Here is a 144,179-nt window from a genome sequence, read left to right as displayed (position 1 = left end):
AGATCTGCTCAATCAAAAGTATGGTTTAACTCTGTTAGCTGAATGCACAGATCTGAAAGAAGTTTCACCGAATGATTCTGTGTAGTTTATATTTGAAGACATTCCTTTTTCCACTATTACCCTGTTAGCGCTCCGAATCTCCACTTGCATTTTCTACAAAAAGAGTGTTTCATAACTGCTCATCAAAAATATGTTTTATCTCTGTTAACTGAATTTACAGATCAGAAATAAGTTTCACAGAATGCATCTGTGTAGTTTTTATTTGAAGATATTCTTTTTCCCAATGTAGGCCTCTTAGCGCTTAGCATGTCCAATTGCAGTTTCTACAGAAAGAGTGTTTCAGAACTGCTCAATCAAAAGTAAGGTTCAAATCTGTTAGTTGAACGCACAGAACAGAAAGTATTTTCACAGACTGCTACTGTGTAGTTTATATTTGAACATATTCCTTTTTCCACTATTACCCTCTTAGCGCTCCGAATGTCCACTTGCATTTTCTACAGAAAGAGTGTTCAGAACTGCGCAATCAAAAGTATGGTTTAACTCTGTTAGCTTAATGAACATATCAGAAATAAGTTTCACACAATGCTTCTGTGAAGTTTTTATTTGAAGATATTATTTTTCCCAATATAGGCCTCTTAGCGCTCAGAATGTCCAATTGCAGTTTCTACAGAAAGAGTGTTTCAGAAAGGCTCAATCAAAAGTAAGGTTCAACTCTGTTAGTTGAATGCACAGAACAGAAAGAAGTTTCATACAATGCTTCTGTGTAGTTTATATTTGAACATATTCATTTTTCCACTATTACCCACTTAGCGCTACGAATGTCCAGTTGGATTTTCGACAGACAGAGTGTTTCAAAACTGCTCAATCAAAAGTATGGTTTAACTCTGTTAGCTGAATGCTCAGATCAGAAAGAAGTTTCACAGAAAGCTTCTGTGTAGTTTATATTTGAATATATTCCTTTTTCCACTACTACTCTCTTAGCGCTCCAAATGTCCAGTTGCATTTTCTACAGAAAGAGTGTTCAGATCTGCTCAATCAAAAGTATGGTTTAACTCTGTTAGCTGAATGCACAGATCAGAAAGAAGTTTCACAGATTGATTCTGTGTAGTTTATATTTGGAGACATTCCTTTTTCCACTATTACCCTCTTAGCGCTCCGAATCTCCACTTGCATTTTCTACAGAAAGAGTGTTTCAGAACGGCTCAATCAAAACTAAGGTTCAAATCTTTTAGTTGAATAAACAGAACAGAAAGAAGTTTCACACAATTCTTCTGTGTAGTTTTTATTTGTAGACATTCTTTTTCCCAATATAGGCCTCTTAGCGCTCAGAATGTCCAATTGCAGTTTCTACAGAAAGAGTGTTTCAGAACGGCTCAATCAAAAGTAAGGTTCAACTCTGTTAGCTGAATGCACAAAACAGAAAGAAGTTTCATACAATGCTTCTGTGTAGTTTATATTTGAACATATTCTTTTTTCCACTATTACCCACTTAGCGCTACGAATGTCCAGTTGCATTTTCTACAGACAGAATGTTTCAAATCTGCTCAATCAAAAGTATGGTTTAACTCTGTTAGCTGAATGCTCAGATCAGAAAGAAGTTTCACAGAATGCTTCTGTGTAGTTTATATTTGAATATATTCTTTTTCCACTACTACGCTCTTAGCGCTCCAAATGTCCAGTTGCATTTTCTACAGAAAGAGTGTTCAGATCTGCTCAATCAAAAGTATGGTTTAACTCTGTTAGCTGAATGCACAGATCAGAAATAAGTTTCACCGAATGATTCTGTGTAGTTTATATTTGAAGACATTCCTTTTTCCACTATTACCCTCTTAGCGCTCCGAATCTCCACTTGCATTTTCTACAAAAAGTGTGTTTCATATCTGCTCAATCAAAAATATGTTTTATCTCTGTTAACTGAATTTACAGATCAGAAATAAGTTTCACATAATGCATCTGTGTAGTTTTTATTTGAAGATATTTTTTTTCCCAAAGTAGGCCTCTTAGCGCTTAGCATGTCCAATTGCAGTTTCTACAGAAAGAGTGTTTCAGAACGGCTCAATCAAAAGTAAGGTTCAACTCTGTTAGTTGAATGCACAGAACAGAAAGAATTTTCACAGAATGCTACTGTGTAGTTTATATTTGAATATATTCCTTTTTCCACTATTACCCTCTTAGCGCTCCGAATGTCCACTTGCATTTTCTACAGAAAGAGTGTTCAGAACTGCGCAATCAAAAGTATGGTTTAACTCTGTTAGCTTAATGAACATATCAGAAATAAGTTTCACACAATGCTTCTGTGTAGTTTTTATTTGAAGATATTATTTTTCCCAATAGAGGCCTCTTAGCGCTCAGAATGTCCAATTGCAGTTTCTACAGAAAGAGTGTTTCAGAAAGGCTCAATCAAAAGTAAGGTTCAACTCTGTTAGTTGAATGCACAGAACAGAAAGAAGTTTCATACAATGCTTCTGTGTAGTTTATATTTGAACATATTCTTTTTCCCACTATTACCCACTTAGCGCTACGAATGTCCAGTTGCATTTTCTACAGACAGAGTGTTTCAAAACTGCTCAATCAAAAGTATGGTTTAACTCTGTTAGCTGAATGCTCAGATCAGAAAGAAGTTTCACAGAATGCTTCTGTGTAGTTTATATTTGAATATATTCCTTTTTCCACTACTACTCTCTTAGCGCTCCAAATGTCCAGTTGCATTTTCTACAGAAAGAGTGTTCAGATCTGCTCAATCAAAAGTATGGTTTAACTCTGTTAGCTGAATGGACAGATCAGAAAGAAGTTTCACAGAATGATTCTGTGTAGTTTATATTTGGAGACATTCCTTTTTCCACTATTACCCTCTTAGCGCTCCGAATCTCCACTTGCATTTTCTACAGAAAGAGTGTATCAGAACGGCTCAATCAAAACTAAGGTTCAACTCTTTTAGTTGAACAAACAGAACAGAAAGAAGTTTCACACAATTCTTCTGTGTAGTTTTTATTTGTAGACATTCTTTTTCCCAATATAGGCCTCTTAGCGCTCAGAATGTCCAATTGCAGTTTCTACAGAAAGAGTGTTTCAGAACGGCTCAATCAAAAGTAAGGTTCAACTCTGTTAGTTGAATGCACAGAACAGAAAGAAGTTTCATACAATGCTTCTGTGTAGTTTATATTTGAACATATTCTTTTTTCCACCATTACCCACTTAGCGCTACGAATGTCCAGTTGCATTTTCTACAGACAGAGTGTTTCAAAACTGCTCAATCAAAAGTATGGTTTAACTCTGTTAGCTGAATGCTCAGATCAGAAAGAAGTTTCACAGAATGCTTCTGTGTAGTTTATATTTGAATATATTCCTTTTTCCACTATTACGCTCTTAGCGCTCCAAATGTCCAGTTGCATTTTCTACAGAAAGATTGCTCAGATCTGCTCAATCAAATTGTGGTTTAACTCTGTTAGCTGAATGCACAGATCAGAAAGAAGTTTCACAGAATGATTCTGTGTAGTTTATATTTGAACACATTCCTTTTTCCACTATTACCCTCTTAAAGCTCCGAATCTCCACTTGCATTTTCTACAAAAAGAGTGTTTCATAACTGCTCAATCATAAATATGTTTTATCTCTGTTAACTGAATTTACAGGTCAGAAATAAGTTTCACAGAATGCATCTGTGTAGTTTTTATTTGAAGATATTCTTTTTCCCAAAGTAGGCCTCTTAGCGCTTAGCATGTCCAATTGCAGTTTCTACAGAAAGAGTGTTTCAGAACGGCTCAATCAAAAGTAAGGTTCAACTCTGTTAGTTGAATGCACAGAACAGAAAGAATTTTCACAGAATGCTACTGTGTAGTTTATATTTGAATATATTCCTTTTTCCACTATTACCCTCTTAGCGCTCCGAATGTCCACTTCCATTTTCTACAGAAATAGTGTTCAGAACTGCGCAATCAAAAGTCTGGTTTAACTCTGTTAGCTTAATGAACATATCTGAAATAAGTTTCACACATTGCTTCTGTGTAGTTTTTATTTGAAGATATTATTTTTCCCAATAGAGGCCTCTTAGCGCTCAGAATGTCCAATTGCAGTTTCTACAGAAAGAGTGTTTCAGAAAGGCTCAATCAAAAGTAAGGTTCAACTCTGTTAGTTGAATGCACAGAACAGAAAGTAGTTTCATACAATGCTTCTGTGTAGTTTATATTTGAACATATTCTTTTTTCCACTATTACCCACTTAGCGCTACGAATGTCCAGTTGCATTTTCTACAGACAGAGTGTTTCAAAACTGCTCAATCAAAAGTGTGGTTTAACTCTGTTAGCTGAATGCTCAGATCAGAAAGAAGTTTCACAGAATGCTTCTGTGTAGTTTATATTTGAATATATTCCTTTTTCCACTACTACTCTGTTAGCGCTCCATATGTCCAGTTGCATTTTCTACAGAAAGAGTGTTCAGATCTGCACAATCAAAAGTATGGTTTAACTCTGTTAGCTGAATGCACAGATCAGAAAGAAGTTTCACAGAATGATTCTGTGTAGTTTATATTTGGAGACATTCCTTTTTCCACTATTACCCTCTTAGCGCTCCGAATCTCCACTTGCATTTTCTACAGAAAGAGTGTTTCAGAACGGCTCAATCAAAACTAAGGTTCAACTCTTTTAGTTGAACAAACAGAACAGAAAGAAGTTTCACACAATTCTTCTGTGTAGTTTTTATTTGTAGACATTCTTTTTCCCAATATAGGCCTCTTAGCGCTCAGAATGTCCAATTGCAGTTTCTACAGAAAGAGTGTTTCAGAACGGCTCAATCAAAAGTAAGGTTCAACTCTGTTAGCTGAATGCACAGAACAGAAAGATGTTTCATACAATGCTTCTGTGTAGTTTATATTTGAACATATTCTTTTTTCCACTATTACCCACTTAGCGCTACGAATGTCCAGTTGCATTTTCTACAGACAGAGTGTTTCAAAACTGCTCAATCAAAAGTATGGTTTAACTCTGTTAGCTGAATGCTCAGATCAGAAAGAAGTTTCACAGAATGCTTCTGTGTAGTTTATATTTGAATATATTCCTTTTTCCACTACTATGCTCTTAGCGCTCCAAATGTCCAGTTGCATTTTCTACAGAAAGAGTGTTCAGATCTGCTCAATCAAAAGTATGGTTTAACTCTGTTAGCTGAATGCACAGATCAGAAAGAAGTTTCACCGAATGATTCTGTGTAGTTTATATTTGAAGACATTCCTTTTTCCACTATTACCCTCTTAGCGCTCCGAATCTCCACTTGCATTTTCTACAAAAAGTGTGTTTCATATCTGCTCAATCAAAAATATGTTTTATCTCTGTTAACTGAATTTACAGATCAGAAATAAGTTTCACATAATGCATCTGTGTAGTTTTTATTTGAAGATATTCTTTTTCCCAAAGTAGGCCTCTTAGCGCTTAGCATGTCCAATTGCAGTTTCTACAGAAAGAGTGTTTCAGAACGGCTCAATCAAAAGTAAGGTTCAACTCTGTTAGTTGAATGCACAGAACAGAAAGAATTTTCACAGAATGCTACTGTGTAGTTTATATTTGAATATATTCCTTTTTCCACTATTACCCTCTTAGCGCTCCGAATGTCCACTTGCATTTTCTACAGAAAGAGTGTTCAGAACTGCGCAATCAAAAGTATGGTTTAACTCTGTTAGCTTAATGAACATATCAGAAATAAGTTTCACACAATGCTTCTGTGTACTTTTTATTTGAAGATATTATTTTTCCCAATAGAGGCCTCTTAGCGCTCAAAATGTCCAATTGCAGTTTCTACAGAAAGAGTGTTTCAGAAAGGCTCAATCAAAAGTAAGGTTCAACTCTGTTAGTTGAATGCACAGAACAGAAAGTAGTTTCATACAATGCTTCTGTGTAGTTTATATTTGAACATATTCTTTTTTCCACTATTACCCACTTAGCGCTACGAATGTCCAGTTGCATTTTCTACAGACAGAGTGTTTCAAAACTGCTCAATCAAAAGTATGGTTTAACTCTGTTAGCTGAATGCTCAGCTCAGAAAGAAGTTTCACAGAATGCTTCTGTGTAGTTTATATTTGAATATATTCCTTTTTCCACTACTACTCTCTTAGCGCTCCAAATGTCCAGTTGCATTTTCTACAGAAAGAGTGTTCAGATCTGCTCAATCAAAAGTATGGTTTAACTCTGTTAGCTGAATGCACAGATCAGAAAGAAGTTTCACAGAATGATTCTGTGTAGTTTATATTTGGAGACATTCCTTTTTCCACTATTACCCTCTTAGCGCTCCGAATCTCCACTTGCATTTTCTACAGAAAGAGTGTTTCAGAACGGCTCAATCAAAACTAAGGTTCAAATCTTTTAGTTGAATAAACAGAACAGAAAGAAGTTTCACACAATTCTTCTGTGTAGTTTTTATTTGTAGACATTCTTTTTCCCAATATAGGCCTCTTAGCGCTCAGAATGTCCAATTGCAGTTTCTACAGAAAGAGTGTTTCAGAACGGCTCAATCAAAAGTAAGGTTCAACTCTGTTAGCTGAATGCACAAAACAGAAAGAAGTTTCATACAATGCTTCTGTGTAGTTTATATTTGAACATATTCTTTTTTCCACTATTACCCACTTAGCGCTACGAATGTCCAGTTGCATTTTCTACAGACAGAATGTTTCAAATCTGCTCAATCAAAAGTATGGTTTAACTCTGTTAGCTGAATGCTCAGATCAGAAAGAAGTTTCACAGAATGCTTCTGTGTAGTTTATATTTGAATATATTCTTTTTCCACTACTACGCTCTTAGCGCTCCAAATGTCCAGTTGCATTTTCTACAGAAAGAGTGTTCAGATCTGCTCAATCAAAAGTATGCTTTAACTCTGTTAGCTGAATGCACAGATCAGAAAGAAGTTTCACCGAATGATTCTGTGTAGTTTATATTTGAAGACATTCCTTTTTCCACTATTACCCTCTTAGCGCTCCGAATCTCCACTTGCATTTTCTACAAAAAGTGTGTTTCATATCTGCTCAATCAAAAATATGTTTTATCTCTGTTAACTGAATTTACAGATCAGAAATAAGTTTCACATAATGCATCTGTGTAGTTTTTATTTGAAGATATTCTTTTTCCCAAAGTAGGCCTCTTAGCGCTTAGCATGTCCAATTGCAGTTTCTACAGAAAGAGTGTTTCAGAACGGCTCAATCAAAAGTAAGGTTCAACTCTGTTAGTTGAATGCACAGAACAGAAAGAATTTTCACAGAATGCTACTGTGTAGTTTATATTTGAATATATTCCTTTTTCCACTATTACCCTCTTAGCGCTCCGAATGTCCACTTGCATTTTCTACAGAAAGAGTGTTCAGAACTGCGCAATCAAAAGTATGGTTTAACTCTGTTAGCTTAATGAACATATCAGAAATAAGTTTCACACAATGCTTCTGTGTAGTTTTTATTTGAAGATATTATTTTTCCCAATAGAGGCCTCTTAGCGCTCAGAATGTCCAATTGCAGTTTCTACAGAAAGAGTGTTTCAGAAAGGCTCAATCAAAAGTAAGGTTCAACTCTGTTAGTTGAATGCACAGAACAGAAAGAAGTTTCATACAATGCTTCTGTGTAGTTTATATTTGAACATATTCTTTTTTCCACTATTACCCACTTAGCGCTACGAATGTCCAGTTGCATTTTCTACAGACAGAGTGTTTCAAAACTGCTCAATCAAAAGTATGGTTTAACTCTGTTAGCTGAATGCTCAGCTCAGAAAGAAGTTTCACAGAATGCTTCTGTGTAGTTTATATTTGAATATATTCCTTTTTCCACTACTACTCTCTTAGCGCTCCAAATGTCCAGTTGCATTTTCTACAGAAAGAGTGTTCAGATCTGCTCAATCAAAAGTATGGTTTAACTCTGTTAGCTGAATGGACAGATCAGAAAGAAGTTTCACAGAATGATTCTGTGTAGTTTATATTTGGAGACATTCCTTTTTCCACTATTACCCTCTTAGCGCTCCGAATCTCCACTTGCATTTTCTACAGAAAGAGTGTATCAGAACGGCTCAATCAAAACTAAGGTTCAACTCTTTTAGTTGAACAAACAGAACAGAAAGAAGTTTCACACAATTCTTCTGTGTAGTTTTTATTTGTAGACATTCTTTTTCCCAATATAGGCCTCTTAGCGCTCAGAATGTCCAATTGCAGTTTCTACAGAAAGAGTGTTTCAGAACGGCTCAATCAAAAGTAAGGTTCAACTCTGTTAGTTGAATGCACAGAACAGAAAGAAGTTTCATACAATGCTTCTGTGTAGTTTATATTTGAACATATTCTTTTTTCCACCATTACCCACTTAGCGCTACGAATGTCCAGTTGCATTTTCTACAGACAGAGTGTTTCAAAACTGCTCAATCAAAAGTATGGTTTAACTCTGTTAGCTGAATGCTCAGATCAGAAAGAAGTTTCACAGAATGCTTCTGTGTAGTTTATATTTGAATATATTCCTTTTTCCACTATTACGCTCTTAGCGCTCCAAATGTCCAGTTGCATTTTCTACAGAAAGATTGCTCAGATCTGCTCAATCAAATTGTGGTTTAACTCTGTTAGCTGAATGCACAGATCAGAAAGAAGTTTCACCGAAAGATTCTGTGTAGTTTATATTTGAAGTCATTCCTTTTTCCACTATTACCCTCTTAAAGCTCCGAATCTCCACTTGCATTTTCTACAAAAAGAGTGTTTCATAACTGCTCAATCAAAAATATGTTTTATCTCTGTTAACTGAATTTACAGGTCAGAATTAAGTTTCACAGAATGCATCTGTGTAGTTTTTATTTGAAGATATTCTTTTTCCCAAAGTAGGCCTCTTAGCGCTTAGCATGTCCAATTGCAGTTTCTACAGAAAGAGTGTTTCAGAACGGCTCAATCAAAAGTAAGGTTCAACTCTGTTAGTTGAATGCACAGAACAGAAAGAATTTTCACAGAATGCTACTGTGTAGTTTATATTTGAATATATTCCTTTTTCCACTATTACCCTCTTAGCGCTCCGAATGTCCACTTCCATTTTCTACAGAAATAGTGTTCAGAACTGCGCAATCAAAAGTCTGGTTTAACTCTGTTAGCTTAATGAACATATCTGAAATAAGTTTCACACAATGCTTCTGTGTAGTTTTTATTTGAAGATATTATTTTTCCCAATAGAGGCCTCTTAGCGCTCAGAATGTCCAATTGCAGTTTCTACAGAAAGAGTGTTTCAGAAAGGCTCAATCAAAAGTAAGGTTCAACTCTGTTAGTTGAATGCACCGAACAGAAAGTAGTTTCATACAATGCTTCTGTGTAGTTTATATTTGAACATATTCTTTTTTCCACTATTACCCACTTAGCGCTACGAATGTCCAGTTGCATTTTCTACAGACAGAGTGTTTCAAAACTGCTCAATCAAAAGTGTGGTTTAACTCTGTTAGCTGAATGCTCAGATCAGAAAGAAGTTTCACAGAATGCTTCTGTGTAGTTTATATTTGAATATATTCCTTTTTCCACTACTACTCTGTTAGCGCTCCATATGTCCAGTTGCATTTTCTACAGAAAGAGTGTTCAGATCTGCACAATCAAAAGTATGGTTTAACTCTGTTAGCTGAATGCACAGATCAGAAAGAAGTTTCACAGAATGATTCTGTGTAGTTTATATTTGGAGACATTCCTTTTTCCACTATTACCCTCTTAGCGCTCCGAATCTCCACTTGCATTTTCTACAGAAAGAGTGTTTCAGAACGGCTCAATCAAAACTAAGGTTCAACTCTTTTAGTTGAACAAACAGAACAGAAAGAAGTTTCACACAATTCTTCTGTGTAGTTTTTATTTGTAGACATTCTTTTTCCCAATATAGGCCTCTTAGCGCTCAGAATGTCCAATTGCAGTTTCTACAGAAAGAGTGTTTCAGAACGGCTCAATCAAAAGTAAGGTTCAACTCTGTTAGCTGAATGCACAGAACAGAAAGATGTTTCATACAATGCTTCTGTGTAGTTTATATTTGAACATATTCTTTTTTCCACTATTACCCACTTAGCGCTACGAATGTCCAGTTGCATTTTCTACAGACAGAGTGTTTCAAAACTGCTCAATCAAAAGTATGGTTTAACTCTGTTAGCTGAATGCTCAGATCAGAAAGAAGTTTCACAGAATGCTTCTGTGTAGTTTATATTTGAATATATTCCTTTTTCCACTACTACGCTCTTAGCGCTCCAAATGTCCAGTTGCATTTTCTACAGAAAGAGTGTTCAGATCTGCTCAATCAAAAGTATGGTTTAACTCTGTTAGCTGAATGCACAGATCAGAAAGAAGTTTCACCGAATGATTCTGTGTAGTTTATATTTGAAGACATTCCTTTTTCCACTATTACCCTCTTAGCGCTCCGAATCTCCACTTGCATTTTCTACAAAAAGTGTGTTTCATATCTGCTCAATCAAAAATATGTTTTATCTCTGTTAACTGAATTTACAGATCAGAAATAAGTTTCACATAATGCATCTGTGTAGTTTTTATTTGAAGATATTCTTTTTCCCAAAGTAGGCCTCTTAGTGCTTAGCATGTCCAATTGCAGTTTCTACAGAAAGAGTGTTTCAGAACGGCTCAATCAAAAGTAAGGTTCAACTCTGTTAGTTGAATGCACAGAACAGAAAGAATTTTCACAGAATGCTACTGTGTAGTTTATATTTGAATATATTCCTTTTTCCACTATTACCCTCTTAGCGCTCCGAATGTCCACTTGCATTTTCTACAGAAAGAGTGTTCAGAACTGCGCAATCAAAAGTATGGTTTAACTCTGTTAGCTTAATGAACATATCAGAAATAGGTTTCACACAATGCTTCTGTGTAGTTTTTATTTGAAGATATTATTTTTCCCAATAGAGGCCTCTTAGCGCTCAAAATGTCCAATTGCAGTTTCTACAGAAAGAGTGTTTCAGAAAGGCTCAATCAAAAGTAAGGTTCAACTCTGTTAGTTGAATGCACAGAACAGAAAGTAGTTTCATACAATGCTTCTGTGTAGTTTATATTTGAACATATTCTTTTTTCCACTATTACCCACTTAGCGCTAAGAATGTCCAGTTGCATTTTCTACAGACAGAGTGTTTCAAAACTGCTCAATCAAAAGTATGGTTTAACTCTGTTAGCTGAATGCTCAGATCAGAAAGAAGTTTCACAGAATGCTTCTGTGTAGTTTATATTTGAATATATTCCTTTTTCCACTACTAATCTCTTAGCGCTCCAAATGTCCAGTTGCATTTTCTACAGAAAGAGTGTTCAGATCTGCTCAATCAAAAGTATGGTTTAACTCTGTTAGCTGAATGCACAGATCAGAAAGAAGTTTCACAGAATGATTCTGTGTAGTTTATATTTGGAGACATTCCTTTTTCCACTATTACCCTCTTAGCGCTCCGAATCTCCACTTGCATTTTCTACAGAAAGAGTGTATCAGAACGGCTCAATCAAAACTAAGGTTCAACTCTTTTAGTTGAACAAACAGAACAGAAAGAAGTTTCACACAATTCTTCTGTGTAGTTTTTATTTGTAGACATTCTTTTTCCCAATATAGGCCTCTTAGCGCTCAGAATGTCCAATTGCAGTTTCTACAGAAAGAGTGTTTCAGAACGGCTCAATCAAAAGTAAGGTTCAACTCTGTTAGTTGAATGCACAGAACAGAAAGAAGTTTCATACAATGCTTCTGTGTAGTTTATATTTGAACATATTCTTTTTTCCACCATTACCCACTTAGCGCTACGAATGTCCAGTTGCATTTTCTACAGACAGAGTGTTTCAAAACTGCTCAATCAAAAGTATGGTTTAACTCTGTTAGCTGAATGCTCAGATCAGAAAGAAGTTTCACAGAATGCTTCTGTGTAGTTTATATTTGAATATATTCCTTTTTCCACTACTACGCTCTTAGCGCTCCAAATGTCCAGTTGCATTTTCTACAGAAAGAGTGTTCAGATCTGCTCAATCAAAAGTATGGTTTAACTCTGTTAGCTGAATGCACAGATCAGAAAGAAGTTTCACCGAATGATTCTGTGTAGTTTATATTTGAAGACATTCCTTTTTCCACTATTACCCACTTAGAGCTCCGAATCTCCACTTGCATTTTCTACAAAAAGAGTGTTTCATAAGTGCTCAATCAAAAATATGTTTTATCTCTGTTAACTGAATTTACAGATCAGAAATAAGTTTCACAGAATGCATCTGTGTGGTTTTTATTTGAAGATATTCTTTTTCCCAAAGTAGGCCTCTTAGCGCTTAGCATGTCCAATTGCAGTTTCTACAGAAAGAGTGTTTCAGAACGGCTCAATCAAAAGTAAGGTTCAACTCTGTTAGTTGAATGCACAGATCAGAAAGAATTTTCACAGAATGCTACTGTGTAGTTTATATTTGAATATATTCCTTTTTCCACTATTACCCTGTTAGCGCTCCGAATGTCCACTTGCATTTTCTACAGAAAGAGTGTTCAGAACTGCGCAATCAAAAGTATGGTTTAACTCTGTTAGCTTAATGAACATATCAGAAATAAGTTTCACACAATGCTTCTGTGTAGTTTTTATTTGAAGACATTATTTTTCCCAATAGAGGCCTCTTAGCGCTCAGAATGTCCAATTGCAGTTTCTACAGAAAGAGTGTTTCAGAAAGGCTCAATCAAAAGTAAGGTTCAACTCTGTTAGTTGAATGCACAGAACAGAAAGAAGTTTCATACAATGCTTCTGTGTAGTTTATATTTGAACATATTCTTTTTTCCACTATTACCCACTTAACGCTACGAATGTCCAGTTGCATTTTCTACAGACAGAGTGTTTCAAAACTGCTCAATCAAAAGTATGGTTTAACTCTGTTAGCTGAATGCTCAGATCAGAAAGAAGTTTCACAGAATGCTTCTGTGTAGTTTATATTTGAATATATTCCTTTTTCCACTACTACGCTCTTAGCGCTCCAAATGTCCAGTTGCATTTTCTACAGAAAGAGTGTTCAGATCTGCTCAATCAAAAGTATGGTTTAACTCTGTTAGCTGAATGCACAGATCAGAAAGAAGTTTCACCGAATGATTCTGTGTAGTTTATATTTGAAGACATTCCTCTTTCCACTATTACCCTCTTAGAGCTCCGAATCTCCACTTGCATTTTCTACAAAAAGAGTGTTTCATAACTGCTCAATCAAAAATATGTTTTATCTCTGTTAACTGAATTTACAGATCAGAAATAAGTTTCACAGAATGCATCTCTGTGGTTTTTATTTGAAGATATTCTTTTTCCCAAAGTAGGCCTCTTAGCGCTTACCATGTCCAATTGCAGTTTCTACAGAAAGAGTGTTTCAGAACGGCTCAATCAAAAGTAAGGTTCAACTCTGTTAGTTGAATGCACAGATCAGAAAGAATTTTCACAGAATGCTACTGTGTAGTTTATAATTGAATATATTCCTTTTTCCACTATTACCCTGTTAGCGCTCCGAATGTCCACTTGCATTTTCTACAGAAAGAGTGTTCAGAACTGCGCAATCAAAAGTATGGTTTAACTCTGTTAGCTTAATGAACATATCAGAAATAAGTTTCACACAATGCTTCTGTGTAGTTTTTATTTGAAGACATTATTTTTCCCAATAGAGGCCTCTTAGCGCTCAGAATGTCCAATTGCAGTTTCTACAGAAAGAGTGTTTCAGAAAGGCTCAATCAAATGTAAGGTTCAACTCTGTTAGTTGAATGCACAGAACAGAAAGAAGTTTCATACAATGCTTCTGTGTAGTTTATATTTGAACATATTCTTTTGTCCACTATTACCCACTTAGCGCTACGAATGTCCAGTTGCATTTTCTACAGACAGAGTGTTTCAAAACTGCTCAATCAAAAGTATGGTTTAACTCTGTTAGCTGAATGCTCAGATCAGAAAGAAGTTTCACAGAATGCTTCTGTGTAGTTTATATTTGAATATATTCCTTTTTCCACTACTACGCTCTTAGCGCTCCAAATGTCCCGTTGGATTTTCTACAGAAAGAGTGTTCAGATCTGCTCAATCAAAAGTATGGTTTAACTCTGTTAGCTGAATGCACAGATCAGAAAGAAGTTTCACCGAATGATTCTGTGTAGTTTATATTTGAAGACATTCCTTTTTCCACTATTACCCTCTTAGAGCTCCGAATCTCCACTTGCATTTTCTACAAAAAGAGTGTTTCATAACTGCTCAATCAAAAATATGTTTTATCTCTTTTAACTGAATTTACAGATCAGAAATAAGTTTCACAGAATGCATCTGTGTAGTTTTTATTTGAAGATATTCTTTTTCCCAATGTAGGCGTCTTAGCGCTTAGCATGTCCAATTGCAGTTTCTACAGAAAGAGTGTTTCAGAACGGCTCAATCAAAAATAAGGTTCAACTCTGTTAGTTGAATGCACAGAACAGAAAGAATTTTCACAGAATGCTACTGTGTAGTTTATATTTAAATATATTCCTTTTTCCACTATTACCCTCTTAGCGCTCCGAATGTCCACTTGCATTTTCTACAGAAAGAGTGTTCAGAACGGCGCAATCAAAAGTATGGTTTAACTCTGTTAGCTTAATGAACATATCAGAAATAAGTTTCACACAATGCTTCTGTGTAGTTTTTATTTGAAGATATTATTTTTCCCAATAGAGGCCTCTTAGCGCTCAGAATGTCCAATTGCAGTTTCTACAGAAAGAGTGTTTCAGAAAGGCTCAATCAAAAGTAAGGTTCAACTCTGTTAGTTGAATGCACAGAACAGAAAGAAGTTTCATACAGTGCTTCTGTGTAGTTTATATTTGAACATATTCTTTTTTCCACTATTACCCACTTAGCGCCACGAACGTCCAGTTGCATTTTCTACAGACCGAGTGTTTCAAAACTGCTCAATGAAAAGCATGGTTTAACTCTGTTAGCTGAATGCTCAGATCAGAAAGAAGTTTCACAGAATGCTTCTGTGTAGTTTATATTTGAATATATTACTTTTTCCACTACTACTCTCTCAGCGCTCCAAATATCCAGTTGCATTTTCTACAGAAAGAGTGTTCAGATCTGCTCAATCAAAAGTATGCTTTAACTCTGTTAGCTGAATGCACAGATCAGAAAGAAGTTTCACAGAATGATTCTGTGTAGTTTATATTTGAAGACATTCCTTTTTCCACTATTACCCTCTTAGCGCTCCGAATCTCCACTTGCATTTTCTACAGAAAGAGTGTTTCAGAACGGCTCAATCAAAACTAAGGTTCAACTCTTTTAGTTGAACAAACAGAACAGAAAGAAGTTTCACACAATTCTTCTGTGTAGTTTTTATTTGTAGACATTCTTTTTCCCAATATAGGCCTCCTAGCGCTCAGAATGTCCAATTGCAGTTTTTACAGAAAGAGGGTTTCAGAACGGCTCAATCAAAAGTAAGGTTCAACTCTGTTAGTTGAATGCACAGAACAGAAAGAAGTTTCATACAATGCTTCTGTGTAGTTTATATTTGAACATATTCTTTTGTCCACTATTACCCACTTAGCGCTACGAATGTCCAGTTGCATTTTCTACAGACAGAGTGTTTCAAAACTGCTCAATCAAAAGTATGGTTTAACTCTGTTAGCTGAATGCTCAGATCAGAAAGAAGTTTCACAGAATGCTTCTGTGTAGTTTATATTTGAATATATTCCTTTTTCCACTACTACGCTCTTAGCGCTCCAAATGTCCAGTTGCATTTTCTACAGAAAGAGTGTTCAGATCTGCTCAATCAAAAGTATGGTTTAACTCTGTTAGCTGAATGCACAGATCAGAAAGAAGTTTCACCGAATGATTCTGTGTAGTTTATATTTGAAGACTTTCCTTTTTCCACTATTACCCTCTTAGCGCTCCGAATCTCCACTTGCATTTTCTACAAAAAGAGTGTTTCATAACTGCTCAATCAAAAATATGTTTTAACTCTGTTAACTGAATTTACAGATCAGAAATAAGTTTCACAGAATGCATCTGTGTAGTTTTTATTTGAAGATATTCCTTTTCCCAATGTAGGCCTCTTAGCGCTTAGCATGTCCATTTGCAGTTTCTACAGAAAGACTGTTTCAGAACGGCTCAATCAAAAGTAAGGTTCAACTCTGTTAGTTGAATGCACAGAACAGAAAGAATTTTCACAGAATGCTACTGTGTAGTTTATATTTGTATATATTCCTTTTTCCACTATTACCCTCTTAGCGCTCCGAATGTCCACTTGCATTTTCTACAGAAAGAGTGTTCAGAACTGCGCAATCAAAAGTATGGTTTAACTCTGTTAGCTTAATGAACATATCAGAAATAAGTTTCACACAATGCTTCTGTGTAGTTTTTATTTGAAGTTATTATTTTTCCCAGTAGATGCCTCTTAGCACTCAGAATGTCCAATTGCAGTTTCTACAGAAAGAGTGTTTCAGAAAGGCTCAATCAAATGTAAGGTTCAACTCTGTTAGTTGAATGCACAGAACAGAAAGAAGTTTCATACAATGCTTCTGTGTAGTTTATATTTGAACATATTCTTTTTTCCACTATTACCCACTTAGCGCTACGAATGTCCAGTTGCATTTTCTACAGACAGAGTGTTTCAAAACTGCTCAATCAAAAGTATGGTTTAACTCTGTTAGGTGAATGCTCAGATCAGAAAGAAGTTTCACAGAATGCTTCTGTGTAGTTTATATTTGAATATATTCCTTTTTCCACTACTACGCTCTTAGCGCTCCAAATGTCCAGTTGCATTTTCTACAGAAAGAGTGTTCAGATCTGCTCAATCAAAAGTATGTTTTAACTCTGTTAGCTGAATGCACAGATCAGAAAGAAGTTTCACCGAATGATTCTGTGTAGTTTATATTTGAAGACATTCCTTTTTCCACTGTTACCCTCTTAGCGCTCCGAATATCCACTTGCATTTTCTACAAAAAGAGTGTTTCATAACTGCTCAATCAAAAATATGTTTTATCTCTGTTAACTGAATTTACAGATCAGAAATAAGTTTCACAGAATGCGTCTGTGTAGTTTTTATTTGAAGATATTCTTTTTCCCAATGTAGGCCTCTTAGCGCTTAGCATGTCCAATTGCAGTTTCTACAGAAAGAGTGTTTCAGAACGGCTCAATCAAAAGTAAGGTTCAACTCTGTTAGTTGAATGCACAAAACAGAAAGAATTTTCACAGAATGCTACTGTGTAGTTTATATTTGAATATATTCCTTTTTCCACTATTACCCTCTTAGCGCTCCGAATGTCCACTTGCATTTTCTACAGAAAGAGTGTTCAGAACTGCGCAATCAAAAGTATGGTTTAACTCTGTTAGCTTAATGAACATATCAGAAATAAGTTTCACACAATGCTTCTGTGTAGTTTTTATTTGAAGATATTATTTTTCCGAATAGAGGCCTCTTAGCACTCAGAATGTCCAATTGCAGTTTCTACAGAAAGAGTGTTTCAGAAAGGCTCAATCAAAAGTAAGGTTCAACTCTGTTAGTTGAATGCACAGAACAGAAAGAAGTTTCATACAATGCTTCTGTGTAGTTAATATTTGAACATATTCTTTTTTCCACTGTTACCCACTTAGCGCTACGAATGTCCAGTTGCATTTTCTACAGACAGAGTGTTTCAAAACTGCTCAATCAAAAGTATTGTTTAACTCTGTTAGATGAATGCTCAGATCAGAAAGAAGTTTCACAGAATGCTTCTGTGTAGTTTATATTTGAATATATTCCTTTTTCCACTACTACTCTCTTAGCGCTCCAAATGTCCAGTTGCATTTTCTACAGAAAGAGTGTTCAGATCTGCTCAATCAAAATTATGGTTTAAATCTGTTAGCTGAATGCACAGATCATAAAGAAGTTTCACAGAATGATTCTGTGTAGTTTATATTTGGAGACATTCCTTTTTCCACTATTACCCTCTTAGCGCTCCGAATCTCCACTTGCATTTTCTACAGAAAGAGTGTTTCAGAACGGCTCAATCAAAACTAAGGTTCAACTCTTTTAGTTGAACAAACAGAACAGAAAGATGTTTCACACAATTCTTCTGTGTTGTTTTTATTTGTAGACATTCTTTTTCCCAATATAGGCCTCTTAGCGCTCAGAATGTCCAATTGCAGTTTCTACAGAAAGAGTGTTTCAGAACGGCTCAATCAAAAGTAAGGTTCAACTCTCTTAGTTGAATGCACAGAACAGAAAGAAGTTTCATACAATGCTTCTGTGTAGTTTATATTTGAACATATTCTTTTTTCCACTGTTACCCACTTAGCGCTACGAATGTCCAGTTGCATTTTCTACAGACAGAGTGTTTCAAAACTGCTCAATCAAAAGTATGGTTTAACTCTGTTAGCTGAATGCTCAGATCAGAAAGAAGTTTCACAGAATGCTTCTGTGTAGTTTATATTTGAATATATTCCTTTTTCCACTACTACGCTCTTAGCGCTCCAAATGTCCAGTTGCATTTTCTACAGAAAGAGTGTTCAGATCTGCTCAATCAAAAGTATGGTTTAACTCTGTTAGCTGAATGCACAGATCAGAAAGAAGTTTCACCGAATAATTCTGTGTAGTTTATATTTGAAGATATTCCTTTTTCCAGTATTACCCTCTTAGCGCTCCGAATCTCCACTTGCATTTTCTACAAAAAGAGTGTTTCATAACTGCTCAATCAAAAATATGTTTTATCTCTGTTAACTGAATTTACAGATCAGAAATAAGTTTCACAGAATGCATCTGTGTAGTTTTTATTTGAAGATATTCTTTTTCCCATTATAGGCCTCTTAGCGCTTAGCATGTCCAATAGCAGTTTCTACAGAAAGAGTGTTTCAGAACGGCTCAATCAAAAGTAAGGTTCAACTCTGTTGGTTGAATGCACAGAACAGAAAGAATTTTCAAAGAATGCTACTGTGTAGTTTATATTTGAATATATTCCTTTTTCCACTATTACCCTCTTAGCGCTCCGAATGTCCACTTGCATTTTCTATAGAAAGAGTGTTCAGAACTGCGCAATCAAAAGTATGGTTTAACTCTGTTAGCTTAATGAACATATCAGAAATAAGTTTCACACAATGCTTCTGTGTAGTTTTTATTTGAAGATATTATTTTTCCCAATAGAGGCCTCTTAGCGCTCAGAATGTCCAATTGCAGTTTCTACAGAAAGAGTGTTTCAGAAAGGCTCAATCAAAAGTAAGGTTCAACTCTGTTTGTTGAATGCACAGAACAGAAAGAAGTTTCATGCAATGCTTCTGTGTAGTTTATATTTGAACATATTCTTTTTTTTACTATTACCCACTTAGCGCTACGAATGTCCAGTTGCATTTTCTACAGACAGGGTGTTTCAAAACTGCTCAATCGAAAGTATGGTTTAACTCTGTTAGCTGAATGCTCAGATCATAAAGAAGTTTCACAGAATGTTTCTGTGTAGTTTATATTTGAATATATTCCTTTTTCCACTACTACTCTCTTAGCGATCCAAATGTCCAGTTGCATTTTCTACAGAAAGAGTGTTCAGATCTGCTCAATCAAAAGTATGGTTTAACTCTGTTAGCTGAATGCACAGATCAGAAAGAAGTTTCACAGAATGATTCTGTGTAGTTTATATTTGGAGACATTCCTTTTTCCACTATTACCCTCTTAGCGCTCCGAATCTCCACTTGCATTTTCTACAGAAAGTGTGTTTCAGAACGGCTCAATCAAAACTAAGGTTCAACTCTTTTAGTTGAACAAACAGAACAGAAAGTAGTTTCATACAATGCTTCTGTGTAGTTTATATTTGAACATATTCTTTTTTCCACTATTACCCACTTAGCGCTACGAATGTCCAGTTGCATTTTCTACAGACAGAGTGTCTCAAAACTGCTCAATCAAAAGTATGGTTTAACTCTGTTAGCTGAATGCTCAGATCAGAAAGATGTTTCACAGAATGCCTCTGTGTAGTTTATATTTGAATATATTCCTTTTTCCACTACTACGCTCTTAGCGCTCCAAATGTCCAGTTGCATTTTCTACAGAAAGAGTGTTCAGATCTGCTCAATCAAAAGTATGGTTTAACTCTGTTAGCTGAATGCACAGATCAGAAAGAAGTTTCACCGAATGATTCTGTGTAGTTTATATTTGAAGATATTCCTTTTTCCACTATTACCCTCTTAGCGCTCCGAATCTCCACTTGCATTTTCTACAAAAAGAGTGTTTCATAACTGCTCAATCAAAAATATGTTTTATCTCTGTTAACTGAATTTACAGATCAGAAATAAGTTTCACAGAATGCGTCTGTGTAGTTTTTATTTGAAGATATTCTTTTTCCCATTATAGGCCTCTTAGCGCTTAGCATGTCGAATTGCAGTTTCTACAGAAAGAGTGTTTCAGAACGGCTCAATCAAAAGTAAGGTTCAACTCTGTTGGTTGAATGCACAGAACAGAAAGAATTTTCAAAGAATGCTACTGTGTAGTTTATATTTGAATATATTCCTTTTTCCACTATTACCCTCTTAGCGCTCCGAATGTCCACTTGCATTTTCTACAGAAAGAGTGTTCAGAACTGCGCAATCAAAAGTATGGTTTAACTCTGTTAGCTTAATGAACATATCAGAAATAAGTTTCACACAATGCTTCTGTGTAGTTTTTATTTGAAGATATTATTTTTCCCAATAGAGGCCTCTTAGCGCTCAGAATGTCCAATTGCAGTTTCTACAGAAAGAGTGTTTCAGAACGGCTCAATCAAAAGTAAGGTTCAACTCTGTTAGTTGAATGCACAGAACAGAAAGAAGTTTCATACAATGCTTCTGTGTAGTTTATATTTGAACCTATTCTTTTTTCCACTATTACCCACTTAGCGCTACGAATGTCCAGTTGCATTTTCTACAGACAGAGTGTTTCAAAACTGCTCAATCAAAAGCATGGTTTAACTCTGTTAGCTGAATGCTCAGATCAGAAAGAAGTTTCACAGAATGCTTCTGTGTAGTTTATATTTGAATATATTCCTTTTTTCACTACTACTCTCTTAGCGCTCCAAATGTCCAGTTGCATTTTCTACAGAAAGAGTGTTCAGATCTGCTCAATCAAAAGTATGGTTTAACTCTGTTAGCTGAATGCACAGATCAGAAAGAAGTTTCACAGAATGATTCTGTGTAGTTTATATTTGGAGACATTCCTTTTTCCACTATTACCCTCTTAGCGCTCCGAATCTCCACTTGCATTTTCTACAGAAAGTGTGTTTCAGAACGGCTCAATCAAAACTAAGGTTCAACTCTTTTAGTTGAACAAACAGAACAGAAAGACGATTCACACAATTCTTCTGTGTAGTTTTTATTTGTAGACATTCTTTTTCCCAATATAGGCCTCTTAGCGCTCTGAATGTCCAATTGCAGTTTCTACAGAAAGAGTGTTTCAGAACGGCTCAATCAAATGTAAGGTTCAACTCTGTTAGTTGAATGCACAGAACAGAAAGAAGTTTCATACAATGCTTCTGTGTACTTTATATTTGAACATATTCTTTTTTCCACTATTACCCACTTAGCGCTACGAATGTCCAGTTGCATTTTCTACAGACAGAGTGTTTCAAAACTGCTCAATCAAAAGTATGGTTTAACTCTGTTAGCTGAATGCTCAGATCAGAAAGAAGTTTCACAGAATGCTTCTGTGTCGTTTATATTTGAATATATTCCTTTTTCCACTACTACGCTCTTAGCGCTCCAAATGTCCACTTGCATTTTCTACAGAAAGAGTGTTCAGATCTGCTCAATCAAAAGTATGGTTTAACTCTGTTAGCTGAATGCACAGATCAGAAAGAATTTTCACCGAATGATTCTGTGTAGTTTACATTTGAAGACATTCCTTTTTCCACTATTACCCTCTTAGCGCTCCGAATCTCCACTTGCATTTTCTACAAAAAGAGTGTTTCATAACTGCTCAATCAAAAATATGTTTTATCTCTGTTAACTGAATTTACAGATCAGCAATAAGTTTCACAGAATGCATCTGTGTAGTTTTTATTTGAAGATATTCTTTTTCCCAACGTAGGCCTCTTAGCGCTTAGCATGTCCAATTGCAGTTTCTACAGAAAGAGTGTTTCAGAACGGCTCAATCAAAAGTAAGGTTCAATTCTGTTACTTGAATGCACAGAACAGAAAGAGTTTTCACAGAATGCTACTGTGTAGTTTATATTTGAATATATTCCTTATTCCACTATTACCCTCTTAGCGCTCCGAATGTCCACTTGCATTTTCTACAGAAAGAGTGTTCAGAACTGCGCAATCAAAAGTATGGTTTAACTCTGTTAGCTTAATGAACATATCAGAAATAAGTTTCACACAATGCTTCTGTGTAGTTTTTATTTGAAGATATTATTTTTCCCAGTAGAGGCCTCTTAGCGCTCAGAATGTCCAATTGCAGTTTCTACAGAAAGAGTGTTTCAGAAAGGCTCAATCAAAAGTAAGGTTCAACTCTGTTTGTTGAATGCACAGAACAGAAAGAAGTTTCATGCAATGCTTCTGTGTAGTTTATATTTGAACATATTCTTTTTTTTACTATTACCCACTTAGCGCTACGAATGTCCAGTTGCATTTTCTACAGACAGGGTGTTTCAAAACTGCTCAATCGAAAGTATGGTTTAACACTGTTAGCTGAATGCTCAGATCATAAAGAAGTTTCACAGAATGTTTCTGTGTAGTTTATATTTGAATATATTCCTTTTTCCACTACTACTCTCTTAGCGATCCAAATGTCCAGTTGCATTTTCTACAGAAAGAGTGTTCAGATCTGCTCAATCAAAAGTATGGTTTAACTCTGTTAGCTGAATGCACAGATCAGAAAGAAGTTTCACAGAATGATTCTGTGTAGTTTATATTTGGAGACATTCCTTTTTCCACTATTACCCTCTTAGCGCTCCGAATCTCCACTTGCATTTTCTACAGAAAGTGTGTTTCAGAACGGCTCAATCAAAACTAAGGTTCAACTCTTTTAGTTGAACAAACAGAACAGAAAGTAGTTTCATACAATGCTTCTGTGTAGTTTATATTTGAACATATTCTTTTTTCCACTATTACCCACTTAGCGCTACGAATGTCCAGTTGCATTTTCTACAGACAGAGTGTTTCAAAACTGCTCAATCAAAAGTATGGTTTAACTCTGTTAGCTGAATGCACAGATCAGAAAGAAGTTTCACAGAATGCTTCTGTGTAGTTTATATTTGAATATATTCCTTTTTCCACTACTACGCTCTTAGCGCTCCAAATGTCCAGTTGCATTTTCTACATAAAGAGTGTTCAGATCTGCTCAATTAAAAGTATGGTTTAACTCTGTTAGCTGAATGCACAGATCAGAAAGAAGTTTCACCGAATGATTCTGTGTAGTTTATATTTGAAGACATTCCTTTTTCCACTATTACCCTCTTAGCGCTCCGAATCTCCACTTGCATTTTCTACAAAAAGAGTGTTTCATAACTGCTCAATCAAAAATTCGTTTTATCTCTGTTAACTGAATTTACAGATCAGAAATAAGTTTCACAGAATGCATCTGTGTAGTTTTTATTTGAAGATATTCTTTTTCCCATTATAGGCCTCTTAGCGCTTAGCATGTCCAATAGCAGTTTCTACAGAAAGAGTGTTTCAGAACGGCTCAATCAAAAGTAAGGTTCAACTCTGTTGGTTGAATGCACAGAACAGAAAGAATTTTCACAGAATGCTACTGTGTAGTTTATATTTGAATATATTCCTTTTTCCACTCTTACCCTCTTAGCGCTCCGAATGTCCAGTTGCATTTTCTACAGAAAGAGTGTTCAGATCTGCTCAATCAAAAGTATGGTTTAACTCTGTTAGCTGAATGCACAGATCAGAAAGAAGTTTCACAGAATGATTCTGTGTAGTTTATATTTGGAGACATTCCTTTTTCCACTATTACCCTCTTAGCGCTCTGAATCTCCACTTGCATTTTCTACAGAAAGAGTGTTTCAGAACGGCTCAATCAAAACTAAGGTTCAACTCTTTTAGTTGAACAAACAGAACAGAAATAAGTTTCACACAATTCTTCTGTGTAGTTTTTATTTGAAGACATTCTTTTTCCCAATATAGGCCTCCTAGCGCTCAGAATGTCCAATTGCAGTTTCTACAGAAAGAGTGTTTCAGAACGGCTCAATCAAAAGTAAGGTTCAACTCTGTTAGTTGAATGCACAGAACAGAAAGAAGTTTCATACAATGCTTCTGTGTAGTTTATATTTGAACATATTCTTTTTTCCACTATTACCCACTTAGCGCTACGAATGTCCAGTTGCATTTTCTACAGACAGAGTGTTTCAAAACTGCTCAATCAAAAGTATGGTTTAACTCTGTTAGCTGAATGCTCAGATCAGAAAGATGTTTCACAGAATGCTTCTGTGTAGTTTATATTTGAGTATATTCCTTTTTCCACTACTACGCTCTTAGCGCTCCAAATGTCCAGTTGCATTTTCTACAGAAAGAGTGTTCAGATCTGCTCAATCAAAAGTATGGTTTAACTCTGTTAGCTGAATGCACAGATCAGAAAGAAGTTTCACCGAATGATTCTGTGTAGTTTATATTTGAAGATATTCCATTTTCCACTATTAACCTCTTAGCGCTCCGAATCTCTACTTGCATTTACTACAAAAAGAGTGTTTCATAACTGCTCAATCAAAAATATGTTTTATCTCTGTTAACTGAATTTACAGATCAGAAATAAGTTTCACAGAATGCATCTGTGTAGTTTTTATTTGAAGATATTCTTTTTCCCATTATAGACCTCTTAGCGCTTAGCATGTCCAATAGCAGTTTCTACAGAAAGAGTGATTCAGAACGGCTCAATCAAAAGTAAGGTTCAACTATGTTGGTTGAATGCACAGAACAGAAAGTATTTTCACAGAATGCTACTGTGTAGTTTATATTTGAATATATTCCTTTTTCCACTATTACCCTCTTAGCGCTCCGAATGTCCACTTGCATTTTCTACAGAAAGAGTGTTCAGAACTGCGCAATCAAAAGTATGGTTTAACTCTGTTAGCTTAATGAACATATCAGAAATAAGTTTCACAAAATGCTTCTGTGTAGTTTTTATTTGAAGATATTATTTTTCCCAATAGAGGCCTCTTAGCGCTCAGAAGGTCCAATTGCAGTTTCTACAGAAAGAGTGTTTCAGAAAGGCTCAATCAAAAGTAAGGTTCAACTCTGTTAGTTGAATGCACAGAACAGAAAGAAGTTTCATACAATGCTTCTGTGTAGTTTATATTTGAACATATTCTTTTTTCCACTATTACCCACTTAGCGCTACGAATGTCCAGTTGCATTTTCTACAGACAGAGTGTTTCAAAACTGCTCAATCAAAAGTATGGTTTAACTCTGTTAGCTGAATGCTCAGATCAGAAAGAACTTTCACAGAATGCTTCTGTGTAGTTTATATTTGAATATATTCCTTTTTCCACTACTACTCTCTTAGCGCTCCAAATGTCCAGTTGCATTTTCTACAGAAAGAGTGTTCAGATCTCCTCAATCAAAAGTATGGTTTAACTCTGTTAGCTGAATGCACAGATCAGAACTAAGTTTCACAGAATGATTCTGTGTAGTTTATATTTGGAGACATTCCTTTTTCCACTATTACCCTCTTAGCGCTCCGAATCTCCACTTGCATTTTCTACAGAAAGAGTGTTTCAGAACGGCTCAATCAAAACTAATGTTCAACTCTTTTAGTTGAACAAACAGAACAGAAAGAAGTTTCACACAATTCTTCTGTGTAGTTTTTATTTGAAGACATTCTTTTTCCCAATATAGGCCTCCTAGCGCTCAGAATGTCCAATTGCAGTTTCTACAGAAAGAGTGTTTCAGAAAGGCTCAATCAAAAGTAAGGTTCAACTCTGTTAGTTGAATGCACAGAACAGAAAGTAGTTTCATACAATGCTTCTGTGTAGTTTATATTTGAACATATTCTTTTTTCCACTATTACCCACTTAGCGCTACGAATGTCCAGTTGCATTTTCTACAGACAGAGTGTTTCAAAACTGCTCAATCAAATGTATGGTTTAACTCTGTTAGCTGAATGCTCAGATCAGAAAGATGTTTCACAGAATGCTTCTGTGTAGTTTATATTTGAATATATTCATTTTTCCACTACTACGCTCTTAGCGCTCCAAATGTCCAGTTGCATTTTCTACAGAAAGAGTGTTCAGATCTGCTCAATCAAAAGTATGGTTTAACTCTGTTAGCTGAATGCACAGATCAGAAAGAAGTTTCACCGAATGATTCTGTGTAGTTTATATTTGAAGATATTCCTTTTTCCACTATTACCCTCTTAGCGCTCCGAATCTCCACTTGCATTTTCTACAAAAAGAGTGTTTCATAAGTGCTCAATCAAAAATATGTTTTATCTCTGTTAACTGAATTTACAGATCAGAAATAAGTTTCACAGAATGCGTCTGTGTAGTTTTTATTTGAAGATATTCTTTTTCCCATTATAGGCCTCTTAGCGCTTAGCATGTCCAATTGCAGTTTCTACAGAAAGAGTGTTTCAGAACGGCTCAATCAAAAGTAAGGTTCAACTCTGTTGGTTGAATGCACAGAACAGAAAGAATTTTCAAAGAATGCTACTGTGTAGTTTATATTTGAATATATTCCTTTTTCCACTATTACCCTCTTAGCGCTCCGAATGTCCACTTGCATTTTCTACAGAAAGAGTGTTCAGAACTGCGCAATCAATAGTATGGTTTAACTCTGTTAGCTTAATGAACATATCAGAAATAAGTTTCACACAATGCTTCTGTGTAGTTTTTATTTGAAGATATTATTTTTCCCAATAGAGGCCTCTTAGCGCTCAGAATGTCCAATTGCAGTTTCTACAGAAAGAGTGTTTCAGAACGGCTCAATCAAAAGTAAGGTTCAACTCTGTTAGTTGAATGCACAGAACAGAAAGAAGTTTCATACAATGCTTCTGTGTAGTTTATATTTGAACCTATTCTTTTTTCCACTATTACCCACTTAGCGCTACGAATGTCCAGTTGCATTTTCTACAGACAGAGTGTTTCAAAACTGCTCAATCAAAAGCATGGTTTAACTCTGTTAGCTGAATGCTCAGATCAGAAAGAAGTTTCACAGAATGCTTCTGTGTAGTTTATATTTGAATATATTCCTTTTTTCACTACTACTCTCTTAGCGCTCCAAATGTCCAGTTGCATTTTCTACAGAAAGAGTGTTCAGATCTGCTCAATCAAAAGTATGGTTTAACTCTGTTAGCTGAATGCACAGATCAGAAAGAAGTTTCACAGAATGATTCTGTGTAGTTTATATTTGGAGACATTCCTTTTTCCACTATTACACTCTTAGCGCTCCGAATCTCCACTTGCATTTTCTACAGAAAGAGTGTTTCAGAACGGCTCAATCAAAACTAAGGTTCAACTCTTTTAGTTGAACAAACAGAACAGAAAGACGATTCACACAATTCTTCTGTGTAGTTTTTATTTGTAGACATTCTTTTTCCCAATATAGGCCTCTTAGTGCTCTGAATGTCCAATTGCAGTTTCTACAGAAAGAGTGTTTCAGAACGGCTGAATCAAATGTAAGGTTCAACTCTGTTAGTTGAATGCACAGAACAGAAAGAAGTTTCATACAATGCTTCTGTGTAGTTTATATTTGAACATATTCTTTTTTCCACTATTACCCACTTAGCGCTACGAATGTCCAGTTGCATTTTCTACAGACAGAGTGTTTCAAAACTGCTCAATCAAAAGTATGGTTTAACTCTGTTAGCTGAATGCTCAGATCAGAAAGAAGTTTCACAGAATGCTTCTGTGTTGTTTATATTTGAATATATTCCTTTTTCCACTACTACGCTCTTAGCGCTCCAAATGTCCAGTTGCATTTTCTACAGAAAGAGTGTTCAGATCTGCTCAATCAAAAGTATGGTTTAACTCTGTTAGCTGAATGCACAGATCAGAAAGAAGTTTCACCGAATGATTCTGTGTAGTTTATATTTGAAGACATTCCTTTTTCCACTATTAACCTCTTAGCGCTCCGAATCTCCACTTGCATTTTCTACAAAAAGAGTGTTTCATAACTGCTCAATCAAAAATATGTTTTATCTCTGTTAACTGAATTTACAGATCAGAAATAAGTTTCACAGAATGCATCTGTGTAGTTTTTATTTGAAGATATTATTTTTCCAAATGTAGGCCTCTTAGCGCTTAGCATGTCCAATTGCAGTTTCTACAGAAAGAGTGTTTCAGAACGGCTCAATCAAAAGTAAGGTTCAACTCTGTTAGTTGAATGCACAGAACAGAAAGAATTTTCACAGAATGCTACTGTGTAGTTTATATTTGAATATATTCCTTTTTCCACTATTACCCTCTTAGCGCTCCGAATGTCCACTTGCATTTTCTACAGAAAGAGTGTTCAGAACTGCGCAATCAAAAGTATGGTTTAACTCTGTTAGCTTAATGAACATATCAGAAATAAGTTTCACACAATGCTTCTGTGTAGTTTTTATTTGAAGATATTATTTTTCCCAATAGAGGCCTCTTAGCGCTCAGAATGTCCAATTGCAGTTTCTACAGAAAGAGTGTTTCAGAACGGCTCAATCAAAAGTAAGGTTCAACTCTGTTAGTTGAATGCACAGAACAGAAAGAAGTTTCATACAATGCTTCTGTGTAGTTTATATTTGAACATATTCTTTTTTCCACTATTACCCACTTAGCGCTACGAATGTCCAGTTGCATTTTCTACAGACAGAGTCTTTCAAAACTGCTCAATCAAAAGTATGGTTTAACTCTGTTAGCTGAATGCTCAGATCAGAAAGAAGTTTCACAGAATGCTTCTGTGTAGTTTATATTTGAATATATTCCTTTTTCCACTACTACTCTCTTAGCGCTCCAAATGTCCAGTTGCATTTTCTACAGAAAGAGTGTTCAGATCTGCTCAATCAAAAGTATGGTTTAACTCTGTTAGCTGAATGCACAGATCAGAAAAAAGTTTCACAGAATGATTCTGTGTAGTTTATATTTGGAGACCTTCCTTTTTCCACTATTACCCTCTTAGCGCTCCGAATCTCCACTTGCATTTTCTACAGAAAGAGTGTTTCAGAACGGCTCAATCAAAACTAAGGTTCAACTCTTTTAGTTGAACAAACAGAACAGAAAGAAGTTTCACACAATTCTTCTAAGTAGTTTTTATTTGAAGACATTCTTTTTCCCAATATAGGCCTCCTAGCGCTCAGAATGTCCAATTGCAGTTTCTACAGAAAGAGTGTTTCAGAGCGGCTCAATCAAAAGTAAGGTTCAACTCTGTTAGTTGAATGCACAGAACAGAAAGAAGTTTCATACAATGCTTCTGTGTAGTTTATATTTGAACATATTCTTTTTTCCACTATTACCCACTTAGCGCTCCGAATGTCCACTTGCATTTTCTACAGAAAGAGTGTTCAGAACTGCGCAATCAAAAGTATAGTTTAACTCTGTTAGCTTAATGAACATATCAGAAATAAGTTTCACACAATGCTTCTGTGTAGTTTTTATTTGAAGATATTATTTTTCCCAATAGAGGCCTCTTAGCGCTCCGAATGTCCAATTGCAGTTTCTACAGAAAGAGTGTTTCAGAAAGGCTCAATCAAAAGTAAGGTTCAACTCTGTTAGTTGAATGCACAGAACAGAAAGAAGTTTCATACAATTCTTCTGTGTAGTTTATATTTGAACATATTCTTTTTTCCACTATTACCCACTTAGCGCTACGAATGTCCTGTTGCATTTTCTACAGACAGGGTGTTTCAAAACTGCTCAATCAAAAGTATGGTTTAACTCTGTTAGCTGAATGCTCAGATCATAACGAAGTTTCACAGAATGGTTCTGTGTAGTTTATATTTGAATATATTACTTTTTCCGCTACTACTCTCTTAGCGCTCCAAATGTCCAGTTGCATTTTCTACAGAAAGAGTGTTCAGATCTGCTCAATCAAAAGTATGGTTTAACTATGTTAGCTGAATGCACAGATCAGAAAGAAGTTTCACAGAATGATTCTGTGTAGTTTATATTTGGAGAAATTCCTTTTTCCACTATTACCCACTTAGCGCTCCGAATCTCCACTTGCATTTTCTACAGAAAGTGTGTTTCAGAACAGCTCAATCAAAACTAAGGTTCAACTCTTTTAGTTGAACAAACAGAACAGAAAGTAGTTTCATACAATGCTTCTGTGTAGTTTTTATTTGAAGATATTATTTTTCCTAATAGAGGCCTCTTAGCGCTCAGAATGTCCATTTGCAGTTTCTACAGAAAGAGTGTTTCAGAAAGGCTCAATCAAAAGTAAGGTTCAACTCTGTTAGTTGAATGCACAGAACAGAAAGAAGTTTCATACAATGCTTCTGTGTAGTTTATATTTGAACATATTCTTTTTTCCACTATTACCCACTTAGCGCTACGAATGTCCAGGTGCATTTTCTACAGACAGAGTGTTTCAAAACTGCTCAATCAAAAGTATGGTTTAACTCTGTTAGCTGAATGCTCAGATCAGAAAGAAGTTTCACAGAATGCTTCTGTGTAGTTTATATTTGAATATATTCCTTTTTCCACTACTACTCTCTTAGCGCTCCAAATGTCCAGTTGCATTTTCTACAGAAAGAGTGTTCAGATCTGCTCAATCAAAACTATGGTTTAACTCTGTTAGCTGAATGCACAGATCAGAAAGAAGTTTCACAGAATGATTCTGTGTAGTTTATATTTGGAGACATTCCTTTTTCCACTATTACCCTCTTAGCGCTCCGAATCTCCACTTGCATTTTCTACAAAAAGAGTTTTTCATAACTGCTCAATCAAAAATATGTTTTATCTCTGTTAACTGAATTTACAGATCAGAAATAAGTTTCACAGAATGCATCTGTGTAGTTTTTATTTGAAGATATTCTTTTTCCCAATGTAGGCCTCTTAGCGCTTAGCATGTCCAATTGCAGTTTCTACAGAAAGAGTGTTTCAGAACGGCTCAATCAAAAGTAAGGTTCAACTCTGTTAGTTGAATGCACAGAACAGAAAGAATTTTCACAGAATGCTACTGTGTAGTTTATATTTGAATATATACCTTTTTCCACTATTACCCTCTTAGCGCTCCGAATGTCCACTTGCATTTTCTACAGAAAGAGTGTTCAGAACTGCGCAATCAAAAGTATGGTTTAACTCTGTTAGCTTAATGAACATATCAGAAATAAGTTTCACACAATGCTTCTGTGTAGTTTTTATTTGAAGATATTATTTTTCCCAATAGAGGCCTCTTAGCGCTCAGAATGTCCAATTGCAGTTTCTACAGAAAGAGTGTTTCAGAAAAGCTCAATCAAAAGTAAGGTTCAACTCTGTTAGTTGAATGCACAGAACAGAAAGCAGTTTCATACAATGCTTCTGTGTAGTTTATATTTGAACATATTCTTTTTTCCACTATTACCCACTTAGCGCTACGAATGTCCAGTTGCATTTTCTACAGACAGAGTGTTTCAAAACTGCTCAATCAAAAGTATGGTTTAACTCTGTTAGCTGAATGCTCAGATCAGAAAGAAGTTTCACAGAATGCTTCTGTGTAGTTTATATATGAATATATTCCTTTTTCCGCTACTACGCTCTTAGCGCTCCAAATGTCCAGTTGCATTTTCTACAGAAAGAGTGTTCAGATCTGCTCAATCAAAAGTATGGTTTAACTCTGTTAGCTGAATGCACAGATCAGAAAGAAGTTTCACCGAATGATTCTGTGTAGTTTATATTTGAAGACATTCCTTTTTCCACTATTACCCTCTTAGCGCTCCGAATCTCCACTTGCATTTTCAACAAAAAGGGTGTTTCATAACTGCTCAATCAAAAATATGTTTTATCTCTGTTAACTGAATTTACAGATCAGAAATAAGTTTCACAGAATGCATCTGTGTAGTTTTTATTTGAAGATATTCTTTTTCCCAATGTAGTCCTCTTAGCGCTTAGCATGTCCAATTGCAGTTTCTACAGAAAGAGTGTTTCAGAACGGCTCAATCAAAAGTAAGGTTCAACTCTGTTAGTTGAATGCACAGAACAGAAAGAAGTTTCACAGAATGCTACTGTGTAGTTTATATTTGAATATATTCCTTTTTCCACTATTACCCTCTTAGCGCTCCGAATGTGCACTTGCATTTTCTACAGAAAGAGTGTTCAGAACTGCGCAATCAAAAGTATGGTTTAACTCTGTTAGCTTAATGAACATATCAGAAATAAGTTTCACACAATGCTTCTGTGTAGTTTTTATTTGAAGATATTATTTTTCCCAATAGAGGCCTCTTAGCGCTCAGAATGTCCAATTGCAGTTTCTACAGAAAGAGTGTTTCAGAAAGGCTCAATCCAAAGTAAGGTTCAACTCTGTTAGTTGAATGCACAGAACAGAAAGAAGTTTCATACAATGCTTCTGTGTAGTTTATATTTGAACATATTCTTTTTTCCACTATTACCCACTTAGCGCTACGAATGTCCTGTTGCATTTTCTACAGACAGGGTGTTTCAAAACTGCTCAATCAAAAGTATGGTTTAACTCTGTTAGCTGAATGCTCAGATCATAACGAAGTTTCACAGAATGGTTCTGTGTAGTTTATATTTGAATATATTACTTTTTCCGCTACTACTCTCTTAGCGCTCCAAATGTCCAGTTGCATTTTCTACAGAAAGAGTGTTCAGATCTGCTCAATCAAAAGTATGGTTTAAGTATGTTAGCTGAATGCACAGATCAGAAAGAAGTTTCACAGAATGATTCTGTGTAGTTTATATTTGGAGAAATTCCTTTTTCCACTATTACCCACTTAGCGCTCCGAATCTCCACTTGCATTTTCTACAGAAAGTGTGTTTCAGAACAGCTCAATCAAAACTAAGGTTCAACTCTTTTAGTTGAACAAACAGAACAGAAAGTAGTTTCATACAATGCTTCTGTGTAGTTTTTATTTGAAGATATTATTTTTCCTAATAGAGGCCTCATAGCGCTCAGAATGTCCAATTGCAGTTTCTACAGAAAGAGTGTTTCAGAAAGGCTCAATCAAAAGTAAGGTTCAACTCTGTTAGTTGAATGCACAGAACAGAAAGAAGTTTCATACAATGCTTCTGTGTAGTTTATATTTGAACATATTCTTTTTTCCACTACTACCCACTTAGCGCTACGAATGTCCAGGTGCATTTTCTACAGACAGAGTGTTTCAAAACTGCTCAATCAAAAGTATGGTTTAACTCTGTTAGCTGAATGCTCAGATCAGAAAGAAGTTTCACAGAATGCTTCTGTGTAGTTTATATTTGAATATATTCCTTTTTCCACTACTACTCTCTTAGCGCTCCAAATGTCCAGTTGCATTTTCTACAGAAAGAGTGTTCAGATCTGCTCAATCAAAAGTATGGTTTAACTCTGTTAGCTGAATGCACAGATCAGAAAGAAGTTTCACAGAATGATTCTGTGTAGTTTATATTTGGAGACATTCCTTTTTCCACTATTACCCTCTTAGCGCTCCGAATCTCCACTTGCATTTTCTACAAAAAGAGTTTTTCATAACTGCTCAATCAAAAATATGTTTTATCTCTGTTAACTGAATTTACAGATCAGAAATAAGTTTCACAGAATGCATCTGTGTAGTTTTTATTTGAAGATATTCTTTTTCCCAATGTAGGCCTCTTAGCGCTTAGCATGTCCAATTGCAGTTTCTACAGAAAGAGTGTTTCAGAACGGCTCAATCAAAAGTAAGGTTCAACTCTGTTAGTTGAATGCACAGAACAGAAAGAATTTTCACAGAATGCTACTGTGTAGTTTATATTTGAATATATACCTTTTTCCACTATTACCCTCTTAGCGCTCCGAATGTCCACTTGCATTTTCTACAGAAAGAGTGTTCAGAACTGCGCAATCAAAAGTATGGTTTAACTCTGTTAGCTTAATGAACATATCAGAAATAAGTTTCACACAATGCTTCTGTGTAGTTTTTATTTGAAGATATTATTTTTCCCAATAGAGGCCTCTTAGCGCTCAGAATGTCCAATTGCAGTTTCTACAGAAAGAGTGTTTCAGAAAAGCTCAATCAAAAGTAAGGTTCAACTCTGTTAGTTGAATGCACAGAACAGAAAGCAGTTTCATACAATGCTTCTGTGTAGTTTATATTTGAACATATTCTTTTTTCCACTATTACCCACTTAGCGCTACGAATGTCCAGTTGCATTTTCTACAGACAGAGTGTTTCAAAACTGCTCAATCAAAAGTATGGTTTAACTCTGTTAGCTGAATGCTCAGATCAGAAAGAAATTTCACAGAATGCTTCTGTGTAGTTTATATCTGAATATATTCCTTTTTCCGCTACTACGCTCTTAGCGCTCCAAATGTCCAGTTGCATTTTCTACAGAAAGAGTGTTCAGATCTGCTCAATCAAAAGTATGGTTTAACTCTGTTAGCTGAATGCACAGATCAGAAAGAAGTTTCACCGAATGATTCTGTGTAGTTTATATTTGAAGACATTCCTTTTTCCACTATTACCCTCTTAGCGCTCCGAATCTCCACTTGCATTTTCAACAAAAAGGGTGTTTCATAACTGCTCAATCAAAAATATGTTTTATCTCTGTTAACTGAATTTACAGATCAGAAATAAGTTTCACAGAATGCATCTGTGTAGTTTTTATTTGAAGATATTCTTTTTCCCAATGTAGTCCTCTTAGCGCTTAGCATGTCCAATTGCAGTTTCTACAGAAAGAGTGTTTCAGAACGGCTCAATCAAAAGTAAGGTTCAACTCTGTTAGTTGAATGCACAGAACAGAAAGAAGTTTCACAGAATGCTACTGTGTAGTTTATATTTGAATATATTCCTTTTTCCACTATTACCCTCTTAGCGCTCCGAATGTGCACTTGCATTTTCTACAGAAAGAGTGTTCAGAACTGCGCAATCAAAAGTATGGTTTAACTCTGTTAGCTTAATGAACATATCAGAAATAAGTTTCACACAATGCTTCTGTGTAGTTTTTATTTGAAGATATTATTTTTCCCAATAGAGGCCTCTTAGCGCTCAGAATGTCCAATTGCAGTTTCTACAGAAAGAGTGTTTCAGAAAGGCTCAATCCAAAGTAAGGTTCAACTCTGTTAGTTGAATGCACAGAACAGAAAGAAGTTTCATACAATGCTTCTGTGTAGTTTATATTTGAACATATTCTTTTTTCCACCATTACCCACTTAGCGCTACGAATGTCCAGTTGCATTTTCTACAGACAGAGTGTTTCAAAACTGCTCAATCAAAAGTATGGTTTAACTCTGTTAGCTGAATGCTCTGATCACAAAGAAGTTTCACAGAATGCTTCTGTGTAGTTTATATTTGAATATATTCCTTTTTCCACTACTACGCTCTTAGCGCTCCAAATGTCCAGTTGCATTTTCTACAGAAAGAGTGTTCAGATCTGCTCAATCAAAAGTATGGTTTAATTCTTTTAGCTGAATGCACAGATAAGAAAGAAGTTTCACAGAATGATTCTGTGTAGTTTATATTTGGAGACATTCCTTTTTCCACTATTACCCTCTTAGCGCTCCGAATCTCCACTTGCATTTTCTGCAGAAAGAGTGTTTCAGAACGGCTCAATCAAAACTAAGGTTCAACTCTTTTAGTTGAACAAACAGAACAGAAAGAAGTTTCACACAATTCTTCTGTGTAGTTTTTATTTGTAGACATTCTTTTTCCCAATATAGGCCTCTTAGCGCTCTGAATGTCCAATTGCAGTTTCTACAGAAAGAGTGTTTCAGAACGGTCAATCAAAAGTAAGGTTCAACTCTGTTAGTTGAATGCACAGAACAGAAAGAAGTTTCATACAATGCTTCTGTGTAGTTTATATTTGAACATATTCTTTTTTCCACTATTACCCTCTTAGCGCTACGAATGTCCAGTTGCATTTTCTACAGACAGAGTGTTTCAAAACTGCTCAATCAAAAGTATGGTTTAACTCTGTTAGCTGAATGCTCAGATCAGAAAGATGTTTCACAGAGTGCTTCTGTGTAGTTTATATTTGAATATATTCCTTTTTCCACTACTACGCTCTTAGCGCTCCAAATGTCCAGTTGTATTTTCTACAGAAAGAGTGTTCAGATCTGCTCAATCAAAAGTATGGTTTAACTCTGTTAGCTGAATGCACAGATCAGAAAGAAGTTTCACCAAATGATTCTGTGTAGTTTATATTTGAAGATATTCCTTTTTCCACTATTACCCTCTTAGCGCTCCGAATCTCCACTTGCATTTTCTACAAAAAGAGTGTTTCATAACTGCTCAATCAAAAATATGTTTTATCTCTATTAACTGAATTTACAGATCAGAAATAAGTTTCACAGAATGCATCTGTGTAGTTTTTATTTGAAGATATTCTTTTTCCCATTATAGGCCTCTTAGCGCTTAGCATGTCCAATAGCAGTTTCTACAGAAAGAGTGTTTCAGAACGGCTCAATCAAAAGTAAGGTTCAACTCTGTTGGTTGAATGCACAGAACAGAAAGAATTTTCACAGAATGCTACTGTGTAGTTTATATTTGAATATATTCCTTTTTCCACTATTACCCTCTTAGCGCTCCGTATGTCCACTTGCATTTTCTACAGAAAGAGTGTTCAGAACTGCGCAATCAAAAGTATGGTTTAACTCTGTTAGCTTAATGAACATATCAGAAATATGTTTCACACAATGCTTCTGTGTAGTTTTTATTTGAAGATATTATTTTTCCCAATAGAGGCCTCTTAGCGCTCAGAATGTCCAATTGCAGTTTCTACAGAAAGAGTGTTTCAGAAAGGCTCAATCAAAAGTAAGGTTCAACTCTGTTAGTTGAATGCACAGAACAGAAAGAAGTTTCATACAATGCTTCTGTGTAGTTTATATTTGAACATATTCTTTTTTCCACTATTACCCACTTAGCGCTACGAATGTCCAGTTGCATTTTCTACAGACAGGGTGTTTCAAAACTGCTCAATCAAAAGTATGGTTTAACTCTGTTAGCTGAATGCTCAGATCATTAAGAAGTTTCACAGAATGCTTCAGTGTAGTTTATATTTGAATATATTCCTTTTTCCACTACTACTCTCTTAGCGCTCCAAATGTCCAGTTGCATTTTCTACAGAAAGAGTGTTCAGATCTGCTCAATCAAAAGTATGGTTTAACTCTGTTAGCTGAATGCACAGATCAGAAAGAAGTTTCACAGAATGATTCTGTGTAGTTTATATTTGGAGAAATTCCTTTTTCCACTATTACCCTCTTTGCGCTCCGAATCTCCACTTGCATTTTCTACAGAAAGTGTGTTTCAGAACGGCTCAATCAAAAGTAAGATTCAACTCTGTTAGTTGAATGCACAGAACAGAAAGAAGTTTCATAAAATGCTTCTGTGTAGTTTATATTTGAACATATTCTTTTTTCCACTATTACCCACTTAGCGCTACGAATGTCCAGTTGCATTTTCTACAGACAGAGTGTTTCAAAACTGCTCAATCAAAAGTATGGTTTAACTCTGTTAGCTGAATGCTCAGATCAGAAAGAAGTTTCACAGAATGCTTCTGGGTAGTTTATATTTGAATATATTCCTTTTTCCACTACTACGCTCTTAGCGCTCCAAATGTCCAGTTGCATTTTCTACAGAAAGAGTGTTCAGATCTGCTCAATCAAAAGTATGGTTTAACTCTGTTAGCTGAATGCACAGATCAGAAAGAAGTTTCAACGAATGATTCTGTGTAGTTTATATTTGAAGACATTCCTTTTTCCACTATTACCCTCTTAGCGCTCCGAATCTCCACTTGCATTTTCTACAAAAAGAGTGTTTCATAACTGCTCAATCAAAAATATGTTTTATCTCTGTTAACTGAATTTACAGATCAGAAATAAGTTTCACAGAATGCATCTGTGTAGTTTTTATTTGAAGATATTCTTTTTCCCAATGTAGGCCTCTTAGCGCTTAGCATGTCCAATTGCAGTTTCTACAGAAAGAGTGTTTCAGAACAGCTCAATCAAAAGTAAGGTTCAACTCTGTTAGTTGAATGCACAGAACAGAAAGAATTTTCACAGAATGCTACTGTGTAGTTTATATTTGAATATATTCCTTTTTCCACTATTACCCTCTTAGCGCTCCGAATGTCCACTTGCATTTTCTACAGAAAGAGTGTTCAGAACTGCGCAATCAAAAGTATGGTTTAACTCTGTTAGCTTAATGAACATATCAGAAATAGGTTTCACACAATGCTTCTGTGTAGTTTTTATTTGAAGATATTATTTTTCCCAATAGAGGCCTCTTAGCGCTCAGAATGTCCAATTGCAGTTTCTACAGAAAGAGTGTTTCAGAAAAGCTCAATCAAAAGTAATGTTCAACTCTGTTAGTTGAATGCACAGAACAGAAAGAAGTTTCATACAATGCTTCTGTGTAGTTTATATTTGAACATATTCTTTTTTCCACTATTACCCACTTAGCGCTACGAATGTCCAGTTGCATTTTCTACAGACAGAGTGTTTCAAAACTGCTCAATCAAAAGTATGGTTTAACTCTGTTAGCTGAATGCTCAGATCAGAAAGAAGTTTCACAGAATGCTTCTGTGTAGTTTATATTTGAATATATTCCTTTTTCCACTACTACTCTTAGCGCTCCAAATGTCCAGTTGCATTTTCTACAGAAAGAGTGTTCAGATCTGCTCAATCAAAAGTATGGTTTAACTCTGTTAGCTGAATGCACAGATCAGAAAGAAGTTTCACAGAATGATTCTGTGTAGTTTATATTTGGAGACATTCCTTTTTCCACTATTACCCTCTTAGCGCTCCGAATCACCACTTGCATTTTCTACAGAAAGAGTGTTTCCGAACGGCTCAATCAAAACTAAGGTTCAACTCTTTTAGTTGAACAAACAGAACAGAAAGAAGTTTCACACAATTCTTCTGTGTAGTTTTTATTTGAAGACATTCTTTTTCCCAATATAGGCCTCCTAGCGCTCAGAATGTCCAATTGCAGTTTCTACAGAAAGAGTGTTTCAGAACGGCACAATCAAAAGTAAGGTTCAACTCTGTTAGTTGAATGCACAGAACAGAAAGAAGTTTCATACAATGCTTCTGTGTAGTTTATATTTGAACATATTCTTTTTTCCACTATTACCCACTTAGCGCTACGAATGTCCAGTTGCATTTTCTACAGACAGAGTGTTTCAAAACTGCTCAATCAAAAGTATGGTTTAACTCTGTTAGCTGAATGCTCAGATCAGAAAGATGTTTCACAGAATGCTTCTGTGTAGTTTATATTTGAATATATTCCTTTTTCCACTACTACGCACTTAGCGCTCCAAATGTCCAGTTGCATTTTCTACAGAAAGAGTGTTCAGATCTGCTCAATCAAAAGTATGGTTTAAATCTGTTAGCTGAATGCACAGATCAGAAAGAAGTTTCACCGAATGATTCTGTGTAGTTTATATTTGAAGATATTCCTTTTTCCACTATTACCCTCTTAGCGCTCAGAATCTCCACTTGCATTTTCTACAAAAAGAGTGTTTCATAACTGCTCAATCAAAAATATGTTTTATCTCTGTTAACTGAATTTACAGATCAGAAATAAGTTTCACAGAATGCATCTGTGTAGTTTTTATTTGAAGATATTCTTTTTCCCATTATAGGCCTCTTAGCGCTTAGCATGTCCAATAGCAGTTTCTACAGAAAGAGTGATTCAGAACGGCTCAATCAAAAGTAAGGTTCAACTCTGTTGGTTGAATGCACAGAACAGAAAGAATTTTCACAGAATGCTACAGTGTAGTTTATATTTGAATATATACCTTTTTCCACTATTACCCTCTTAGCGCTCCGAATGTCCACTTGCATTTTCTACAGAAAGAGTGTTCAGAACTGCGCAATCAAAAGTATGGTTTAACTCTGTTAGCTTAATGAACATATCAGAAATAAGTTTCACACAATGCTTCTGTGTAGTTTTTATTTGAAGATATTATTTTTCCGAATAGAGGCCTCTTAGCGCTCAGAATGTCCAATTGCAGTTTCTACAGAAAGAGTGTTTCAGAAAGGCTCAATCAAAAGTAAGGTTCAACTCTGTTAGTTGAATGCACAGAACAGAAAGAAGTTTCATACAATGCTTCTGTGTAGTTTATATTTGAACATATTCTTTTTTCTACTATTACCCACTTAGCGCTACGAATGTCCAGTTGCATTTTCTACAGACAGAGTGTTTCAAAACTGCTCAATCAAAAGTATGGTTTAACTCTGTTAGCTGAATGCTCAGATCAGAAAGAAGTTTCACAGAATGCTTCTGTGTAGTTTATATTTGAATATATTCCTTTTTCCACTACTACTCTCTTAGCGCTCCAAATGTCCAGTTGCATTTTCTACAGAAAGAGTCTTCAGATCTGCTCAATCAAAAGTATGGTTTAACTCTGTTGGCTGAATGCATAGATGAGAAAGAAGTTTCACAGAATGATTCTGTGTAGTTTATATTTGGAGACATTCCTTTTTCCACTATTACCCTCTTAGCGCTCCGAATCTCCACTTGCATTTTCTACAGAAAGAGTGTTTCAGAACGGCTCTATCAAAACTAAGGTTCAACTCTTTTAGTTGAACAAACAGAACAGAAAGAAGTTTCACACAATTCTTCTGTGTAGTTTTTATTTGAAGACATTCTTTTTCCCAATATAGGCCTCCTAGCGCTCAGAATGTCCAATTGCAGTTTCTACAGAAAGAGTGTTTCAGAACGGCTCAATCAAAAGTAAGGTTCAACTCTGTTAGTTGAATGCACAGAACAGAAAGAAGTTTCATACAATGCTTCTGTGTAGTTTCTATTTGAACATATTGTTTTTTCCACTATTACCCACTTAGCGCTACGAATCTCCAGCTGCATTTTCTACAGACAGAGTGTTTCAAAACTGCTCAATCAAAAGTATGGTTTAACTCTGTTAGCTGAATGCTCAGATCAGAAAGATGTTTCACAGAATGCTTCTGTGTAGTTTATATTTGAATATATTCCTTTTTCCACTACTACGCTCTTAGCGCTCCAAATGTCCAGTTGCATTTTCTACAGAAAGAGTGTTCAGATCTGCTCAATCAAAAGTATGGTTTAACTCTGTTAGCTGAATGCACAGCTCAGAAATAAGTTTCACCGAATGATTCTGTGTAGTTTGTATTTGAAGATATCCCTTTTTCCACTATTACCCACTTAGCGCTCCGAATCTCCACTTGCATTTTCTACAAAAAGAGTGTTTCATAACTGCTCAATCAAAAATATGTTTTATCTCTGTTAACTGAATTTACAGATCAGAAATAAGTTTCACAGAATGCATCTGTGTAGTTTTTATTTGAAGATATTCTTTTTCCCATTATAGGCCTCTTAGCGCTTAGCATGTCCAATAGCAGTTTCTAAAGAAAGAGTGTTTCAGAACGGCTCAATCAAAAGTAAGGTTCAATTCTGTTGGTTGAATGCACAGAACAGAAAGAATTTTCACAGAATGCTACTGTGTAGTTTATATTAGAATATATTCGTTTTTCCACTATTACCCTCTTAGCGCTCCGAATGTCCACTTGCATTTTCTACAGAAAGAGTGTTCAGAACTGCGCAATCAAAAGTATGGTTTAACTCTGTTAGCTTAATGAACATATCAGAAATAAGTTTCACACAAAGCTTCTGTGTAGTTTTTATTTGAAGATATTATTTTTCCCAATAGAGGCCTCTTAGCGCTCAGAATGTCCAATTGCAGTTGCTACAGAAAGAGTGTTTCAGAGAGGCTCAATCAAAAGTAAGGTTCAACTCTGTTAGTTGAATGCACAGAACAGAAAGAAGTTTCATACAATGCTTCTGTGTAGTTTATATTTGAACATATTTTTTTTCCACTATTACCCACTTAGCGCTACGAATGTCCAGTTGCATTTTCTACAGACAGGGTGTTTCAAAACTGCTCAATCAAAAGTATGGTTTAACTCTGTTAGCTGAATGCTCAGATCAGAAAGAAGTTTCACAGAATGCTTCTGTGTAGTTTATATTTGAATATATTCCTTTTTCCACTACTACTCTCTTAGCGCTCCAAATGTCCAGTTGCATTTTCTACAGAAAGAGTGTTCAGATCTGCTCAATCAAAAGTATGTTTTAACTCTGTTAGCTGAATGCACAGATCAGAAAGAAGTTTCACAGAATGATTCTGTGTAGTTTATATTTGGAGACATTCCTTTTTCCACTATTATCCTCTTAGCGCTCCGAATCTCCACTTGCATTTTCTACAGAAAGTGTGTTTCAGAACGGCTCAATCAAAACTAAGGTTCAACTCTTTTAGTTGAACAAACAGAACAGAAAGTAGTTTCATACAATGCTTCTGTGTAGTTTATATTTGAACATATTCTTTTTTCCACTATTACCCACTTAGCGCTACGAATGTCCAGTTGCATTTTCTACAGACAGAGGGTTTCAAAACTGCTCAATCAAAAGTATGGTTTAACTCTGTTAGCTGAATGCTCAGATCAGAAAGAAGTTTCACAGAATGCTTCTGTGTAGTTTATATTTGAATATATTCCTTTTTCCACTACTACGCTCTTAGCGCTCAAAATGTACAGTTGCATTTTCAACAGAAAGAGTGTTCAGATCTGCTCAATTAAAAGTATGGTTTAACTCTGTTAGCTGAATGCACAGATCAGAAAGAAGTTTCACCGAATGATTCTGTGTAGTTTATATTTGAAGACATTCCTTTTTCCACTATTACCCTCTTAGCGCTCCGAATCTCCACTTGCATTTTCTACAAAAAGAGTGTTTCATAACTGCTCAATCAAAAATACGTTTTATCTCTGTTAACTGAATTTACAGATCAGAAATAAGTTTCACAGAATGCATCTGTGTAGTTTTTATTTGAAGATATTCTTTTTCCCAATGTAGGCCTCTTAGCGCTTAGCATGTCCAATTGCAGTTTCTACAGAAAGAGTGTTTCAAAACGGCTCAATCAAAAGTAAGGTTCAACTCTGTTAGTTGAATGCACAGAACAGAAAGAATTTTCACAGAATGCTACTGTGTAGTTTATATTTGAATATATTCCTTTTTCCACTATTACCCTCTTAGCGCTCCGAATGTCCACTTGCATTTTCTACAGAAAGGGTGTTCAGATCTGCTCAATCAAAAGTATGGTTTAAATCTGTTAGCTGAATGCACAGATCATAAAGAAGTTTCACAGAATGATTCTGTGTAGTTTATATTTGAAGACATTCCTTTTTCCACTATTACCCTCTTAGCGCTCCGAATCTCCATTGCATTTTCTACAAAAAGAGTGTTTCAAAACTGCTCAATCAAAAGTATGGTTTAACTCTGTTAGCTGAATGCTCAGATCAGAAAGAAGTTTCACAGAATGCTTCTGTGTAGTTTATATTTGAATATATTCCTTTTTCCACTACTACTCTCTTAGCGCTCCAAATGTCCAGTTGCATTTTCTACAGAAAGAGTGTTCAGATCTGCTCAATCAAAAGTATGTTTTAACTCTGTTAGCTGAATGCACACATCAGAAAGAAGTTTCACAGAATGATTCTGTGTAGTTTATATTTGGAGACATTCCTTTTTCCACTATTATCCTCTTAGCGCTCCGAATCTCCACTTGCATTTTCTACAGAAAGTGTGTTTCAGAACGGCTCAATCAAAACTAAGGTTCAACTCTTTTAGTTGAACAAACAGAACAGAAAGTAGTTTCATACAATGCTTCTGTGTAGTTTATATTTGAACATATTCTTTTTTCCACTATTACCCACTTAGCGCTACGAATGTCCAGTTGCATTTTCTACAGACAGAGTGTTTCAAAACTGCTCAATCAAAAGTATGGTTTAACTCTGTTAGCTGAATGCTCAGATCAGAAAGAAGTTTCACAGAATGCTTCTGTGTAGTTTATATTTGAATATATTCCTTTTTCCACTACTACGCTCTTAGCGCTCAAAATGTCCAGTTGCATTTCCTACAGAAAGAGTGTTCAGATCTGCTCAATTAAAAGTATGGTTTAACTCTGTTAGCTGAATGCACAGATCAGAAAGAAGTTTCACCGAATGATTCTGTGTAGTTTATATTTGAAGACATTCCTTTTTCCACTATTACCCTCTTAGCGCTCCGAATCTCCACTTGCATTTTCTACAAAAAGAGTGTTTCATAACTGCTCAATCAAAAATACGTTTTATCTCTGTTAACTGAATTTACAGATCAGAAATAAGTTTCACAGAATGCATCTGTGTAGTTTTTATTTGAAGATATTCTTTTTCCCACTGTAGGCCTCTTAGCGCTTAGCATGTCCAATTGCAGTTTCTACAGAAAGAGTGTTTCAGAACGGCTCAATCAAAAGTAAGGTTCAACTCTGTTAGTTGAATGCACAGAACAGAAAGCATTTTCACAGAATGCTACTGTGTAGTTTATATTTGAATATATTCCTTTTTCCACTATTACCCTCTTAGCGCTCCGAATGTCCACTTGCATTTTCTACAGAAAGAGTGTTCAGATCTGCTCAATCAAAAGTATGGTTTAAATCTGTTAGCTGAATGCACAGATCATAAAGAAGTTTCACAGAATGATTCTGTGTAGTTTATATTTGGAGACATTCCTTTTTCCACTATTACCCTCTTAGCGCTCCGAATCTCCACTTGCATTTTCTACAGAAAGAGTGTTTCAGAACGGCTCAATCAAAACTAAGGTTCAACTCTTTTAGTTGAACAAACAGAACAGAAAGAATTTTCACACAATACTTCTGTGTAGTTTTTATTTGTAGACATTCTTTTTCCCAATATAGGCCTCTTAGCGCTCAGAATGTCCAATTGCAGTTTCTACAGAAAGAGTGTTTCAGAAAGGCTCAGTCAAAAGTAAGGTTCAACTCTGTTAGTTGAATGCACAGAACAGAAAGAAGTTTCATACAATGCTTCTGTGTAGTTTATATTTGAACATATTCTTTTTTCCAATATTACCCACTTAGCGCTACGAATGTCCAGTTGCATTTTCTACAGACAGAGTGTTTCAAAACTGCTCAATCAAAAGTATGGTTTAACTCTGTTAGCTGAATGCTCAGATCAGAAAGAAGTTTCACAGAATGCTTCTGTGTAGTTTATATTTGAATATATTCCTTTTTCCACTACTACGCTCTTAGCGCTCCAAATGTCCAGTTGCATTTTCTACAGAAAGAGTGTTCAGATCTGCTCAATCAAAAGTATGGTTTAACTCTGTTAGCTGAATGCACAGATCAGAAAGAAGTTTCACCGAATGATTCTGTGTAGTTTATATTTGAAGACATTCCTTTTTCCACTATTACCCTCTTAGCGCTCCGAATCTCCACTTGCATTTTCTACAAAAAGAGTGTTTCAGAACGGTTCAATCAAAACTAAGGTTCAACTCTTTTAGTTGAACAAACAGAACAGAAAGAAGTTTCACACAATTCTTCTGTGTAGTTTTTATTTGTAGACATTCTTTTTCCCAATATAGGCCTCTTAGCGCTCTGAATGTCCAATTGCAGTTTCTACAGAAAGAGTGTTTCAGAACGGCTCAATCAAAAGTAAGGTTCAACTCTGTTAGTTCAATGCACAGAACAGAAAGAAGTTTCATACAATGCTTCTGTGTAGTTTATATTTGAACATATTCTTTTTTCCACTATTACCCACTTAGCGCTACGAATGTCCAGTTGCATTTTCTAGAGAAAGAGTGTTCAGATCTGCTCAATCAAAAGTATGGTTTAACTCAGTTAGCTGAATGCACAGATCAGAAAGAAGTTTCACCGAATGACTCTGTGTAGTTTATATTTGAAGACATTCCTTTTTCCACTATTACCCTCTTAGCGCTCCGAATCTCCACTTGCATTTTCTACAAAAACAGTGTTTCATAACTGCTCAATCAAAAATATGTTTTATCTCTGTTAACTGAATTTACAGATCAGAAATTAGTTTCACAGAATTCCTCTGTGTAGTTTTTATTTGAAGATATTCTTTTCCCCAATGTAGGCCTCTTAGCGCTTAGCATGTCCAATTGCAGTTTCTACAGAAAGAGTGTTTCAGAACGGCTCAATCAAAAGTAAGGTTCAACTCTGTTAGTTGAACGCACAGAACAGAAAGAATTTTCACAGAATGCTACTGTGTAGTTTATATTTGAATATATTCCTTTTTCCACTATTACCCTCTTAGCGCTCCGAATGTCCACTTGCATTTTCTACAGAAAGAGTGTTCAGAACTACGCAATCAAAAGTATGGTTTAACTCTGTTAGCTTAATGAACATATCAGAAATAAGTTTCACACAATGCTTCTGTGTAGTTTTTATTTGAAGATATTATTTTTCCCAATAGAGGCCTCTTAGCGCTCAGAATGTCCAATTGCAGTTTCTACAGAAAGAGTGTTTCAGAAAGGCTCAATCAAAAGTAAGGTTCAACTCTGTTAGTTGAATGCACAGAACAGAAAGAAGTTTCATACAATGCTTCTGTGTAGTTTATATTTGAACATATTCTTTTTTCCACTATTACCCACTTAGCGCTACGAATGTCCAGTTGCATTTTCTACAGACAGAGTGTTTCAAAACTGCTCAATCAAAAGTATGGTTTAACTCTGTTAGCTGAATGCTCAGATCATAAATATGTTTCACAGAATGATTCTGTGTAGTTTATATTTGAATATATTCCTTTTTCCACTACAACTCTCTTAGCGCTCCAAATGTCCAGTTGCATTTTCTACAGAAAGAGTGTTCAGATCTGCTCAATCAAAAGTATGGTTTAACTCTGTTAGCTGAATGCACAGATCAGAAAGAAGTTTCCCGAATGATTCTGTGTAGTTTATATTTGAAGACATTCCTTTTTCCACTATTACCCTCTTAGCGCTCCGAATCTCCATTGCATTTTCTACAAAAAGAGTGTTTCAAAACTGCTCAATCAAAAGTATGGTTTAACTCTGTTAGCTGAATGCTCAGATCAGAAAGAAGTTTCACAGAATGCTTCTGTGTAGTTTATATTTGAATATATTCCTTTTTCCCCTACTACGCTCTTAGCGCTCCAAATGTCCAGTTGCATTTTCTACAGAAAGAGTGTTCAGATCTGCTCAATCAAAAGTATGGTTTAACTCTGTTAGCTGAATGCACAGATCAGAAAGAAGTTTCACAGAATGATTCTGTGTAGTTTATATTTGGAGACATTCCTTTTTCCACTATTACCCTCTTAGCGCTCCGAATCTCCACTTGCATTTTCTACAGAAAGAGTGTTTCAGAACGGCTCAATCAAAACTAAGGTTCAAATCTTTTAGTTGAACAAACAGAACAGAAAGAAGTTTCACACAATTCTTCTGTGTAGTTTTTATTTGTAGACATTCTTTTTCCCAATATAGGCCTCTTAGCGCTCTGAATGTCCAATTGCAGTTTCTACAGAAAGAGTGTTTCAGAACGGCTCAATCAAAAGTAAGGTTCAACTCTGTTAGTTCAATGCACAGAACAGAAAGAAGTTTCATACAATGCTTCTGTGTAGTTTATATTTGAACATATTCTTTTTTCCACTATTACCCACTTAGCGCTACGAATGTCCAGTTGCATTTTCTAGAGAAAGAGTGTTCAGATCTGCTCAATCAAAAGTATGGTTTAACTCAGTTAGCTGAATGCACAGATCAGAAAGAAGTTTCACCGAATGACTCTGTGTAGTTTATATTTGAAGACATTCCTTTTTCCACTATTACCCTCTTAGCGCTCCGAATCTCCACTTGCATTTTCTACAAAAACAGTGTTTCATAACTGCTCAATCAAAAATATGTTTTATCTCTGTTAACTGAATTTACAGATCAGAAATTAGTTTCACAGAATTCCTCTGTGTAGTTTTTATTTGAAGATATTCTTTTCCCCAATGTAGGCCTCTTAGCGCTTAGCATGTCCAATTGCAGTTTCTACAGAAAGAGTGTTTCAGAACGGCTCAATCAAAAGTAAGGTTCAACTCTGTTAGTTGAACGCACAGAACAGAAAGAATTTTCACAGAATGCTACTGTGTAGTTTATATTTGAATATATTCCTTTTTCCACTATTACCCTCTTAGCGCTCCGAATGTCCACTTGCATTTTCTACAGAAAGAGTGTTCAGAACTACGCAATCAAAAGTATGGTTTAACTCTGTTAGCTTAATGAACATATCAGAAATAAGTTTCACACAATGCTTCTGTGTAGTTTTTATTTGAAGATATTATTTTTCCCAATAGAGGCCTCTTAGCGCTCAGAATGTCCAATTGCAGTTTCTACAGAAAGAGTGTTTCAGAAAGGCTCAATCAAAAGTAAGGTTCAACTCTGTTAGTTGAATGCACAGAACAGAAAGAAGTTTCATACAATGCTTCTGTGTAGTTTATATTTGAACATATTCTTTTTTCCACTATTACCCACTTAGCGCTACGAATGTCCAGTTGCATTTTCTACAGACAGAGTGTTTCAAAACTGCTCAATCAAAAGTATGGTTTAACTCTGTTAGCTGAATGCTCAGATCATAAATATGTTTCACAGAATGATTCTGTGTAGTTTATATTTGAATATATTCCTTTTTCCACTACTACTCTCTTAGCGCTCCAAATGTCCAGTTGCATTTTCTACAGAAAGAGTGTTCAGATCTGCTCAATCAAAAGTATGGTTTAACTCTGTTAGCTGAATGCACAGATCAGAAAGAAGTTTCCCGAATGATTCTGTGTAGTTTATATTTGAAGACATTCCTTTTTCCACTATTACCCTCTTAGCGCTCCGAATCTCCATTGCATTTTCTACAAAAAGAGTGTTTCAAAACTGCTCAATCAAAAGTATGGTTTAACTCTTTTAGCTGAATGCTCAGATCAGAAAGAAGTTTCACAGAATGCTTCTGTGTAGTTTATATTTGAATATATTCCTTTTTCCCCTACTACGCTCTTAGCGCTCCAAATGTCCAGTTGCATTTTCTACAGAAAGAGTGTTCAGATCTGCTCAATCAAAAGTATGGTTTAACTCTGTTAGCTGAATGCACAGATCAGAAAGAAGTTTCACAGAATGATTCTGTGTAGTTTATATTTGGAGACATTCCTTTTTCCACTATTACCCTCTTAGCGCTCCGAATCTCCACTTGCATTTTCTACAGAAAGAGTGTTTCAGAACGGCTCAATCAAAACTAAGGTTCAACTCTTTTAGTTGAACAAACAGAACAGAAAGAAGTTTCACACAATTCTTCTGTGTAGTTTTTTTTTGTAGACATTCTTTTTCCCAATATAGGCCTCTTAGCGCTCAGAATGTCCAATTGCAGTTTCTACAGAAAGAGTGTTTCAGAACGGCTCAATCAAAAGTAAGGTTCAACTCTGTTAGTTGAATGCACAGAACAGAAAGAAGTTTCATACAATGCTTCTGTGTAGTTTATATTTGAACATATTATTTTTTCCACTATTACCCACTTAGCGCTACGAATGTCCAGTTGCATTTTCTACAGACAGAGTGTTTCAAAACTGCTCAATCAAAAGTATGGTTTAACTCTGTTAGCTGAATGCTCAGATCAGAAAGAAGTTTCACAGAATGCTTCTGTGTAGTTTATATTGGAATATATTCCTTTTTCCACTACTACGCTCTTAGCGCTCCAAATGTCCAGTTGCATTTTCTACAGAAAGAGTGTTCAGATCTGCTCAATCAAAAGTATGGTTTAACTCAGTTAGCTGAATGCACAGATCAGAAAGAAGTTTCACCGAATGATTCTGTGTAGTTTATATTTGAAGACATTCCTTTTTCCACTATTACCCTCTTAGCGCTCCGAATCTCCACTTGCATTTTCTACAAAAAGAGTGTTTCATAACTGCTCAATCAAAAATATGTTTTATCTCTGTTAACTGAATTTACAGATCAGAAATAAGTTTCACAGAATGCATCTGTGTAGTTTTTATTTGAAGATATTCTTTTTCCCAATGTAGGCCTCTTAGCGCTTAGCATGTCCAATTGCAGTTTCTACAGAAAGAGTGTTTCAGAACGGCTCAATCAAAAGTAAGGTTCAACTCTGTTAGTTGAATGCACAGAAAAGAAAGTATTTTCACAGAATGCTACTGTGTAGTTTATATTTGAATATATTCCTTTTTCCACTATTACCCTCTTAGCGCTCCGAATGTCCACTTGCATTTTCTACAGAAAGAGTGTTCAGAACTGCGCAATCAAAAGTATGGTTTAACTCTGTTAGCTTAATGAACATATCAGAAATAAGTTTCACACAATGCTTCTGTGTAGTTTTTATTTGAAGATATTATTTTTCCCAATAGAGGCCTCTTAGCGCTCAGAATGTCCAATTGCAGTTTCTACAGAAAGAGTGTTTCAGAAAGGCTCAATCAAAAGTAAGGTTCAACTCTGTTAGTTGAATGCACAGAACAGAAAGAAGTTTCATACAATGCTTCTGTGTAGTTTATATTTGAACATATTCTTTTTTCCACTATTACCCACTTAGCGCTACGAATGTCCAGTTTCATTTTCTACAGACAGAGTGTCTCAAAACTGCTCAATCAAAAGTATGGTTTAACTCTGTTAGCTGAATGCTCAGATCAGAAAGGAGTTTCACAGAATGCTTCTGTGTAGTTTATATTTGAATATATTCCTTTTTCCACTACTACTCTCTTAGCGCTCCAAATGTCCAGTTGCATTTTCTACAGAAAGAGTGTTCAGATCTGCTCAATCAAAAGTATGGTTTAACTCTGTTAGCTGAATGCACAGATCAGAAAGAAGTTTCACAGAATGATTCTGTGTAGTTTATATTTGGAGACATTCCTTTTTCCACTATTACCCTCTTAGCGCTCCGAATCTCCACTTGCATTTTCTACAGAAAGAGTGTTTCAGAACGGCTCAATCAAAACTAAGGTTCAAATCTTTTAGTTGAACAAACAGAACAGAAAGAAGTTTCACACAATTCTTCTGTGAAGTTTTTATTTGTAGACATTCTTTTTCCCAATATAGGCCTCTTAGCGCTCAGAATGTCCAATTGCAGTTTCTACAGAAAGAGTGTTTCAGAACGGCTCAATCAAAAGTAAGGTTCAACTCTGTTAGTTGAATGCACAGAACAGAAAGAAGTTTCATACAATGCTTCTGTGTAGTTTATATTTGAACATATTCTTTTTTCCACTATTACCCACTTAGCGCTACGAATGTCCAGTTTCATTTTCTACAGACAGAGTGTCTCAAAACTGCTCAATCAAAAGTATGGTTTAACTCTGTTAGCTGAATGCTCAGATCAGAAAGAAGTTTCACAGAATGCTTCTGTGTAGTTTATATTTGAATATATTCCTTTTTCCACTACTACTCTCTTAGCGCTCCAAATGTCCAGTTGCATTTTCTACAGAAAGAGTGTTCAGATCTGCTCAATCAAAAGTATGGTTTAACTCTGTTAGCTGAATGCACAGATCAGAAAGAAGTTTCACAGAATGATTCTGTGTAGTTTATATTTGGAGACATTCCTTTTTCCACTATTACCCTCTTAGCGCTCCGAATCTCCACTTGCATTTTCTACAGAAAGAGTGTTTCAGAACGGCTCAATCAAAACTAAGGTTCAACTCTTTTAGTTGAACAAACAGAACAGAAAGAAGTTTCACACAATTCTTCTGTGTAGTTTTTATTTGTAGACATTCATTTTCCCAATATAGGCCTCTTAGCGCTCAGAATGTCCAATTGCAGTTTCTACAGAAAGAGTGTTTCAGAACGGCTCAATCAAAAGTAAGGTTCAACTCTGTTAGTTGAATGCACAGAACAGAAAGAAGTTTCATACAATGCTTCTGTGTAGTTTATATTTGAACATATTCTTTTTTCCACTATTACCCACTTAGCGCTACGAATGTCCAGTTGCATTTTCTACAGACAGAGTGTTTCAAAACTGCTCAATCAAAAGTATGGTTTAACTCTGTTAGCTGAATGCTCAGATCAGAAAGAAGTTTCACAGAATGCTTCTGTGTAGTTTATATTTGAATATATTCCTTTTTCCACTACTACGCTCTTAGCGCTCCAAATGTCCAGTTGCATTTTCTACAGAAAGAGTGTTCAGATGTGCTCAATCAAAAGTATGTTTTAACTCTGTTAGCTGAATGCACAGATCAGAAAGAAGTTTCACCGAATGATTCTGTGTAGTTTATATTTGAAGACATTCCTTTTTCCACTATTACCCTCTTAGCGCTCTGAATCTCCACTTGCATTTTCTACAAAAAGAGTGTTTCATAACTGCTCAATCAAAAATATGTTTTATCTCTGTTAACTGAATTTACAGATCAGAAATAAGTTTCACAGAATGCATCTGTGTAGTTTTTATTTGAAGATATTCTTTTTCCCAATGTAGGCCGCTTAGCGCTTAGCATGTCCAATTGCAGTTTCTACAGAAAGAGTGTTTCAGAATGGCTCAATCAAAAGTAAGGTTCAACTCTGTTAGTTGAATGCGCAGAACAGAAAGAATTTTCACAGAATGCTACTGTGTAGTTTATATTTGAATATATTCCTTTTTCCACTATTACCCTCTTAGCGCTCCGAATGTCCACTTGCATTTTCTACAGAAAGAGTGTTCAGAACTGCGCAATCAAAAGTATGGTTTAACTCTGTTATCTTAATGAACATATCAGAAATAAGTTTCACACAATGTTTCTGTGTAGTTTTTATTTGAAGATATTATTTTTCCCAATAGAGGCCTCTTAGCGCTCAGAATGTCCAATTGCAGTTTCTACAGAAAGAGTGTTTCAGAACGGCTCAATCAAAAGTAAGGTTCAACTCTGTTAGTTGAATGCACAGAACAGAAAGTAGTTTCATACAATGCTTCTGTGTAGTTTATATTTGAACATATTCTTTTTTCCACTATTACCCACTTAGTGCTACGAATGTCCAGTTGCATTTTCTACAGACAGAGTGTTTCAAAACTGCTCAATCAAAAGTATGGTTTAACTCTGTTAGCTGAATGCTCAGATCAGAAAGAAGTTTCACAGAATGCTTCTGTGTAGTTTATATTTGAATATATTCCTTTTTCCACTACTACTCTCTTAGCGCTCCAAATGTCCAGTTGCATTTTCTACAGAAAGAGTGTTCAGATCTGCTCAATCAAAAGTATGGTTTAACTCTGTTAGCTGAATGCACAGATCAGAAAGAAGTTTCACAGAATGATTCTGCGTAGTTTATATTTGGAGACATTCCTTTTTCCACTATTACCCTCTTAGCGCTCCGAATCTCCACTTGCATTTTCTACAAAAAGAGTGTTTCATAACTGCTCAATCAAAAATATGTTTTATCTCAGTTAACTGAATTTACAGATTAGAAATAAGTTTCACAGAATGCATCTGTGTAGTTTTTATTTGAAGATATTCTTTTTCCCAATGTAGGCCTCTTAGCGCTTAGCATGTCCAATTGCAGTTTCTACAGAAAGAGTGTTTCAGAAAGGCTCAATCAAAAGTAAGGTTCAACTCTGTTAGTTGAATGCACAGAACAGAAAGAATTTTCACAGAATGCTACTGTGTAGTTTATATATGAATATATTCCTTTTTCCACTATTACCCTCTTAGCGCTCCGAATGTCCACTTGCATTTTCTACAGAAAGAGTGTTCAGAACTGCGCAATCAAAGTATGGTTTAACTCTGTTAGCTTAATGAACATATCAGAAATAAGTTTCACACAATGCTTCTGTGTAGTTTTTATTTGAAGATATTATTTTTCCCAATAGATGCCTCTTAGCGCTCAGAATGTCCAATTGCAGTTTCTACAGAAAGAGTGTTTCAGAAAGGCTCAATCAAAAGTAAGGTTCAACTCTGTTAGTTGAATGCACAGAACAGAAAGAAGTTTCATACAATGCTTCTGTGTAGTTTATATTTGAACATATTCTTTTTTCCACTATTACCCACTTAGCGCTACGAATGTCCAGTTGCATTTTCTACAGACAGAGTGTTTCAAAACTGCTCAATCAAAAGTATGGTTTAACTCTGTTAGCTGAATGCTCAGATCAGAAATAAGTTTCACAGAATGCTTCTGTGTAGTTTATATTTGAATATATTCCTTTTTCCACTACTACTCTCTTAGCGCTCCAAATGTCCAGTTGCATTTTCTACAGAAAGAGTGTTCAGATCTGCTCAATCAAAAGTATGGTTTAACTCTGTTAGCTGAATGCACAGATCAGAAAGAAGTTTCCCGAATGATTCTGTGTAGTTTATATTTGAAGACATTCCTTTTTCCACTATTACCCTCTTAGCGCTCCGAATCTCCATTGCATTTTCTACAAAAAGAGTGTTTCAAAACTGCTCAATCAAAAGTATGGTTTAACTCTGTTAGCTGAATGCTCAGATCAGAAAGAAGTTTCACAGAATGCTTCTGTGTAGTTTATATTTGAATATATTCCTTTTTCCCCTACTACGCTCTTAGCGCTCCAAATGTCCAGTTGCATTTTCTACAGAAAGAGTGTTCAGATCTGCTCAATCAAAAGTATGGTTTAACTCTGTTAGCAGAATGCACAGATCAGAAAGAAGTTTCACAGAATGATTCTGTGTAGTTTATATTTGGAGACATTCCTTTTTCCACTATTACCCTCTTAGCGCTCCGAATCTCCACTTGCATTTTCTACAGAAAGAGTGTTTCAGAACGGCTCAATCAAAACTAGGGTTCAACACTTTTAGTTGAACAAACAGAACAGAAAGAAGTTTCACACAATTCTTCTGTGTAGTTTTTATTTGTAGACATTCTTTTTCCCAATATAGGCCTCTTAGCGCTCAGAATGTCCAATTGCAGTTTCTACAGAAAGAGTGTTTCAGAACGGCTCAATCAAAAGTAAGGTTCAACTCTGTTAGTTGAATGCACAGAACAGAAAGAAGTTTCATACAATGCTTCTGTGTAGTTTATATTTGAACATATTCTTTTTTCCACTATTACCCACTTAGCGCTACGAATGTCCAGTTGCATTTTCTACAGACAGAGTGTTTCAAAACTGCTCAATCAAAAGTATGGTTTAACTCTGTTAGCTGAATGCTCAGATCAGAAAGAAGTTTCACAGAATGCTTCTGTGTAGTTTATATTTGAATATATTCCTTTTTCCACTACTACGCTCTTAGCGCTCCAAATGTCCAGTTGCATTTTCAACAGAAAGAGTGTTCAGATCTGCTCAATCAAAAGTATGGTTTAACTCAGTTAGCTGAATGCACAGATCAGAAAGAAGTTTCACCGAATGATTCTGTGTAGTTTATATTTGAAGACATTCCTTTTTCCACTATTACCCTCTTAGCGCTCCGAATCTCCACTTGCATTTTCTACAAAAAGATTGTTTCATAACTGCTCAATCAAAAATATGTTTTATCTCTGTTAACTGAATTTACAGATCAGAAATAAGTTTCACAGAATGCATCTGTGTAGTTTTTATTTGAAGATATTCTTTTTCCCAATGTAGGCCTCTTAGCGCTTAGCATGTCCAATTGCAGTTTCTACAGAAAGAGGGTTTCAGAACGGCTCAATCAAAAGTAAGGTTCAACTCTGTTAGTTGAATGCACAGAAAAGAAAGTATTTTCACAGAATGCTACTGTGTAGTTTATATTTGAAAATATTCCTTTTTCCACTATTACCCTCTTAGCGCTCCGAATGTCCACTTGCATTTTCTACAGAAAGAGTGTTCAGAACTGCGCAATCAAAAGTATGGTTTAACTCTGTTAGCTTAATGAACATATCAGAAATAAGTTTCACACAATGCTTCTGTGTAGTTTTTATTTGAAGATATTATTTTTCCCAATAGAGGCCTCTTAGCGCTCAGAATGTCCAATTGCAGTTTCTACAGAAAGAGTGTTTCAGAAAGGCTCAATCAAAAGTAAGGTTCAACTCTGTTAGTTGAATGCACAGAACAGAAAGAAGTTTCATACAATGCTTCTGTGTAGTTTATATTTGAACATATTCTTTTTTCCACTATTACCCACTTAGCGCTACGAATGTCCAGTTTCATTTTCTACAGACAGAGTGTCTCAAAACTGCTCAATCAAAAGTATGGTTTAACTCTGTTAGCTGAATGCTCAGATCAGAAAGAAGTTTCACAGAATGCTTCTGTGTAGTTTATATTTGAATATATTCCTTTTTCCACTACTACTCTCTTAGCCCTCCAAATGTCCAGTTGCATTTTCTACAGAAAGAGTGTTCAGATCTGCTCAATCAAAAGTATGGTTTAACTCTGTTAGCTGAATGCACAGATCAGAAAGAAGTTTCACAGAATGATTCTGTGTAGTTTATATTTGGAGACATTCCTTTTTCCACTATTACCCTCTTAGCGCTCCGAATCTCCACTTGCATTTTCTACAGAAAGAGTGTTTCAGAACGGCTCAATCAAAACTAAGGTTCAACTCTTTTAGTTGAACAAACAGAACAGAAAGAAGTTTCACACAATTCTTCTGTGTAGTTTTTATTTGTAGACATTCTTTTTCCCAATATAGGCCTCTTAGCGCTCAGAATGTCCAATTGCAGTTTCTACAGAAAGAGTGTTTCAGAACGGCTCAATCAAAAGTAAGGTTCAACTCTGTTAGTTGAATGCACAGAACAGAAAGAAGTTTCATACAATGCTTCTGTGTAGTTTATATTTGAACATATTCTTTTTTCCACTATTACCCACTTAGCGCTACGAATGTCCAGTTTCATTTTCTACAGACAGAGTGTCTCAAAACTGCTCAATCAAAAGTATGGTTTAACTCTGTTAGCTGAATGCTCAGATCAGAAAGAAGTTTCACAGAATGCTTCTGTGTAGTTTATATTTGAATATATTCCTTTTTCCACTACTACTCTCTTAGCGCTCCAAATGTCCAGTTGCATTTTCTACAGAAAGAGTGTTCAGATCTGCTCAATCAAAAGTATGGTTTAACTCTGTTAGCTGAATGCACAGATCAGAAAGAAGTTTCACAGAATGATTCTGTGTAGTTTATATTTGGAGACATTCCTTTTTCCACTATTACCCTCTTAGCGCTCCGAATCTCCACTTGCATTTTCTACAGAAAGTGTGTTTCAGAACGGCTCAATCAAAACTAAGGTTCAACTCTTTTAGTTGAACAAACAGAACAGAAAGAAGTTTCACACAATTCTTCTGTGTAGTTTTTATTTGTAGACATTCATTTTCCCAATATAGGCCTCTTAGCGCTCAGAATGTCCAATTGAAGTTTCTACAGAAAGAGTGTTTCAGAACGGCTCAATCAAAAGTAAGGTTCAACTCTGTTAGTTGAATGCACAGAACAGAAAGAAGTTTCATACAATGCTTCTGTGTAGTTTATATTTGAACATATTCTTTTTTCCACTATTACCCACTTAGCGCTACCAATGTCCAGTTGCATTTTCTACAGACAGAGTGTTTCAAAACTGCTCAATCAAAAGTATGGTTTAACTCTGTTAGCTGAATGCTCAGATCAGAAAGAAGTTTCACAGAATGCTTCTGTGTAGTTTATATTTGAATATATTCCTTTTTCCACTACTACGCTCTTAGCGCTCCAAATGTCCAGTTGCATTTTCTACAGAAAGAGTGTTCAGATCTGCTCAATCAAAAGTATGGTTTAACTCGGTTAGCTGAATGCACAGATCAGAAAGAAGTTTCACCGAATGATTCTGTGTAGTTTATATTTGAAGACATTCCTTTTTCCACTATTACCCTCTTAGCGCTCCGAATCTCCACTTGCATTTTCTACAAAAAGAGTGTTTCATAAGTGCTCAATCAAAAATATGTTTTATCTCTGTTAACTGAATTTACAGATCAGAAATAAGTTTCACAGAATGCATCTGTGTAGTTTTTATTTGAAGATATTCTTTTTCCCAATGTAGGCCTCTTAGCGCTTAGGATGTCCAATTGCAGTTTCTACAGAAAGAGTGTTTCAGAACGGCTCAATCAAAAGTAAGGTTCAACTCTGTTAGTTGAATGCACAGAACAGAAAGAATTTTCACAGAATGCTACTGTGTAGTTTATATTTGAATATATTCCTTTTTCCACTATTACCCTCTTAGCGCTCCGAATGTCCACTTGCATTTTCTACAGAAAGAGTGTTCAGAACTGCGCAATCAAAAGTATGGTTTAACTCTGTTAGCTTAATGAACATATCAGAAATAAGTTTCACACAATGCTTCTGTGTAGTTTTTATTTGAAGATATTATTTTCCCAATAGAGGCCTCTTAGCGCTCAGAATGTCCAATTGCAGTTTCTACAGAAAGAGTGTTTCAGAAAGGCTCAATCAAAAGTAAGGTTCAACTCTGTTAGTTGAATGCACAGAACAGAAAGAAGTTTCATACATTGCTTCTGTGTAGTTTATATTTGAACATATTCTTTTTTCCACTATTACCCAATTAGCGCTACGAATGTCCAGTTGCATTTTCTACAGACAGAGTGTTTCAAAACTGCTCAATCAAAAGTATGGTTTAACTCTGTTAGCTGAATGCTCAGATCAGAAAGAAGTTTCACAGAATGCTTCTGTGTAGTTTATATTTGAATATATTCATTTTTCCACTACTACTCTCCTAGCGCTCCAAATGTCCAGTTGCATTTTCTACAGAAAGAGTGTTCAGATCTGCTCAATCAAAAGTATGGTTTAACTCTGTTAGCTGAATGCACAGATCAGAAAGAAGTTTCACAGAATGATTCTGTGTAGTTTATATTTGGAGACATTTCTTTTTCCTCTATTACTCTCTTAGCGCTCCGAATCTCCACTTGCATTTTCTACAGAAAGGGTGTTTCAGAACGGCTCAATCAAAACTAAGGTTCAACTCTTTTAGCTGAACAAACAGAAGAGAATGAAGTTTCACACAATTCTTCTGTGTAGTTTTTATTTGTAGACATTCTTTTTCTCAATATAGGCCTCTTAGCGCTCAGAATGTCCAATTGCAGTTTCTACAGAAAGAGTGTTTCAGAACGGCTCAATCAAAAGTAAAGTTCAACTCTGTTAGTTGAATGCACAGAACAGAAAGAAGTTTCATACAATGCTTCTGTGTAGTTTATATTTGAACATATTCTTTTTTCCACTATTACCCACTTAGCGCTACGAATGTCCAGTTGCATTTTCTACAGACAGAGTGTTTCAAAACTGCTCAATCAAAAGTATGGTTTAACTCTGTTAGCTGAATGCTCAGATCAGAAAGAAGTTTCACAGAATGCTTCTGTGTAGTTTATATTTGAATATATTCCTTTTTCCACTACTACGCTCTTAGCGCTCCAAATGTCCAGTTGCATTTTCTACAGAAAGAGTGTTCAGATGTGCTCAATCAAAAGTATGTTTTAACTCTGTTAGCTGAATGCACAGATCAGAAAGAAGTTTCACCGAATGATTCTGTGTAGTTTATATTTGAAGACATTCCTTTTTCCACTATTACCCTCTTAGCGCTCTGAATCTCCACTTGCATTTTCTACAAAAAGAGTGTTTCATAACTGCTCAATCAAAAATATGTTTTATCTCTGTTAACTGAATTTACAGATCAGAAATAAGTTTCACAGAATGCATCTGTGTAGTTTTTATTTGAAGATATTCTTTTTCCCAATGTAGGCCGCTTAGCGCTTAGCATGTCCAATTGCAGTTTCTACAGAAAGAGTGTTTCAGAATGGCTCAATCAAAAGTAAGGTTCAACTCTGTTAGTTGAATGCGCAGAACAGAAAGAATTTTCACAGAATGCTACTGTGTAGTTTATATTTGAATATATTCCTTTTTCCACTATTACCCTCTTAGCGCTCGAATGTCCACTTGCATTTTCTACAGAAAGAGTGTTCAGAACTGCGCAATCAAAAGTATGGTTTAACTCTGTTAGCTTAATGAACATATCAGAAATAAGTTTCACACAATGTTTCTGGGTAGTTTTTATTTGAAGATATTATTTTTCCCAATAGAGGCCTCTTAGCGCTCAGAATGTCCAATTGCAGTTTCTACAGAAAGAGTGTTTCAGAACGGCTCAATCAAAAGTAAGGTTCAACTCTGTTAGTTGAATGCACAGAACAGAAAGTAGTTTCATACAATGCTTCTGTGTAGTTTATATTTGAACATATTCTTTTTTCCACTATTACCCACTTAGTGCTACGAATGTCCAGTTGCATTTTCTACAGACAGAGTGTTTCAAAACTGCTCAATCAAAAGTATGGTTTAACTCTGTTAGCTGAATGCTCAGATCAGAAAGAAGTTTCACAGAATGCTTCTGTGTAGTTTATATTTGAATATATTCCTTTTTCCACTACTAATCTCTTAGCGCTCCAAATGTCCAGTTGCATTTTCTACAGAAAGAGTGTTCAGATCTGCTCAATCAAAAGTATGGTTTAACTCTGTTAGCTGAATGCACAGATCAGAAAGAAGTCTCACAGAATGATTCTGTGTAGTTTATATTGGGAGACATTCCTTTTTCCACTATTACCCTCTTAGCGCTCCGAATCTCCACTTGCATTTTCTACAAAAAGAGTGTTTCATAACTGCTCAATCAAAAATATGTTTTATCTCTGTTAACTGAATTTACAGATTAGAAATAAGTTTCACAGAATGCATCTGTGTAGTTTTTATTTGAAGATATTCTTTTTCCCAATGTAGGCCTCTTAGCGCTTAGCATGTCCAATTGCAGTTTCTACAGAAAGAGTGTTTCAGAAAGGCTCAATCAAAAGTAAGGTTCAACTCTGTTAGTTGAATGCACAGAACAGAAAGAATTTTCACAGAATGCTACTGTGTAGTTTATATATGAATATATTCCTTTTTCCACAATTACCCTCTTAGCGCTCCGAATGTCCACTTTCGTTTTCTACAGAAAGAGTGTTCAGAACTGCGCAATCAAAGTATGGTTTAACTCTGTTAGCTTAATGAACATATCAGAAATAAGTTTCACACAATGCTTCTGTGTAGTTTTTATTTGAAGATATTATTTTTCCCAATAGATGCCTCTTAGCGCTCAGAATGTCCAATTGCAGTTTCTACAGAAAGAGTGTTTCAGAAAGGCTCAATCAAAAGTAAGGTTCAACTCTGTTAGTTGAATGCACAGAACAGAAAGAAGTTTCATACAATGCTTCTGTGTAGTTTCTATTTGAACATATTCTTTTTTCCACTATTACCCACTTAGCGCTACGAATGTCCAGTTGCATTTTCTACAGACAGAGTGTTTCAAAACTGCTCAATCAAAAGTATGGTTTAACTCTGTTAGCTGAATGCTCAGATCAGAAAGAAGTTTCACAGAATGCTTCTGTGTAGTTTTTATTTGAATATATTCCTTTTTCCACTACTACTCTCTTAGCGCTCCAAATGTCCAGTTGCATTTTCTACAGAAAGAGTGTTCAGATCTGCTCAATCAAAAGTATGGTTTAACTCTGTTAGCTGAATGCACAGATGAGAAAGAAGTTTCACAGAATGATTCTGTGTAGTTTATATTTGGAGACATTCCTTTTTCCACTATTACCCTCTTAGCGCTCCGAATCTCCACTTGCATTTTCTACAGAAAGAGTGTTTCAGAACGGCTCAATCAAAACTAAGGTTCAACTCTTTTAGTTGAACAAACAGAACAGAAAGATGTTTCACACAATTCTTCTGTGTAGTTTTTATTTGTAGACATTCTTTTTCCCAATATAGGCCTCTTAGCGCTCAGAATGTCCAATTGCAGTTTCTACAGAAAGAGTGTTTCAGAACGGCTCAATCAAAAGTAAGGTTCAACTCTGTTAGTTGAATGCACAGAACAGAAAGAAGTTTCATACAATGCTTCTGTGTAGTTTATATTTGAACATATTCTTTTTTCCACTATTACCCACTTAGCGCTACGAATGTCCAGTTGCATTTTCTACAGACAGAGTGTTTCAAAACTGCTCAATCCAAAGTATGGTTTAACTCTGTTAGCTGAATGCTCAGATCAGAAAGAAGTTTCACAGAATGCTTCTGTGTAGTTTATATTTGAATATATTCCTTTTTCCACTACTACGCTCTTAGCGCTCCAAATGTCCAGTTGCATTTTCTACAGAAAGAGTGTTCAGATCTGCTCAATCAAAAGTATGGTTTAACTCAGTTAGCTGAATGCACAGATCAGAAAGAAGTTTCACCGAATGATTCTGTGTAGTTTATATTTGAAGACATTCCTTTTTCCACTATTACCCTCTTAGCGCTCCGAATCTCCACTTGCATTTTCTACAAAAAGAGTGTTTCATAAGTGCTCAATCAAAAATATGTTTTATCTCTGTTAACTGAATTTACAGATCAGAAATAAGTTTCACAGAATGCATCTGTGTAGTTTTTATTTGAAGATATTCTTTTTCCCAATGTAGGCCTCTTAGCGCTTAGGATGTCCAATTGCAGTTTCTACAGAAAGAGTGTTTCAGAACGGCTCAATCAAAAGTAAGGTTCAACTCTGTTAGTTGAATGCACAGAACAGAAAGAATTTTCACAGAATGCTACTGTGTAGTTTATATTTGAATATATTCCTTTTTCCACTATTACCCTCTTAGCGCTCCGAATGTCCACTTGCATTTTCTACAGAAAGAGTGTTCAGAACTGCGCAATCAAAAGTATGGTTTAACTCTGTTAGCTTAATGAACATATCAGAAATAAGTTTCACACAATGCTTCTGTGTAGTTTTTATTTGAAGATATTATTTTCCCAATAGAGGCCTCTTAGCGCTCAGAATGTCCAATTGCAGTTTCTACAGAAAGAGTGTTTCAGAAAGGCTCAATCAAAAGTAAGGTTCAACTCTGTTAGTTGAATGCACAGAACAGAAAGAAGTTTCATACATTGCTTCTGTGTAGTTTATATTTGAACATATTCTTTTTTCCACTATTACCCAATTAGCGCTACGAATGTCCAGTTGCATTTTCTACAGACAGAGTGTTTCAAAACTGCTCAATCAAAAGTATGGTTTAACTCTGTTAGCTGAATGCTCAGATCAGAAAGAAGTTTCACAGAATGCTTCTGTGTAGTTTATATTTGAATATATTCCTTTTTCCACTACTACTCTCCTAGCGCTCCAAATGTCCAGTTGCATTTTCTACAGAAAGAGTGTTCAGATCTGCTCAATCAAAAGTATGGTTTAACTCTGTTAGCTGAATGCACAGATCAGAAAGAAGTTTCACAGAATGATTCTGTGTAGTTTATATTTGGAGACATTTCTTTTTCCTCTATTACCCTCTTAGCGCTCCGAATCTCCACTTGCATTTTCTACAGAAAGGGTGTTTCAGAACGGCTCAATCAAAACTAAGGTTCAACTCTTTTAGCTGAACAAACAGAAGAGAATGAAGTTTCACACAATTCTTCTGTGTAGTTTTTATTTGTAGACATTCTTTTTCTCAATATAGGCCTCTTAGCGCTCAGAATGTCCAATTGCAGTTTCTACAGAAAGAGTGTTTCAGAACGGCTCAATCAAAAGTAAAGTTCAACTCTGTTAGTTGAATGCACAGAACAGAAAGATGTTTCATACAATGCTTCTGTGTAGTTTATATTTGAACATATTCTTTTTTCCACTATTACCCACTTAGCGCTACGAATGTCCAGTTGCATTTTCTACAGACAGAGTGTTTCAAAACTGCTCAATCAAAAGTATGGTTTAACTCTGTTAGCTGAATGCTCAGATCAGAAAGAAGTTTCACAGAATGCTTCTGTGTAGTTTATATTTGAATATATTCCTTTTTCCACTACTACGCTCTTAGCGCTCCAAATGTCCAGTTGCATTTTCTACAGAAAGAGTGTTCAGATGTGCTCAATCAAAAGTATGTTTTAACTCTGTTAGCTGAATGCACAGATCAGAAAGAAGTTTCACCGAATGATTCTGTGTAGTTTATATTTGAAGACATTCCTTTTTCCACTATTACCCTCTTAGCGCTCTGAATCTCCACTTGCATTTTCTACAAAAAGAGTGTTTCATAACTGCTCAATCAAAAATATGTTTTATCTCTGTTAACTGAATTTACAGATCAGAAATAAGTTTCACAGAATGCATCTGTGTAGTTTTTATTTGAAGATATTCTTTTTCCCAATGTAGGCCGCTTAGCGCTTAGCATGTCCAATTGCAGTTTCTACAGAAAGAGTGTTTCAGAATGGCTCAATCAAAAGTAAGGTTCAACTCTGTTAGTTGAATGCGCAGAACAGAAAGAATTTTCACAGAATGCTACTGTGTAGTTTATATTTGAATATATTCCTTTTTCCACTATTACCCTCTTAGCGCTCGAATGTCCACTTGCATTTTCTACAGAAAGAGTGTTCAGAACTGCGCAATCAAAAGTATGGTTTAACTCTGTTAGCTTAATGAACATATCAGAAATAAGTTTCACACAATGTTTCTGTGTAGTTTTTATTTGAAGATATTATTTTTCCCAATAGAGGCCTCTTAGCGCTCAGAATGTCCAATTGCAGTTTCTACAGAAAGAGTGTTTCAGAACGGCTCAATCAAAAGTAAGGTTCAACTCTGTTAGTTGAATGCACAGAACAGAAAGTAGTTTCATACAATGCTTCTGTGTAGTTTATATTTGAACATATTCTTTTTTCCACTATTACCCACTTAGTGCTACGAATGTCCAGTTGCATTTTCTACAGACAGAGTGTTTCAAAACTGCTCAATCAAAAGTATGGTTTAACTCTGTTAGCTGAATGCTCAGATCAGAAAGAAGTTTCACAGAATGCTTCTGTGTAGTTTATATTTGAATATATTCCTTTTTCCACTACTAATCTCTTAGCGCTCCAAATGTCCAGTTGCATTTTCTACAGAAAGAGTGTTCAGATCTGCTCAATCAAAAGTATGGTTTAACTCTGTTAGCTGAATGCACAGATCAGAAAGAAGTCTCACAGAATGATTCTGTGTAGTTTATATTTGGAGACATTCCTTTTTCCACGATTACCCTCTTAGCGCTCCGAATCTCCACTTGCATTTTCTACAAAAAGAGTGTTTCATAACTGCTCAATCAAAAATATGTTTTATCTCTGTTAACTGAATTTACAGATTAGAAATAAGTTTCACAGAATGCATCTGTGTAGTTTTTATTTGAAGATATTCTTTTTCCCAATGTAGGCCTCTTAGCGCTTAGCATGTCCAATTGCAGTTTCTACAGAAAGAGTGTTTCAGAAAGGCTCAATCAAAAGTAAGGTTCAACTCTGTTAGTTGAATGCACAGAACAGAAAGAATTTTCACAGAATGCTACTGTGTAGTTTATATATGAATATATTCCTTTTTCCACTATTACCCTCTTAGCGCTCCGAATGTCCACTTTCGTTTTCTACAGAAAGAGTGTTCAGAACTGCGCAATCAAAGTATGGTTTAACTCTGTTAGCTTAATGAACATATCAGAAATAAGTTTCACACAATGCTTCTGTGTAGTTTTTATTTGAAGATATTATTTTTCCCAATAGATGCCTCTTAGCGCTCAGAATGTCCAATTGCAGTTTCTACAGAAAGAGTGTTTCAGAAAGGCTCAATCAAAAGTAAGGTTCAACTCTGTTAGTTGAATGCACAGAACAGAAAGAAGTTTCATACAATGCTTCTGTGTAGTTTCTATTTGAACATATTCTTTTTTCCACTATTACCCACTTAGCGCTACGAATGTCCAGTTGCATTTTCTACAGACAGAGTGTTTCAAAACTGCTCAATCAAAAGTATGGTTTAACTCTGTTAGCTGAATGCTCAGATCAGAAAGAAGTTTCACAGAATGCTTCTGTGTAGTTTTTATTTGAATATATTCCTTTTTCCACTACTACTCTCTTAGCGCTCCAAATGTCCAGTTGCATTTTCTACAGAAAGAGTGTTCAGATCTGCTCAATCAAAAGTATGGTTTAACTCTGTTAGCTGAATGCACAGATGAGAAAGAAGTTTCACAGAATGATTCTGTGTAGTTTATATTTGGAGACATTCCTTTTTCCACTATTACCCTCTTAGCGCTCCGAATCTCCACTTGCATTTTCTACAGAAAGAGTGTTTCAGAACGGCTCAATCAAAACTAAGGTTCAACTCTTTTAGTTGAACAAACAGAACAGAAAGAAGTTTCACACAATTCTTCTGTGTAGTTTTTATTTGTAGACATTCTTTTTCCCAATATAGGCCTCTTAGCGCTCAGAATGTCCAATTGCAGTTTCTACAGAAAGAGTGTTTCAGAACGGCTCAATCAAAAGTAAGGTTCAACTCTGTTAGTTGAATGCACAGAACAGAAAGAAGTTTCATACAATGCTTCTGTGTAGTTTATATTTGAACATATTCTTTTTTCCACTATTACCCACTTAGCGCTACGAATGTCCAGTTGCATTTTCTACAGACAGAGTGTTTCAAAACTGCTCAATCCAAAGTATGGTTTAACTCTGTTAGCTGAATGCTCAGATCAGAAAGAAGTTTCACAGAATGCTTCTGTGTAGTTTATATTTGAATATATTGCTTTTTCCACTACTACTCTCCTAGCGCTCCAAATGTCCAGTTGCATTTTCTACAGAAAGAGTGTTCAGATCTGCTCAATCAAAAGTATGGTTTAACTCTGTTAGCTGAATGCACAGATCAGAAAGAAGTTTCACAGAATGATTCTGTGTAGTTTATATTTGGAGACATTTCTTTTTCTCTATTACCCTCTTAGCGCTCCGAATCTCCACTTGCATTTTCTACAGAAAGGGTGTTTCAGAACGGCTCAATCAAAACTAAGGTTCAACTCTTTTAGCTGAACAAACAGAAGAGAATGAAGTTTCACACAATTCTTCTGTGTAGTTTTTATTTGTAGACATTCTTTTTCTCAATATAGGCCTCTTAGCGCTCAGAATGTCCAATTGCAGTTTCTACAGAAAGAGTGTTTCAGAACGGCTCAATCAAAAGTAAAGTTCAACTCTGTTAGTTGAATGCACAGAACAGAAAGAAGTTTCATACAATGCTTCTGTGTAGTTTATATTTGAACATATTCTTTTTTCCACTATTACCCACTTAGCGCTACGAATGTCCAGTTGCATTTTCTACAGACAGAGTGTTTCAAAACTGCTCAATCAAAAGTATGGTTTAACTCTGTTAGCTGAATGCTCAGATCAGAAAGAAGTTTCACAGAATGCTTCTGTGTAGTTTATATTTGAATATATTCCTTTTTCCACTACTACGCTCTTAGCGCTCCAAATGTCCAGTTGCATTTTCTACAGAAAGAGTGTTCAGATGTGCTCAATCAAAAGTATGTTTTAACTCTGTTAGCTGAATGCACAGATCAGAAAGAAGTTTCACCGAATGATTCTGTGTAGTTTATATTTGAAGACATTCCTTTTTCCACTATTACCCTCTTAGCGCTCTGAATCTCCACTTGCATTTTCTACAAAAAGAGTGTTTCATAACTGCTCAATCAAAAATATGTTTTATCTCTGTTAACTGAATTTACAGATCAGAAATAAGTTTCACAGAATGCATCTGTGTAGTTTTTATTTGAAGATATTCTTTTTCCCAATGTAGGCCGCTTAGCGCTTAGCATGTCCAATTGCAGTTTCTACAGAAAGAGTGTTTCAGAATGGCTCAATCAAAAGTAAGGTTCAACTCTGTTAGTTGAATGCGCAGAACAGAAAGAATTTTCACAGAATGCTACTGTGTAGTTTATATTTGAATATATTCCTTTTTCCACTATTACCCTCTTAGCGCTCGAATGTCCACTTGCATTTTCTACAGAAAGAGTGTTCAGAACTGCGCAATCAAAAGTATGGTTTAACTCTGTTAGCTTAATGAACATATCAGAAATAAGTTTCACACAATGTTTCTGTGTAGTTTTTATTTGAAGATATTATTTTTCCCAATAGAGGCCTCTTAGCGCTCAGAATGTCCAATTGCAGTTTCTACAGAAAGAGTGTTTCAGAACGGCTCAATCAAAAGTAAGGTTCAACTCTGTTAGTTGAATGCACAGAACAGAAAGTAGTTTCATACAATGCTTCTGTGTAGTTTATATTTGAACATATTCTTTTTTCCACTATTACCCACTTAGTGCTACGTATGTCCAGTTGCATTTTCTACAGACAGAGTGTTTCAAAACTGCTCAATCAAAAGTATGGTTTAACTCTGTTAGCTGAATGCTCAGATCAGAAAGAAGTTTCACAGAATGCTTCTGTGTAGTTTATATTTGAATATATTCCTTTTTCCACTACTAATCTCTTAGCGCTCCAAATGTCCAGTTGCATTTTCTACAGAAAGAGTGTTCAGATCTGCTCAATCAAAAGTATGGTTTAACTCTGTTAGCTGAATGCACAGATCAGAAAGAAGTCTCACAGAATGATTCTGTGTAGTTTATATTTGGAGACATTCCTTTTTCCACTATTACCCTCTTAGCGCTCCGAATCTCCACTTGCATTTTCTACAAAAAGAGTGTTTCATAACTGCTCAAACAAAAATATGTTTTATCTCTGTTAACTGAATTTACAGATTAGAAATAAGTTTCACAGAATGCATCTGTGTAGTTTTTATTTGAAGATATTCTTTTTCCCAATGTAGGCCTCTTAGCGCTTAGCATGTCCAATTGCAGTTTCTACAGAAAGAGTGTTTCAGAAAGGCTCAATCAAAAGTAAGGTTCAACTCTGTTAGTTGAATGCACAGAACAGAAAGAATTTTCACAGAATGCTACTGTGTAGTTTATATATGAATATATTCCTTTTTCCACTATTACCCTCTTAGCGCTCCGAATGTCCACTTTCGTTTTCTACAGAAAGAGTGTTCAGAACTGCGCAATCAAAGTATGGTTTAACTCTGTTAGCTTAATGAACATATCAGAAATAAGTTTCACACAATGCTTCTGTGTAGTTTTTATTTGAAGATATTATTTTTCCCAATAGATGCCTCTTAGCGCTCAGAATGTCCAATTGCAGTTTCTACAGAAAGAGTGTTTCAGAAAGGCTCAATCAAAAGTAAGGTTCAACTCTGTTAGTTGAATGCACAGAACAGAAAGAAGTTTCATACAATGCTTCTGTGTAGTTTCTATTTGAACATATTCTTTTTTCCACTATTACCCACTTAGCGCTACGAATGTCCAGTTGCATTTTCTACAGACAGAGTGTTTCAAAACTGCTCAATCAAAAGTATGGTTTAACTCTGTTAGCTGAATGCTCAGATCAGAAAGAAGTTTCACAGAATGCTTCTGTGTAGTTTTTATTTGAATATATTCCTTTTTCCACTACTACTCTCTTAGCGCTCCAAATGTCCAGTTGCATTTTCTACAGAAAGAGTGTTCAGATCTGCTCAATCAAAAGTATGGTTTAACTCTGTTAGCTGAATGCACAGATGAGAAAGAAGTTTCACAGAATGATTCTGTGTAGTTTATATTTGGAGACATTCCTTTTTCCACTATTACCCTCTTAGCGCTCCGAATCTCCACTTGCATTTTCTACAGAAAGAGTGTTTCAGAACGGCTCAATCAAAACTAAGGTTCAACTCTTTTAGTTGAACAAACAGAACAGAAAGAAGTTTCACACAATTCTTCTGTGTAGTTTTTATTTGTAGACATTCTTTTTCCCAATATAGGCCTCTTAGCGCTCAGAATGTCCAATTGCAGTTTCTACAGAAAGAGTGTTTCAGAACGGCTCAATCAAAAGTAAGGTTCAACTCTGTTAGTTGAATGCACAGAACAGAAAGAAGTTTCATACAATGCTTCTGTGTAGTTTATATTTGAACATATTCTTTTTTCCACTATTACCCACTTAGCGCTACGAATGTCCAGTTGCATTTTCTACAGACAGAGTGTTTCAAAACTGCTCAATCCAAAGTATGGTTTAACTCTGTTAGCTGAATGCTCAGATCAGAAAGAAGTTTCACAGAATGCTTCTGTGTAGTTTATATTTGAATATATTCCTTTTTCCACTACTACGCTCTTAGCGCTCCAAATGTCCAGTTGCATTTTCTACAGAAAGAGTGTTCAGATCTGCTCAATCAAAAGTATGGTTTAACTCTGTTAGCTGAATGCACAGATCAGAAAGAAGTTTCACAGAATGATTCTGTGTAGTTTATATTTGGAGACATTCCTTTTTCCACTATTACCCTCTTAGCGCTCCGAATCTCCACTTGCATTTTCTACAGAAAGAGTGTTTCAGAACGGCTCAATCAAAACTAAGGTTCAACTCTTTTAGTTGAACAAACAGAACAGAAAGTAGTTTCACACAATTCTTCTGTGTAGTTTTTATTTGTAGACATTCTTTTTCCCAATATAGGCCTCTTAGCGCTCTGAATGTCCAATTGCAGTTTCTACAGAAAGAGTGTTTCAGAACGGCTCAATCAAAAGTAAGGTTCAACTCTGTTAGTTGAATGCACAGAACAGAAAGAAGTTTCATACAATGCTTCTGTGTAGTTTATATTTGAACATATTCTTTTTTCCACTATTACCCACTTAGCGCTACGAATGTCCAGTTGCATTTTCTACAGACAGAGTGTTTCAAAACTGCTCAATCAAAAGTATGGTTTAACTCTGTAAGCTGAATGCTCAGATCAGAAAGAAGTTTCACAGAATGCTTCTGTGTAGTTTATATTTGAATATATTCCTTTTTCCACTACTACGCTCTTAGCGCTCCAAATGTCCAGTTGCATTTTCTACAGAAAGAGTGTTCAGATCTGCTCAATCAAAAGTATGTTTTAATTCTGTTAGCTGAATGCACAGATCAGAAAGAAGTTTCACCGAGTGATTCTGTGTAGTTTATATTTGAAGACATTCCTTTTTCCACTATTACCCTCTTAGCGCTCCGAATCTCCACTTGCATTTTCTACAAAAAGAGTGTTTCATAACTGCTCAATCAAAAATATTTTTTATCTCTGTTAACTGAATTTACAGATCAGAAATAAGTTTCACAGAATGCATCTGTGTAGTTTTTATTTGAAGATATTCTTTTTCCCAATGTAGGCCTCTTAGCGCTTAGCATGTCCAATTGCAGTTTCTACAGAAAGAGTGTTTCAGAACGGCTCAATCAAAAGTAAGGTTCAACTCTGTTAGTTGAATGCACAGAACAGAAAGAATTTTCACAGAATGCTACTGTGTAGTTTATATTTGAATATATTCCTTTTTCCACTATTACCCTCTTAGCGCTCCGAATGTCCACTTGCATTTTCTACAGAAAGAGTGTTCAGAACTGCGCAATCAAAAGTATGGTTTAACTCTGTTAGCTTAATGAACATATCAGAAATAAGTTTCACAAAATGCTTCTGTGTAGTTTTTATTTGAAGATATTATTTTTCCCAATATAGGCCTCTTAGCGCTCAGAATGTCCAATTGCAGTTTCTACAGAAAGAGTGTTTCAGAACGGCTCAATCAAAAGTAAGTTTCAACTCTGTTAGTTGAATGCACAGAACAGAAAGAAGTTTCATAGAATGCTTCTGTGTAGTTTCTATTTGAACATATTCTTTTTTCCACTATTACCCACTTAGCGCTCCAAATGTCCAGTTGCATTTTCTACAGAAAGAGTGTTCAGATCTGCTCAATCAAAAGTATGGTTTAACTCTGTTAGCTGAATGCACAGATCAGAAAGAAGTTTCCCGAATGATTCTGTGTAGTTTATATTTGAAGACATTCCTTTTTCCACTATTACCCTCTTAGCGCTCCGAATCTCCATTGCATTTTCTACAAAAAGAGTGTTTCAAAACTGCTCAATCAAAAGTATGGTTTAACTCTGTTAGCTGAATGCTCAGATCAGAAAGAAGTTTCACAGAATGCTTCTGTGTAGTTTATATTTGAATATATTCCTTTTTCCCCTACTACGCTCTTAGCGCTCCAAATGTCCAGTTGCATTTTCTACAGAAAGAGTGTTCAGATCTGCTCAATCAAAAGTATGGTTTAACTCTGTTAGCTGAATGCACAGATCAGAAAGAAGTTTCACAGAATGATTCTGTGTAGTTTATATTTGGAGACATTCCTTTTTCCACTATTACCCTCTTAGCGCTCCGAATCTCCACTTGCATTTTCTACAGAAAGAGTGTTTCAGAACGGCTCAATCAAAACTAGGGTTCAACACTTTTAGTTGAACAAACAGAACAGAAAGAAGTTTCACACAATTCTTCTGTGTAGTTTTTATTTGTAGACATTCTTTTTCCCAATATAGGAGTCTTAGCGCTCAGAATGTCCAATTGCAGTTTCTACAGAAAGAGTGTTTCAGAACGGCTCAATCAAAAGTAAGGTTCAACTCTGTTAGTTGAATGCACAGAACTGAAAGAAGTTTCATACAATGCTTCTGTGTAGTTTATATTTGAACATATTCTTTTTTCCACTATTACCCACTTAGCGCTACGAATGTCCAGTTGCATTTTCTACAGACAGAGTGTTTCAAAACTGCTCAATCAAAAGTATCGTTTAACTCTGTTAGCTGAATGCTCAGATCAGAAAGAAGTTTCACAGAATGCTTCTGTGTAGTTTATATTTGAATATATTCCTTTTTCCACTACTACGCTCTTAGCGCTCCAAATGTCCAGTTGCATTTTCTACAGAAAGAGTGTTCAGATCTGCTCAATCAAAAGTATGGTTTAACTCAGTTAGCTGAATGCACAGATCAGAAAGAAGTTTCACCGAATGATTCTGTGTAGTTTATATTTGAAGACATTCCTTTTTCCACTATTACCCTCTTAGCGCTCCGAATCTCCACTTGCATTTTCTACAAAAAGAGTGTTTCATAACTGCTCAATCAAAAATATGTTTTATCTCTGTTAACTGAATTTACAGATCAGAAATAAGTTTCACAGAATGCATCTGTGTAGTTTTTATTTGAAGATATTCTTTTTCCCAATGTAGGCCTCTTAGCGCTTAGCATGTCCAATTGCAGTTTCTACAGAAAGAGGGTTTCAGAACGGCTCAATCAAAAGTAAGGTTCAACTCTGTTAGTTGAATGCACAGAAAAGAAAGTATTTTCACAGAATGCTACTGTGTAGTTTATATTTGAAAATATTCCTTTTTCCACTATTACCCTCTTAGCGCTCCGAATGTCCACTTGCATTTTCTACAGAAAGAGTGTTCAGAACTGCGCAATCAAAAGTATGGTTTAACTCTGCTGGCTTAATGAACATATCAGAAATAAGTTTCACAAAATGCTTCTGTGTAGTTTTTATTTGAAGATATTATTTTTCCCAATATAGGCCTCTTAGCGCTCAGAATGTCCAATTGCAGTTTCTACAGAAAGAGTGTTTCAGAACGGCTCAATCAAAAGTAAGTTTCAACTCTGTTAGTTGAATGCACAGAACAGAAAGAAGTTTCATAGAATGCTTCTGTGTAGTTTCTATTTGAACATATTCTTTTTTCCACTATTACCCACTTAGCGCTCCAAATGTCCAGTTGCATTTTCTACAGAAAGAGTGTTCAGATCTGCTCAATCAAAAGTATGGTTTAACTCTGTTAGCTGAATGCACAGATCAGAAAGAAGTTTCCCGAATGATTCTGTGTAGTTTATATTTGAAGACATTCCTTTTTCCACTATTACCCTCTTAGCGCTCCGAATCTCCATTGCATTTTCTACAAAAAGAGTGTTTCAAAACTGCTCAATCAAAAGTATGGTTTAACTCTGTTAGCTGAATGCTCAGATCAGAAAGAAGTTTCACAGAATGCTTCTGTGTAGTTTATATTTGAATATATTCCTTTTTCCCCTACTACGCTCTTAGCGCTCCAAATGTCCAGTTGCATTTTCTACAGAAAGAGTGTTCAGATCTGCTCAATCAAAAGTATGGTTTAACTCTGTTAGCTGAATGCACAGATCAGAAAGAAGTTTCACAGAATGATTCTGTGTAGTTTATATTTGGAGACATTCCTTTTTCCACTATTACCCTCTTAGCGCTCCGAATCTCCACTTGCATTTTCTACAGAAAGAGTGTTTCAGAACGGCTCAATCAAAACTAGGGTTCAACACTTTTAGTTGAACAAACAGAACAGAAAGAAGTTTCACACAATTCTTCTGTGTAGTTTTTATTTGTAGACATTCTTTTTCCCAATATAGGCCTCTTAGCGCTCAGAATGTCCAATTGCAGTTTCTACAGAAAGAGTGTTTCAGAACGGCTCAATCAAAAGTAAGGTTCAACTCTGTTAGTTGAATGCACAGAACAGAAAGAAGTTTCATACAATGCTTCTGTGTAGTTTATATTTGAACATATTCTTTTTTCCACTATTACCCACTTAGCGCTACGAATGTCCAGTTGCATTTTCTACAGACAGAGTGTTTCAAAACTGCTCAATCAAAAGTATGGTTTAACTCTGTTAGCTGAATGCTCAGATCAGAAAGAAGTTTCACAGAATGCTTCTGTGTAGTTTATATTTGAATATATTCCTTTTTCCACTACTACGCTCTTAGCGCTCCAAATGTCCAGTTGCATTTTCTACAGAAAGAGTGTTCAGATCTGCTCAATCAAAAGTATGGTTTAACTCAGTTAGCTGAATGCACAGATCAGAAAGAAGTTTCACCGAATGATTCTGTGTAGTTTATATTTGAAGACATTCCTTTTTCCACTATTACCCTCTTAGCGCTCCGAATCTCCACTTGCATTTTCTACAAAAAGAGTGTTTCATAACTGCTCAATCAAAAATATGTTTTATCTCTGTTAACTGAATTTACAGATCAGAAATAAGTTTCACAGAATGCATCTGTGTAGTTTTTATTTGAAGATATTCTTTTTCCCAATGTAGGCCTCTTAGCGCTTAGCATGTCCAATTGCAGTTTCTACAGAAAGAGGGTTTCAGAACGGCTCAATCAAAAGTAAGGTTCAACTCTGTTAGTTGAATGCACAGAAAAGAAAGTATTTTCACAGAATGCTACTGTGTAATTTATATTTGAAAATATTCCTTTTTCCACTATTACCCTCTTAGCGCTCCGAATGTCCACTTGCATTTTCTACAGAAAGAGTGTTCAGAACTGCGCAATCAAAAGTATGGTTTAACTCTGTTAGCTTAATGAACATATCAGAAATAAGTTTCACACAATGCTTCTGTGTAGTTTTTATTTGAAGATATTATTTTTCCCAATAGAGGCCTCTTAGCGCTCAGAATGTCCAATTGCAGTTTCTACAGAAAGAGTGTTTCAGAAAGGCTCAATCAAAAGTAAGGTTCAACTCTGTTAGTTGAATGCACAGAACAGAAAGAAGTTTCATACAATGCTTCTGTGTAGTTTATATTTGAACATATTCTTTTTTCCACTATTACCCACTTAGCGCTACGAATGTCCAGTTGCATTTTCTACAGACAGAGTGTCTCAAAACTGCTCAATCAAAAGTATGGTTTAACTCTGTTAGCTGAATGCTCAGATCAGAAAGAAGTTTCACAGAATGCTTCTGTGTAGTTTATATTTGAATATATTCCTTTTTCCACTACTACTCTCTTAGCGCTCCAAATGTCCAGTTGCATTTTCTACAGAAAGAGTGTTCAGATCTGCTCAATCAAAAGTATGGTTTAACTCTGTTAGCTGAATGCACAGATCAGAAAGAAGTTTCACAGAATGATTCTGTGTAGTTTATATTTGGAGACATTCCTTTTTCCACTATTACCCTCTTAGCGCTCCGAATCTCCACTTGCATTTTCTACAGAAAGAGTGTTTCAGAACGGCTCAATCAAAACTAAGGTTCAACTCTTTTAGTTGAACAAACAGAACAGAAAGAAGTTTCACACAATTCTTCTGTGTAGTTTTTATTTGTAGACATTCTTTTTCCCAATATAGGCCTCTTAGCGCTCAGAATGTCCAATTACAGTTTCTACAGAAAGAGTGTTTCAGAACGGCTCAATCAAAAGTAAGGTTCAACTCTGTTAGTTGAATGCACAGAACAGAAAGAAGTTTCATACAATGCTTCTGTGTAGTTTATATTTGAACATATTCTTTTTTCCACTATTACCCACTTAGCGCTACGAATGTCCAGTTTCATTTTCTACAGACAGAGTGTCTCAAAACTGCTCAATCAAAAGTATGGTTTAACTCTGTTAGCTGAATGCTCAGATCAGAAAGAAGTTTCACAGAATGCTTCTGTGTAGTTTATATTTGAATATATTCCTTTTTCCACTACTACGCTCTTAGCGCTCCAAATGTCCAGTTGCATTTTCTACAGAAAGAGTGTTCAGATCTGCTCAATCAAAAGTATGGTTTAACTCAGTTAGCTGAATGCACAGATCAGAAAGAAGTTTCACCGAATGATTCTGTGTAGTTTATATTTGAAGACATTCCTTTTTCCACTATTACCCTCTTAGCGCTCCGAATCTCCACTTGCATTTTCTACAAAAAGAGTGTTTCATAACTGCTCAATCAAAAATATGTTTTATCTCTGTTAACTGAATTTACAGATCAGAAATAAGTTTCACAGAATGCATCTGTGTAGTTTTTATTTGAAGATATTCTTTTTCCCAATGTAGGCCTCTTAGCGCTTAGCATGTCCAATTGCAGTTTCTACAGAAAGAGGGTTTCAGAACGGCTCAATCAAAAGTAAGGTTCAACTCTGTTAGTTGAATGCACAGAAAAGAAAGTATTTTCACAGAATGCTACTGTGTAATTTATATTTGAAAATATTCCTTTTTCCACTATTACCCTCTTAGCGCTCCGAATGTCCACTTGCATTTTCTACAGAAAGAGTGTTCAGAACTGCGCAATCAAAAGTATGGTTTAACTCTGTTAGCTTAATGAACATATCAGAAATAAGTTTCACACAATGCTTCTGTGTAGTTTTTATTTGAAGATATTATTTTTCCCAATAGAGGCCTCTTAGCGCTCAGAATGTCCAATTGCAGTTTCTACAGAAAGAGTGTTTCAGAAAGGCTCAATCAAAAGTAAGGTTCAACTCTGTTAGTTGAATGCACAGAACAGAAAGAAGTTTCATACAATGCTTCTGTGTAGTTTATATTTGAACATATTCTTTTTTCCACTATTACCCACTTAGCGCTACGAATGTCCAGTTGCATTTTCTACAGACAGAGTGTCTCAAAACTGCTCAATCAAAAGTATGGTTTAACTCTGTTAGCTGAATGCTCAGATCAGAAAGAAGTTTCACAGAATGCTTCTGTGTAGTTTATATTTGAATATATTCCTTTTTCCACTACTACTCTCTTAGCGCTCCAAATGTCCAGTTGCATTTTCTACAGAAAGAGTGTTCAGATCTGCTCAATCAAAAGTATGGTTTAACTCTGTTAGCTGAATGCACAGATCAGAAAGAAGTTTCACAGAATGATTCTGTGTAGTTTATATTTGGAGACATTCCTTTTTCCACTATTACCCTCTTAGCGCTCCGAATCTCCACTTGCATTTTCTACAGAAAGAGTGTTTCAGAACGGCTCAATCAAAACTAAGGTTCAACTCTTTTAGTTGAACAAACAGAACAGAAAGAAGTTTCACACAATTCTTCTGTGTAGTTTTTATTTGTAGACATTCTTTTTCCCAATATAGGCCTCTTAGCGCTCAGAATGTCCAATTACAGTTTCTACAGAAAGAGTGTTTCAGAACGGCTCAATCAAAAGTAAGGTTCAACTCTGTTAGTTGAATGCACAGAACAGAAAGAAGTTTCATACAATGCTTCTGTGTAGTTTATATTTGAACATATTCTTTTTTCCACTATTACCCACTTAGCGCTACGAATGTCCAGTTTCATTTTCTACAGACAGAGTGTCTCAAAACTGCTCAATCAAAAGTATGGTTTAACTCTGTTAGCTGAATGCTCAGATCAGAAAGAAGTTTCACAGAATGCTTCTGTGTAGTTTATATTTGAATATATTCCTTTTTCCACTACTACGCTCTTAGCGCTCCAAATGTCCAGTTGCATTTTCTACAGAAAGAGTGTTCAGATCTGCTCAATCAAAAGTATGGTTTAACTCAGTTAGCTGAATGCACAGATCAGAAAGAAGTTTCACCGAATGATTCTGTGTAGTTTATATTTGAAGACATTCCTTTTTCCACTATTACCCTCTTAGCGCTCCGAATCTCCACTTGCATTTTCTACAAAAAGAGTGTTTCATAACTGCTCAATCAAAAATATGTTTTATCTCTGTTAACTGAATTTACAGATCAGAAATAAGTTTCACAGAATGCATCTGTGTAGTTTTTATTTGAAGATATTCTTTTTCCCAATGTAGGCCTCTTAGCGCTTAGCATGTCCAATTGCAGTTTCTACAGAAAGAGGGTTTCAGAACGGCTCAATCAAAAGTAAGGTTCAACTCTGTTAGTTGAATGCACAGAAAAGAAAGTATTTTCACAGAATGCTACTGTGTAATTTATATTTGAAAATATTCCTTTTTCCACTATTACCCTCTTAGCGCTCCGAATGTCCACTTGCATTTTCTACAGAAAGAGTGTTCAGAACTGCGCAATCAAAAGTATGGTTTAACTCTGTTAGCTTAATGAACATATCAGAAATAAGTTTCACACAATGCTTCTGTGTAGTTTTTATTTGAAGATATTATTTTTCCCAATAGAGGCCTCTTAGCGCTCAGAATGTCCAATTGCAGTTTCTACAGAAAGAGTGTTTCAGAAAGGCTCAATCAAAAGTAAGGTTCAACTCTGTTAGTTGAATGCACAGAACAGAAAGAAGTTTCATACAATGCTTCTGTGTAGTTTATATTTGAACATATTCTTTTTTCCACTATTACCCACTTAGCGCTACGAATGTCCAGTTGCATTTTCTACAGACAGAGTGTCTCAAAACTGCTCAATCAAAAGTATGGTTTAACTCTGTTAGCTGAATGCTCAGATCAGAAAGAAGTTTCACAGAATGCTTCTGTGTAGTTTATATTTGAATATATTCCTTTTTCCACTACTACTCTCTTAGCGCTCCAAATGTCCAGTTGCATTTTCTACAGAAAGAGTGTTCAGATCTGCTCAATCAAAAGTATGGTTTAACTCTGTTAGCTGAATGCACAGATCAGAAAGAAGTTTCACAGAATGATTCTGTGTAGTTTATATTTGGAGACATTCCTTTTTCCACTATTACCCTCTTAGCGCTCCGAATCTCCACTTGCATTTTCTACAGAAAGAGTGTTTCAGAACGGCTCAATCAAAACTAAGGTTCAACTCTTTTAGTTGAACAAACAGAACAGAAAGAAGTTTCACACAATTCTTCTGTGTAGTTTTTATTTGTAGACATTCTTTTTCCCAATATAGGCCTCTTAGCGCTCAGAATGTCCAATTACAGTTTCTACAGAAAGAGTGTTTCAGAACGGCTCAATCAAAAGTAAGGTTCAACTCTGTTAGTTGAATGCACAGAACAGAAAGAAGTTTCATACAATGCTTCTGTGTAGTTTATATTTGAACATATTCTTTTTTCCACTATTACCCACTTAGCGCTACGAATGTCCAGTTTCATTTTCTACAGACAGAGTGTCTCAAAACTGCTCAATCAAAAGTATGGTTTAACTCTGTTAGCTGAATGCTCAGATCAGAAAGAAGTTTCACAGAATGCTTCTGTGTAGTTTATATTTGAATATATTCCTTTTTCCACTACTACGCTCTTAGCGCTCCAAATGTCCAGTTGCATTTTCTACAGAAAGAGTGTTCAGATCTGCTCAATCAAAAGTATGGTTTAACTCAGTTAGCTGAATGCACAGATCAGAAAGAAGTTTCACCGAATGATTCTGTGTAGTTTATATTTGAAGACATTCCTTTTTCCACTATTACCCTCTTAGCGCTCCGAATCTCCACTTGCATTTTCTACAAAAAGAGTGTTTCATAACTGCTCAATCAAAAATATGTTTTATCTCTGTTAACTGAATTTACAGATCAGAAATAAGTTTCACAGAATGCATCTGTGTAGTTTTTATTTGAAGATATTCTTTTTCCCAATGTAGGCCTCTTAGCGCTTAGCATGTCCAATTGCAGTTTCTACAGAAAGAGGGTTTCAGAACGGCTCAATCAAAAGTAAGGTTCAACTCTGTTAGTTGAATGCACAGAAAAGAAAGTATTTTCACAGAATGCTACTGTGTAATTTATATTTGAAAATATTCCTTTTTCCACTATTACCCTCTTAGCGCTCCGAATGTCCACTTGCATTTTCTACAGAAAGAGTGTTCAGAACTGCGCAATCAAAAGTATGGTTTAACTCTGTTAGCTTAATGAACATATCAGAAATAAGTTTCACACAATGCTTCTGTGTAGTTTTTATTTGAAGATATTATTTTTCCCAACAGAGGCCTCTTAGCGCTCAGAATGTCCAATTGCAGTTTCTACAGAAAGAGTGTTTCAGAAAGGCTCAATCAAAAGTAAGGTTCAACTCTGTTAGTTGAATGCACAGAACAGAAAGAAGTTTCATACAATGCTTCTGTGTAGTTTATATTTGAACATATTCTTTTTTCCACTATTACCCACTTAGCGCTACGAATGTCCAGTTGCATTTTCTACAGACAGAGTGTCTCAAAACTGCTCAATCAAAAGTATGGTTTAACTCTGTTAGCTGAATGCTCAGATCAGAAAGAAGTTTCACAGAATGCTTCTGTGTAGTTTATATTTGAATATATTCCTTTTTCCACTACTACTCTCTTAGCGCTCCAAATGTCCAGTTGCATTTTCTACAGAAAGAGTGTTCAGATCTGCTCAATCAAAAGTATGGTTTAACTCTGTTAGCTGAATGCACAGATCAGAAAGAAGTTTCACAGAATGATTCTGTGTAGTTTATATTTGGAGACATTCCTTTTTCCACTATTACCCTCTTAGCGCTCCGAATCTCCACTTGCATTTTCTACAGAAAGAGTGTTTCAGAACGGCTCAATCAAAACTAAGGTTCAACTCTTTTAGTTGAACAAACAGAACAGAAAGAAGTTTCACACAATTCTTCTGTGTAGTTTTTATTTGTAGACATTCTTTTTCCCAATATAGGCCTCTTAGCGCTCAGAATGTCCAATTACAGTTTCTACAGAAAGAGTGTTTCAGAACGGCTCAATCAAAAGTAAGGTTCAACTCTGTTAGTTGAATGCACAGAACAGAAAGAAGTTTCATACAATGCTTCTGTGTAGTTTATATTTGAACATATTCTTTTTTCCACTATTACCCACTTAGCGCTACGAATGTCCAGTTTCATTTTCTACAGACAGAGTGTCTCAAAACTGCTCAATCAAAAGTATGGTTTAACTCTGTTAGCTGAATGCTCAGATCAGAAAGAAGTTTCACAGAATGCTTCTGTGTAGTTTATATTTGAATATATTCCTTTTTCCACTACTACGCTCTTAGCGCTCCAAATGTCCAGTTGCATTTTCTACAGAAAGAGTGTTCAGATCTGCTCAATCAAAAGTATGGTTTAACTCAGTTAGCTGAATGCACAGATCAGAAAGAAGTTTCACCGAATGATTCTGTGTAGTTTATATTTGAAGACATTCCTTTTTCCACTATTACCCTCTTAGCGCTCCGAATCTCCACTTGCATTTTCTACAAAAAGAGTGTTTCATAACTGCTCAATCAAAAATATGTTTTATCTCTGTTAACTGAATTTACAGATCAGAAATAAGTTTCACAGAATGCATCTGTGTAGTTTTTATTTGAAGATATTCTTTTTCCCAATGTAGGCCTCTTAGCGCTTAGCATGTCCAATTGCAGTTTCTACAGAAAGAGGGTTTCAGAACGGCTCAATCAAAAGTAAGGTTCAACTCTGTTAGTTGAATGCACAGAAAAGAAAGTATTTTCACAGAATGCTACTGTGTAATTTATATTTGAAAATATTCCTTTTTCCACTATTACCCTCTTAGCGCTCCGAATGTCCACTTGCATTTTCTACAGAAAGAGTGTTCAGAACTGCGCAATCAAAAGTATGGTTTAACTCTGTTAGCTTAATGAACATATCAGAAATAAGTTTCACACAATGCTTCTGTGTAGTTTTTATTTGAAGATATTATTTTTCCCAATAGAGGCCTCTTAGCGCTCAGAATGTCCAATTGCAGTTTCTACAGAAAGAGTGTTTCAGAAAGGCTCAATCAAAAGTAAGGTTCAACTCTGTTAGTTGAATGCACAGAACAGAAAGAAGTTTCATACATTGCTTCTGTGTAGTTTATATTTGAACATATTCTTTTTTCCACTATTACCCAATTAGCGCTACGAATGTCCAGTTGCATTTTCTACAGACAGAGTGTTTCAAAACTGCTCAATCAAAAGTATGGTTTAACTCTGTTAGCTGAATGCTCAGATCAGAAAGAAGTTTCACAGAATGCTTCTGTGTAGTTTATATTTGAATATATTCCTTTTTCCACTACTACTCTCCTAGCGCTCCAAATGTCCAGTTGCATTTTCTACAGAAAGAGTGTTCAGATCTGCTCAATCAAAAGTATGGTTTAACTCTGTTAGCTGAATGCACAGATCAGAAAGAAGTTTCACAGAATGATTCTGTGTAGTTTATATTTGGAGACATTTCTTTTTCCTCTATTACCCTCTTAGCGCTCCGAATCTCCACTTGCATTTTCTACAGAAAGGGTGTTTCAGAACGGCTCAATCAAAACTAAGGTTCAACTCTTTTAGCTGAACAAACAGAAGAGAATGAAGTTTCACACAATTCTTCTGTGTAGTTTTTATTTGTAGACATTCTTTTTCTCAATATAGGCCTCTTAGCGCTCAGAATGTCCAATTGCAGTTTCTACAGAAAGAGTGTTTCAGAACGGCTCAATCAAAAGTAAAGTTCAACTCTGTTAGTTGAATGCACAGAACAGAAAGAAGTTTCATACAATGCTTCTGTGTAGTTTATATTTGAACATATTCTTTTTTCCACTATTACCCACTTAGCGCTACGAATGTCCAGTTGCATTTTCTACAGACAGAGTGTTTCAAAACTGCTCAATCAAAAGTATGGTTTAACTCTGTTAGCTGAATGCTCAGATCAGAAAGAAGTTTCACAGAATGCTTCTGTGTAGTTTATATTTGAATATATTCCTTTTTCCACTACTACGCTCTTAGCGCTCCAAATGTCCAGTTGCATTTTCTACAGAAAGAGTGTTCAGATGTGCTCAATCAAAAGTATGTTTTAACTCTGTTAGCTGAATGCACAGATCAGAAAGAAGTTTCACCGAATGATTCTGTGTAGTTTATATTTGAAGACATTCCTTTTTCCACTATTACCCTCTTAGCGCTCTGAATCTCCACTTGCATTTTCTACAAAAAGAGTGTTTCATAACTGCTCAATCAAAAATATGTTTTATCTCTGTTAACTGAATTTACAGATCAGAAATAAGTTTCACAGAATGCATCTGTGTAGTTTTTATTTGAAGATATTCTTTTTCCCAATGTAGGCCGCTTAGCGCTTAGCATGTCCAATTGCAGTTTCTACAGAAAGAGTGTTTCAGAATGGCTCAATCAAAAGTAAGGTTCAACTCTGTTAGTTGAATGCGCAGAACAGAAAGAATTTTCACAGAATGCTACTGTGTAGTTTATATTTGAATATATTCCTTTTTCCACTATTACCCTCTTAGCGCTCGAATGTCCACTTGCATTTTCTACAGAAAGAGTGTTCAGAACTGCGCAATCAAAAGTATGGTTTAACTCTGGTAGCTTAATGAACATATCAGAAATAAGTTTCACACAATGTTTCTGTGTAGTTTTTATTTGAAGATATTATTTTTCCCAATAGAGGCCTCTTAGCGCTCAGAATGTCCAATTGCAGTTTCTACAGAAAGAGTGTTTCAGAACGGCTCAATCAAAAGTAAGGTTCAACTCTGTTAGTTGAATGCACAGAACAGAAAGTAGTTTCATACAATGCTTCTGTGTAGTTTATATTTGAACATATTCTTTTTTCCACTATTACCCACTTAGTGCTACGAATGTCCAGTTGCATTTTCTACAGACAGAGTGTTTCAAAACTGCTCAATCAAAAGTATGGTTTAACTCTGTTAGCTGAATGCTCAGATCAGAAAGAAGTTTCACAGAATGCTTCTGTGTAGTTTATATTTGAATATATTCCTTTTTCCACTACTAATCTCTTAGCGCTCCAAATGTCCAGTTGCATTTTCTACAGAAAGAGTGTTCAGATCTGCTCAATCAAAAGTATGGTTTAACTCTGTTAGCTGAATGCACAGATCAGAAAGAAGTCTCACAGAATGATTCTGTGTAGTTTATATTTGGAGACATTCCTTTTTCCACTATTACCCTCTTAGCGCTCCGAATCTCCACTTGCATTTTCTACAAAAAGAGTGTTTCATAACTGCTCAATCAAAAATATGTTTTATCTCTGTTAACTGAATTTACAGATTAGAAATAAGTTTCACAGAATGCATCTGTGTAGTTTTTATTTGAAGATATTCTTTTTCCCAATGTAGGCCTCTTAGCGCTTAGCATGTCCAATTGCAGTTTCTACAGAAAGAGTGTTTCAGAAAGGCTCAATCAAAAGTAAGGTTCAACTCTGTTAGTTGAATGCACAGAACAGAAAGAATTTTCACAGAATGCTACTGTGTAGTTTATATATGAATATATTCCTTTTTCCACTATTACCCTCTTAGCGCTCCGAATGTCCACTTGCGTTTTCTACAGAAAGAGTGTTCAGAACTGCGCAATCAAAGTATGGTTTAACTCTGTTAGCTTAATGAACATATCAGAAATAAGTTTCACACAATGCTTCTGTGTAGTTTTTATTTGAAGATATTATTTTTCCCAATAGATGCCTCTTAGCGCTCAGAATGTCCAATTGCAGTTTCTACAGAAAGAGTGTTTCAGAAAGGCTCAATCAAAAGTAAGGTTCAACTCTGTTAGTTGAATGCACAGAACAGAAAGTAGTTTCATACAATGCTTCTGTGTAGTTTCTATTTGAACATATTCTTTTTTCCACTATTACCCACTTAGCGCTACGAATGTCCAGTTGCATTTTCTACAGACAGAGTGTTTCAAAACTGCTCAATCAAAAGTATGGTTTAACTCTGTTAGCTGAATGCTCAGATCAGAAAGAAGTTTCACAGAATGCTTCTGTGTAGTTTTTATTTGAATATATTCCTTTTTCCACTACTACTCTCTTAGCGCTCCAAATGTCCAGTTGCATTTTCTACAGAAAGAGTGTTCAGATCTGCTCAATCAAAAGTATGGTTTAACTCTGTTAGCTGAATGCACAGATGAGAAAGAAGTTTCACAGAATGATTCTGTGTAGTTTATATTTGGAGACATTCCTTTTTCCACTATTACCCTCTTAGCGCTCCGAATCTCCACTTGCATTTTCTACAGAAAGAGTGTTTCAGAACGGCTCAATCAAAACTAAGGTTCAACTCTTTTAGTTGAACAAACAGAACAGAAAGAAGTTTCACACAATTCTTCTGTGTAGTTTTTATTTGTAGACATTCTTTTTCCCAATATAGGCCTCTTAGCGCTCAGAATGTCCAATTGCAGTTTCTACAGAAAGAGTGTTTCAGAACGGCTCAATCAAAAGTAAGGTTCAACTCTGTTAGTTGAATGCACAGAACAGAAAGAAGTTTCATACAATGCTTCTGTGTAGTTTATATTTGAACATATTCTTTTTTCCACTATTACCCACTTAGCGCTACGAATGTCCAGTTGCATTTTCTACAGACAGAGTGTTTCAAAACTGCTCAATCCAAAGTATGGTTTAACTCTGTTAGCTGAATGCTCAGATCAGAAAGAAGTTTCACAGAATGCTTCTGTGTAGTTTATATTTGAATATATTCCTTTTTCCACTACTACGCTCTTATCGCTCCAAATGTCCAGTTGCATTTTCTACAGAAAGAGTGTTCAGATCTGCTCAATCAAAAGTATGGTTTAACTCTGTTAGCTGAATGCACAGATCAGAAAGAAGTTTCACAGAATGATTCTGTGTAGTTTATATTTGGAGACATTCCTTTTTCCACTATTACCCTCTTAGCGCTCCGAATCTCCACTTGCATTTTCTACAGAAAGAGTGTTTCAGAACGGCTCAATCAAAACTAAGGTTCAACTCTTTTAGTTGAACAAACAGAACAGAAAGAAGTTTCACACAATTCTTCTGTGTAGTTTTTATTTGTAGACATTCTTTTTCCCAATATAGGCCTCTTAGCGCTCTGAATGTCCAATTGCAGTTTCTACAGAAAGAGTGTTTCAGAACGGCTCAATCAAAAGTAAGGTTCAACTCTGTTAGTTGAATGCACAGAACAGAAAGAAGTTTCATACAATGCTTCTGTGTAGTTTATATTTGAACATATTCTTTTTTCCACTATTACCCACTTAGCGCTACGAATGTCCAGTTGCATTTTCTACAGACAGAGTGTTTCAAAACTGCTCAATCAAAAGTATGGTTTAACTCTGTTAGCTGAATGCTCAGATCAGAAAGAAGTTTCACAGAATGCTTCTGTGTAGTTTATATTTGAATATATTCCTTTTTCCACTACTACACTCTTAGCGCTCCAAATGTCCAGTTGCATTTTCTACAGAAAGAGTGTTCAGATCTGCTCAATCAAAAGTATGTTTTAATTCTGTTAGCTGAATGCACAGATCAGAAAGAAGTTTCACCGAGTGATTCTGTGTAGTTTATATTTGAAGACATTCCTTTTTCCACTATTACCCTCTTAGCGCTCCGAATCTCCACTTGCATTTTCTACAAAAAGAGTGTTTCATAACTGCTCAATCAAAAATATTTTTTATCTCTGTTAACTGAATTTACAGATCAGAAATAAGTTTCACAGAATGCATCTGTGTAGTTTTTATTTGAAGATATTCTTTTTCCCAATGTAGGCCTCTTAGCGCTTAGCATGTCCAATTGCAGTTTCTACAGAAAGAGTGTTTCAGAACGGCTCAATCAAAAGTAAGGTTCAACTCTGTTAGTTGAATGCACAGAACAGAAAGAATTTTCACAGAATGCTACTGTGTAGTTTATATTTGAATATATTCCTTTTTCCACTATTACCCTCTTAGCGCTCCGAATGTCCACTTGCATTTTCTACAGAAAGAGTGTTCAGAACTGCGCAATCAAAAGTATGGTTTAACACTGTTAGCTTAATGAACATATCAGAAATAAGTTTCACACAATGCTTCTGTGTAGTTTTTATTTGAAGATATTATTTTTCCCAATAGAGGCCTCTTAGCGCTCAGAATGTCCAATTGCAGTTTCTACAGAAAGAGTGTTTCAGAACGGCTCAATCCAAAGTAAGGTTCAACTCTGTTAGTTGAATGCACAGAACAGAAAGAAGTTTCATAGAATGCTTCTGTGTAGATTCCATTTGAACATATTCTTTTTTCCACTATTACCCACTTAGCGCTACGAATGTCCAGTTGCATTTTCTACAGACAGAGTGTTTCAAAACTGCTCAATCAAAAGTATGGTTTAACTCTGTTAGCTGAATGCTCAGATCAGAAAGAAGTTTCACAGAATGCTTCTGTGTAGTTTATATTTGAATATATTCCTTTTTCCACTACTACGCTCTTAGCGCTCAAAATGTCCAGTTGAATTTTCTACAGAAAGAGTGTTCAGATCTGCTCAATCAAAAGTATGGTTTAACTCTGTTAGCTGAATGCACAGATCAGAAAGAAGTTTCACCGAATGATTCTGTGTAGTTTATATTTGAAGACATTCCTTTTTCCACTATTACCCTCTTAGCGCTCCGAATCTCCACTTGCATTTTCTACAAAAAGAGTGTTTCATAACTGCTCAATCAAAAATATGTTTTATCTCTGTTAACTGAATTTACAGATCAGAAATAAGTTTCACAGAATGCATCTGTGTAGTTTTTATTTGAAGATATTCTTTTTCCCAATGTAGGCCTCTTAGCGCTTAGAATGTCCAATTGCAGTTTCTACAGAAAGAGTGTTTCAGAACGGCTCAATCAAAAGTAAGGTTCAACTCTGTTAGTTGAATGCACAGAACAGAAAGAATTTTCACAGAATGCTACTGTGTAGTTTATATTTGAATATATTCCTTTTTCCACTCTTACCCTCTTAGCGCTCCGAATGTCCACTTGCATTTTCTACAGAAAGAGTGTTCAGAACTGCGCAATCAAAAGTATGGTTTAACTCTGTTAGTTTAATGAACATATCAGAAATAAGTTTCACACAATGCTTCTGTGTAGTTTTTATTTGAAGATATTATTTTTCCCAATAGAGGCCTCTTAGCGCTCAGAATGTCCAATTGCAGTTTCTACAGAAAGAGTGTTTCAGAACGGCTCAATCAAAAGTAAGGTTCAACTCTGTTAGTTGAATGCACAGAACAGAAAGAAGTTTCATAGAATGCTTCTGTGTAGTTTGTATTTGAACATATTCTTTTTTCCACTATTACCAACTTAGCGCTACGAATGTCCAGTTGCATTTTCTACAGACAGAGTGTTTCAAAACTGCTCAATCAAAAGTATGGTTTAACTCTCTTAGCTGAATGCTCAGATCAGAAAGAAGTTTCACAGAATGCTTCTGTGTAGTTTATATTTGAATATATTCCTTTTTCCACTACTACGCTCTTAGCGCTCCAAATGTCCAGTTGCATTTTCTACAGAAAGAGTGTTCAGACCTGCTCAATCAAAAGTATGGTTTAACTCTGTTAGCTGAAAGCACAGATCAGAAAGAAGTTTCACCGAATGATTCTGTGTAGTTTATATTTGAAGACATTCCATTTTCCACTATTACCCTCTTAGCGCTCCGAATCTCCACTTGCATTTTCTACAAAAAGAGTGTTTCATAACTGCTCAATCAAAAATATGTTTTATCTCTGTTAACTGAATTTACAGATCAGAAATAAGTTTCACAGAATGCATCTGTGTAGTTTTTATTTGAAGATATTCTTTTTCCCAATGTAGTCCTCTTAGCGCTTAGCATGTCCAATTGCAGTTTCTACAGAAAGAGTGTTTCAGAACGGCTCAATCAAAAGTAAGGTTCAACTCTGTTAGTTGAATGCACAGAACAGAAAGAATTTTCACAGAATGCTACTGTGTAGTTTATATTTGAATATATTCCTTTTTCCACTATTACCCTCTTAGCGCTCCGAATGTACACTTGCATTTTCTACAGAAAGAGTGTTCAGAACTGCGCAATCAAAAGTATGGTTTAACACTGTTAGCTTAATGAACATATCAGAAATAAGTTTCACACAATGCTTCTGTGTAGTTTTTATTTGAAGATATGATTTTTCCCAATAGAGGCCTCTTAGCGCTCAGAATGTCCAATTGCAGTTTCTACAGAAAGAGTGTTTCAGAACGGCTCAATCCAAAGTAAGGTTCAACTCTGTTAGTTGAATGCACAGAACAGAAAGAAGTTTCATATAATGCTTCTGTGTAGATTCCATTTGAACATATTCTTTTTTCCACTATTACCCACTTAGCGCTACGAATGTCCAGTTGCATTTTCTACAGACAGAGTGTTTCAAAACTGCTCAATCAAAAGTATGGTTTAACTCTGTTAGCTGAATGCTCAGATCAGAAAGAAGTTTCACAGAATGCTTCTGTGTAGTTTATATTTGAATATATTCCTTTTTCCACTACTACGCTCTTAGCGCTCCAAATGTCCAGTTGCATTTTCTACAGAAAGAGTGTTCAGATCTGCTCAATCAAAAGTATGTTTTAATTCTGTTAGCTGAATGCACAGATCAGAAAGAAGTTTCACCGAGTGATTCTGTGTAGTTTATATTTGAAGACATTCCTTTTTCCACTATTACCCTCTTAGCGCTCCGAATCTCCACTTGCATTTTCTACAAAAAGAGTGTTTCATAACTGCTCAATCAAAAATATTTTTTATCTCTGTTAACTGAATTTACAGATCAGAAATAAGTTTCACAGAATGCATCTGTGTAGTTTTTATTTGAAGATATTCTTTTTCCCAATGTAGGCCTCTTAGCGCTTAGCATGTCCAATTGCAGTTTCTACAGAAAGAGTGTTTCAGAACGGCTCAATCAAAAGTAAGGTTCAACTCTGTTAGTTGAATGCACAGAACAGAAAGAATTTTCACAGAATGCTACTGTGTAGTTTATATTTGAATATATTCCTTTTTCCACTATTACCCTCTTAGCGCTCCGAATGTCCACTTGCATTTTCTACAGAAAGAGTGTTCAGAACTGCGCAATCAAAAGTATGGTTTAACACTGTTAGCTTAATGAACATATCAGAAATAAGTTTCACACAATGCTTCTGTGTAGTTTTTATTTGAAGATATTATTTTTCCCAATAGAGGCCTCTTAGCGCTCAGAATGTCCAATTGCAGTTTCTACAGAAAGAGTGTTTCAGAACGGCTCAATCCAAAGTAAGGTTCAACTCTGTTAGTTGAATGCACAGAACAGAAAGAAGTTTCATAGAATGCTTCTGTGTAGATTCCATTTGAACATATTCTTTTTTCCACTATTACCCACTTAGCGCTACGAATGTCCAGTTGCATTTTCTACAGACAGAGTGTTTCAAAACTGCTCAATCAAAAGTATGGTTTAACTCTGTTAGCTGAATGCTCAGATCAGAAAGAAGTTTCACAGAATGCTTCTGTGTAGTTTATATTTGAATATATTCCTTTTTCCACTACTACGCTCTTAGAGCTCAAAATGTCCAGTTGAATTTTCTACAGAAAGAGTGTTCAGATCTGCTCAATCAAAAGTATGGTTTAACTCTGTTAGCTGAATGCACAGATCAGAAAGAAGTTTCACCGAATGATTCTGTGTAGTTTATATTTGAAGACATTCCTTTTTCCACTATTACCCTCTTAGCGCTCCGAATCTCCACTTGCATTTTCTACAAAAAGAGTGTTTCATAACTGCTCAATCAAAAATATGTTTTATCTCTGTTAACTGAATTTACAGATCAGAAATAAGTTTCACAGAATGCATCTGTGTAGTTTTTATTTGAAGATATTCTTTTTCCCAATGTAGGCCTCTTAGCGCTTAGAATGTCCAATTGCAGTTTCTACAGAAAGAGTGTTTCAGAACGGCTCAATCAAAAGTAAGGTTCAACTCTGTTAGTTGAATGCACAGAACAGAAAGAATTTTCACAGAATGCTACTGTGTAGTTTATATTTGAATATATTCCTTTTTCCACTCTTACCCTCTTAGCGCTCCGAATGTCCACTTGCATTTTCTACAGAAAGAGTGTTCAGAACTGCGCAATCAAAAGTATGGTTTAACTCTGTTAGTTTAATGAACATATCAGAAACAAGTTTCACACAATGCTTCTGTGTAGTTTTTATTTGAAGATATTATTTTTCCCAATAGAGGCCTCTTAGCGCTCAGAATGTCCAATTGCAGTTTCTACAGAAAGAGTGTTTCAGAACGGCTCAATCAAAAGTAAGGTTCAACTCTGTTAGTTGAATGCACAGAACAGAAAGAAGTTTCATAGAATGCTTCTGTGTAGTTTGTATTTGAACATATTCTTTTTTCCACTATTACCAACTTAGCGCTACGAATGTCCAGTTGCATTTTCTACAGACAGAGTGTTTCAAAACTGCTCAATCAAAAGTATGGTTTAACTCTCTTAGCTGAATGCTCAGATCAGAAAGAAGTTTCACAGAATGCTTCTGTGTAGTTTATATTTGAATATATTCCTTTTTCCACTACTACGCTCTTAGCGCTCCAAATGTCCAGTTGCATTTTCTAGAGAAAGAGTGTTCAGACCTGCTCAATCAAAAGTATGGTTTAACTCTGTTAGCTGAAAGCACAGATCAGAAAGAAGTTTCACCGAATGATTCTGTGTAGTTTATATTTGAAGACATTCCATTTTCCACTATTACCCTCTTAGCGCTCCGAATCTCCACTTGCATTTTCTACAAAAAGAGTGTTTCATAACTGCTCAATCAAAAATATGTTTTATCTCTGTTAACTGAATTTACAGATCAGAAATAAGTTTCACAGAATGCATCTGTGTAGTTTTTATTTGAAGATATTCTTTTTCCCAATGTAGGCCTCTTAGCGCTTAGCATGTCCAATTGCAGTTTCTACAGAAAGAGTGTTTCAGAACGGCTCAATCAAAAGTAAGGTTCAACTCTGTTAGTTGAATGCACAGAACAGAAAGAATTTTCACAGAATGCTACTGTGTAGTTTATATTTGAATATATTCCTTTTTCCACTATTACCCTCTTAGCGCTCCGAATGTCCACTTGCATTTTCTACAGAAAGAGTGTTCAGAACTGCGCAATCAAAAGTATGGTTTAACACTGTTAGCTTAATGAACATATCAGAAATAAGTTTCACACAATGCTTCTGTGTAGTTTTTATTTGAAGATATTATTTTTCCCAATAGAGGCCTCTTAGCGCTCAGAATGTCCAATTGCAGTTTCTACAGAAAGAGTGTTTCAGAACGGCTCAATCCAAAGTAAGGTTCAACTCTGTTAGTTGAATGCACAGAACAGAAAGAAGTTTCATAGAATGCTTCTGTGTAGATTCCATTTGAACATATTCTTTTTTCCACTATTACCCACTTAGCGCTACGAATGTCCAGTTGCATTTTCTACAGACAGAGTGTTTCAAAACTGCTCAATCAAAAGTATGGTTTAACTCTGTTAGCTGAATGCTCAGATCAGAAAGAAGTTTCACAGAATGCTTCTGTGTAGTTTATATTTGAATATATTCCTTTTTCCACTACTACGCTCTTAGCGCTCCAAATGTCCAGTTGCATTTTCTACAGAAAGAGTGTTCAGATCTGCTCAATCAAAAGTATGTTTTAATTCTGTTAGCTGAATGCACAGATCAGAAAGAAGTTTCACCGAGTGATTCTGTGTAGTTTATATTTGAAGACATTCCTTTTTCCACTATTACCCTCTTAGCGCTCCGAATCTCCACTTGCATTTTCTACAAAAAGAGTGTTTCATAACTGCTCAATCAAAAATATTTTTTATCTCTGTTAACTGAATTTACAGATCAGAAATAAGTTTCACAGAATGCATCTGTGTAGTTTTTATTTGAAGATATTCTTTTTCCCAATGTAGGCCTCTTAGCGCTTAGCATGTCCAATTGCAGTTTCTACAGAAAGAGTGTTTCAGAACGGCTCAATCAAAAGTAAGGTTCAACTCTGTTAGTTGAATGCACAGAACAGAAAGAATTTTCACAGAATGCTACTGTGTAGTTTATATTTGAATATATTCCTTTTTCCACTATTACCCTCTTAGCGCTCCGAATGTCCACTTGCATTTTCTACAGAAAGAGTGTTCAGAACTGCGCAATCAAAAGTATGGTTTAACTCTGCTGGCTTAATGAACATATCAGAAATAAGTTTCACAAAATGCTTCTGTGTAGTTTTTATTTGAAGATATTATTTTTCCCAATATAGGCCTCTTAGCGCTCAGAATGTCCAATTGCAGTTTCTACAGAAAGAGTGTTTCAGAACGGCTCAATCAAAAGTAAGTTTCAACTCTGTTAGTTGAATGCACAGAACAGAAAGAAGTTTCATAGAATGCTTCTGTGTAGTTTCTATTTGAACATATTCTTTTTTCCACTATTACCCACTTAGCGCTACGAATGTCCAGTTGCATTTTCTACAGACAGAGTGTTTCAAAACTGCTCAATCAAAAGTATGGTTTAACTCTGTTAGCTGAATGCTCAGATCAGAAAGAAGTTTCACAGAATGCTTCTGTGTAGTTTATATTTGAATATATTCCTTTTTCCACTACTACTCTCTTAGCGCTCCAAATGTCCAGTTGCATTTTCTACAGAAAGAGTGTTCAGACCTGCTCAATCAAAAGTATGGTTTAACTCTGTTAGCTGAAAGCACAGATCAGAAAGAAGTTTCACCGAATGATTCTGTGTAGTTTATATTTGAAGACATTCCTTTTTCCACTATTACCCTCTTAGCGCTCCGAATCTCCACTTGCATTTTCTACAAAAAGAGTGTTTCATAACTGCTCAATCAAAAATATGTTTTATCTCTGTTAACTGAATTTACAGATCAGAAATAAGTTTCACAGAATGCATCTGTGTAGTTTTTATTTGAAGATATTCTTTTTCCCAATGTAGGCCTCTTATCGCTTAGCATGTCCAATGGCAGTTTCTACAGAAAGAGTGTTTCAGAACGGCTCAATCAAAAGTAAGGTTCAACTCTGTTAGTTGAATGCACAGAACAGAAAGAATTTTCACAGAATGCTACTGTGTAGTTTATATTTGAATATATTCCTTTTTCCACTATTACCATCTTAGCGCTCCGAATGTCCACTTGCATTTTCTACAGAAAGAGTGTTCAGAACTGCGCAATCAAAAGTATGGTTTAATTCTGTTAGCTTAATGAACATATCAGAAATAAGTTTCACACAATTCTTCTGTGTAGTTTTTATTTGAAGATATTATTTTTCCCAATAGAGGCCTCTTAGCGCTCAGAATGTCCAAATGCAGTTTCTACAGAAAGAGTGTTTCAGAAAGGCTCAATCAAAAGTAAGGTTCAACTCTGTTAGTTGAATGCACAGAACAGAAAGAAGTTTCATACAATGCTTCTGTGTAGTTTATATTTGAACATATTCTTTTTTCCACTATTACCCACTTAGCGCTACGAATGTCCAGTTGCATTTTCTACAGACAGAGTGTTTCAAAACTGCTCAATCAAAAGTATGGTTTAACTCTGTTAGCTGAATGCTCAGATCAGAAAGAAGTTTCACAGAATGCTTCTGTGTAGTTTATATTTGAATATATTCCTTTTTCCACTACTACGCTCTTATCGCTCCAAATGTCCAGTTGCATTTTCTACAGAAAGAGTGTTCAGATCTGCTCAATCAAAAGTATGGTTTAACTCTGTTAGCTGAATGCACAGATCAGAAAGAAGTTTCACAGAATGATTCTGTGTAGTTTATATTTGGAGACATTCCTTTTTCCACTATTACCCTCTTAGCGCTCCGAATCTCCACTTGCATTTTCTACAGAAAGAGTGTTTCAGAACGGCTCAATCAAAACTAAGGTTCAACTCTTTTAGTTGAACAAACAGAACAGAAAGAAGTTTCACACAATTCTTCTGTGTAGTTTTTATTTGTAGACATTCTTTTTCCCAATATAGGCCTCTTAGCGCTCTGAATGTCCAATTGCAGTTTCTACAGAAAGAGTGTTTCAGAACGGCTCAATCAAAAGTAAGGTTCAACTCTGTTAGTTGAATGCACGGAACAGAAAGAAGTTTCATACAATGCTTCTGTGTAGTTTATATTTGAACATATTCTTTTTTCCACTATTACCCACTTAGCGCTACGAATGTCCAGTTGCATTTTCTACAGACAGAGTGTTTCAAAACTGCTCAATCAAAAGTATGGTTTAACTCTGTTAGCTGAATGCTCAGATCAGAAAGAAGTTTCACAGAATGCTTCTGTGTAGTTTATATTTGAATATATTCCTTTTTCCACTACTACGCTCTTAGCGCTCCAAATGTCCAGTTGCATTTTCTACAGAAAGAGTGTTCAGATCTGCTCAATCAAAAGTATGTTTTAATTCTGTTAGCTGAATGCACAGATCAGAAAGAAGTTTCACCGAGTGATTCTGTGTAGTTTATATTTGAAGACATTCCTTTTTCCACTATTACCCTCTTAGCGCTCCGAATCTCCACTTGCATTTTCTACAAAAAGAGTGTTTCATAACTGCTCAATCAAAAATATTTTTTATCTCTGTTAACTGAATTTACAGATCAGAAATAAGTTTCACAGAATGCATCTGTGTAGTTTTTATTTGAAGATATTCTTTTTCCCAATGTAGGCCTCTTAGCGCTTAGCATGTCCAATTGCAGTTTCTACAGAAAGAGTGTTTCAGAACGGCTCAATCAAAAGTAAGGTTCAACTCTGTTAGTTGAATGCACAGAACAGAAAGAATTTTCACAGAATGCTACTGTGTAGTTTATATTTGAATATATTCCTTTTTCCACTATTACCCTCTTAGCGCTCCGAATGTCCACTTGCATTTTCTACAGAAAGAGTGTTCAGAACTGCGCAATCAAAAGTATGGTTTAACTCTGCTGGCTTAATGAACATATCAGAAATAAGTTTCACAAAATGCTTCTGTGTAGTTTTTATTTGAAGATATTATTTTTCCCAATATAGGCCTCTTAGCGCTCAGAATGTCCAATTGCAGTTTCTACAGAAAGAGTGTTTCAGAACGGCTCAATCAAAAGTAAGTTTCAACTCTGTTAGTTGAATGCACAGAACAGAAAGAAGTTTCATAGAATGCTTCTGTGTAGTTTCTATTTGAACATATTCTTTTTTCCACTATTACCCACTTAGCGCTACGAATGTCCAGTTGCATTTTCTACAGACAGAGTGTTTCAAAACTGCTCAATCAAAAGTATGGTTTAACTCTGTTAGCTGAATGCTCAGATCAGAAAGAAGTTTCACAGAATGCTTCTGTGTAGTTTATATTTGAATATATTCCTTTTTCCACTACTACTCTCTTAGCGCTCCAAATGTCCAGTTGCATTTTCTACAGAAAGAGTGTTCAGATCTGCTCAATCAAAAGTATGGTTTAACTCTGTTAGCTGAATGCACAGATGAGAAAGAAGTTTCACAGAATGATTCTGTGTAGTTTATATTTGGAGACATTCCTTTTTCCACTATTACCCTCTTAGCGCTCCGAATCTCCACTTGCATTTTCTACAGAAAGAGTGTTTCAGAACGGCTCAATCAAAACTAAGGTTCAACTCTTTTAGTTGAACAAACAGAACAGAAAGAAGTTTCACACAATTCTTCTGTGTAGTTTTTATTTGTAGACATTCTTTTTCCCAATATAGGCCTCTTAGCGCTCAGAATGTCCAATTGCAGTTTCTACAGAAAGAGTGTTTCAGAACGGCTCAATCAAAAGTAAGGTTCAACTCTGTTAGTTGAATGCACAGAACAGAAAGAAGTTTCATACAATGCTTCTGTGTAGTTTATATTTGAACATATTCTTTTTTCCACTATTACCCACTTAGCGCTACGAATGTCCAGTTGCATTTTCTACAGACAGAGTGTTTCAAAACTGCTCAATCCAAAGTATGGTTTAACTCTGTTAGCTGAATGCTCAGATCAGAAAGAAGTTTCACAGAATGCTTCTGTGTAGTTTATATTTGAATATATTCCTTTTTCCACTACTACGCTCTTATCGCTCCAAATGTCCAGTTGCATTTTCTACAGAAAGAGTGTTCAGATCTGCTCAATCAAAAGTATGGTTTAACTCTGTTAGCTGAATGCACAGATCAGAAAGAAGTTTCACAGAATGATTCTGTGTAGTTTATATTTGGAGACATTCCTTTTTCCACTATTACCCTCTTAGCGCTCCGAATCTCCACTTGCATTTTCTACAGAAAGAGTGTTTCAGAACGGCTCAATCAAAACTAAGGTTCAACTCTTTTAGTTGAACAAACAGAACAGAAAGAAGTTTCACACAATTCTTCTGTGTAGTTTTTATTTGTAGACATTCTTTTTCCCAATATAGGCCTCTTAGCGCTCAGAATGTCCAATTGCAGTTTCTACAGAAAGAGTGTTTCAGAACGGCTCAATCAAAAGTAAGGTTCAACTCTGTTAGTTGAATGCACAGAACAGAAAGAAGTTTCATACAATGCTTCTGTGTAGTTTATATTTGAACATATTCTTTTTTCCACTATTACCCACTTAGCGCTACGAATGTCCAGTTTCATTTTCTACAGACAGAGTGTTTCAAAACTGCTCAATCAAAAGTATGGTTTAACTCTGTTAGCTGAATGCTCAGATCAGAAAGAAGTTTCACAGAATGCTTCTGTGTAGTTTATATTTGAATATATTCCTTTTTCCACTAATACGCTCTTAGCGCACCAAATGTCCAGTTGCATTTTCTACAGAAAGAGTGTTCAGATCTGCTCAATCAAAAGTATGGTTTAACTCTGTTAGCTGAATGCACAGATCAGAAAGAAGTTTCACCGAGTGATTCTGTGTAGTTTATATTTGAAGACATTCCTTTTTCCACTATTACCCTCTTAGCGCTCCGAATCTCCACTTGCATTTTCTACAAAAAGAGTGTTTCATAACTGCTCAATCAAAAATATGTTTTATCTCTGTTAACTGAATTTACAGATCAGAAATAAGTTTCACAGAATGCATCTGTGTAGTTTTTATTTGAAGATATTCTTTTTCCCAATGTAGGCCTCTTAGCGCTTAGCATGTCCAATTGCACTTTCTACAGAAAGAGTGTTTCAGAACGGCTCAATCAAAAGTAAGATTCAACTCTGTTAGTTGAATGCACAGAACAGAAATAATTTTCACAGAATGCTACTGTGTAGTTTATATTTGAATATATTCCTTTTTCCACTATTACCCTCTTAGCGCTCCGAATGTCCACTTGCATTTTCTACAGAAAGAGTGTTCAGAACTGCGCAATCAAAAGTATGGTTTAACACTGTTAGCTTAATGAACATATCAGAAATAAGTTTCACACAATGCTTCTGTGTAGTTTTTATTTGAAGATATGATTTTTCCCAATAGAGGCCTCTTAGCGCTCAGAATGTCCAATTGCAGTTTCTACAGAAAGAGTGTTTCAGAACGGCTCAATCCAAAGTAAGGTTCAACTCTGTTAGTTGAATGCACAGAACAGAAAGAAGTTTCATAGAATGCTTCTGTGTAGATTCCATTTGAACATATTCTTTTTTCCACTATTACCCACTTAGCGCTACGAATGTCCAGTTGCATTTTCTACAGACAGAGTGTTTCAAAACTGCTCAATCAAAAGTATGGTTTAACTCTGTTAGCTGAATGCTCAGATCAGAAAGAAGTTTCACAGAATGCTTCTGTGTAGTTTATATTTGAATATATTCCTTTTTCCACTACTACGCTCTTAGCGCTCAAAATGTCCAGTTGAATTTTCTACAGAAAGAGTGTTCAGATCTGCTCAATCAAAAGTATGGTTTAACTCTGTTAGCTGAATGCACAGATCAGAAAGAAGTTTCACAGAATGATTCTGTGTAGTTTATATTTGAAGACATTCCTTTTTCCACTATTACCCTCTTAGCGCTCCGAATCTCCACTTGCATTTTCTACAAAAAGAGTGTTTCATAACTGCTCAATCAAAAATATGTTTTATCTCTGTTAACTGAATTTACAGATCAGAAATAAGTTTCACAGAATGCATCTGTGTAGTTTTTATTTGAAGATATTCTTTTTCCCAATGTAGGCCTCTTAGCGCTTAGAATGTCCAATTGCAGTTTCTACAGAAAGAGTGTTTCAGAACGGCTCAATCAAAAGTAAGGTTCAACTCTGTTAGTTGAATGCACAGAACAGAAAGAATTTTCACAGAATGCTACTGTGTAGTTTATATTTGAATATATTCCTTTTTCCACTCTTACCCTCTTAGCGCTCCGAATGTCCACTTGCATTTTCTACAGAAAGAGTGTTCAGAACTGCGCAATCAAAAGTATGGTTTAACTCTGTTAGTTTAATGAACATATCAGAAATAAGTTTCACACAATGCTTCTGTGTAGTTTTTATTTGAAGATATTATTTTTCCCAATAGAGGCCTCTTAGCGCTCAGAATGTCCAATTGCAGTTTCTACAGAAAGAGTGTTTCAGAACGGCTCAATCAAAAGTAAGGTTCAACTCTGTTAGTTGAATGCACAGAACAGAAAGAAGTTTCATACAATGCTTCTGTGTAGTTTATATTTGAACATATTCTTTTTTCCACTATTACCCACTTAGCGCTACGAATGTCCAGTTGCATTTTCTACAGACAGAGTGTTTCAAAACTCCTCAATCAAAAGTATGGTTTAACTCTCTTAGCTGAATGCTCAGATCAGAAAGAAGTTTCACAGAATGCTTCTGTGTAGTTTATATTTGAATATATTCCTTTTTCCACTACTACGCTCTTAGCGCTCCAAATGTCCAGTTGCATTTTCTACAGAAAGAGTGTTCAGACCTGCTCAATCAAAAGTATGCTTTAACTCTGTTAGCTGAAAGCACAGATCAGAAAGAAGTTTCACCGAATGATTCTGTGTAGTTTATATTTGAAGACATTCCTTTTTCCACTATTACCCTCTTAGCGCTCCGAATCTCCACTTGCATTTTCTACAAAAAGAGTGTTTCATAACTGCTCAATCAAAAATATGTTTTATCTCTGTTAACAGAATTTACAGATCAGAAATAAGTTTCACAGAATGCATCTGTGTAGTTTTTATTTGAAGATATTCTTTTTCCCAATGTAGGCCTCTTAGCGCTTAGCATGTCCAATTGCAGTTTCTACAGAAAGAGTGTTTCAGAACGGCTCAATCAAAAGTAAGGTTCAACTCTGTTAGTTGAATGCACAGAACAGAAAGAATTTTCACAGAATGCTACTGTGTAGTTTATATTTGAATATATTCCTTTTTCCACTATTACCATCTTAGCGCTCCGAATGTCCACTTGCATTTTCTACAGAAAGAGTGTTCAGAGCGGCGCAATCAAAAGTATGGTTTAACTCTGTTAGCTTAATGAACATATCAGAAAAAAGTTTCACACAATTCTTCTGTGTAGTTTTTATTTGAAGATATTATTTTTCCCAATAGAGGCCTCTTAGCGCTCAGAATGTCCAAATGCAGTTTCTACAGAAAGAGTGTTTCAGAAAGGCTCAATCAAAAGTAAGGTTCAACTCTGTTAGTTGAATGCACAGAACAGAAAGAAGTTTCATACAATGCTTCTGTGTAGTTTATATTTGAACATATTCTTTTTTCCACTATTACCCACTTAGCGCTACGAATGTCCAGTTGCATTTTCTACAGACAGAGTGTTTCAAAACTGCTCAATCAAAAGTATGGTTTAACTCTGTTAGCTGAATGCTCAGATCAGAAAGAAGTTTCACAGAATGCTTCTGTGTAGTTTATATTTGAATATATTCCTTTTTCCACTACTACTCTCTTAGCGCTCCAAATGTCCAGTTGCATTTTCTACAGAAAGAGTGTTCAGATCTGCTCAATCAAAAGTATGGTTTAACTCTGTTAGCTGAATGCACAGATGAGAAAGAAGTTTCACAGAATGATTCTGTGTAGTTTATATTTGGAGACATTCCTTTTTCCACTATTACCCTCTTAGCGCTCCGAAACTCCACTTGCATTTTCTACAGAAAGAGTGTTTCAGAACGGCTCAATCAAAACTAAGGTTCAACTCTTTTAGTTGAACAAACAGAACAGAAAGAAGTTTCACACAATTCTTCTGTGTAGTTTTTATTTGTAGACATTCTTTTTCCCAATATAGGCCTCTTAGCGCTCAGAATGTCCAATTGCAGTTTCTACAGAAAGAGTGTTTCAGAACGGCTCAATCCAAAGTAAGGCTCAACTCTGTTAGTTGAATGCACAGAACAGAAAGAATTTTCATAGAATGCTTCTGTGTAGTTTCTATTTGAACATATTCTTTTTTCCTCTATTACCCACTTAGCGCTACGAATGTCCAGTTGCATTTTCTACAGACAGAGTGTTTCAAAACTGCTCAATCAAAAGTATGGTTTAACTCTGTTAGCTGAATGCTCAGATCAGAAAGAAGTTTCACAGAATGCTTCTGTGTAGTTTATATTTGAATATATTTCTTTTTCCACTACTACGCTCTTAGCGCTCCAAATGTCCAGTTGCATTTTCTACAGAAAGAGTGTTCAGATCTGCTCAATCAAAAGTATGGTTTAACTCTGTTAGCTGAATGCACAGATGAGAAAGAAGTTTCACAGAATGATTCTGTGTAGTTTATATTTGGAGACATTCCTTTTTCCACTATTACCCTCTTAGCGCTCCGAATGTCCACTTGCATTTTCTACAGAAAGAGTGTTCAGAACTGCGCAATCAAAAGTATGGTTTAACTCTGTTAGCTTAATGAACATATCAGAAATAAGTTTCACACAATGCTTCTGTGTAGTTTTTATTTGAAGATACTATTTTTCCCAATAGAGGCCTCTTAGCGCTCAGAATGTCCAATTGCAGTTTCTACAGAAAGAGTGTTTCAGAAAGGCTCAATCAAAAGTAAGGTTCAACTCTGTTAGTTGAATGCACAGAACAGAAAGAAGTTTCATACAATGCTTCTGTGTAGTTTATATTTGAATATATTCTTTTTTCCACTATTACCCACTTAGCGCTAGGAATGTCCAGTTGCATTTTCTACAGACAAAGTGTTTCAAAACTGCTCAATCAAAGTATGGTTTAACTCTGTTAGCTGAATGCTCAGATCAGAAAGAAGTTTCACAGAATGCTTCTGTGTAGTTTATATTTGAATATATTCCTTTTTCCACTACTACTCTCTTAGCGCTCCAAATGTCCAGTTGCATTTTCTACAGAAAGAGTGTTCAGATCTGCTCAATCAAAAGTATGGTTTAACTCTGTTAGCTGAATGCACAGATGAGAAAGAAGTTTCACAGAATGATTCTGTGTAGTTTATATTTGGAGACATTCCTTTTTCCACTATTACCCTCTTAGCGCTCCGAATCTCCACTTGCATTTTCTACAGAAAGAGTGTTTCAGAACGGCTCAATCAAAACTAAGGTTCAACTCTTTTAGTTGAACAAACAGAACAGAAAGAAGTTTCACACAATTCTTCTGTGTAGTTTTTATTTGTAGACATTCTTTTTCCCAATATATGCCTCTTAGCGCTCAGAATGTCCAATTGCAGTTTCTACAGAAAGAGTGTTTCAGAACGGCTCAATCAAAAGTAAGGTTCAACTCTGTTAGTTGAATGCACAGAACAGAAAGAAGTTTCATACAATGCTTCTGTGTAGTTTATATTTGAACATATTCTTTTTTCCACTATTACCCACTTAGCGCTACGAATGTCCAGTTGCATTTTCTACAGACAGAGTGTTTCAAAACTGCTCAATCCAAAGTATGGTTTAACTCTGTTAGCTGAATGCTCAGATCAGAAAGAAGTTTCACAGAATGCTTCTGTGTAGTTTATATTTGAATATATTCCTTTTTCCACTACTACGCTCTTATCGCTCAAAATGTCCAGTTGCATTTTCTACAGAAAGAGTGTTCAGATCTGCTCAATCAAAAGTATGGTTTAACTCTGTTAGCTGAATGCACAGATCAGAAAGAAGTTTCACAGAATGATTCTGTGTAGTTTATATTTGGAGACATTCCTTTTTCCACTGTTACCGTCTTAGCGCTCCGAATCTCCACTTGCATTTTCTACAGAAAGAGTGTTTCAGAATGGCTCAATCAAAACTAAGGTTCAACTCTTTTAGTTGAACAAACTGAACAGAAAGAAGTTTCACACAATTCTTCCGTGTAGTTTTTATTTGTAGACATTCTTTTTCCCAATATAGGCCTCTTAGCGCTCAGAATGTCCAATTGCAGTTTCTACAGAAAGAGTGTTTCAGAACGGCTCAATCAAAAGTAAGGTTCAACTCTCTTAGTTGAATGCACAGAACAGAAAGAAGTTTCATACAATGCTTCTGTGTAGTTTATATTTGAACATATTCTTTTTTCCACTATTACCCACTTAGCGCTACGAATGTCCAGTTGCATTTTCTACAGACAGAGTGTTTCAAAACTGCTCAATCAAAAGTATGGTTTAACTCTGTTAGCTGAATGCTCAGATCAGAAAGAAGTTTCACAGAATGCTTCTGTGTAGTTTATATTTGAATATATTCCTTTTTCCACTACTACGCTCTTAGCGCTCCAAATGTCCAGTTGCATTTTCTACAGAAAGAGTGTTCAGATCTGCTCAATCAAAAGTATGGTTTAACTCTGTTAGCTGAATGCTCAGATCAGAAAGAAGTTTCACGGAATGCTTCTGTATAGTTTATATTTGAATATATACCTTTTTCCACTACTACGCTCTTAGCGCTCCAAATGTCCAGTTGCATTTTCTACAGAAAGAGTGTTCAGATCTGCTCAATCAAAAGTATGGTTTAACACTGTTAGCTGAATGCACAGATCAGAAAGAAGTTTCACCGAATGATTCTGTGTAGTTTATATTTGAAGACATTCCTTTTTCCACTATTACCCTCTTAGCGCTCCGAATCTCCACTTGCATTTTCTACAAAAAGAGTTTTTCATAACTGCTCAATCAAAAATATGTTTTATCTCTGTTAACTGAATTTACAGATCAGAAATAAGTTTCACAGAATGCATCTGTGTAGTTTTTATTTGAAGATATTCTTTTTCAAAATGTAGGCCTCTTAGCGCTTAGCATGTCCAATTGCAGTTTCTACAGAAAGAGTGTTTCAGAACTGCTCAATCAAAAGTAAGGTTCAACTCTGTTAGTTGAATGCACAGAACAGAAAGAATTTTCACAGAATGCTACTGTGTAGTTTATATTTGAATATATTCCTTTTTCCACTATTACCCTCTTAGCGCTCCGAATGTCCACTTGCATTTTCTACAGAAAGAGTGTTCAGAACTGCGCAATCAAAAGTATGGTTTAACTCTGTTAGCTTAATGAACATATCAGAAATAAGTTTCACACAATGCTTCTGTGTAGTTTTTATGTGAAGATACTATTTTTCCCAATAGAGGCCTCTTAGCGCTCAGAATGTCCAATTGCAGTTTCTACAGAAAGAGTGTTTCAGAAAGGCTCAATCAAAAGTAAGGTTCAACTCTGTTAGTTGAATGCACAGAACAGAAAGAAGTTTCATACAATGCTTCTGTGTAGTTTATATTTGAATATATTCTTTTTTCCACTATTACCCACTTAGCGCTAGGAATGTCCAGTTGCATTTTCTACAGACAAAGTGTTTCAAAACTGCTCAATCAAAGTATGGTTTAACTCTGTTAGCTGAATGCTCAGATCAGAAAGAAGTTTCACAGAATGCTTCTGTGTAGTTTATATTTGAATATATTCCTTTTTCCACTACTACTCTCTTAGCGCTCCAAATGTCCAGTTGCATTTTCTACAGAAAGAGTGTTCAGATCTGCTCAATCAAAAGTATGGTTTAACTCTGTTAGCTGAATGCACAGATCAGAAAGAAGTTTCACAGAATGATTCTGTGTAGTTTATATTTGGAGACATTCCTTTTTCCACTATTACCCTCTTAGCGCTCCGAATCTCCACTTGCATTTTCTACAGAAAGAGTGTTTCAGAACGGCTCAATCAAAACTAAGGTTCAACTCTTTTAGTTGAACAAACAGAACAGAAAGAAGTTTCACACAATTCTTCTGTGTAGTTTTTATTTGTAGACATTCTTTTTCCCAATATAGGCCTCTTAGCGCTCAGAATGTCCAATTGCAGTTTCTACAGAAAGAGTGTTTCAGAACGGCTCAATCAAAAGTAAGGTTCAACTCTGTTAGTTGAATGCACAGAACAGAAAGAAGTTTCATACAATGCTTCTGTGTAGTTTATATTTGAACATATTCTTTTTTCCACTATTACCCACTTAGCGCTACGAATGTCCAGTTGCATTTTCTACAGACAGAGTGTTTCAAAACTGCTCAATCCAAAGTATGGTTTAACTCTGTTAGCTGAATGCTCAGATCAGAAAGAAGTTTCACAGAATGCTTCTGTGTAGTTTATATTTGAATATATTCCTTTTTCCACTACTACGCTCTTATCGCTCAAAATGTCCAGTTGCATTTTCTACAGAAAGAGTGTTCAGATCTGCTCAATCAAAAGTATGGTTTAACTCTGTTAGCTGAATGCACAGATCAGAAAGAAGTTTCACAGAATGATTCTGTGTAGTTTATATTTGGAGACATTCCTTTTTCCACTATTACCGTCTTAGCGCTCCGAATCTCCACTTGCATTTTCTACAGAAAGAGTGTTTCAGAATGGCTCAATCAAAACTAAGTTTCAACTCTTTTAGTTGAACAAACTGAACAGAAAGAAGTTTCACACAATTCTTCTGTGTAGTTTTTATTTGTAGACATTCTTTTTCCCAATATAGGCCTCTTAGCGCTCAGAATGTCCAATTGCAGTTTCTACAGAAAGAGTGTTTCAGAACGGCTCAATCAAAAGTAAGGTTCAACTCTCTTAGTTGAATGCACAGAACAGAAAGAAGTTTCATACAATGCTTCTGTGTAGTTTATATTTGAACATATTCTTTTTTCCACTATTACCCACTTAGCGCTACGAATGTCCAGTTGCATTTTCTACAGACAGAGTGTTTCAAAACTGCTCAATCAAAAGTATGGTTTAACTCTGTTAGCTGAATGCTCAGATCAGAAAGAAGTTTCACAGAATGCTTCTGTGTAGTTTATATTTGAATATATTCCTTTTTCCACTACTACGCCCTTAGCGCTCCAAATGTCCAGTTGCATTTTCTACAGAAAGAGTGTTCAGATCTGCTCAATCAAAAGTATGGTTTAACTCTGTTAGCTGAATGCACAGATCAGAAAGAAGTTTCACCGAATGATTCTGTGTAGTTTATATTTGAAGACATTCCTTTTTCCACTATTACCCTCTTAGCGCTCCGAATCTCCACTTGCATTTTCTACAAAAAGAGTGTTTCATAACTGCTCAATCAAAAATATGTTTTATCTCTGTTAACTGAATTTACAGATCAGAAATAAGTTTCACAGAATGCATCTGTGTAGTTTTTATTTGAAGATATTCTTTTTCCCAATGTAGGCCTCTTAGCGCTTAGCATGTCCAATTGCAGTTTCTACAGAAAGAGTGTTTCAGAACGGCTCAATCGAAAGTAAGGTTCAACTCTGTTAGTTGAATGCACAGAACAGAAAGAATTTTCACAGAATGCTACTGTGTAGTTTATATTTGAATATATTCCTTTTTCCACTATTACCCTCTTAGCGCTCCGAATATCCACTTGCATTTTCTACAGAAAGAGTGTTCAGAACTGCGCAATCAAAAGTATGGTTTAACTCTGTTAGCTTAATGAACATATCAGAAGTAAGTTTCACACAATGCTTCTGTGTAGTTTTTATTTGAAGATATTATTTTTCCCAATATAGGCCTCTTAGTGCTCAGAATGTCCAATTGCAGTTTCTACAGAAAGAGTGTTTCAGAATGGATCAATCAAAAGTAAGGTTCAACTCTGTTAGTTGAATGCACAGAACAGAAAGAAGTTTCATACAATGCTTCTGTGTAGTTTATATTTGAACATATTCTTTTTTCCACTATTACCCACTTAGCGCTACGAATGTCCAGTTGCATTTTCTACAGACAGAGTGTTTCAAAACTGCTCAATCAAAGGTATGGTTTAACTCTGTTAGCTGAATGCTCAGATCAGAAAGAAGTTTCACAGAATGCTTCTGTGTAGTTTATATTTGAATATATTTCTTTTTCCACTACTACTCTCTTAGCGCTCCAAATGTCCAGTTGCATTTTCTACAGAAAGAGTGTTCAGATCTGCTCAATCAAAAGTATGCTTTAACTCTGTTAGCTGAATGCACAGATCAGAAAGAAGTTTCACAGAATGATTCTGTGTAGTTTATATTTGGAGACATTCCTTTTTCCACTATTACCCTCTTAGCGCTCCGAATCTCCACTTGCATTTTCTACAGAAAGAGTGTTTCAGAACGGCTCAATCAAAACTTAGGTTCAGCTCTTTTAGTTGAACAAACAGAACAGAAAGAAGTTTCACACAATTCTTCTGTGTAGTTTTTATTTGTAGACATTCTTTTTCCCAATATAGGCCTCTTAGCGCTCAGAATGTCCAATTGCAGTTTCTACAGAAAGAGTGTTTCAGAACGGCTCAATCAAAAGTAAGGTTCAACTCTGTTAGTTGAATGCACAGAACAGAAGGAAGTTTCATACAATGCTTCTGTGTAGTTTATATTTGAACATATTCTTTTTTCCACTATTACCCACTTAGCGCTACGAATGTCCACTTGCATTTTCTACAGACAGAGTGTTTCAAAACTGCTCAATCAAATGTATGGTTTAACTCTGTTAGCTGAATGCTCAGATCAGAAAGAAGTTTCACAGAATGCTTCTGTGTAGTTTATATTTGAATATATTCCTTTTTCCACTACTACTCTCTTAGCGCTCCAAATGTCCAGTTGCATTTTCTACAGAAAGAGTGTTCAGACCTGCTCAATCAAAAGTATGGTTTAACTCTGTTAGCTGAAAGCACAGATCAGAAAGAAGTTTCACCGAATGATTCTGTGTAGTTTATATTTGAAGACATTCCTTTTTCCACTATTACCCTCTTAGCGCTCCGAATCTCCACTTGCATTTTCTACAAAAAGAGTGTTTCATAACTGCTCAATCAAAAATATGTTTTATCTCTGTTAACTGAATTTACAGATCAGAAATAAGTTTCACAGAATGCATCTGTGTAGTTTTTATTTGAAGATATTCTTTTTCCCAATGTAGGCCTCTTAGCGCTTAGCATGTCCAATTGCAGTTCCTACAGAAAGAGTGTTTCAGAACGGCTCAATCCAAAGTAAGGTTCAACTCTGTTAGTTGAATGCACAGAACAGAAAGAATTTTCACAGAATGCTACTGTGTAGTTTATATTTGAATATATTCCTTTTTCCACTATTACCATCTTAGCGCTCCGAATGTCCACTTGCATTTTCTACAGAAAGAGTGTTCAGAACTGCGCAATCAAAAGTATGGTTTAATTCTGTTAGCTTAATGAACATATCAGAAATAAGTTTCACACAATTCTTCTGTGTAGTTTTTATTTGAAGATATTATTTTTCCCAATAGAGGCCTCTTAGCGCTCAGAATGTCCAAATGCAGTTTCTACAGAAAGAGTGTTTCAGAAAGGCTCAATCAAAAGTAAGGTTCAACTCTGTTAGTTGAATGCACAGAACAGAAAGAAGTTTCATACAATGCTTCTGTGTAGTTTATATTTGAACATATTCTTTTTTCCACTATTACCCACTTAGCGCTACGAATGTCCAGTTGCATTTTCTACAGACAGAGTGTTTCAAAACTGCTCAATCAAAAGTATGGTTTAACTCTGTTAGCTGAATGCTCAGATCAGAAAGAAGTTTCACAGAATGCTTCTGTGTAGTTTATATTTGAATATATTCCTTTTTCCACTACTACGCTCTTATCGCTCCAAATGTCCAGTTGCATTTTCTACAGAAAGAGTGTTCAGATCTGCTCAATCAAAAGTATGGTTTAACTCTGTTAGCTGAATGCACAGATGAGAAAGAAGTTTCACAGAATGATTCTGTGTAGTTTATATTTGGAGACATTCCTTTTTCCACTATTACCCTCTTAGCGCTCCGAATCTCCACTTGCATTTTCTACAGAAAGAGTGTTTCAGAACGGCTCAATCAAAACTAAGGTTCAACTCTTTTAGTTGAACAAACAGAACAGAAAGAAGTTTCACACAATTCTTCTGTGTAGTTTTTATTTGTAGACATTCTTTTTCCCAATATAGGCCTCTTAGCGCTCTGAATGTCCAATTGCAGTTTCTACAGAAAGAGTGTTTCAGAACGGCTCAATCAAAAGTAAGGTTCAACTCTGTTAGTTGAATGCACAGAACAGAAAGAAGTTTCATACAATGCTTCTGTGTAGTTTATATTTGAACATATTCTTTTTTCCACTATTACCCACTTAGCGCTACGAATGTCCAGTTGCATTTTCTACAGACAGAGTGTTTCAAAACTGCTCAATCCAAAGTATGGTTTAACTCTGTTAGCTGAATGCTCAGATCAGAAAGAAGTTTCACAGAATGCTTCTGTGTAGTTTATATTTGAATATATTCCTTTTTCCACTACTACGCTCTTATCGCTCCAAATGTCCAGTTGCATTTTCTACAGAAAGAGTGTTCAGATCTGCTCAATCAAAAGTATGGTTTAACTCTGTTAGCTGAATGCACAGATCAGAAAGAAGTTTCACAGAATGATTCTGTGTAGTTTATATTTGGAGACATTCCTTTTTCCACTATTACCCTCTTAGCGCTCCGAATCTCCACTTGCATTTTCTACAGAAAGAGTGTTTCAGAACGGCTCAATCAAAACTAAGGTTCAACTCTTTTAGTTGAACAAACAGAACAGAAAGAAGTTTCACACAATTCTTCTGTGTAGTTTTTATTTGTAGACATTCTTTTTCCCAATATAGGCCTCTTAGCGCTCAGAATGTCCAATTGCAGTTTCTACAGAAAGAGTGTTTCAGAACGGCTCAATCAAAAGTAAGGTTCAACTCTGTTAGTTGAATGCACAGAACAGAAAGAAGTTTCATACAATGCTTCTGTGTAGTTTATATTTGAACATATTCTTTTTTCCACTATTACCCACTTAGCGCTACGAATGTCCAGTTTCATTTTCTACAGACAGAGTGTTTCAAAACTGCTCAATCAAAAGTATGGTTTAACTCTGTTAGCTGAATGCTCAGATCAGAAAGAAGTTTCACAGAATGCTTCTGTGTAGTTTATATTTGAATATATTCCTTTTTCCACTAATACGCTCTTAGCGCTCCAAATGTCCAGTTGCATTTTCTACAGAAAGAGTGTTCAGATCTGCTCAATCAAAAGTATGGTTTAACTCTGTTAGCTGAATGCACAGATCAGAAAGAAGTTTCACCGAGTGATTCTGTGTAGTTTATATTTGAAGACATTCCTTTTTCCACTATTACCCTCTTAGCGCTCCGAATCTCCACTTGCATTTTCTACAAAAAGAGTGTTTCATAACTGCTCAATCAAAAATATGTTTTATCTCTGTTAACTGAATTTACAGATCAGAAATAAGTTTCACAGAATGCATCTGTGTAGTTTTTATTTGAAGATATTCTTTTTCCCAATGTAGGCCTCTTAGCGCTTAGCATGTCCAATTGCACTTTCTACAGAAAGAGTGTTTCAGAACGGCTCAATCAAAAGTAAGGTTCAACTCTGTTAGTTGAATGCACAGAACAGAAATAATTTTCACAGAATGCTACTGTGTAGTTTATATTTGAATATATTCCTTTTTCCACTATTACCCTCTTAGCGCTCCGAATGTCCACTTGCATTTTCTACAGAAAGAGTGTTCAGAACTGCGCAATCAAAAGTATGGTTTAACACTGTTAGCTTAATGAACATATCAGAAATAAGTTTCACACAATGCTTCTGTGTAGTTTTTATTTGAAGATATGATTTTTCCCAATAGAGGCCTCTTAGCGCTCAGAATGTCCAATTGCAGTTTCTACAGAAAGAGTGTTTCAGAACGGCTCAATCCAAAGTAAGGTTCAACTCTGTTTGTTGAATGCACAGAACAGAAAGAAGTTTCATAGAATGCTTCTGTGTAGATTCCATTTGAACATATTCTTTTTTCCACTATTACCCACTTAGCGCTACGAATGTCCAGTTGCATTTTCTACAGACAGAGTGTTTCAAAACTGCTCAATCAAAAGTATGGTTTAACTCTGTTAGCTGAATGCTCAGATCAGAAAGAAGTTTCACAGAATGCTTCTGTGTAGTTTATATTTGAATATATTCCTTTTTACACTACTACGCTCTTAGCGCTCAAAATGTCCAGTTGAATTTTCTACAGAAAGAGTGTTCAGATCTGCTCAATCAAAAGTATGGTTTAACTCTGTTAGCTGAATGCACAGATCAGAAAGAAGTTTCACCGAATGATTCTGTGTAGTTTATATTTGAAGACATTCCTTTTTCCACTATTACCCTCTTAGCGCTCCGAATCTCCACTTGCATTTTCTACAAAAAGAGTGTTTCATAACTGCTCAATCAAAAATATGTTTTATCTCTGTTAACTGAATTTACAGATCAGAAATAAGTTTCACAGAATGCATCTGTGTAGTTTTTATTTGAAGATATTCTTTTTCCCAATGTAGGCCTCTTAGCGCTTAGAATGTCCAATTGCAGTTTCTACAGAAAGAGTGTTTCAGAACGGCTCAATCAAAAGTAAGGTTCAACTCTGTTAGTTGAATGCACAGAACAGAAAGAATTTTCACAGAATGCTACTGTGTAGTTTATATTTGAATATATTCCTTTTTCCACTCTTACCCACTTAGCGCTCCGAATGTCCACTTGCATTTTCTACAGAAAGAGTGTTCAGAACTGCGCAATCAAAAGTATGGTTTAACTCTGTTAGTTTAATGAACATATCAGAAATAAGTTTCACACAATGCTTCTGTGTAGTTTTTATTTGAAGATATTATTTTTCCCAATAGAGGCCTCTTAGCGCTCAGAATGTCCAATTGCAGTTTCTACAGAAAGAGTGTTTCAGAACGGCTCAATCAAAAGTAAGGTTCAACTCTGTTAGTTGAATGCACAGAACAGAGAGTAGTTTCATACAATGCTTCTGTGTAGTTTATATTTGAACATATTCTTTTTTCCACTATTACCCACTTAGCGCTACGAATGTCCAGTTGCATTTTCTACAGACAGAGTGTTTCAAAACTGCTCAATCAAAAGTATGGTTTAACTCTCTTAGCTGAATGCTCAGATCAGAAAGAAGTTTCACAGAATGCTTCTGTGTAGTTTATATTTGAATATATTCCTTTTTCCACTACTACGCTCTTAGCGCTCCAAATGTCCAGTTGCATTTTCTACAGAAAGAGTGTTCAGACCTGCTCAATCAAAAGTATGGTTTAACTCTGTTAGCTGAAAGCACAGATCAGAAAGAAGTTTCACCGAATGATTCTGTGTAGTTTATATTTGAAGACATTCCTTTTTCCACTATTACCCTCTTAGCGCTCCGAATCTCCACTTGCATTTTCTACAAAAAGAGTGTTTCATAACTGCTCAATCAAAAATATGTTTTATCTCTGTTAACTGAATTTACAGATCACAAATAAGTTTCACAGAATGCATCTGTGTAGTTTTTATTTGAAGATATTCTTTTTCCCAATGTAGGCCTCTTAGCGCTTAGCATGTCCAATTGCAGTTTCTACAGAAAGAGTGTTTCAGAACGGCTCAATCAAAAGTAAGGTTCAACTCTGTTAGTTGAATGCACAGAACAGAAAGAATTTTCACAGAATGCTACTGTGTAGTTTATATTTGAATATATTCCTTTTTCCACTATTACCATCTTAGCGCTCCGAATGTCCACTTGCATTTTCTACAGAAAGAGTGTTCAGAACGGCGCAATCAAAAGTATGGTTTAACTCTGTTAGCTTAATGAACATATCAGAAATAAGTTTCACACAATTCTTCTGTGTAGTCTTTATTTGAAGTTATTATTTTTCCCAATAGAGGCCTCTTAGCGCTCAGAATGTCCAAATGCAGTTTCTACAGAAAGAGTGTTTCAGAAAGGCTCAATCAAAATTAAGGTTCAACTCTGTTAGTTGAATGCACAGAACAGAAAGAAGTTTCATACAATGCTTCTGTGTAGTTTATATTTGAACATATTCTTTTTTCCACTATTACCCACTTAGCGCTACGAATGTCCAGTTGCATTTTCTACAGACAGAGTGTTTCAAAACTGCTCAATCAAAAGTATGGTTTAACTCTGTTAGCTGAATGCTCAGATCAGAAAGAAGTTTCACAGAATGCTTCTGTGTAGTTTATATTTGAATATATTCCTTTTTCCACTAATACGCTCTTAGCGCTCCAAATGTCCAGTTGCATTTTCTACAGAAAGAGTGTTCAGATCTGCTCAATCAAAAGTATGGTTTAACTCTGTTAGCTGAATGCACAGATCAGAAAGAAGTTTCACCGAGTGATTCTGTGTAGTTTATATTTGAAGACATTCCTTTTTCCACTATTACCCTCTTAGCGCTCCGAATCTCCACTTGCATTTTCTACAAAAAGAGTGTTTCATAACTGCTCAATCAAAAATATGTTTTATCTCTGTTAACTGAATTTACAGATCAGAAATAAGTTTCACAGAATGCATCTGTGTAGTTTTTATTTGAAGATATTCTTTTTCCCAATGTAGGCCTCTTAGCGCTTAGCATGTCCAATTGCACTTTCTACAGAAAGAGTGTTTCAGAACGGCTCAATCAAAAGTAAGGTTCAACTCTGTTAGTTGAATGCACAGAACAGAAATAATTTTCACAGAATGCTACTGTGTAGTTTATATTTGAATATATTCCTTTTTCCACTATTACCCTCTTAGCGCTCCGAATGTCCACTTGCATTTTCTACAGAAAGAGTGTTCAGAACTGCGCAATCAAAAGTATGGTTTAACACTGTTAGCTTAATGAACATATCAGAAATAAGTTTCACACAATGCTTCTGTGTAGTTTTTATTTGAAGATATGATTTTTCCCAATAGAGGCCTCTTAGCGCTCAGAATGTCCAATTGCAGTTTCTACAGAAAGAGTGTTTCAGAACGGCTCAATCCAAAGTAAGGTTCAACTCTGTTTGTTGAATGCACAGAACAGAAAGAAGTTTCATAGAATGCTTCTGTGTAGATTCCATTTGAACATATTCTTTTTTCCACTATTACCCACTTAGCGCTACGAATGTCCAGTTGCATTTTCTACAGACAGAGTGTTTCAAAACTGCTCAATCAAAAGTATGGTTTAACTCTGTTAGCTGAATGCTCAGATCAGAAAGAAGTTTCACAGAATGCTTCTGTGTAGTTTATATTTGAATATATTCCTTTTTACACTACTACGCTCTTAGCGCTCAAAATGTCCAGTTGAATTTTCTACAGAAAGAGTGTTCAGATCTGCTCAATCAAAAGTATGGTTTAACTCTGTTAGCTGAATGCACAGATCAGAAAGAAGTTTCACCGAATGATTCTGTGTAGTTTATATTTGAAGACATTCCTTTTTCCACTATTACCCTCTTAGCGCTCCGAATCTCCACTTGCATTTTCTACAAAAAGAGTGTTTCATAACTGCTCAATCAAAAATATGTTTTATCTCTGTTAACTGAATTTACAGATCAGAAATAAGTTTCACAGAATGCATCTGTGTAGTTTTTATTTGAAGATATTCTTTTTCCCAATGTAGGCCTCTTAGCGCTTAGAATGTCCAATTGCAGTTTCTACAGAAAGAGTGTTTCAGAACGGCTCAATCAAAAGTAAGGTTCAACTCTGTTAGTTGAATGCACAGAACAGAAAGAATTTTCACAGAATGCTACTGTGTAGTTTATATTTGAATATATTCCTTTTTCCACTCTTACCCACTTAGCGCTCCGAATGTCCACTTGCATTTTCTACAGAAAGAGTGTTCAGAACTGCGCAATCAAAAGTATGGTTTAACTCTGTTAGTTTAATGAACATATCAGAAATAAGTTTCACACAATGCTTCTGTGTAGTTTTTATTTGAAGATATTATTTTTCCCAATAGAGGCCTCTTAGCGCTCAGAATGTCCAATTGCAGTTTCTACAGAAAGAGTGTTTCAGAACGGCTCAATCAAAAGTAAGGTTCAACTCTGTTAGTTGAATGCACAGAACAGAGAGTAGTTTCATACAATGCTTCTGTGTAGTTTATATTTGAACATATTCTTTTTTCCACTATTACCCACTTAGCGCTACGAATGTCCAGTTGCATTTTCTACAGACAGAGTGTTTCAAAACTGCTCAATCAAAAGTATGGTTTAACTCTCTTAGCTGAATGCTCAGATCAGAAAGAAGTTTCACAGAATGCTTCTGTGTAGTTTATATTTGAATATATTCCTTTTTCCACTACTACGCTCTTAGCGCTCCAAATGTCCAGTTGCATTTTCTACAGAAAGAGTGTTCAGACCTGCTCAATCAAAAGTATGGTTTAACTCTGTTAGCTGAAAGCACAGATCAGAAAGAAGTTTCACCGAATGATTCTGTGTAGTTTATATTTGAAGACATTCCTTTTTCCACTATTACCCTCTTAGCGCTCCGAATCTCCACTTGCATTTTCTACAAAAAGAGTGTTTCATAACTGCTCAATCAAAAATATGTTTTATCTCTGTTAACTGAATTTACAGATCACAAATAAGTTTCACAGAATGCATCTGTGTAGTTTTTATTTGAAGATATTCTTTTTCCCAATGTAGGCCTCTTAGCGCTTAGCATGTCCAATTGCAGTTTCTACAGAAAGAGTGTTTCAGAACGGCTCAATCAAAAGTAAGGTTCAACTCTGTTAGTTGAATGCACAGAACAGAAAGAATTTTCACAGAATGCTACTGTGTAGTTTATATTTGAATATATTCCTTTTTCCACTATTACCATCTTAGCGCTCCGAATGTCCACTTGCATTTTCTACAGAAAGAGTGTTCAGAACGGCGCAATCAAAAGTATGGTTTAACTCTGTTAGCTTAATGAACATATCAGAAATAAGTTTCACACAATTCTTCTGTGTAGTCTTTATTTGAAGTTATTATTTTTCCCAATAGAGGCCTCTTAGCGCTCAGAATGTCCAAATGCAGTTTCTACAGAAAGAGTGTTTCAGAAAGGCTCAATCAAAATTAAGGTTCAACTCTGTTAGTTGAATGCACAGAACAGAAAGAAGTTTCATACAATGCTTCTGTGTAGTTTATATTTGAACATATTCTTTTTTCCACTATTACCCACTTAGCGCTACGAATGTCCAGTTGCATTTTCTACAGACAGAGTGTTTCAAAACTGCTCAATCAAAAGTATGGTTTAACTCTGTTAGCTGAATGCTCAGATCAGAAAGAAGTTTCACAGAATGCTTCTGTGTAGTTTATATTTGAATATATTCCTTTTTCCACTACTACTCTCTTAGCGCTCCAAATGTCCAGTTGCATTTTCTACAGAAAGAGTGTTCAGATCTGCTCAATCAAAAGTATGGTTTAACTCTGTTAGCTGAATGCACAGATGAGAAAGAAGTTTCACAGAATGATTCTGTGTAGTTTATATTTGGAGACATTCCTTTTTCCACTATTACCCTCTTAGCGCTCCGAAACTCCACTTGCATTTTCTACAGAAAGAGTGTTTCAGAACGGCTCAATCAAAACTAAGGTTCAACTCTTTTAGTTGAACAAACAGAACAGAAAGAAGTTTCACACAATTCTTCTGTGTAGTTTTTATTTGTAGACATTCTTTTTCCCAATATAGGCCTCTTAGCGCTCAGAATGTCCAATTGCAGTTTCTACAGAAAGAGTGTTTCAGAACGGCTCAATCCAAAGTAAGGCTCAACTCTGTTAGTTGAATGCACAGAACAGAAAGAATTTTCATAGAATGCTTCTGTGTAGTTTCTATTTGAACATATTATTTTTTCCTCTATTACCCACTTAGCGCTACGAATGTCCAGTTGCATTTTCTACAGACAGAGTGTTTCAAAACTGCTCAATCAAAAGTATGGTTTAACTCTGTTAGCTGAATGCTCAGATCAGAAAGAAGTTTCACAGAATGCTTCTGTGTAGTTTATATTTGAATATATTTCTTTTTCCACTACTACGCTCTTAGCGCTCCAAATGTCCAGTTGCATTTTCTACAGAAAGAGTGTTCAGATCTGCTCAATCAAAAGTATGGTTTAACTCTGTTAGCTGAATGCACAGATGAGAAAGAAGTTTCACAGAATGATTCTGTGTAGTTTATATTTGGAGACATTCCTTTTTCCACTATTACCCTCTTAGCGCTCCGAATGTCCACTTGCATTTTCTACAGAAAGAGTGTTCAGAACTGCGCAATCAAAAGTATGGTTTAACTCTGTTAGCTTAATGAACATATCAGAAATAAGTTTCACACAATGCTTCTGTGTAGTTTTTATTTGAAGATACTATTTTTCCCAATAGAGGCCTCTTAGCGCTCAGAATGTCCAATTGCAGTTTCTACAGAAAGAGTGTTTCAGAAAGGCTCAATCAAAAGTAAGGTTCAACTCTGTTAGTTGAATGCACAGAACAGAAAGAAGTTTCATACAATGCTTCTGTGTAGTTTATATTTGAATATATTCTTTTTTCCACTATTACCCACTTAGCGCTAGGAATGTCCAGTTGCATTTTCTACAGACAAAGTGTTTCAAAACTGCTCAATCAAAGTATGGTTTAACTCTGTTAGCTGAATGCTCAGATCAGAAAGAAGTTTCACAGAATGCTTCTGTGTAGTTTATATTTGAATATATTCCTTTTTCCACTACTACTCTCTTAGCGCTCCAAATGTCCAGTTGCATTTTCTACAGAAAGAGTGTTCAGATCTGCTCAATCAAAAGTATGGTTTAACTCTGTTAGCTGAATGCACAGATCAGAAAGAAGTTTCACAGAATGATTCTGTGTAGTTTATATTTGGAGACATTCCTTTTTCCACTGTTACCGTCTTAGCGCTCCGAATCTCCACTTGCATTTTCTACAGAAAGAGTGTTTCAGAATGGCTCAATCAAAACTAAGGTTCAACTCTTTTAGTTGAACAAACTGAACAGAAAGAAGTTTCACACAATTCTTCCGTGTAGTTTTTATTTGTAGACATTCTTTTTCCCAATATAGGCCTCTTAGCGCTCAGAATGTCCAATTGCAGTTTCTACAGAAAGAGTGTTTCAGAACGGCTCAATCAAAAGTAAGGTTCAACTCTCTTAGTTGAATGCACAGAACAGAAAGAAGTTTCATACAATGCTTCTGTGTAGTTTATATTTGAACATATTCTTTTTTCCACTATTACCCACTTAGCGCTACGAATGTCCAGTTGCATTTTCTACAGACAGAGTGTTTCAAAACTGCTCAATCAAAAGTATGGTTTAACTCTGTTAGCTGAATGCTCAGATCAGAAAGAAGTTTCACAGAATGCTTCTGTGTAGTTTATATTTGAATATATTCCTTTTTCCACTACTACGCTCTTAGCGCTCCAAATGTCCAGTTGCATTTTCTACAGAAAGAGTGTTCAGATCTGCTCAATCAAAAGTATGGTTTAACTCTGTTAGCTGAATGCTCAGATCAGAAAGAAGTTTCACGGAATGCTTCTGTATAGTTTATATTTGAATATATACCTTTTTCCACTACTACGCTCTTAGCGCTCCAAATGTCCAGTTGCATTTTCTACAGAAAGAGTGTTCAGATCTGCTCAATCAAAAGTATGGTTTAACACTGTTAGCTGAATGCACAGATCAGAAAGAAGTTTCACCGAATGATTCTGTGTAGTTTATATTTGAAGACATTCCTTTTTCCACTATTACCCTCTTAGCGCTCCGAATCTCCACTTGCATTTTCTACAAAAAGAGTTTTTCATAACTGCTCAATCAAAAATATGTTTTATCTCTGTTAACTGAATTTACAGATCAGAAATAAGTTTCACAGAATGCATCTGTGTAGTTTTTATTTGAAGATATTCTTTTTCAAAATGTAGGCCTCTTAGCGCTTAGCATGTCCAATTGCAGTTTCTACAGAAAGAGTGTTTCAGAACTGCTCAATCAAAAGTAAGGTTCAACTCTGTTAGTTGAATGCACAGAACAGAAAGAATTTTCACAGAATGCTACTGTGTAGTTTATATTTGAATATATTCCTTTTTCCACTATTACCCTCTTAGCGCTCCGAATGTCCACTTGCATTTTCTACAGAAAGAGTGTTCAGAACTGCGCAATCAAAAGTATGGTTTAACTCTGTTAGCTTAATGAACATATCAGAAATAAGTTTCACACAATGCTTCTGTGTAGTTTTTATTTGAAGATACTATTTTTCCCAATAGAGGCCTCTTAGCGCTCAGAATGTCCAATTGCAGTTTCTACAGAAAGAGTGTTTCAGAAAGGCTCAATCAAAAGTAAGGTTCAACTCTGTTAGTTGAATGCACAGAACAGAAAGAAGTTTCATACAATGCTTCTGTGTAGTTTATATTTGAATATATTCTTTTTTCCACTATTACCCACTTAGCGCTAGGAATGTCCAGTTGCATTTTCTACAGACAAAGTGTTTCAAAACTGCTCAATCAAAGTATGGTTTAACTCTGTTAGCTGAATGCTCAGATCAGAAAGAAGTTTCACAGAATGCTTCTGTGTAGTTTATATTTGAATATATTCCTTTTTCCACTACTACTCTCTTAGCGCTCCAAATGTCCAGTTGCATTTTCTACAGAAAGAGTGTTCAGATCTGCTCAATCAAAAGTATGGTTTAACTCTGTTAGCTGAATGCACAGATCAGAAAGAAGTTTCACAGAATGATTCTGTGTAGTTTATATTTGGAGACATTCCTTTTTCCACTATTACCCTCTTAGCGCTCCGAATCTCCACTTGCATTTTCTACAGAAAGAGTGTTTCAGAACGGCTCAATCAAAACTAAGGTTCAACTCTTTTAGTTGAACAAACAGAACAGAAAGAAGTTTCACACAATTCTTCTGTGTAGTTTTTATTTGTAGACATTCTTTTTCCCAATATAGGCCTCTTAGCGCTCAGAATGTCCAATTGCAGTTTCTACAGAAAGAGTGTTTCAGAACGGCTCAATCAAAAGTAAGGTTCAACTCTGTTAGTTGAATGCACAGAACAGAAAGAAGTTTCATACAATGCTTCTGTGTAGTTTATATTTGAACATATTCTTTTTTCCACTATTACCCACTTAGCGCTACGAATGTCCAGTTGCATTTTCTACAGACAGAGTGTTTCAAAACTGCTCAATCCAAAGTATGGTTTAACTCTGTTAGCTGAATGCTCAGATCAGAAAGAAGTTTCACAGAATGCTTCTGTGTAGTTTATATTTGAATATATTCCTTTTTCCACTACTACGCTCTTATCGCTCAAAATGTCCAGTTGCATTTTCTACAGAAAGAGTGTTCAGATCTGCTCAATCAAAAGTATGGTTTAACTCTGTTAGCTGAATGCACAGATCAGAAAGAAGTTTCACAGAATGATTCTGTGTAGTTTATATTTGGAGACATTCCTTTTTCCACTATTACCGTCTTAGCGCTCCGAATCTCCACTTGCATTTTCTACAGAAAGTGTGTTTCAGAATGGCTCAATCAAAACTAAGTTTCAACTCTTTTAGTTGAACAAACTGAACAGAAAGAAGTTTCACACAATTCTTCTGTGTAGTTTTTATTTGTAGACATTCTTTTTCCCAATATAGGCCTCTTAGCGCTCAGAATGTCCAATTGCAGTTTCTACAGAAAGAGTGTTTCAGAACGGCTCAATCAAAAGTAAGGTTCAACTCTCTTAGTTGAATGCACAGAACAGAAAGAAGTTTCATACAATGCTTCTGTGTAGTTTATATTTGAACATATTCTTTTTTCCACTATTACCCACTTAGCGCTACGAATGTCCAGTTGCATTTTCTACAGACAGAGTGTTTCAAAACTGCTCAATCAAAAGTATGGTTTAACTCTATTAGCTGAATGCTCAGATCAGAAAGAAGTTTCACAGAATGCTTCTGTGTAGTTTATATTTGAATATATTCCTTTTTCCACTACTACGCTCTTAGCGCTCCAAATGTCCAGTTGCATTTTCTACAGAAAGAGTGTTCAGATCTGCTCAATCAAAAGTATGGTTTAACTCTGTTAGCTGAATGCTCAGATCAGAAAGAAGTTTCACGGAATGCTTCTGTATAGTTTATTTTTGAATATATACCTTTTTCCACTACTACGCTCTTAGCGCTCCAAATGTCCAGTTGCATTTTCTACAGAAAGAGTGTTCAGATCTGCTAAATCAAAAGTATGGTTTAACTCTGTTAGCTGAATGCACAGATCAGAAAGAAGTTTCACCGAATGATTCTGTGTAGTTTATATTTGAAGACATTCCTTTTTCCACTATTACCCTCTTAGCGCTCCGAATCTCCACTTGCATTTTCTACAAAAAGAGTTTTTCATAACTGCTCAATCAAAAATATGTTTTATCTCTGTTAACTGAATTTACAGATCAGAAATAAGTTTCACAGAATGCATCTGTGTAGTTTTTATTTGAAGATATTCTTTTTCCCAATGTAGGCCTCTTAGCGCTTAGCATGTCCAATTGCAGTTTCTACAGAAAGAGTGTTTCAGAACTGCTCAATCAAAAGTAAGGTTCAACTCTGTTAGTTGAATGCACAGAACAGAAAGAATTTTCACAGAATGCTACTGTGTAGTTTATATTTGAATATATTCCTTTTTCCACTATTACCCTCTTAGCGCTCCGAATGTCCACTTGCATTTTCTACAGAAAGAGTGTTCAGAACTGCGCAATCAAAAGTATGGTTTAACTCTGTTAGCTTAATGAACATATCAGAAATAAGTTTCACACAATGCTTCTGTGTAGTTTTTATTTGAAGATACTATTTTTCCCAATAGAGGCCTCTTAGCGCTCAGAATGTCCAATTGCAGTTTCTACAGAAAGAGTGTTTCAGAAAGGCTCAATCAAAAGTAAGGCTCAACTCTGTTAGTTGAATGCACAGAACAGAAAGAAGTTTCATACAATGCTTCTGTGTAGTTTATATTTGAACATATTCTTTTTTCCACTATTACCCACTTAGCGCTACGAATGTCCAGTTGCATTTTCTACAGACAGAGTGTTTCAAAACTGCTCAATCAAATGTATGGTTTAACTCTGTTAGCTGAATGCTCAGATCAGAAAGAAGTTTCACAGAATGCTTCTGTGTAGTTTATATTTGAATATATTCCTTTTTCCACTACTACTCTCTTAGCGCTCCAAATGTCCAGTTGCATTTTCTACAGAAAGAGTGTTCAGATCTGCTCAATCTAAAGTATGGTTGAACTCTGTTAGCTGAATGCACAGATCAGAAAGAAGTTTCACAGAATGATTCTGTGTAGTTTATATTTGGAGACATTCCTTTTTCCACTATTACCCTCTTAGCGCTCCGAATCTCCACTTGCATTTTCTACAGAAAGAGTGTTTCAGAACGGCTCAATCAAAACTAAGGTTCAACTCTTTTAGTTGAACAAACAGAACAGAAAGAAGTTTCACACAATTCTTCTGTGTATTTTTTATCTGTAGACATTCTTTTTCCCAATATAGGCCTCTTAGCGCTCAGAATGTCCAATTACAGTTTCTACAGAATGAGTGTTTCAGAACGGCTCAATCAAATGTAAGGTTCAACTCCGTTAGTTGAATGCACAGAACAGAAAGAAGTTTCATACAATGCTTCTGAGTAGTTTATATTTGAACATATTCTTTTTTCCACTATTACCCACTTAGCGCTACGAATGTCCAGTTGCATTTTCTACAGACAGAGTGTTTCAAAACTGCTCAATCAAACGTATGGTTTAACTCTGTTAGCTGAATGCTCAGATCAGAAAGAAGTTTCACAGAATGCTTCTGTGTAGTTTATATTTGAATATATTCCTTTTTCCACTACTACACTCTTAGCGCTCCAAATGTCCAGTTGCATTTTCTACAGAAAGAGTGTTCAAATCTGCTCAATCAAAAGTATGGTTTAACTCTGTTAGCTGAATGCACAGATCAGAAAGAAGTTTCACCGAATGATTCTGTGTAGTTTATATTTGAAGACATTCCTTTTTCCACTATTACCCTCTTAGCGCTCCGAATCTCCACTTGCATTTGCTACAAAAAGAGTGTTTCATAACTGCTCAATCAAAAATATGTTTTATCTCTGTTAACTGAATTTACAGATCAGAAATAAGTTTCACAGAATGCATCTGTGTAGTTTTTATTTGAAGATATTCTTTTTCCCAATGTAGGCCTCTTAGCGCTTAGCATGTCCAATTGCAGTTTCTACAGAAAGAGTGTTTCAGAACGGCTCAATCGAAAGTAAGGTTCAACTCTGTTAGTTGAATGCACAGAACAGAAAGAATTTTCACAGAATGCTACTGTGTAGTTTATATTTGAATATATTCCTTTTTCCACTATTACCCTCTTAGCGCTCCGAATGTCCACTTGCATTTTCTACAGAAAGAGTGTTCAGAACTGCGCAATCAAAAGTATGGTTTAACTCTGTTAGCTTAATGAACATATCAGAAGTAAGTTTCACACAATGCTTCTGTGTAGTTTTTATTTGAAGATATTATTTTTCCCAATATAGGCCTCTTAGCGCTCAGAATGTCCAATTGCAGTTTCTACAGAAAGAGTGTTTCAGAAAGGATCAATCAAAAGTAAGGTTCAACTCTGTTAGTTGAATGCACAGAACAGAAAGAAGTTTCATACAATGCTTCTGTGTAGTTTATATTTGAACATATTCTTTTTTCCACTATTACCCACTTAGCGCTACGAATGTCCAGTTGCATTTTCTACAGACAGAGTGTTTCAAAACTGCTCAATCAAAGGTATGGTTTAACTCTGTTAGCTGAATGCTCAGATCAGAAAGAAGTTTCACAGAATGCTTCTGTGTAGTTTATATTTGAATATATTTCTTTTTCCACTACTACTCTCTTAGCGCTCCAAATGTCCAGTTGCATTTTCTACAGAAAGAGTGTTCAGATCTGCTCAATCAAAAGTATGGTTTAACTCTGTTAGCTGAATGCACAGATCAGAAAGAAGTTTCACAGAATGATTCTGTGTAGTTTATATTTGGAGACATTCCTTTTTCCACTATTACCCTCTTAGCGCTCCGAATCTCCACTTGCATTTTCTACAGAAAGAGTGTTTCAGAACGGCTCAATCAAAACTTAGGTTCAGCTCTTTTAGTTGAACAAACAGAACAGAAAGAAGTTTCACACAATTCTTCTGTGTAGTTTTTATTTGTAGACATTCTTTTTCCCAATATAGGCCTCTTAGCGCTCAGAATGTAGAATTGCAGTTTCTACAGAAAGAGTGTTTCAGAACGGCTCAATCAAAAGTAAGGTTCAACTCTGTTAGTTGAATGCACAGAACAGAAGGAAGTTTCATACAATGCTTCTGTGTAGTTTATATTTGAACATATTCTTTTTTCCACTATTACCCACTTAGCGCTCCGAATCTCCACTTGCATTTTCTACAAAAAGAGTGTTTCATAACTGCTCAATCAAAAATATGTTTTATCTCTGTTAACTGAATTTACAGATCAGAAATAAGTTTCACAGAATGCATCTGTGTAGTTTTTATTTGAAGATATTCTTTTTCCCAATGTAGGCCTCTTAGCGCTTAGCATGTCCAATTGCAGTTTCTACAGAAAGAGTGTTTCAGAACGGCTCAATCAAAAGTAAGGTTCAACTCTGTTAGTTGAATGCACCGAACAGAAAGAATTTTCACAGAATGCTACTGTGTAGTTTATATTTGAATATATTCCTTTTTCCACTATTACCCTCTTAGCGCTCCGAATGTCCACTTGCATTTTCTGCAGAAAGAGTGTTCAGAACTGCGCAATCAAAAGTATGGTTTAACTCTGTTAGCTTAGTGAACATATCAGAAATAAGTTTCACACAATGCTTCTGTGTAGTTTTTATTTGAAGATATTATTTTTCCCAATAGAGGCCTCTTAGCGCTCAGAATGTCCAATTGCAGTTTCTACAGAAAGAGTGTTTCAGAAAGGCTCAATCAAATGTAAGGTTCAACTCTTCTAGTTGAATGCACAGAACAGAAAGAAGTTTCATACAATGCTTCTGTGTAGTTTATATTTGAACATATTCTTTTTTCCACTATTACCCACTTAGCGCTACGAATGTCCAGTTGCATTTTCTACAGACAGAGTGTTTCGAAACTGCTCAATCAAAAGTATGGTTTAACTCTGTTAGCTGAATGCTCAGATCAGAAAGAAGTTTCACAGAATGCTTCTGTGTAGTTTATATTTGAATATATTCCTTTTTCCACTACTACGCTCTTAGCGCTCCAAATGTCCAGTTGCATTTTCTACAGAAAGAGTGTTCAGATCTGCTCAATCAAAAGTATGGTTTAACTCTGTTAGCTGAATGCACCGATCAGAAAGAAGTTTCACCGAATGATTCTGTGTAGTTTATATTTGAAGACATTCCTTTTTCCACTATTACCCTCTTAGCGCTCCGAATCTCCACTTGCATTTTCTACAGAAAGAGTGTTTCAGAACGGCTCAATCAAAACTAAGGTTCAACTCTTTTAGTTGAACAAACAGAACAGAAAGAAGTTTCACACAATTCTTCTGTGTAGTTTTTATCTGTAGACATTCTTTTTCCCAAAATAGGCCTCTTAGCGCTCAGAATGTCCAATTGCAGTTTCTACAGAAAGAGTGTTTCAGAACGGCTCAATCAAAAGTAAGGTTCAACTCTGTTAGTTGAATGCACAGAACAGAAAGAAGTTTCATACAATGCTTCTGTGTAGTTTATATTTGAACATATTCTTTTTTCCACTATTACCCACTTAGCGCTACGAATGTCCACTTACATTTTCTACAGACAGAGTGTTTCAAAACTGCTCAATCCAAAGTATGGTTTAACTCTGTTAGCTGAATGCTCAGATCAGAAAGAAGTTTCACAGAATGCTTCTGTGTAGTTTATATTTGAATATATTCCTTTTTCCACTACTACGCTCTTATCGCTCAAAATGTCCAGTTGCATTTTCTACAGAAAGAGTGTTCAGATCTGCTCAATCAAAAGTATGGTTTAACTCTGTTAGCTGAATGCACAGATCAGAAAGAAGTTTCACAGAATGATTCTGTGTAGTTTATATTTGGAGACATTCCTTTTTCCACTATTACCGTCTTAGCGCTCCGAATCTCCACTTGCATTTTCTACAGAAAGAGTGTTTCAGAATGGCTCAATCAAAACTAAGTTTCAACTCTTTTAGTTGAACAAACTGAACAGAAAGAAGTTTCACACAATTCTTCTGTGTAGTTTTTATTTGTAGACATTCTTTTTCCCAATATAGGCCTCTTAGCGCTCAGAATGTCCAATTGCAGTTTCTACAGAAAGAGTGTTTCAGAACGGCTCAATCAAAAGTAAGGTTCAACTCTCTTAGTTGAATGCACAGAACAGAAAGAAGTTTCATACAATGCTTCTGTGTAGTTTATATTTGAACATATTCTTTTTTCCACTATTACCCACTTAGCGCTACGAATGTCCAGTTGCATTTTCTACAGACAGAGTGTTTCAAAACTGCTCAATCAAAAGTATAGTTTAACTCTGTTAGCTGAATGCTCAGATCAGAAAGAAGTTTCACAGAATGCTTCTGTGTAGTTTATATTTGAATATATTCCTTTTTCCACTACTACGCTCTTAGCGCTCCAAATGTCCAGTTGCATTTTCTACAGAAAGAGTGTTCAGATCTGCTCAATCAAAAGTATGGTTTAACTCTGTTAGCTGAATGCTCAGATCAGAAAGAAGTTTCACGGAATGCTTCTGTATAGTTTATTTTTGAATATATACCTTTTTCCACTACTACGCTCTTAGCGCTCCAAATGTCCAGTTGCATTTTCTACAGAAAGAGTGTTCAGATCTGCTCAATCAAAAGTATGGTTTAACTCTGTTAGCTGAATGCACAGATCAGAAAGAAGTTTCACCGAATGATTCTGTGTAGTTTATATTTGAAGACATTCCTTTTTCCACTATTACCCTCTTAGCGCTCCGAATCTCCACTTGCATTTTCTACAAAAAGAGTTTTTCATAACTGCTCAATCAAAAATATGTTTTATCTCTGTTAACTGAATTTACAGATCAGAAATAAGTTTCACAGAATGCATCTGTGTAGTTTTTATTTGAAGATATTCTTTTTCCCAATGTAGGCCTCTTAGCGCTTAGCATGTCCAATTGCAGTTTCTACAGAAAGAGTGTTTCAGAACTGCTCAATCAAAAGTAAGGTTCAACTCTGTTAGTTGAATGCACAGAACAGAAAGAATTTTCACAGAATGCTACTGTGTAGTTTATATTTGAATATATTCCTTTTTCCACTATTACCCTCTTAGCGCTCCGAATGTCCACTTGCATTTTCTACAGAAAGAGTGTTCAGAACTGCGCAATCAAAAGTATGGTTTAACTCTGTTAGCTTAATGAACATATCAGAAATAAGTTTCACACAATGCTTCTGTGTAGTTTTTATTTGAAGATACTATTTTTCCCAATAGAGGCCTCTTAGCGCTCAGAATGTCCAATTGCAGTTTCTACAGAAAGAGTGTTTCAGAAAGGCTCAATCAAAAGTAAGGTTCAACTCTGTTAGTTGAATGCACAGAACAGAAAGAAGTTTCATACAATGCTTCTGTGTAGTTTATATTTGAACATATTCTTTTTTCCACTATTACCCACTTAGCGCTACGAATGTCCAGTTGCATTTTCTACAGACAGAGTGTTTCGAAACTGCTCAATCAAAAGTATGGTTTAACTCTGTTAGCTGAATGCTCAGATCAGAAAGAAGTTTCACAGAATGCTTCTGTGTAGTTTATATTTGAATATATTCCTTTTTCCACTACTACGCTCTTAGCGCTCCAAATGTCCAGTTGCATTTTCTACAGAAAGAGTGTTCAGATCTGCTCAATCAAAAGTATGGTTTAACTCTGTTAGCTGAATGCACCGATCAGAAAGAAGTTTCACCGAATGATTCTGTGTAGTTTATATTTGAAGACATTCCTTTTTCCACTATTACCCTCTTAGCGCTCCGAATCTCCACTTGCATTTTCTACAGAAAGAGTGTTTCAGAACGGCTCAATCAAAACTAAGGTTCAACTCTTTTAGTTGAACAAACAGAACAGAAAGAAGTTTCACACAATTCTTCTGTGTAGTTTTTATCTGTAGACATTCTTTTTCCCAAAATAGGCCTCTTAGCGCTCAGAATGTCCAATTGCAGTTTCTACAGAAAGAGTGTTTCAGAACGGCTCAATCAAAAGTAAGGTTCAACTCTGTTAGTTGAATGCACAGAACAGAAAGAAGTTTCATACAATGCTTCTGTGTAGTTTATATTTGAACATATTCTTTTTTCCACTATTACCCACTTAGCGCTACGAATGTCCACTTACATTTTCTACAGACAGAGTGTTTCAAAACTGCTCAATCCAAAGTATGGTTTAACTCTGTTAGCTGAATGCTCAGATCAGAAAGAAGTTTCACAGAATGCTTCTGTGTAGTTTATATTTGAATATATTCCTTTTTCCACTACTACGCTCTTATCGCTCAAAATGTCCAGTTGCATTTTCTACAGAAAGAGTGTTCAGATCTGCTCAATCAAAAGTATGGTTTAACTCTGTTAGCTGAATGCACAGATCAGAAAGAAGTTTCACAGAATGATTCTGTGTAGTTTATATTTGGAGACATTCCTTTTTCCACTATTACCGTCTTAGCGCTCCGAATCTCCACTTGCATTTTCTACAGAAAGAGTGTTTCAGAATGGCTCAATCAAAACTAAGTTTCAACTCTTTTAGTTGAACAAACTGAACAGAAAGAAGTTTCACACAATTCTTCTGTGTAGTTTTTATTTGTAGACATTCTTTTTCCCAATATAGGCCTCTTAGCGCTCAGAATGTCCAATTGCAGTTTCTACAGAAAGAGTGTTTCAGAACGGCTCAATCAAAAGTAAGGTTCAACTCTCTTAGTTGAATGCACAGAACAGAAAGAAGTTTCATACAATGCTTCTGTGTAGTTTATATTTGAACATATTCTTTTTTCCACTATTACCCACTTAGCGCTACGAATGTCCAGTTGCATTTTCTACAGACAGAGTGTTTCAAAACTGCTCAATCAAAAGTATAGTTTAACTCTGTTAGCTGAATGCTCAGATCAGAAAGAAGTTTCACAGAATGCTTCTGTGTAGTTTATATTTGAATATATTCCTTTTTCCACTACTACGCTCTTAGCGCTCCAAATGTCCAGTTGCATTTTCTACAGAAAGAGTGTTCAGATCTGCTCAATCAAAAGTATGGTTTAACTCTGTTAGCTGAATGCTCAGATCAGAAAGAAGTTTCACGGAATGCTTCTGTATAGTTTATTTTTGAATATATACCTTTTTCCACTACTACGCTCTTAGCGCTCCAAATGTCCAGTTGCATTTTCTACAGAAAGAGTGTTCAGATCTGCTCAATCAAAAGTATGGTTTAACTCTGTTAGCTGAATGCACAGATCAGAAAGAAGTTTCACCGAATGATTCTGTGTAGTTTATATTTGAAGACATTCCTTTTTCCACTATTACCCTCTTAGCGCTCCGAATCTCCACTTGCATTTTCTACAAAAAGAGTTTTTCATAACTGCTCAATCAAAAATATGTTTTATCTCTGTTAACTGAATTTACAGATCAGAAATAAGTTTCACAGAATGCATCTGTGTAGTTTTTATTTGAAGATATTCTTTTTCCCAATGTAGGCCTCTTAGCGCTTAGCATGTCCAATTGCAGTTTCTACAGAAAGAGTGTTTCAGAACTGCTCAATCAAAAGTAAGGTTCAACTCTGTTAGTTGAATGCACAGAACAGAAAGAATTTTCACAGAATGCTACTGTGTAGTTTATATTTGAATATATTCCTTTTTCCACTATTACCCTCTTAGCGCTCCGAATGTCCACTTGCATTTTCTACAGAAAGAGTGTTCAGAACTGCGCAATCAAAAGTATGGTTTAACTCTGTTAGCTTAATGAACATATCAGAAATAAGTTTCACACAATGCTTCTGTGTAGTTTTTATTTGAAGATACTATTTTTCCCAATAGAGGCCTCTTAGCGCTCAGAATGTCCAATTGCAGTTTCTACAGAAAGAGTGTTTCAGAAAGGCTCAATCAAAAGTAAGGTTCAACTCTGTTAGTTGAATGCACAGAACAGAAAGAAGTTTCATACAATGCTTCTGTGTAGTTTATATTTGAACATATTCTTTTTTCCACTATTACCCACTTAGCGCTACGAATGTCCAGTTGCATTTTCTACAGACAGAGTGTTTCAAAACTGCTCAATCAAATGTATGGTTTAACTCTGTTAGCTGAATGCTCAGATCAGAAATAAGTTTCACAGAATGCTTCTGTGTAGTTTATATTTGAATATATTCCTTTTTCCACTACTACTCTCTTAGCGCTCCAAATGTCCAGTTGCATTTTCTACAGAAAGAGTGTTCAGATCTGCTCAATCTAAAGTATGGTTGAACTCTGTTAGCTGAATGCACAGATCAGAAAGAAGTTTCACAGAATGATTCTGTGTAGTTTATATTTGGAGACATTCCTTTTTCCACTATTACCCTCTTAGCGCTCCGAATCTCCACTTGCATTTTCTACAGAAAGAGTGTTTCAGAACGGCTCAATCAAAACTAAGGTTCAACTCTTTTAGTTGAACAAACAGAACAGAAAGAAGTTTCACACAATTTTTCTGTGTAGTTTTTATCTGTAGACATTCTTTTTCCCAATATAGGCCTCTTAGCGCTCAGAATGTCCAATTGCAGTTTCTACAGAAAGAGTGTTTCAGAACGGCTCAATCAAAAGTAAGGTTCAACTCTGTTAGTTGAATGCACAGAACAGAAAGAAGTTTCATACAATGCTTCTGTGTAGTTTATATTTGAACATATTCTTTTTTCCACTATTACCCACTTAGCGCTACGAATGTCCAGTTGCATTTTCTACAGACAGAGTGTTTCAAAACTGCTCAATCAAAAGTATGGTTTAACTCTGTTAGCTGAGTGCTCAGATCAGAAAGAAGTTTCACAGAATGCTTCTGTGTAGTTTATATTTGAATATATTCCTTTTTCCACTACTACTCTCTTATCGCTCCAAATGTCCAGTTGCATTTTCTACAGAAAGAGTGTTCAGATCTGCTCAATCAAAAGTATGGTTTAACCCTGTTAGCTGAATGCACAGATCAGAAAGAAGTTTCACAGAATGATTCTGTGTAGTTTATATTTGGAGACATTCCTTTTTCCACTATTACCCTCTTAGCGCTCCGAATCTCCACTTGCATTTTCTACAAAAAGAGTGTTTCATAACTGCTCAATCAAAAATATGTTTTATCTCTGTTAACTGAATTTACAGATCAGAAATAAGTTTCACAGAATGCATCTGTGTAGTTTTTATTTGAAGATATTCTTTTTCCCAATGTAGGCCTCTTAGCGCTTAGCATGTCCAATTGCAGTTTCTACAGAAAGAGTGTTTCAGAACGGCTCAATCGAAAGTAAGGTTCAACTCTGTTAGTTGAATGCACAGAACAGAAGGAATTTTCACAGAATGCTACTGTGTAGTTTATATTTGAATATATTCCTTTTTCCACTATTACCCTCTTAGCGCTCCGAATGTCCACTTGCATTTTCTACAGAAAGAGTGTTCAGAACTGCGCAATCAAAAGTATGGTTTAACTCTGTTAGCTTAATGAACATATCAGAAGTAAGTTTCACACAATGCTTCTGTGTAGTTTTTATTTGAAGATATTATTTCTCCCAATACAGGCCTCTTAGCGCTCAGAATGTCCAATTGCAGTTTCTACAGAAAGAGTGTTTCAGTAAGGCTCAATCTAAAGTAAGGTTCAACTCTGTTAGTTGAATGCACAGAACAGAAAGAAGTTTCATACAATGCTTCTGTGTAGTTTATATTTGAACATATTTTTTTTCCACTATTACCCACTTAGCGCTACGAATGTCCAGTTGCATTTTCTACAGACAGAGTGTTTCAAAACTGCTCAATCAAAGGTATGGTTTAACTCTGTTAGCTGAATGCTCAGATCAGAAAGAAGTTTCACAGAATGCTTCTGTGTAGTTTATATTTGAATATATTCCTTTTTCCACTATTACCCTCTTAGCGCTCCGAATGTCCACTTGCATTTTCTGCAGAAAGAGTGTTCAGAACTGCGCAATCAAAAGTATGGTTTAACTCTGTTAGCTTAATGAACATATCAGAAATAAGTTTCACACAATGCTTCTGTGTAGTTTTTATTTGAAGATATTATTTTTCCCAATAGAGGCCTCTTAGCGCTCAGAATGTCCAATTGCAGTTTCTACAGAAAGAGTGTTTCAGAAAGGCTCAATCAAAAGTAAGGTTCAACTCTTTTAGTTGAATGCACAGAACAGAAAGAAGTTTCATACAATGCTTCTGTGTAGTTTATATTTGAACACATTCTTTTTTCCACTATTACCCACTTAGCGCTACGAATGTCCAGTTGCATTTTCTACAGACAGAGTGTTTCGAAACTGCTCAATCAAAAGTATGGTTTAACTCTGTTAGCTGAATGCTCAGATCAGAAAGAAGTTTCACAGAATGCTTCTGTGTAGTTTATATTTGAATATATTCCTTTTTCCACTACTACGCTCTTAGCGCTCCAAATGTCCAGTTGCATTTTCTACAGAAAGAGTGTTCAGATCTGCTCAATCAAAAGTATGGTTTAACTCTGTTAGCTGAATGCACCGATCAGAAAGAAGTTTCACCGAATGATTCTGTGTAGTTTATATTTGAAGACATTCCTTTTTCCACTATTACCCTCTTAGCGCTCCGAATCTCCACTTGCATTTTCTACAGAAAGAGTGTTTCAGAACGGCTCAATCAAAACTAAGGTTCAACTCTTTTAGTTGAACAAACAGAACAGAAAGAAGTTTCACACAATTCTTCTGTGTAGTTTTTATCTGTAGACATTCTTTTTCCCAATATAGGCCTCTTAGCGCTCAGAATGTCCAATTGCACTTTCTACAGAAAGAGTGTTTCAGAACGGCTCAATCAAAAGTAAGGTTCAACTCTGTTAGTTGAATGCACAGAACAGAAAGAAGTTTCATACAATGCTTCTGTGTAGTTTATATTTGAACATATTATTTTTTCCACTATTACCCACTTAGCGCTACGAATGTCCAGTTGCATTTTCTACAGACAGAGTGTTTCAAAACTGCTCAATCAAAAGTATGGTTTAACTCTGTTAGCTGAATGCTCAGATCAGAAAGAAGTTTCACAGAATGCTTCTGTGTAGTTTATATTTGAATATATTCCTTTTTCCACTACTACTCTCTTATCGCTCCAAATGTCCAGTTGCATTTTCTACAGAAAGAGTGTTCAGATCTGCTCAATCTAAAGTATGGTTGAACTCTGTTAGCTGAATGCACAGATCAGAAAGAAGTTTCACAGAATGATTCTGTGTAGTTTATATTTGGAGACATTCCTTTTTCCACTATTACCCTCTTAGCGCTCCGAATCTCCACTTGCATTTTCTACAGAAAGAGTGTTTCAGAACGGCTCAATCAAAACTAAGGTTCAACTCTTTTAGTTGAACAAACAGAACAGAAAGAAGTTTCACACAATTCTTCTGTGTAGTTTTTATCTGTAGACATTCTTTTTCCCAATATAGGCCTCTTAGCGCTCAGAATGTCCAATTGCAGTTTCTACAGAAAGAGTGTTTCAGAACGGCTCAATCAAAAGTAAGGTTCAACTCTGTAAGTTGAATGCACAGAACAGAAAGAAGTTTCATACAATGCTTCTGTGTAGTTTATATTTGAACATATTCTTTTATCCACTATTACCCACTTAGCGCTACGAATGTCCAGTTGCATTTTCTACAGACAGAGTGTTTCAAAACTGCTCAATAAAAAGTATGGTTTAACTCTGTTAGCTGAATGCTCAGATCAGAAAGAAGTTTCACAGAATGCTTCTGTGTAGTTTATATTTGAATATATTCCTTTTTCCACTACTACTCTCTTATCGCTCCAAATGTCCAGTTGCATTTTCTACAGAAAGAGTGTTCAGATCTGCTCAATCAAAAGTATGGTTTAACTCTGTTAGCTGAATGCACAGATCAGAAAGAAGTTTCACAGAATGATTCTGTGTAGTTTATATTTGGAGACATTCCTTTTTCCACTATTACCCTCTTAGCGCTCCGAATCTCCACTTGCATTTTCTACAGAAAGAGTGTTTCAGAACGGCTCAATCAAAACTAAGGTTCAGCTCTTTTAGTTGAATAAACAGAACAGAAAGAAGTTTCACACAATTCTTCTGTGTAGTTTTTATTTGTAGACATTGTTTTTCCCAATATAGGCCTCTTAGCGCTCAGAATGTCCAATTGCAGTTTCTACAGAAAGAGTTTTTCAGAACGGCTCAATCAAAAGTAAGGTTCAACTCTGTTAGTTGAATGCACAGAACAGAAGGAAGTTTCATACAATGCTTCTGTGTAGTTTATATTTGAACATATTCTTTTTTCCACTATTACCCACTTAGCGCTACGAATGTCCACTTGCATTTTCTACAGACAGAGTGTTTCAAAACTGCTCAATCTAAAGTATGGTTTAACTCTGTTAGCTGAATGCTCAGATCAGAAAGAAGTTTCACAGAATGCTTCTGTGTAGTTTATATTTGAATATATTCCTTTTTCCACTACTACGCTCTTAGCGCTCCAAATGTCCAGTTGCATTTTCTACAGAAAGAGTGTTCAGATCTGCTCAATCAAAAGTATGGTTTAACTCTGTTAGCTGAATGCACAGATCAGAAAGAAGTTTCACCGAATGATTCTGTGTAGTTTATATTTGAAGACATTCCCTTTTCCACTATTACCCACTTAGCGCTCCGAATCTCCACTTGCATTTATTACAAAAAGAGTGTTTCATAACTGCTCAATCAAAAATATGTTTTATCTCTGTTAACTGAATTTACAGATCAGAAATAAGTTTCACAGAATGCATCTGTGTAGTTTTTATTTGAAGATATTCTTTTTCCCAATGTAGGCCTCTTAGCGCTTAGCATGTCCAATTGCAGTTTCTACAGAAAGAGTGTTTCAGAACGGCTCAATCAAAAGTAAGGTTCAACTCTGTTAGTTGAATGCACAGAACAGAAAGAATTTTCACAGAATGCTACTGTGTAGTTTATATTTGAATATATTCCTTTTTCCACTATTACCCTCTTAGCGCTCCGAATGTCCACTTGCATTTTCTGCAGAAAGAGTGTTCAGAACTGCGCAATCAAAAGTATGGTTTAACTCTGTTAGCTGAATGCACAGATCAGAAAGTAGTTTCACCGAATGTTTCTGTGTAGTTTATATTTGAAGACATTCCTTTTTCCACTATTACCCTCTTAGCGCTCCGAATCTCCACTTGCATTTTCTACAAAAAGAGTGTTTCATAACTGCTCAATCAAAAATATGTTTTATCTCTGTTAACTGAATTTACAGATCAGAAATAAGTTTCACAGAATGCATCTGTGTAGTTTTTATTTGAAGATATTCTTTTTCCCAATGTAGGCCTCTTAGCGCTTAGCATGTCCAATTGCAGTTTCTACAGACAGAGTGTTTCAATACTGCTCAATCAAAAGTATGGTTTAACTCTGTTAGCTGAATGCTCAGATCAGAAAGAATTTTCACAGAATGCTTCTGTGTAGTTTATATTTGAATATATTCCTTTTTCCACTACTACTCTCTTATCGCTCCAAATGTCCAGTTGCATTTTCTACAGAAAGAGTGTTCAGATCTGCTCAATCAAAAGTATGGTTTAACTCTGTTAGCTGAATGCACAGATCAGAAAGAAGTTTCACAGAATGATTCTGTGTAGTTTATATTTGGAGACATTCCTTTTTCCACTATTACCCTCTTAGCGCTCCGAATCTCCACTTGCATTTTCTACAGAAAGAGTGTTTCAGAACGGCTCAATCAAAACTAAGGTTCAACTCTTTTAGTTGAACAAACAGAGCATAAAGAAGTTTCACACAATTCTTCTGTGTAGTTATTATTTGTAGACATTCTTTTTCCCAATAGAGGCCTCTTAGCGCTCAGAATGTCCAATTACAGTTTCTACAGAAAGAGTGTTTCAGAACGGCTCAATCAAATGTAAGGTTCAACTCCGTTAGTTGAATGCACAGAACAGAAAGAAGTTTCATACAATGCTTCTGAGTAGTTTATATTTGAACATATTCTTTTTTCCACTATTACCCACTTAGCGCTACGAATGTCCAGTTGCATTTTCTACAGACAGAGTGTTTCAAAACTGCTCAATCAAAAGTATGGTTTAACTCTGTTAGCTGAATGCTCAGATCAGAAACAATTTTCACAGAATGCTTCTGTGTAGTTTATATTTGAATATATTCCTTTTTCCACTACTACGCTCTTAGCGCTCCAAATGTCCAGTTGCATTTTCTACAGAAAGAGTGTTCAGATCTGCTCAATCAAAAGTATTTTTTAACTCTGTTAGCTGAATGCACAGATCAGAAAGAAGTTTCACCGAATGATTCTGTGTAGTTTATATTTGAAGACATTCCTTTTTCCACTATTACCCTCTTAGCGCTCCGAATCTCCACTTGCATTTTCTACAAAAAGAGTGTTTCATAACTGCTCAATCAAAAATATGTTTTATCTCTGTTAACTGAATTTACAGATCAGAAATAAGTTTCACAGAATGCATCTGTGTAGTTTTTATTTGAAGATATTCTTTTTCCCAATGTAGGCCTCTTAGCGCTTAGCATGTCCAATTGCAGTTTCTACAGAAAGAGTGTTTCAGAACGGCTCAATCGAAAGTAAGGTTCAACTCTGTTAGTTGAATGCACAGAACAGAAAGAATTTTCACAGAATGCTACTGTGTAGTTTATATTTGAATATATTCCTTTTTCCACTATTACCCTCTTAGCGCTCCGAATGTCCACTTGCATTTTCTACAGAAAGAGTGTTCAGAACTGCCCAATCAAAAGTATGGTTTAACTCTGTTAGCTTAATGAACATATCAGAAGTAAGTTTCACAAAATGCTTCTGTGTAGTTTTTATTTGAAGATATTATTTTTCCCAATACAGGCCTCTTAGCGCTCAGAATGTCCAATTGCAGTTTCTACAGAAAGAGTGTTTCAGAAAGGCTCAATCAAAAGTAAGGTTCAACTCTGTTAGTTGAATGCACAGAACAGAAAGAAGTTTCATACAATGATTCTGTGTAGTTTATATTTGAACATATTCTTTTTTCCACTATTACCCACTTAGCGCTACGAATGTCCACTTGCATTTTCTACAGACAGAGTGTTTCAAAACTGCTCAATCAAAGGTATGGTTTAACTCTGTTAGCTGAATGCTCAGATCAGAAAGAAGTTTCACAGAATGCTTCTGTGTAGTTTATATTTGAATATATTCCTTTTTCCACTACTACGCTCTTAGCGCTCCAAATGTCCAGTTGCATTTTCTACAGAAAGAGTGTTCAGATCTGCTCAATCAAAAGTATGGTTTAACACTGTTAGCTGACTGCACCGATCAGAAAGAAGTTTCACCGAATGATTCTGTGTAGTTTATAATTGAAGACATTCCTTTTTCCACTATTACCCTCTTAGCGCTCCGAATCTCCACTTGCATTTTCTACAGAAAGAGTGTTTCAGAACGGCTCAATCAAAACTAAGGTTCAACTCTTTTAGTTGAACAAACAGAACAGAAAGAAGTTTCACACAATTCTTCTGTGTAGTTTTTATCTGTAGACATTCTTTTTCCCAAAATAGGCCTCTTAGCGCTCAGAATGTCCAATTGCAGTTTCTACAGAAAGAGTGTTTCAGAACGGCTCAATCAAAAGTAAGGTTCAACTCTGTTAGTTGAATGCACAGAACAGAAAGAAGTTTCATACAATGCTTCTGTGTAGTTTATATTTGAACATATTATTTTTTCCACTATTACCCACTTAGCGCTACGAATGTCCAGTTGCATTTTCTACAGACAGAGTGTTTCAAAACTGCTCAATCAAAAGTATGGTTTAAATCTGTTAGCTGAATGCTCACATCAGAAAGAAGTTTCACAGAATGCTTCTGTGTAGTTTATATTTGAATATATTCCTTTTTCCACTACTACTCTCTTATCGCTCCAAATGTCCAGTTGCATTTTCTACAGAAAGAGTGTTCAGATCTGCTCAATCTAAAGTATGGTTGAAATCTGTTAGCTGAATGCACAGATCAGAAAGAAGTTTCACAGAATGATTCTGTGTAGTTTATATTTGGAGACATTCCTTTTTCCACTATTACCCTCTTAGCGCTCCGAATCTCCACTTGCATTTTCTACAGAAAGAGTGTTTCAGAACGGCTCAATCAAAACTAAGGTTCAACTCTTTTAGTTGAACAAACAGAGCATAAAGAAGTTTCACACAATTCTTCTGTGTAGTTATTATTTGTAGACATTCTTTTTCCCAATAGAGGCCTCTTAGCGCTCAGAATGTCCAATTACAGTTTCTACAGAAAGAGTGTTTCAGAACGGCTCAATCAAATGTAAGGTTCAACTCCGTTAGTTGAATGCACAGAACAGAAGGAAGTTTCATACAATGCTTCTGTGTAGTTTATATTTGAACATATTCTTTTTTCCACTGTTACCCACTTAGCGCTCCGAATCTCCACTTGCATTTTCTACAAAAAGAGTGTTTCATAACTGCTCAATCAAAAATATGTTTTATCTCTGTTAACTGAATTTACAGATCAGAAATAAGTTTCACAGAATGCATCTGTGTAGTTTTTATTTGAAGATATTCTTTTTCCCAATGTAGGCCTCTTAGCGCTTAGCATGTCCAATTGCAGTTTCTACAGAAAGAGTGTTTCAGAACGGCTCAATCAAAAGTAAGGTTCAACTCTGTTAGTTGAATGCACCGAACAGAAAGAATTTTCACAGAATGCTACTGTGTAGTTTATATTTGAATATATTCCTTTTTCCACTATTACCCTCTTAGCGCTCCGAATGTCCACTTGCATTTTCTGCAGAAAGAGTGTTCAGAACTGCGCAATCAAAAGTATGGTTTAACTCTGTTAGCTTAGTGAACATATCAGAAATAAGTTTCACACAATGCTTCTGTGTAGTTTTTATTTGAAGATATTATTTTTCCCAATAGAGGCCTCTTAGCGCTCAGAATGTCCAATTGCAGTTTCTACAGAAAGAGTGTTTCAGAAAGGCTCAATCAAAAGTAAGGTTCAACTCTTTTAGTTGAATGCACAGAACAGAAAGAAGTTTCATACAATGCTTCTGTGTAGTTTATATTTGAACATATTCTTTTTTCCACTATTACCCACTTAGCGCTACGAATGTCCAGTTGCATTTTCTACAGACAGAGTGTTTCGAAACTGCTCAATCAAAAGTATGGTTTAACTCTGTTAGCTGAATGCTCAGATCAGAAAGAAGTTTCACAGAATGCTTCTGTGTAGTTTATATTTGAATATATTCCTTTTTCCACTACTACGCTCTTAGCGCTCCAAATGTCCAGTTGCATTTTCTACAGAAAGAGTGTTCAGATCTGCTCAATCAAAAGTATGGTTTAACACTGTTAGCTGACTGCACCGATCAGAAAGAAGTTTCACCGAATGATTCTGTGTAGTTTATAATTGAAGACATTCCTTTTTCCACTATTACCCTCTTAGCGCTCCGAATCTCCACTTGCATTTTCTACAGAAAGAGTGTTTCAGAACGGCTCAATCAAAACTAAGGTTCAACTCTTTTAGTTGAACAAACAGAACAGAAAGAAGTTTCACACAATTCTTCTGTGTAGTTTTTATCTGTAGACATTCTTTTTCCCAAAATAGGCCTCTTAGCGCTCAGAATGTCCAATTGCAGTTTCTACAGAAAGAGTGTTTCAGAACGGCTCAATCAAAAGTAAGGTTCAACTCTGTTAGTTGAATGCACAGAACAGAAAGAAGTTTCATACAATGCTTCTGTGTAGTTTATATTTGAACATATTATTTTTTCCACTATTACCCACTTAGCGCTACGAATGTCCAGTTGCATTTTCTACAGACAGAGTGTTTCAAAACTGCTCAATCAAAAGTATGGTTTAAATCTGTTAGCTGAATGCTCACATCAGAAAGAAGTTTCACAGAATGCTTCTGTGTAGTTTATATTTGAATATATTCCTTTTTCCACTACTACTCTCTTATCGCTCCAAATGTCCAGTTGCATTTTCTACAGAAAGAGTGTTCAGATCTGCTCAATCTAAAGTATGGTTGAAATCTGTTAGCTGAATGCACAGATCAGAAAGAAGTTTCACAGAATGATTCTGTGTAGTTTATATTTGGAGACATTCCTTTTTCCACTATTACCCTCTTAGCGCTCCGAATCTCCACTTGCATTTTCTACAGAAAGAGTGTTTCAGAACGGCTCAATCAAAACTAAGGTTCAACTCTTTTAGTTGAACAAACAGAGCATAAAGAAGTTTCACACAATTCTTCTGTGTAGTTATTATTTGTAGACATTCTTTTTCCCAATAGAGGCCTCTTAGCGCTCAGAATGTCCAATTACAGTTTCTACAGAAAGAGTGTTTCAGAACGGCTCAATCAAATGTAAGGTTCAACTCCGTTAGTTGAATGCACAGAACAGAAGGAAGTTTCATACAATGCTTCTGTGTAGTTTATATTTGAACATATTCTTTTTTCCACTATTACCCACTTAGCGCTCCGAATCTCCACTTGCATTTTCTACAAAAAGAGTGTTTCATAACTGCTCAATCAAAAATATGTTTTATCTCTGTTAACTGAATTTACAGATCAGAAATAAGTTTCACAGAATGCATCTGTGTAGTTTTTATTTGAAGATATTCTTTTTCCCAATGTAGGCCTCTTAGCGCTTAGCATGTCCAATTGCAGTTTCTACAGAAAGAGTGTTTCAGAACGGCTCAATCAAAAGTAAGGTTCAACTCTGTTAGTTGAATGCACCGAACAGAAAGAATTTTCACAGAATGCTACTGTGTAGTTTATATTTGAATATATTCCTTTTTCCACTATTACCCTCTTAGCGCTCCGAATGTCCACTTGCATTTTCTGCAGAAAGAGTGTTCAGAACTGCGCAATCAAAAGTATGGTTTAACTCTGTTAGCTTAGTGAACATATCAGAAATAAGTTTCACACAATGCTTCTGTGTAGTTTTTATTTGAAGATATTATTTTTCCCAATAGAGGCCTCTTAGCGCTCAGAATGTCCAATTGCAGTTTCTACAGAAAGAGTGTTTCAGAAAGGCTCAATCAAAAGTAAGGTTCAACTCTTTTAGTTGAATGCACAGAACAGAAAGAAGTTTCATACAATGCTTCTGTGTAGTTTATATTTGAACATATTCTTTTTTCCACTATTACCCACTTAGCGCTACGAATGTCCAGTTGCATTTTCTACAGACAGAGTGTTTCGAAACTGCTCAATCAAAAGTATGGTTTAACTCTGTTAGCTGAATGCTCAGATCAGAAAGAAGTTTCACAGAATGCTTCTGTGTAGTTTATATTTGAATATATTCCTTTTTCCACTACTACGCTCTTAGCGCTCCAAATGTCCAGTTGCATTTTCTACAGAAAGAGTGTTCAGATCTGCTCAATCAAAAGTATGGTTTAACACTGTTAGCTGACTGCACCGATCAGAAAGAAGTTTCACCGAATGATTCTGTGTAGTTTATAATTGAAGACATTCCTTTTTCCACTATTACCCTCTTAGCGCTCCGAATCTCCACTTGCATTTTCTACAGAAAGAGTGTTTCAGAACGGCTCAATCAAAACTAAGGTTCAACTCTTTTAGTTGAACAAACAGAACAGAAAGAAGTTTCACACAATTCTTCTGTGTAGTTTTTATCTGTAGACATTCTTTTTCCCAAAATAGGCCTCTTAGCGCTCAGAATGTCCAATTGCAGTTTCTACAGAAAGAGTGTTTCAGAACGGCTCAATCAAAAGTAAGGTTCAACTCTGTTAGTTGAATGCACAGAACAGAAAGAAGTTTCATACAATGCTTCTGTGTAGTTTATATTTGAACATATTATTTTTTCCACTATTACCCACTTAGCGCTACGAATGTCCAGTTGCATTTTCTACAGACAGAGTGTTTCAAAACTGCTCAATCAAAAGTATGGTTTAAATCTGTTAGCTGAATGCTCACATCAGAAAGAAGTTTCACAGAATGCTTCTGTGTAGTTTATATTTGAATATATTCCTTTTTCCACTACTACTCTCTTATCGCTCCAAATGTCCAGTTGCATTTTCTACAGAAAGAGTGTTCAGATCTGCTCAATCTAAAGTATGGTTGAAATCTGTTAGCTGAATGCACAGATCAGAAAGAAGTTTCACAGAATGATTCTGTGTAGTTTATATTTGGAGACATTCCTTTTTCCACTATTACCCTCTTAGCGCTCCGAATCTCCACTTGCATTTTCTACAGAAAGAGTGTTTCAGAACGGCTCAATCAAAACTAAGGTTCAACTCTTTTAGTTGAACAAACAGAGCATAAAGAAGTTTCACACAATTCTTCTGTGTAGTTATTATTTGTAGACATTCTTTTTCCCAATAGAGGCCTCTTAGCGCTCAGAATGTCCAATTACAGTTTCTACAGAAAGAGTGTTTCAGAACGGCTCAATCAAATGTAAGGTTCAACTCCGTTAGTTGAATGCACAGAACAGAAAGAAGTTTCATACAATGCTTCTGAGTAGTTTATATTTGAACATATTCTTTTTTCCACTATTACCCACTTAGCGCTACGAATGTCCAGTTGCATTTTCTACAGACAGAGTGTTTCAAAACTGCTCAATCAAAAGTATGGTTTAACTCTGTTAGCTGAATGCTCAGATCAGAAAGAATTTTCACAGAATGCTTCTGTGTAGTTTATATTTGAATATATTCCTTTTTCCACTACTACGCTCTTAGCGCTCCAAATGTCCAGTTGCATTTTCTACAGAAAGGGTGTTCAGATCTGCTCAATCAAAAGTATTTTTTAACTCTGTTAGCTGAATGCACAGATCAGAAAGAAGTTTCACCGAATGATTCTGTGTAGTTTATATTTGAAGACATTCCTTTTTCCACTATTACCCTCTTAGCGCTCCGAATCTCCACTTGCATTTTCTACAAAAAGAGTGTTTCATAACTGCTCAATCAAAAATATGTTTTATCTCTGTTAACTGAATTTACAGATCAGAAATAAGTTTCACAGAATGCATCTGTGTAGTTTTTATTTGAAGATATTCTTTTTCCCAATGTAGGCCTCTTAGCGCTTAGCATGTCCAATTGCAGTTTCTACAGAAAGAGTGTTTCAGAACGGCTCAATCGAAAGTAAGGTTCAACTCTGTTAGTTGAATGCACAGAACAGAAAGAATTTTCACAGAATGCTACTGTGTAGTTTATATTTGAATATATTCCTTTTTCCACTATTACCCTCTTAGCGCTCCGAATGTCCACTTGCATTTTCTACAGAAAGAGTGTTCAGAACTGCCCAATCAAAAGTATGGTTTAACTCTGTTAGCTTAATGAACATATCAGAAGTAAGTTTCACAAAATGCTTCTGTGTAGTTTTTATTTGAAGATATTATTTTTCCCAATACAGGCCTCTTAGCGCTCAGAATGTCCAATTGCAGTTTCTACAGAAAGAGTGTTTCAGAAAGGCTCAATCAAAAGTAAGGTTCAACTCTGTTAGTTGAATGCACAGAACAGAAAGAAGTTTCATACAATGATTCTGTGTAGTTTATATTTGAACATATTCTTTTTTCCACTATTACCCACTTAGCGCTACGAATGTCCACTTGCATTTTCTACAGACAGAGTGTTTCAAAACTGCTCAATCAAAGGTATGGTTTAACTCTGTTAGCTGAATGCTCAGATCAGAAAGAAGTTTCACAGAATGCTTCTTTGTAGTTTATATTTGAATATATTCCTTTTTCCACTACTACTCTCTTAGCGCTCCAAATGTCCAGTTGCATTTTCTACAGAAAGAGTGTTCAGATCTGCTCAATCAAAAGTATGGTTTAACTCTGTTAGCTGAATGCACAGATCAGAAAGAAGTTTCACAGAATGATTCTGTGTAGTTTATATTTGGAGACATTCCTTTTTCCACTATTACCCTCTTAGCGCTCCGAATATCCACTTGCATTTTCTACAGAAAGAGTGTTTCAGAACGGCTCAATCAAAACTAAGGTTCAGCTCTTTTAGTTGAACAAACAGAACAGAAAGAAGTTCCACACAATTCTTCTGTGTAGTTTTTATTTGTAGACATTCATTTTCCCAATATAGGCCTCTTAGCGCTCAGAATGTAGAATTGCAGTTTCTACAGAAAGAGTGTTTCAGAACGGCTCAATCAAAAGTAAGGTTCAACTCTGTTAGTTGAATGCACAGAACAGAAGGAAGTTTCATACAATGCTTCTGTGTAGTTTATATTTGAACATATTCTTTTTTCCACTATTACCCACTTAGCGCTCCGAATCTCCACTTGCATTTTCTACAAAAAGAGTGTTTCATAACTGCTCAATCAAAAATATGTTTTATCTCTGTTAACTGAATTTACAGATCAGAAATAAGTTTCACAGAATGCATCTGTGTAGTTTTTATTTGAAGATATTCTTTTTCCCAATGTAGGCCTCTTAGCGCTTAGCATGTCCAATTGCAGTTTCTACAGAAAGAGTGTTTCAGAACGGCTCAATCAAAAGTAAGGTTCAACTCTGTTAGTTGAATGCACCGAACAGAAAGAATTTTCACAGAATGCTACTGTGTAGTTTATATTTGAATATATTCCTTTTTCCACTATTACCCTCTTAGCGCTCCGAATGTCCACTTGCATTTTC

The sequence above is a fragment of the Symphalangus syndactylus genome, chromosome 4 (assembly GCF_028878055.3).
Source record: "Symphalangus syndactylus isolate Jambi chromosome 4, NHGRI_mSymSyn1-v2.1_pri, whole genome shotgun sequence".
Classification (NCBI taxonomy): domain Eukaryota; kingdom Metazoa; phylum Chordata; class Mammalia; order Primates; family Hylobatidae; genus Symphalangus; species Symphalangus syndactylus.
This window is presented reverse-complemented; position numbering follows the sequence as displayed.